Source organism: Aristolochia californica, unplaced genomic scaffold, assembly GCF_029961685.1.
Source record: "Aristolochia californica isolate CCGP_79_NKW_82.1479 unplaced genomic scaffold, dmAriCali1.0.hap1 SCAF_9, whole genome shotgun sequence".
In the NCBI taxonomy this organism is placed as follows: domain Eukaryota; kingdom Viridiplantae; phylum Streptophyta; class Magnoliopsida; order Piperales; family Aristolochiaceae; genus Aristolochia; species Aristolochia californica.
This window is the reverse complement of record NW_027182290.1, coordinates 28,084,879-28,212,502: the sequence shown is the minus strand read 5'-3', so window position 1 is coordinate 28,212,502 and position 127,624 is coordinate 28,084,879. Positions and strand designations below refer to the sequence as shown.

General features: G+C 36.2%; 9 protein-coding genes and 1 pseudogene across 12 annotated transcripts in view; 4 read left to right on the top strand and 6 right to left on the bottom strand.

The window, feature by feature from the left end:
- Positions 1-13,007: 13,007 nt before the first annotated feature.
- On the bottom strand, positions 13,008-13,632 carry LOC137940713 (uncharacterized). Its single transcript, XM_068785851.1, has 3 exons — positions 13,561-13,632; positions 13,309-13,454; positions 13,008-13,218 (listed from the first exon to the last, which is right to left on the bottom strand). The coding sequence occupies exons 1-3, from the start codon at positions 13,630-13,632 to the stop codon at positions 13,008-13,010; spliced, it is 429 nt and encodes a 142-aa protein (XP_068641952.1).
- Positions 13,633-13,683: 51 nt separating this feature from the next.
- On the top strand, positions 13,684-15,265 carry LOC137940712 (uncharacterized; annotated as a pseudogene).
- Positions 15,266-19,889: 4,624 nt separating this feature from the next.
- Positions 19,890-20,526, top strand: LOC137940711 (secreted RxLR effector protein 161-like). The gene is made up of 2 exons (XM_068785849.1): positions 19,890-20,222; positions 20,428-20,526. The coding sequence occupies exons 1-2, from the start codon at positions 19,890-19,892 to the stop codon at positions 20,524-20,526; spliced, it is 432 nt and encodes a 143-aa protein (XP_068641950.1).
- Positions 20,527-24,026: 3,500 nt separating this feature from the next.
- Positions 24,027-26,170, top strand: LOC137941158 (small ribosomal subunit protein cS22). The gene is made up of 4 exons (XM_068786450.1): positions 24,027-24,517; positions 25,201-25,302; positions 25,444-25,743; positions 25,933-26,170. The coding sequence occupies exons 1-4, from the start codon at positions 24,200-24,202 to the stop codon at positions 25,969-25,971; spliced, it is 759 nt and encodes a 252-aa protein (XP_068642551.1). The 5' UTR covers positions 24,027-24,199; the 3' UTR covers positions 25,972-26,170.
- Positions 26,171-27,683: 1,513 nt separating this feature from the next.
- Positions 27,684-34,208, top strand: LOC137941577 (sister chromatid cohesion 1 protein 3). Of its 2 annotated transcripts, XM_068787047.1 has the most exons (15): positions 27,684-27,729; positions 28,083-28,254; positions 29,073-29,334; positions 29,416-29,462; positions 29,563-29,612; positions 29,728-29,786; positions 29,868-30,217; positions 30,295-30,421; positions 30,551-30,687; positions 30,784-31,172; positions 31,269-31,305; positions 33,383-33,425; positions 33,519-33,654; positions 33,751-33,891; positions 34,000-34,208. In XM_068787047.1, the coding sequence occupies exons 2-14, from the start codon at positions 28,131-28,133 to the stop codon at positions 33,847-33,849; spliced, it is 1,860 nt and encodes a 619-aa protein (XP_068643148.1). In that variant the 5' UTR covers positions 27,684-27,729; positions 28,083-28,130; the 3' UTR covers positions 33,850-33,891; positions 34,000-34,208. The 2 variants fall into 2 exon arrangements, with proteins under 2 accessions (XP_068643148.1, XP_068643147.1); XM_068787046.1 differs by lacking the exon at positions 27,684-27,729 and having other exon boundaries at positions 28,071-28,254.
- A 7,788-nt stretch (positions 34,209-41,996) lies between these two features.
- On the bottom strand, positions 41,997-45,876 carry LOC137941253 (thioredoxin-like protein Clot). The gene is made up of 2 exons (XM_068786577.1): positions 45,295-45,876; positions 41,997-42,543 (listed from the first exon to the last, which is right to left on the bottom strand). The coding sequence occupies exons 1-2, from the start codon at positions 45,428-45,430 to the stop codon at positions 42,293-42,295; spliced, it is 387 nt and encodes a 128-aa protein (XP_068642678.1). The 5' UTR covers positions 45,431-45,876; the 3' UTR covers positions 41,997-42,292.
- A 14,032-nt stretch (positions 45,877-59,908) lies between these two features.
- Positions 59,909-62,782, bottom strand: LOC137941518 (rhodanese-like domain-containing protein 9, chloroplastic). Of its 2 annotated transcripts, XR_011110415.1 has the most exons (7): positions 62,675-62,782; positions 61,944-62,170; positions 61,645-61,795; positions 60,974-61,059; positions 60,790-60,894; positions 60,433-60,623; positions 59,909-60,091 (listed from the first exon to the last, which is right to left on the bottom strand). XR_011110415.1 is itself a non-coding variant. In XM_068786967.1 (6 exons), exons 1-6 carry the CDS (start codon positions 62,713-62,715, stop codon positions 60,553-60,555), a joined length of 681 nt encoding a protein of 226 aa, XP_068643068.1. In that variant the 5' UTR covers positions 62,716-62,782; the 3' UTR covers positions 60,120-60,552. The 2 variants fall into 2 exon arrangements, 1 of the variants encoding a protein (XP_068643068.1); XM_068786967.1 differs by lacking the exon at positions 59,909-60,091 and having other exon boundaries at positions 60,120-60,623.
- A 2,637-nt stretch (positions 62,783-65,419) lies between these two features.
- Positions 65,420-75,895, bottom strand: LOC137941448 (outer envelope pore protein 16-3, chloroplastic/mitochondrial-like). 2 transcript variants are annotated; one of them, XM_068786870.1, is made up of 3 exons: positions 75,776-75,895; positions 74,543-74,892; positions 65,420-65,961 (listed from the first exon to the last, which is right to left on the bottom strand). In XM_068786870.1, the coding sequence occupies exons 2-3, from the start codon at positions 74,871-74,873 to the stop codon at positions 65,813-65,815; spliced, it is 480 nt and encodes a 159-aa protein (XP_068642971.1). In that variant the 5' UTR covers positions 74,874-74,892; positions 75,776-75,895; the 3' UTR covers positions 65,420-65,812. The 2 variants fall into 2 exon arrangements, with proteins under 2 accessions (XP_068642971.1, XP_068642972.1); XM_068786871.1 differs by lacking the exon at positions 75,776-75,895 and adding an exon at positions 75,599-75,685.
- A 19,641-nt stretch (positions 75,896-95,536) lies between these two features.
- Positions 95,537-98,038, bottom strand: LOC137940709 (uncharacterized). The gene is made up of 4 exons (XM_068785848.1): positions 97,240-98,038; positions 96,681-96,750; positions 96,292-96,481; positions 95,537-96,115 (listed from the first exon to the last, which is right to left on the bottom strand). Exons 1-4 carry the CDS (start codon positions 98,036-98,038, stop codon positions 95,537-95,539), a joined length of 1,638 nt encoding a protein of 545 aa, XP_068641949.1.
- Positions 98,039-126,897: 28,859 nt separating this feature from the next.
- Positions 126,898-127,624, bottom strand: part of LOC137940708 (uncharacterized) — a 3,749-nt gene continuing 3,022 nt past the window's right edge. Inside the window, exon 5 of the mRNA XM_068785847.1 lies at positions 126,898-126,909. Coding sequence (XP_068641948.1) covers positions 126,898-126,909 — 12 coding nt within the window. The remainder of the gene's footprint in view (positions 126,910-127,624) is intronic.

Sequence of the window (127,624 nt, the reverse complement as noted above, 5' to 3'; positions counted from 1 at the left end):
TTGAGTAATTTTCATTTGAAGAAGGCCCCTGCCCTTGACCTTCACACCAGTAATAAGACTGATATACTCCGCATTACTACGATTCAACTAAGAGGTCTCCCCAATTATCTTAGTTGGTCACAATCGGTACGGAGGGTTCTCCTTACTCGTGACCTTCTAAGTCATGTTTTCAAAATCCCTCCTCCGATTGATGAAGAAGATGAAGCCTACCACAAGTGGGTTGAAAATGATAACATGGTTATCAGTTGGCTCAGCAATAGCATGGAAGAGCATGTAGCTAACAATGTAGTCCACTTGGAAATAGCCAAGGACATTTGGGACACTTGTGCTAAGCTTTGCTTGAGTACTGTCTCATTACAAAGAGTATATGATGTCTTACAAAGTATGTTGCATACTAAACATGGAGATAACATTCATGAATTTTTGGCCTAATTTTGGGGCCTTCTCCAAGAATGGAAAATAGCTCAGCTATACTCCATTGACATTGTTGTTCAAGAAGGACAACGAGAGACCTTGGCAGCAGCTATTTGCTTGTCAAATATTAAGCCTTACCTTGAGGTTATGAAGACCCAACTTCTAAGTTCCTCCGCTCTTCCATCCTTCGATGACATCAGTGCTACGTTACTACGGATACCTGATCCATCCCCTCCTTCTCCTATTGATGCTCCATCAGCTATGTTTTCTAGCAATCGGGGCACATCATCCTCATACCGACGACGGGGCAGAAATATGAGAGGGGGTCAAACTATGAAGGGGGCAAAAAATAGAGGTGGTCGAACAGGTCCTAATAATTCTCGTATTGAGCCTCGACTTTGCACTTACTATGGTGGTCAGAACTATCTTGTGGAAACATGCTGAAAACTTCATGGCAAGCCTGATTGGGCCACGGCTAACCCAGTCTCTGTTAATGTTGAAAAACGTGAAGAAAAATCTAACTCCCACTCCGAAAATGTGACCCTCACTACTGAAGACTATGTTGCATTTCAGAAGATGAAGTCCTTAATGGAATCCTCCATTCCTCCATTATCTATTGTCGCTACTACTATTGCCTCAGGTATGCTTTCTTCCTCTTCATCCTCTTCCTCTTGGATCATCGACTCCAGGGCCTCCGAAAATCTGTCAGGTAACAAACACTGTTTTAGTCATTATCTCCTTGTCTTCCTCAGAAATTATTTACTATTGCTAATGGTACCCAAACCAAGGTCCTTGGCAAAGGTTCCTCCTCTCTTACCTCGTCTATTCCTCTTCAAGATGTTTTTTTCATCCCTCAATTTCTTTTAAATTTGATTTCTATTACTCAATTAACAAAACAGTTGAATTGCTTTGTCACCTTCTCATCGTCTTCTTGTACATTTTCAGGATCTCACTACAAAGCGGGTGATTGGTGGTGGCCATGAAAAAGGGGGCTTGTACTACTTCACTCTTCCTCCATTAACTGCCCTATCATCCACTACATCTGAGGCCCAACTTTGGCACAACCGGCTTGGTCATCCGTCTACCTCTTCACTTTGTTCTTGCTTCCATCTTGAAAAGTACTTTCTACTTTCAGTTGTGAGGTTTGTCAATTAAGTAAACATATTAGGAGTGCATATTCTCCTCGTCCTACTACTACAAGTGTTGCTCCTTTTGAGTTAATACATTCTGATGTATGGGGACCTTTATGTGTCTCAAATATTTCCCAAGTTAAATATTTTGTCATTTTTGTTGATGATTTTACTCGAGTGACTTGGTTATATTTATTTAAGGAATGTTCAGAAATTCTTCCTTTGTTTAAAATTTTTCATGTTATGGTATTGACACAATTTGGGAAGAAAATTCAAATCCTTAGGTTTGATAATGCTAATGACTATTTTTTTAATGAATTCAAATCATTTTGTGAGGGAAATGGGTTTATCCTTCTAACATCATGTGCCTATAACCCTCAACAAAATGGTGTTGCTAAAAGGAAGAATTGTCACCTTCTTGAAGTTGCTCAGGGCCTCCTCTACTCCATGAAGGTACCCTATTTATATTGGCCTCATGCTATACTTACGGCATGATTTCTTATTAATAGGTTACCTTCATCGGTTCTTCATAATAAAATTCCTTACTCTATTTTATTTCATGGTGAAGATCCATTTTCTCTTCCTCTTAAAGTGTTTGGATGTACATGTTTTGTTCATATTACTTCCCCCCCAAAAAAATAAACTTGATCCTCAATCTATGTGGTGTATTTTTTTGGGTTACTCTCGTACCCAGAAAGGTTTTGTCTGTTACAATCCTACCCTATGGAGGATACTTGTTTCTCAGGATGTGACTTTGTTTGAGTACATCTCCTTCTACTCCTCCCATAATGCTCCTCCAGGATAGACATTTCCTTCTACCACTTCATGTCCGCTAGTGCCTTTCAATGTTGATATTAATTCACTCCCTGACGCATCGATCGTACCTTCACCTATGGAGTTGTCGGATCCACTAGAGTTAAGTACTTCTCCTCCTATGTTTGGGCTTGAATTTGATACTAGACCTATTTCCTTAAGAAAAAAACTCGTTCTGTACTACTTCACATCCTATATCAAATTTTATGTTTCACCATCGCTTGCCTTCCGAGTGTTTTCTGTTCCTTGTTTCTCTTTCTTCTACTTCTATTCCATAGTCGTATTAGGAAGCTCTGAAGCATCCAGGATGGAAGTCGGCTATGGATGAAGAACTGCACACCTTATATGAAAATCAAACCTAGTCCTCAACATGACTTCTGAAAGGTAAAAGATAGGTTGGTTGTAGATGGGTGTTTTTGGTGAAACATAACCCGGATGGATCGGTTGCTCGTTTTAAAGCTTGACTCATTGTTAAAGGTTATATTCAGTGCTATGGGATAGATTATGAGGAGACCTTCTCTCTTGTTGCCAAATTAAATTTGGTACGTATCATCTTATCTATTGTTGTTAACTCATCATGGCCCGTATATCAATTGGATGTCAAAAACACCTTTTTAAATGATGATATACGTGAGGAAATTTATATGGTTCAACCACCTAGTTATGTGGTTTAGTGAGAGTCGGTATGCTGGTTAAAAAAATCTTTATATGGGCTTAAGCAATCCCCTCGGGCTTGGTTTGATAAATTTAGTCAAGCACTTCATTGGTTTAGTTTTCATCGGTGCTCAGTTGATCATTCAGTATATTATAAAGATACTGTCAATGGAAAAATATTATTGGATGTATATGTTGATGATATTATCTTAACCGGTGATGATGCTCAGAGCATACAAGAAGTGAAGAATATGATATGTTAGGAATTCAAGACTAAATATTTGGGTATGCTTAAATATTTTTTGGGCATATAAGTTCTCCAAGCATGGAAAAATATTGTCTCAGTGGAAATATGTCTTGGAACTCCTTGAAGAAATAGGAATGAAGGGTTGTCGACCAGTTGACACACCTATGAAAACAAATGTAAAGTTGTGTGCCACGAATGGAGAAGATATTGATATTGGCAAATATCAAAGACTTGTAGGAAAACTGATATATCTCATAGTAACTAGGCCGGACATATCATATGTTGTAAGCGTGGTGAGTCAATTCATGCACAAAAAACAAATTACCCACTAGCAGGCCTTAGAGAGAATATTACAATACCTAAAAAGAGCTCTAGGAAGAGGTTTCTCAGATACAGATTGGGCCGGATCACCTGATGATAGGAAATCTACATTGGGATATTGTACTCTTGTTGGAGGGAACTTGGATACATGGAAAATTAAGAAGCAAAATGTGGTTGCATGATCTAGCACCGAAGCAGAATACAGAGCTATGGCCCATACAGTAAGTGAACTCTTATGGATTAGGACCCTTCTTACAGAATTAGGATTTTATAAAAGAGGTTCCATGGGTCTGCATTGTGATAACCAAACAACCATTCATATTACTTCAAATCCAGTCTTCCATGAAAGAACTAAACATATTGAGGTGGATTGTCACTTTATACGAGAGAAGTTTCAAGCAAGAATAATCTCCCTCAAACATGTTTCATCTCAAGAGCAAGTAGTTGATATTCTCACTAAACCCGTTACATCTAAAATCATATCTTTTATATGTGGCAAGTTGGGTATTTATGATGTCTTTTCTCCTCCAGCTTGAGGGGGAGAGTTGGAAGATGGGCTCAAACCCACACGTTAAAGGAGTGGCATATATGTAAAATATGGTACTTTCCATAAAGATGGCATAAAGGTGTAAATATGTGTTCCTTTTATGTTTTTTGTTTTATCAAGTTGTAGCCCTAAGGGCATTGTAAAATTATAAGTAAAGGTATTGGCTAAGAGGTAGAGAATTGAAGCCATCTCCTCTCCTTCCACAAATTCATCCACCCTCCTCTTTCTTATTTGACACAAACCCTTCTTCCCTTAATCCAAACTCTCTCCTTCTACATTCTTCTTCTTCTCCTCTCTTTTCTCTCTTCTTCTTCTTCTTCTTCTTCATTAATCTAAAGTTCTTCTCATGGGATCCTAAATTCTACAACTTTGACCATCATGAAGGTTATGTCCAACTTCCATTAGACTTTCAACCGGTTTGGAGCCCAATAACCCATACTCTTGTAACATATTTGTTACATAGTGTCTCTGAGTTAGTACAAGGCTTGCTTTATTTCTTGCCACTTCAATACCCAAAAAATATTTTAATAAACAAGATCTTTAGACTTAAAATGTTTTTCCATATGTGTTTTCACCTCTTCAATGTTAGTCACATCGCTGCCAGACAATATGATATCATCCACATAAACTAAAACCACAATAATACTGGATGACCGGTTTAGAACAAAGAGCGAATGGTTATAGTGACTTCTAGAGAAACCCTTGGACATGACAACTTAGTTAAAATTTTCAAACCATGCTCGTGGGCTCTGTTTCAAACCATATATAGTTATCTTGAATCTATAAACTTTATCAATCTTCCTCTGAACAACATACCTAGGAGATTGCTCCATATATACTTCATTTCCTAGATCACCATATAAGAATGTTTTTTTTTAATATCTAGTTGGCATAATAACCACCCCTGATTTACAACAATAGAAACCAAAATCTGAACAGAGGACAACCTAGCAAAGGGAGAAGATATAAATACATCAATGTCATACGTTTGTGTGTAGCCCTTGGCAACCGACCTAGCCTATTACCTTTCAATAAAACTATCGGCCTTATACTTTACAATATACACCCATCTACAACCATCAATAGTAGAATCTAGGGTAAATCATAGAACTATCTTGTCCCACTATTTAACAATGCCTCCATTTCAACATCCATGACCTACTTCCTCTAAGAAGAAGAAAGGACAATTTGCATCAAAGAAGAAACAATACGCATAATCAAGCATAAAGCAAATATTTTATACGGATCAAACAACAAATCGAAAGAAACAAAGTTGAACAATGGATTAGGAGTAACTTTCCTCACACTTTTCCAAAGAAAAATAGGAAGATGTAAGTCACTTATCTCAGGACCCGCAAATGAATTGGAATCATGGATTGGAGTGCGAGACGAAACTAATCATCCTCTTCATCTTGAGGTCCTGAAACACACAGTGAGTAGAATAAAATGTTAATGAACAATTCATTAATATGGTTAACTTACTCATGGATAACAAACTTAGAGGAAACTTAGGAACTAGTAGCACAGACTGAGGAGACAAGAATGGTGCAAGAATTATAGCACCAATTCCTTGAACTGATGATCAGCTAAGGTAACATGTTTAATACTAGATGATTGTTTTAAATTCAAAAATAAAGAAGACATACCTAACATATGAGTAGTAACTCCTGAGTCAAGAACCCAGATACACGATGGAAGCAAATGAAAAGCAAACATACCTGAACTTGCCAGGGTGGTTGTAGGTGGAGAAGTTTGTGCCATAGATGTAGAGGAAGATGCAACTGAAAGTTGAGCCGTACATTGAACAATATGTTTTTGTTGTTGTAGTAATTGATGCATTTCATCAAAGGACCCTGGTGTAACATTGTTTTCCACCTCAGTAGGAGTCTCATTGCTACCATGTATAGTTAAGTTGGCCTATGCCAGTTTGCCAAACTTGATCCTACACTTATCTAAAAAAAGGTTGGTCCTGGCATAATTATTACATTTCCTCTTAGACCTACAGTCTCCTTGGCCTTTGCCTCAACTAGATCCATCTTGGGCTCGCCCTCTACCAGCACTTTTACGACCTCTAGAAGACTCTGTAAACGTAGAGGTATTAAGTGTAGAGGCATCCACCACCTTAACTCCATTGATCTTGGATACAACTGTAGTTTCAACATGCATAATTTTGTTAAAAGTTGTAGATAGTGTAGGTACATCATCTTATGTAATTACTTGTGCTTTTACTAATCAAATTCAGTATCCAATCCATCAAGAAATTTAGTAACTAGTAGTTGATTCTGTAGTTTCCTGAACTCCCGTTCATCTATAGTTAATGGATGATAAACATTTATCTCCTACCACACTCCTAGAAACTCGCTATAGTATTCTATAACTAACCTATTACCCCTCTTCAGGTCAAGAAACCTGTGTATAATTCATATACCTAGAATAGATTTCTCTCTTGTACATACAACAATTCAAGGTACACCTACATCTCCTTTGATGTTTCACAATTCATGACTTGATTCCTCAATTTGGAATCAATTTTGTTTATAATCTAAGTAATAACTTGGCTATCATTTGCCTCCCAACCATCATTCATAGGCACTGGAGGTTCATCTCTAATATATTTGGACTTCCTCTGGGTTTTTAAATACATTTGGACATATTTAGCCCAGCTAAGATTGTTCTTTGCATTCAATTTTTCTAAGGTGATGGTAATAGTATATTTTCCATCAGAACTGTTAATTTCCCATGATGAAGTGTAAAACTTCTCAGGGGACAGACGATGATGAGACACAAAATTTGATATGGGATGAGACGTAGAGGGTATGATGCATGATCTGGGTTCTTTTATTTGTGTGATAGGACGAGTATCATATTGTGGGCCAAAAACAATTGGAGAAGATGGACTTACCTCGGTGGGATCCGTAAACTCAGCAGGTGTGGCGTCATCCGGTGTTTCTGGGGGTTGAGAAGTTTATGTAGCACGGGACACAACCGGTCGAGGAGAACCTGGTGTTGAAGATAAACCTGGAGGTGCATTGTCAAAATAGTATGGAGAGTCTTCAAAAAATGTGACATTCCTGGACTCAAGTAAACACTGAAGAGTAAGATTATAACAAACATAACCGTTTTGTGTACGAGAGTATCCTAGAAAGATACACTTGATAGATTTATGATCAAGTTTACATTATTTTGCGAAGAAATATGGACAAAACATTGACACCCAAAGAATTTCAAGGGTAGTGAAAATGAATCAACATTTGGTAACAATATAGAGTAAGGAGATTTATTATCAAGAACGGAAGATGGTAGACAATTTATAAGAAAACATGCAGTCAAGATTGCATGAGGCCAATAAAAGTATGAAAGTTTCATGGCATATAATAAACCTCGAGCTACCTCAAGAATATGACGAATTTCCCGTTTGGCTACACCTTTTTGTTGAGGAGTGTAGGCACATGATGTTTGATGGATAATGTCATTTTCTTGATAAAGAGAGTCAAGTTCTTTGGAAATGTATTCTTTGGCATTATCAAACAGAAGTAGTTTTTATGTTTTGACCAAACTGAGTGAGTACCATAGTATGAAAAAACTTAAAAATCAATAGTATCTCAGAACGCTCCTTAAATAGAAACAACCAAGTGGTACAAGTGAAATCATCAATAAATGTAACAAAATACCTGACTTGAGAAATATTTGAGACGCTCATGGGTCCCCATACATCGGTATGAATTAATGAAAATGGAGCAATACTTTTGACTTCAGGACGAGGTGAGTATGTACTCCTTTGATGTTTACTCAGTTGACAAACTTCACAATGAAACTCGGACCTGACTTTAAGAGTAGGAAACATATAATGAAGATATTGTGCAGATGGATGTCCCAACCAGTTGTGCCAAAGCCTTGTCTCATTTTCACTAGTGGAAACAGTATTTATTTTTGGCACATCCAGGTAGTATAGCCCCCCTTGTTCACGGCCTCCACCAATCACCTACTTGGTTATAAGATCTTGAAATACACACGAAGTAGGTGAGAAGGTGATAGAGCAATTAAAATACTTTGTCAGTTGACTAACAGATAGCATATTCAAAGGGAAGTTAGGAACAAATAGAATAACAATGAGCGGAAGTGATGGTGTAACGGAAGTGGATCCTTTCCCTTGAACCATGGTTTGAGAACCGCCAGCTATGGTTACAAACTTACGTGAAAGGCACTGAGATACAAAATGTAATAACTGTCTGTTACCAATAAGATGCTTGGAGGCTACTGAGTCAATTATCCAGGATGAAGATGAGGCAGATAGCATACCTGAAGCAATGGTGGCAGCGGTATTTAATGAGGAACTTCGAGAAGAACCCATCATTTTCTAAACAACTCATATTCTTCATCAGTAAAAAATTTCTTTTCAGTTGTTTTTGTGGGCTGATCCTCCTTTGTATCACATACCGAGGCTTGATTAGCCTTTGTCAAGTCTGAGTTGTCGTTGGCATTATAACATATTTCTCCATAGTGACCAATTTTTCCACAGTAACTCATTTCCTTGTAATAGCATGTATCGATAGAGTGGCCATATCTCCCACAATGAGTGCATTATTTCCACAAATTTTCCATGCTTTTGATAAGCCAACTAATCACAATGGTATCATTGTTTAACCATTTGTTATAAAAATGTCTTCTTGATCAATAGGTGGTCCACGGTTGGTGAGATGACCAAGTAGGTCATTTGTTATAAGAAACCTTCGAACCGATGTGGACAAACTCATAAAATTTGATATCCGTTATAAGGGTATTGTGGTAATTCTGAGTATACCACCTTTGCTACTCACATTTTCTTTAGCCATAATAGGCACTTCAACAAAAATAATTCTCCAAAAAATTCTAATCAAAATACTCAAGTAGTATTCTTCAAACAACTTGGATCATGGAGAAATTTAGCATTAATGCTAAACAATCATTATTCTGATTTTTTTCTGAGTAAATAACCACTCATAATAGACCCAATATCAATCTTCTATATCGGGGGAATCTTGTTCCCACAAATTTTTTTTTCAACAATCTGATCATGAACTGGTCTCGGTTAACAAAAATTCCAAATCGACAAAGCTGCTTTGATAGGTTCTTCTAGATCTAGAGGCATTCATATCCACAATCTCATAAGATGAAAAACATTCACTTACTCATCTTTAAATCATCTTCTAAATCTGGAAACCAGTAACGTGAAGTAAAAAAAATAATGAAGGAAATTATCTCACACTTTTTTATCTTCCTTCACAGGGAGCCTTCTATGAGTGGTGTTGATCATATCTTCTTAGAACACTCCTTTTGATGTAGGGATCCTAAATTTTATGCTCTGATACCATATTGAAGTTAGGATCCCTTTTCCAATATTCCAAGCAAGGGAAGAGAGAAAGAAAAAAAGGAGAAAAGGGGAAGAACGCTCTCGGGTAGAGAGAAGAAGAGAAGAGGAACCAGGTGTGTGCCAAGCAAAGAGAGAGAGATTTACTCAAGAGAAAATTGTAGAACTTGATTAATTCTGAATTGCAACACCTCTATTTATAGTAGAGGAAGTGATAGAGTCCTTATACAATTAACCTTTAAATCTCCTAATTATATTCCAACTCTAACTCTCTAAGATAAGTCTATCTTGAAAGGATAACACAATCTAATAGAGTTCTAATATAAGTTGAACTATAACTCTTCTTCAATAATGTGGAAATAAGGGAAGAGGTGAGCTTGTGGCCTTATCCTTGTGGGTCGCACATGATCTTCCAGCTCATATTGATAAGATTCCAGCTCATGGTATCTTTGTCGGTCCCACTTGATCTTTAAGTCTTCTAACTTATTTCAGCTTGTGCTCCTTATCTTCTTAACTCATGCTAGCTTGGATGAGGACTCTTCTTGGCATCCCACATCCTCATGGTGGGTCCCACTAGATCGTGCATCATGGTAAGTCCCACATTGTAAAAAACACCAATGCGGTGGCCACCAGAATAACATTTGAGTCATGTTCGGAGGTTGGCGTAGAATTTTCTAAGTAAACAAAATTGTATTGAACTTTTGAAGTACCAGAAACTAGAGTGAGGAAAGATAAACTGCAAATGTACTGTTGGTTGAACTTACTAATAAAATTCGTAATTTTTTGATGATTTTATTATGTATACCGATTACATATTTATACACATATGGAAAAATAAATCGAATCAACAAAGATGTCTATCATCAATAGATCTCTTATGGATGTTTATCTTCAATAGATCTTTGATGGATGTTTATCTTCAATAGATCTTTGATGGATGTTATAAGATTCAAGCTTATCTTCAACACTCCCCTTCAAGTTCAAGTGTATGTTAATGATACCCAACTTATCGAGTAATGCCTCAAATTGGGACGAACTCAATGCCTTAGTGAATAAGTCTACAGTTTGGTAGTTAATTTTGAACAACTTTGATAATAATTGTTTAACATCTTCAATATGCTGCAGATTGTTACCTGTCAAAACCACGTCATCAACATACATAAGTATTGTTGTAAAACTGCCCTTGTGGGATTGGACGAATAAAGAATAATCAACCTTTGACTGATGAAACCTAGCAGTCTTGAGGGTTGTAGAAAAATTCAAAAACTATTGTTTAGAAGCTTGTTTCAAGCCGTATAAGGACTTGTTGAATTTACACACTCGAGTCTCCCCTTTTCGTCCAAAAATGGAAGGTAGGGAAATATATACATCTTTATCAAGATCACCATGTAAGAACGCATTGTTGACATCGAGTTGGTGAAGATGTCATCCTTGAATAGCAGAAATAACTCGATGTCATCCTTGAATAGCAGAAATACTCAGTAGAACACGTACAGTAACCAACTTGGCAACTAGGGCGAATGTCTCTTGATAATCGAGTCCTTCAATCTGGTTGTCTCATTTGGCAACTAAGCAAGCTTTGTAACGCTTGACGGTGTCATCAGATTGGAGCTTAACTTTTTATACCCATATACATCCAATGGGTATCTTGCCAGGTGGAAGAGAGATAAGTGTCCATGTGTGGTTAGGCTTTAGTGCTTGAATTTCATTATGCATGGTTTGATGTCATTTAGGATTCTTCATGGCCTGAAAGAAACTAGTTGGTTCTTTGGTAATAGTTAAGGAAGTCGCAAAAAAATTATGAGATAGGGATAACTAGGCATAAGAAAGAACTTGAGAGAGTGCATAAGGTATACCTGATTTGCTGACCACGCTGGAGGTAGATGATTGTGTAAGTAGTGATGGTAGGGTCGCTTCCACATGAAAATCTTGAAGGAAACTGGGTCACTTAACTGGTCTGGTAGAGAGGCGATGAGTAGGAGGTGGTATGGGAGAAGGTATGTTGAGGGGAAGAAGTATTATCAATATTTACGAGTTCAGGACTTTCTAACTGAGTAGGTGTGTCCGGTATAGGGTCATCATAGAAAGCAGATATTATGGGAGGAGGAATCATGAGACTTTTGTTTGCAAAAAAAATATGTTTAAGAGGGAATTCCATTTCAAAGAATGTAACATCTTGGGAGACAAATGCTCTATTGAGTTCAAGATCATATACCCTATATCCTTTTATCCATAAAGGTACCCAAGAAAAATGCAACGGATGGCAAGTGCATCAAATTTGGATGGCTTGTGGGAATGAGTGGAGGCAAAACATATACATCCAAATACTTGTAAATGTGAGTAAGTGGGTAAATTATTAAATAATTTCTCACATGGTGTTTTACCTTGCAAGACCGAGGTAGGTATCCAATTTATGAGATAAGCAACAATTAAAATGGTATCCCCCCCAAAATCTTTTAGGAAGATGGGCTTGAAAAAGCAAGCCCTAGGACATGTTTAGCAAGTGTCGATGTTTGCGTTTTGTTACCTCATTTTGTTGCGGGGTGTGAACACAACTTGTTTGGTGGACAATGCCTTTGGACAAGTAGTAGGTTGCAAGAGTAAATTCAGGGTCATTATCACTACGCACAACTTTCACCTTGGAAGAAAAATGGATTTCTACCATACTAATGACATTAGTCAGGTGAGTCCGAGTTTCAGATTTGTGACGCATCAAATAAATCCATGTGCATCTAGTAAAGTCAACAATTATAGTAAGGAAATATTGGGCCCCATAAATATATGCAATTTTGCAAACCCCACAAATATCAACATGCAATATTTCAAAAGATAATTTGCTAGAGATTGTGCTTAAAGAAAATGGCAATCTAGTCTGTTTAAACAAGAGGCAAACCATACAATTGTTTAAACTACAAGATTTTTTATTCAAAAAAGGAACCAAACAAGAAGAGAAAACCACTTGACCAACATGTGTAACATTGGCATGAGAACCATCCGAAAATTCTACTGTTTTGTTCGTAACAACTATCCAAGACGTAAGCAAGTCAGGACAACGAACAATATGATCAGTGGTTCCATTATCGAGGATCCATGTGGCTTAATTATTTGGAGAGGAGAAGTAAAGAGCTTTACCTGAAAGTTCATCATGGGTTGAGGAGTTACCCACATAATTTGCCATGGATGACTTGTTATGACAGAGCATTTGCAATATTTGTTGGCATTGCTCCTGAGTAAAAGAGAAAGAGTTGGAGATTTTCTTCTTCTCTGTGTGTTTAGTTGATTCTGCTTTCTAGAGTTTTAGAAGGTAATCAATTGTGTGACCCTTCCATCCGCAATAAGTGCACTTCAAATGAGCTCTAAAATTAGTAACATCATGACCGTCTTTGTTATATTTTGTACAAGAGGAAGTACTAATTTTCTTGCTTGAATTCCTGACTGCAAAAGTTGTTGATGCTCTTGCTTGAATTGTTGATGGCAAAAGTTGTTGCCTCATGTTGAATTATGCTCTATTTATCAAATATTTCTTTCTGTCATTCATGCCTGAGCACGAGGGAATAAAGGCAAAGGGTCCATTGTCAATATCTTCCCACGTACTGTAGTAAAAGATTCACTTAATCCCATGAGAAGCTTGATGATTTTCTGTGTTTCTAGATAGGATAGTTCCTCTTTCATAGTTCCACAACGACGGTGTGTAATCGGACAAAGTGTATATCGTTCATCCCACAATCCCTTGGTGAAATAGGAGCTAAAAGACATATTATGTTGAACACAATCATGTATTTCATTCTCAATGTGAAATAATTAAATGATGTTTACCTGAGAAAAATGTTCACACAGTTCACTCCACACTGCTTGTGCTCCATCGCAATAGAACACACTTATTGCAATATCCTTGGAAATTGAACTCAATAACCATGTTTTGACAAGGTTTTCACAAAAAATCCTCTGTTGCAATTCATCGTCAGCATCCCTGTCTGGGCGCTTTAGTGATCCATTAACAAAAGCATATTTGTTTTTTTATGGTGAGAGCCATAGTAATGGAATGATTCCATGTGCTATAATTCTCCTCTGTGAGGAGTTGTGGTACAAGAACCAACCCAGGCTGATCTGAATGGTGAAGATACAATGGATGATTGGGATTAGCAAGGTTGGATGCCATCTTGTAATATCCTTATAGAAAGGTCTCGTTGTGTGCACACAGAGAGCATCGATGGGTGCTCAGGATGTGCACACAAAATTCAAACTTCTAGAAGAGGTTTTAGCGGGTGCGCCAGATGACCTCGGGGTGCGCTTGATGACCTCGACGGGTGCGCCAGGGGTAGTGTCGAACGACTTTGCTTCAAATGGCAACGAAAGAGCGTGCGAACCTGGCGACATTGAGAAGCTCGTGGCGAACATTATATACGCTACAATGCGCCAAAAATGGAAGTGGAAAGGTTTCCTTGGAGTGGGCATGATTCCCGAAGTCACTACAATGCGCTAAAACGCGACGACGTCAGGGAAGGGGGTCGTTGCGATGGAGCCACTCTATGACGGGAGGGCACCATGATGGCAGTTTCAGAAGCCTTCAGGCCTCGGCATCGGAAGTCCAGAAGGCACAACGACATGCTGTGATGGAGGCGCCGCTATGACGGTTGTTGTGCTACGATGGAGGTGTGCCACTAGGCTGTGGTCCAAACCAGAGACGATGGTTGACGTCGGGAGCCCGAAAATAGAGGATTTCTACAAAAAAATTCTGAAAATGCAGAGTGACGATTTCAGGATCAGGTATGCTCTGATACCATGATAAAATTCGTAATTTTTTTATGATTTTATTATGTACACTGATTACATATTTATACACATAGGGGGGTTAGTCAACAATGAAGTTCACGCGCATTATGTAGTTCATTCAATTAGGCTATTAGTGGTGCACCAGCGCCAGTGTCATCTGAAAAATGCAGGTAATCGTCTCAGGCTAAAGTCGTGGAATCATCATTCAGCCCAAAATTGCAAATCATCCACTTGAAGCCATCATTCGGGACGCGTCTTTCCTCCCTCGAAGAAAAATGTTTTTCTCTCTCGCGCTCTCTTCTCCCTCTTGGCCTTCCTCCCCCGAATTTGTTTTTCTCCCACTCTCTTCTTCCTCTCGTCTTCCTCTCCAGTTGATGTGAAGCTTCGGTGCACAAGAAAAGATTATGGTTTCTCCGTGTCCTGGAAGAGTTTCAGCTCCTTCAATCCAGAACTCAACGCGTCGTTTGAAAAGGAGCATTCAGTTGAAAGAGAACATATCAAGAAGATCATTTCGCCTTTGCCCAGAAGAAGAAGATCCCAAAGTTCTGATTATGTTCTTTAATTGTTTAAGATGAAATGCCCACCTGGCGGAGGAAATGCAATGATTATCTATACAACCATGTTGAGAGGAATCAGGAAAACATTTGAGGATTGCAACCGTGTCAAGTCTGTAATCGACGCTTACGACATTAGAATGATTGAAAGTGATATCGATGCATTTGGGATTTAAGGAAGAATTAAGGGTTTTGATGGGAGGAAACTTGATGAAAGTTCTTGCAGTCTTTGTGAAGGGAATACTAATCGGTGGAGCGGACAAGGTGATTAAGTTGGAAGAAGAGGGAAATTTGAAGCTACTGTTTGAAGGGATTCCACCAGCTCTAGAATGGTGTAAGTGATGCGGAGGGATGAGGTTTGTGAGGTGCTTGGATTGCAATGGTAGCTATAACATTTTGGATAAAGAGGGTCAAAAAACGGTGAGGTGTGGACACTACAACGAGAATGGATTGATCCAGTGTTGAGATTTCCTCTAAAGGTTTCTTACCTTAAGAAGAAATCTTGTAAATATTCCATAAATCCCAAAAAAATTTAAACTCTGTAATCCCTGTAATCACTCATAATTCTTCCATGTATAGTCTGTAAAATGGCTATTTAAGCCGACGATGTTAATGAGAAAAATATTGAAATTGAAGTATTATTTTCGACTTTGTATCAGAGTAGGAGAATCCTTCTCCTTCTCCTTCTCCTTCCTATCACCGAAGAACAGAGCAGCAGCTCTATCCCGTAGTCTCCCGCCACTGAAGACGATACCGTATTAATCTCAATCACCGGAGAAACCAGAGCATGTCTGTTCTGTTTCACTGTGAACAACCCTGTTCAGAAGTTTTGCCGATCGCTAACGACCGCAGCCGAGCCACTGCTCGGCCTTCCATCAGACAGCACCAAGCATCACCGACCAACGACGATGAGCCTCACCAATGTCACACCAGCGTGCATCTCTATGAAGACGAACCTACTCCAACGTACCTTCTGGACGTCGCCGACAACTGTAGCTGAGCCACCACTCGACCTTCCAACAAACCGCCAGCCCAATCGGCACCGGCGAAGATGGAGTTGCACCGTCTCGATGAAGTAGACGAAGGTACATAAGAAAAAAAATTCCGCTTAAACTTAGGTCCCGTGCTTTTTTATTATTTTTGCCGAGTGACCCTGTCTCGGACCGGACCACAAACAACCCACCGAGAGAAAGTGAATCGGACCAGACCAGATATGTTCCCGAATTGGACCACGAACAACCCAACGAGAGAAAGCAAACCGGACCAGACCGGATCAGTTCCCGAACCAGATCAGAAATAGAAACCCAAATTGGGAAACCCAATGAAAAAAATGGACTAGACCAGTTCTCAGGCCGGACCAAAATCAGAGACCTAAACCGGGTTAACCCAGTGGTAGGAATCGAACTGAACCAATATTTTTGGGTGATTTTTATTCTGATGACCGCCGATCTTCTTTCATCATGTCGAAGGAATTAACATCAATTATTCATGTTCAATCCAAAAACTCTAGTTTTACAACCAGCGTCATTCTTACAGAAGTAAACTACGACGTATGGTCTTATTTCATGGAGATGCAAATTGCAGGACGTGAGAAGCTCGAATATATTATGGGAAAAACACCACTACCACAAGAAATGGATGCCTCCTATGCAAAGTGGTATGCCAAAAATCAAAAGGTCAATGGGTGGTTGTGCACCGCACGTGCAATATGGAATGCTCTGGCAAACACTTTCTATGATCGGTCAGATGAATCGTAATTATTTTCATTGAATTAGAGAGCTTTCTCCACCAAACAGACTGGTCGCCCTCTATCTACGTATTACGGTGATCTTGTGGAAATTTTTGAAGAACTTGATCATCGTGATAGGATTATAATGAAAGATCATGATGATGTTATTGCCTATAGAAAATCAGTTGAAAGATTACATGTACACATTTTCTTAAACGGATTGGATGCAAAATTCAAACAAGTCTGTGGTGAAATTCTCAGAAATGACCTGATATTGGATCTTGAAGAAGCCTATGCTTACGTACGTCGTGACTATGTTCGCAGAACCACTTTAAATAGTGAAGTTGATCGTGTTGAGTCATCTGCAATGGTAGCACATCGAGCTAAGCCTAAAATAACTCAACCAACTGGTCCTACTAGTGATCAAAATCGGACATCTGGATCTCAAAATCGCAGCTATGAGGTTGGAACAGCAAAACTAAAGCGCTTTTGTACTCACTGTGGTGAGACAGGGTATACAAAGTCACGATGTTATGAACTTATCGGGTATCCAGAATGGTGGGATACTACCAAAGCGCCTCGCAAACGGAACTACAATCCAAATAATCATGCTTCTGTTGTAGTAGCAGAACCTTCCACCTCTCACACAAATGAGGATGCAGTAGTTTTAATTGCTATATCTGGTAAGGTTCTTAATACTTCCGCTCCTAGTATAAATAGTGAATGGATAATTGATTATGGGGCTACTAATCATATGACCTTTGACAATCATCATGTTAAAAGTATGAAACCATTTTAACAACATATCATATCTACAACAAATGGTACTCCCTCTCACGTTATTGGAGAAGGTTTCATCACCCTCACTGAAAATCTGAGACTTGATTATGTATTAATTGTTCCAACTCTCAATCATAATCTATTATCAGTTGTTCATATAACTCGTACTCTGCATTGTATTGTGATTTTTTGTCCTAACCTTTGTGTTTTTAAGGACATTCGAACTCAGAAGACAATTGGTTATGGTATTAGAAGGGGAAAACTCTATTACCTTGATCTGCAGCCAGAGAATTCTCATAAGTTAGCCCGGGTATTCTCCATGAAGAATAAATCTGTAGATTCTGAAATTTGGTTATGGCATAAAGGTTGGGTCACTCATCCTTTGGTTATTTAAAAAATTGTTTCCAATACTCTTTGCAAAATTATTTGTTTCATATTTTAAGTGTGATGTATGTGAATTGGCGAAAAGCCATCGTGTTCCATTTCAAATAAGCATGAATAGGAGTCCAACACCCTTTATGATTATTCACTCTGATGTATGGGGTCCAACAATTATAGCCTCTCTTAGTGATAAATAGTGGTTTGTTTATCTTATTGATGATCACACCCGTATGACTTAGATTTACTTAATGAAGTCAAAAGGTGAAGTTAGTTCGTTGTTCAAACAATTTCATAGAATGATAGTCACTCAGTATCATTCTACAATACAAACTCTTCGAAGTGACAATGGTGGAGAATTTGTGAATCAAAGTTTGAAATAATATCTAGATGATCATGGTATTACTCATCAAATTACTTGTCCATACACCCCTCAGCAAAATGGGGTTGCAGAGCCAAAAAAATGCCACCTTCTTGAGGTTGTTCGTGACCTTCTTAAGGTTGTTCATGCTTCCCTGTTTGAAACTCATATGTCCCTAATTACTAGGGTGAAGTCATCACAACTGCAGCTTATCTTATCAACCGAATACCCTCGAGTGTGTTAAAATTTCAGACTCCCTTGAGTTTTCTTCATAAAACCATAAGTTCACCTGCCATGCCTAATCTGCCACCTAGAGTTTTTGGGTGTGTAGCCTTTGTTCACCTCCATAAGCCATTGAGAAATAAATTGGAACCCCGAGTTTTCAAGGGTGTTTTGTTGGTTATGCTCAACATCAGAAAGGTTATCTTTGTTATCATCCTCCCTCTCGCAAATTGTATGTCACTCTTGATATGGTATTTCATGAAGATAACATGTATTATTTTACTCCCAAGTTTTTAATACAGGGGGAGAACAGGATTGAATTGAAGACCCTTAATCATCATTTGGACACCTTGGATACTACAAGTGGTGAGTATTCATATTGCAGCAGTAAACATCAAAATGATACAAATGAACATGATTCACAGGATGGAGACAGACAAGACCAAATGGAAGTGATGCAACCAGAGTCTCAACCGACATCTTCCCCCCTTCATAGTGTACCAGTGGATCAATTGCTTTTTGAGTCCGAGTCCATGTCTGAGCCTCAGGTAAGTTCTGAAACTCAACTACGAATGCTACCTCATCAAACCACAAGAGGAAAACCTAGAGTCAATTATGAGCCACTTCTCACCTCTAAATCTTAGTATCTCATGCATAATTTTGTGTCTTATCATAAATTGTCAAAGGCAAATGAAGTATTTGTGAATCAATTATCTGCTATATCTATTCCTAATAGTGTGTATGAAGCCTTAAAAGATCCTAAATGGAAAGAAGCTATGAATGAAGAAATGAGGTCCCTCCAAAAGAATTCAACATGGGAAGTGGTTGATCTACCTATAGGAAAGAAACCAGTTGGATGCAGGTGAGTATTTACCATCAAATATAAAGTCGATGACACCATTGAAAGGTTCAAAGCAAGGCTTGTCGCCAAAGGATATACTCAAACCTACGAAATCGATTACATTGAGACATTTGCACTAGTGGCCAAAATCAATATTGTTCGGATTCTACTATCTCTGATTATGAATGTTGACTTGTCCTTATATTAGTTTGATTTTAAAAATGCATTTTTGCACAGAGATCTCCAAGAATAAGTATATATGGAATTACCTCCTGGATGTATTATGCAAACCAAAGGATGCAAACAAGTAAGTAAACTGATGACATCCTTATATGGTTTGAAGCAGTCCCCAAGGGTGTGGTTTGGAAGGTTCACAAATTTTATAAAATCTAGCAGATACAAACAAAGCAACTTAGATCACACTCTCTTCCTGAAATCTAACAAGGAGGCAATCACAGCTCTTATTGTATATGTCGATGATATGATAGTAACTGGGAATGATCCAGAAGAAAAGAAGGCATTACAAAGTCATCTTGCCAGAGAGTTTGAAATGAAAGATCTTGGTTACTTAAAATATTTTCTTGGTATTGAAGTGTCAAGATCAAATGAAGGAATTTTTCTATCTCAACGAAAATATGCCTTGGACTTGTTGAAGGAAACTTGTATGACAACATGTAGTCCAGTCAGTACTCCCATGGAAGAAAATCTAAAACTAGGGACACATTCAAATTAAGTTCATGCTAACAAGGAACGTTATCAGAGTCTAGTTAGGAGGTTAATGTATCTTGCACATACCATACTAGATTTAGCTTATGTACTAAGTGTGGTTATTCAATTTATGCACTCTCCAAGTGAAGAACATATGAATGCCATCAACTGTATCTTGCGCTACTTGAAATCTTCTCCAAGGAAAGGAATTTTATTTAAAAAAGGAGGCGACTTGAAAATTGAAGGTTATACAGATGCCAATTGGGTTGGGTCAATAAAGGATCGACAATCTACATCTGGATACTTTACATTTGTAGGTGGAAATTTGGTCACTTGGAGAAGCAAGAAACAAGAGGTGGTGGCTAGATCGTCAGCTGAAGCCGAATATAGGGGAATGGGCAAGGCAATATGTGAATTATTATGGATCAAAAATCTTATACAAGAACTACATATTGAGCAGACAAGTCCCATAAAATTATACTATGACATGTGATATTGCCCACAACCCAATCCAACATGATAGAAATAAACATGTTGAAGTTGATAAATACTTTATTAAGGAAAAGTTAGAAGCAAGAATCATTGAAGCCCCTCATGTTCGGTCTTAGGATCAGCTTGTCGATGTGCTAACCAAGGCAGTGTCTTACCAAACCTTTAACAATTGTCTCGACAAGTTGGGCATGAGTGATATCTATGCACCAACTTGATGGGGAGTGTTGAGATTTCCTCTAAAGATTTTTTACCTTAAGAAGAAATCCTATAAATATTCCATAAATCCCAAAAAAATTTAAACTCTGTAATTCCTGTAATCATTCATAATTCTTCCATGTATAGTCTAGAAAATTTTTTTTTAATCTGACAATGTGAGAAAAATATTGAAATTGAAGTATTATTTTAGAATTCTAGTGCCCGGTTTGTTGTTGAGAAATTTCAAGATTTCTTTTTGTTTTGGTCAAGATTTCTCTTTGTTTTCAAGACTTTCCCATTTCAGGAAGAGGATTTGTTATACTTTCCAATTGTTGAATTGAGAAAGTTCAACACCTCTGGGTTTTGATTTTTGGATATTCTGAGATTATTATCACGATACAAGATTTTCTTTGTATGCTTGTAAATTTTTTTCTTGTTTTTGGATTATGATTTCTAGATTTGTGCACTTTACATTGAAGATATGAAATTGAGATAGCAGTAGGGATTGGGAAGAACCTCAGTCGATCTCAAATGCTCATAAAAAATAGAAGAAACTCATAACTTATTAGGAATTGTATGTGAATGATCTATACAAGTAATATAAAGGAGAGCAAGATGTTAATTTCATTAATACGTAGATAGTCCATATAAAAATATTTCCTTATAAATCATGACTTCAGGGTCCTCATACCCTGAAAAATCAGAGAAAGAGGTAAACCCACATTAAATCACTTATTAGTGTAGTAACCATGCTTATTTTGGTTAATTATCTGTTTAGGTATATGTTTTATTTAATTATATTATAAAAAAATACTTATTCTCTTGTTTACATCATATTTTTCATTTTGTGGCAATAACACTGGAATCTGTTTTCCATTGCACTTAAACTCTATTTTCATTTTGGGCACTAACACCCAACTTGAAGTTGAAGTTGAATTAAATCATTGCCTTGAAACAAATCGAATCAACAAAGATGTTTATTAGATCTCTAATGGGTCCTCATACCCTGAAAAATCAAAGAAAGAGGCAAACCCACATTAAATCACTTATTAGTGTAGTAACCATATTTATTTTGGTTAATTATCTGTTTAGGTATATGTTCTATTTAATTATATTATAAAAAGTTACTTATTCTCTTGTTTACATCATATTTTTTATTTTGGGGCAATAACACTGGAATCTGTTTTCCATTGCACTTAAACTCTGTTTTCATTTTGGGCACTAACACCCAACTTGAAGTTGAAGTTGAATTAAATCATTGCCTTGAAACAAATCAAATCAACAAAGATGTTTATTAGATCTCTGATGGATGTTTATCTTCAATAGATAGATGTTTATCTTCAATAAAACTCTGATGGACGTTCATCTTCAATAGATAGATGTTTATCTTCAATATCTCTAATGGATGTTTATCTTTAATATCTCTAATGGATGTTTATCTTCGATATAGTTCAATAGATCTATATCAATCTTATGATATTTAAGCTTTATCTTCAACGAAAAGCTCTGTTGGCGACTCTACGGGGAATAAATGGAGCATAGTAAAACTGTTATGATAATGAATAAGAATAAAAAGCTGAAAAAAATAACATAATGGAAAAGATTGTTGAGCTATTGTACTCACTCTACTTCAGTACGATTTCCTTTGCCTTATACGGCGTTTTCGATTTTCCTTTGTTCACATTTTTAGGTTCAGCCTAGGTGTCATCGTTGCTAGTGTCCATGTAAATTGCAGTTGGAATTGATTAAATAAGGAGAAGAAACACAAAGAACGAAAAGTAGAGAAGATGATTTCAAATGGTAGTGGAAGAATAGCTTGTTTCGATCGTAGAAGTTTGTAGATCTAATAGGATCGACTGTAAAGCGGAAGAGTGAGCGCCTAGCTCCAGCATTTGTTACTCTCTGAAATGAATTCCACCGCCTTCGTAAAGTCAAGCGTGATACGCAAATTGACGTGGTAAATTTGCTCGAATCCTTTGGGGGGGGGGGGGTTAGTCCAAAATGAACCAGAATGAATTACTCCCGCATTATTTAGTTCATAAGATTAAGTTGTTAGTGTAGAATAAATTACACTTCATTTGAATCACGTTAGTTCATTGACTTAAGCAAAAAACGGGGAAAGCTGATTCGGACATTTTTTCTGAATCATTCACATGAAGCGTGAGACGCGCGTTCCCCCCCCCCCCCCCATGAAAAATTCCTTCCTCTCGACCTTCCTCCACCAAATTTTTTTCTCTTCTCCCTCTCAGCCTCCCTCTCCTCTCCCTCTCGACCTCCATTGCAAAGCATGGGAAGCCGAGTCTCTGTCGCAGAGCCTCTCTTCTCTCTCGGCGTACCGTCGGAGTGTCGCCTCCGTCGTCGTTGCTCGCTGGCCCGCAGCCTCCATCGTGCTGGCCCGCCGCCTCCATCGTTGTTGCTTGTTGGCCCGCCGCCTCCATCGTCGTTGCCTGCTGGCCCGCCGTAGTCTCCCGTCACTAAGGAAGACAACGCGCGTTGTGAGGAGGACGACACGCGCCATGAGGAAGACGAAGTTTAATTTTACCTAAGTTAGGAAAAAATAAACCAGCGTCATAAAAATAATAATTTATATTTTATATTTTTAAAATAATTATTTTTATTTATTCAATACATTCATTTTATAATTACTGTATTAAATTAGTAATTTAATAGTCATAATTAAAATATTGTTAAAATAAATATTTGATAAATTATTTTGGTTTAATTATCCCATTTCTATAATTAATTAAACCAATGGTTTAAAATCTTGTGACAATATGTTATTAATTAATAATACATAAAAATATATATTATGTTATTGTTAAATATATATATATATATTTATTATATTAATTTTTTATTATTGTATTAAATTAGTGGTTTTTAATGTTAAAATATATCTTATGTTATTAAAAAATAATTTATTCTAGTCACAATTAATTATTGTATTAATTTATAATAAACTATAATCATTAAGTAATATAATATATTTTTTATTAATTAGGATATTAATATATTTTAATACTACACATTAAATCACTTATAAGTGTAGTAACCATGTTTATTTTGGTTAATTATCTGTTTAGGTATATGTTCTATTTAAGTATATTATAAAATATTATTCATTCTCTTGTTTATATCATATTTTTCATTTAGGGACACTAACACTAAATCTTTTTTCCAGTACACTTGAATTCGTCTACACTAATACCCAAGGATGAGTTGAAGTTAAATCAATTTATTTAAGATGAATTGAATTCTTCACTTCATTTCAAGTTCATTGTGGACTAACCCCCTGAATACACAACCAGGAATGGTTCACTGTTGGCTGAGTACGTCCCCGGGGATCAACGGTTTAAGACCGATCCGGAACTGGTTTAGGGTTGATATGAGGGGTTGAACACAGGTCGGGGTTGGGGTCAGACTGAAAAAATAAAACCAACCCCATTTCCACTATAGGGTCCGATGAATTAATTCCTTGTTCGGACACGGTTCGTTATCTTCTTTATGCGCCACTGGATAAAATCTTTGTTGAGTCTCATCTTCCATTCCTCGTCCTCGCTAGCCTGTCCTAAGCCCAAACCAGTGTCACCTTCTTGCAATCTCCTCACACACCCAAAACCTCACCAAATGCGAAACCCTTGTTCAAATTTGTAGAAGTTCACATCCCTGATTTATCACTTCCCTGTGACAAATATGGCAACAATTTCGTTTCTTTTATCTTCCAATCTCTTTCAGCAGCCTTCTAAAATCCAGACATTCCAGACGCCCACAGTATCTTTTGTAAAGACGACTTCTTTACCTGGTTCTTATCGATTTAGAGCATCTATTTCATTTTCAAACACTAGAAAAGCCGTAAGAACGTCTGCTGTCGCTGAAGAAGCTGCCCTAGCGACGCAGGACCCGTCTTCTGAGGCAGCACGGAGAGTGTACGTTGGAAATATTCCAAGAACTGTCGATAACGAGCAACTCAAACAGATTTTTGAAGAGCACTGTTCTGTTGTGAAGGCCGAGGTTTTCTTCTTCTCTCTAAAATTTCCAATTCGTAGTGTTTAGTTTTATGTAGATGTCGACGACATTAAATTACCTGATTGATATTACTCAAAAAAAAAAAAGGTGAGCTTCATAAATCTGGGTGATGAAAATTGATTCTCGAATTTGAATTGGTTCTTTGTTAACGAGGATAAAGTTTCAAGCCCGTAAAGAAAGGAACTGGCTTCTAGCTATGCTTGGAATTGGACGGAGAACAAACGCGCTCAGGAGGAGGAACACAGAATGGCCAAAATGTATTAAATTTACTAAAACTAGTCTTTAGCTGTTTCAGTTCCTGTCTGAAACACACACTAAAAGAGAACACCTCATTTCAGTTGTGGCAAGAAAGATACTGAGTCTTAGGTGTCTCGCTTGTCTCATCCACGTGACAAGGTCATTGTGTTGGAGAATCCCCCTTGCTTATAGCTATTTTCCTTGACATTACTCTGGATTCAGCATTGGCCATTCATCAAACACATAGATGATGCATGGACAGGTCGTTGTGTTGGAGGATCCCCCTTGCTTATTGCTATTTTCCTTACATTACTCTGGACTAAGCATTGGCAATTCATCAAACACATAGGTGATGCATGGACAATTCTAACTATTGTTTGAAGATCAGGTGGAATTCATTGCTAAGTTGTCATTGACTGATATGCTCGCAGGTCATGTACGATAAGTATACCAAAAAGAGCCGCCGTTTTGGGTTTGTTACCGTGAGTACAGTAGAGGATGCTAATTTGGCCATTGAGAAACTCAACGACACGGTAAGTTTTAGACCGTGTCATCTTTATAATGTCCATACCCAAAATTCTGATTCTTCAAAACCTAGCCTATCAGCTAAATATGGATTTCAAGGAATTCTCCATTTAAATTCACTGGATTTGTTTTCTTGTCTTGAATTTCAGGAGGTAGGTGGACGACAAATTAAAGTGAATATAACAGAGAAGCCTTTGGCATCAGTCGACTTGTCTCTCATCCAGGCTGATGACTCAACTTTTGTTGATAGTCCTTACAAGGTTTATGTTGGAAATCTTGCAAAGACTGTAACTTCTGATACTTTGACCAAATTCTTCTCTGAAAAGGGGAAGGTTCTTAGTGCTAAAGTGTCTCGATCTCCGGGGACTTCAAAAACTTCTGGGTTTGGTTTTGTTTCGTTCTCTTCTGATGAGGAAGTGGAAGCCGCAATTACCGACTTCAACAATGCTGTAAGTTTTTTTCCTCCGCTCATATAGGATTTGTTACTATTTATTTTGAATCCTTGATGTTCTTCCAACAGTAAACAGTTTTCTGTAATTGATGAAAAGAGTTGACCTCAGACCATGAAATTCATGGTGAGACATACCATGCTAGATATGTTCACAAAGGACTCATATATTGTTTGTTGGTTATGTCAGCTGTTGGAAGGTCAATCAATTCGTGTCAACAGAGCCTAGTGTTGCAGATGAGAATGCAGGAGCTCGGATTAAAGTGCAGTGTGTGTGCAAATGAGGATATGTTAAGTACAGGGGAGATCCGAAGTGGGCATTGTTCTAGAATTAGAACCTGTTATCTACCTGGTTATATGAACAAATTTTTGTCTACCTAAGTGGATTCAAATTTTGACACTTAATACTAAACAGAGTTCTTGTATCTTCACTCTTCTGTTTTGAAGGTGTTCCTTGATCCTATTGCAATTGATCGGAGGAATTAATCAGATTTCGCTTGTGATATACATGAATGATGATTCTTTGAGATTATCGTTTATGTTTGTCTTTGCGGCAATTATGTTCTCTATGGCAAGATATTATTTGTTTTGTTGCAATAAGCATGTACAACGTTTTTATGGGATTGGTGGTTTATTGTGTTTGATTTGAAAAATCACTTGTAAAATTTTGGAAAGTTTATAGGGTGAATCAAACGGTCTTTCTCAAATTGGCTGATATTAAAAAGTAGAGGATTCTTATGAGACACAAGAGTTATCTCAATGGAAGAATACCTTGCATATTTTTTCCTCACTGTTGCTTAACAACAATTATACAATGTCACATCAGAGATGTTTGATAGATCGAATTGGACTATAAGTAAATATTTTAATAAGTTGGTAGATGTAATTGTCAAATTATACTCTGATTATATCAAACAGTCTTTATAACGTACTCATTCGAAGATTTAAAACAATCTCATGTTTTATCCTTACCAAGGTAACAACAAAGTCATCTGATGAATAATTTTAGGTTCATATTAAATTTATGTTTGTATTAATTGAAATGTGTCATTAAGATTGTGTTATGGCTATTGATATAACTTATATTAAAACTCATATCCTGTCTGATCAACAAAAAATTTTTTGGAACACGAATGGTTTTTTCTCACTAAAAGTAATGGCAGCATGTACATTTGACATGTAATTCATTTATATACTTGTTCATTTAAGTAATTAGGTTAAAAATCTATCAATTCATTCTTAAATATTTTTGAAAATAAATTATTTTGTCGGCTTTAAAAGTATTAACCTAATTTACCCTCTATCAAAGTCTTTTTTTATAATAAAGTATCCTATTTGTTTATTTATATAAAATAATGACTTTTAATAATATATTTAATTACTTATTTAAAAGTGATAATGTAGATATTATAAAATTCAGAATTTAGATAATGTAGATATTTATTTATAAATTATAAAAATAACCATATTTATTTAGGTATTTTATTTTTTATTTGTTATAATTATTTAAAATAATAGTTTTATTTCACTTTGTAATTATTTTATTGATTTATACGACACTAAAATCTAGCTTATGTTATTAATAAAATATCTTATTTATTTATTTTTATATTCGTTACACTTAATACGATAATGAGGTTGGAAAAAAAAAACCCTCCACTATCCGTCCTCTTAAAATTTTTAATGGAGACGGCTATTAGTTTGGTGACGCCACGTAGCTTCTACATAACACGTGTAAAGTTCCGAAGCATGTAAATATTGGATGTCGAGCCGAACGATAAGCCGTAATAATTTTAAAAGATCCATCTCGTAGTTACTAAATTACAGTTATTGAAATAGAAAGTCTGCACTCATAGCCATGGAAGTAAAATGTTGAGTTGCTAGAAAGACGATTTTAAATACTGTTACAGTCTCGGTTCAGAAGATTCTACCCGGCGTAATTTCACTCTTTGAAAATTTATTCTCTGTTTCCGGCTTCCGGCGAGAGGTAAGCTTCGCATCTCCAATCCATCTGCGCCCATTTCTGACTGCTTGTAATCTTTCGAACGCCTCCTTCAGTATGTGTTTTTGGAAAGATTTTCAGTTGCAGTCTTACAGCCCACAGACAGCGCTTCATATTTGGTTTTTCTTTTGGTTAAAATTAGGTTAATAAGTATAGTCTCGTCATTATGGCAGTTCTTGGGGCTAGATTAGTAAAGTAACGCAAATTAATATTTTTTCCCGCGAATCTTCCTCGGTACGATTTGCCGCTAAAAACCATTTCCCGCCCTTCTATATTTCTCTGTCAACTTTCCCTCATTAATCACTATTTCTGGTTTCTCACAATTTTCCACATTCCAGAACGCTTGAAACTCTGCAGAGCAAGCAGAAGAAGAGTAAGAGGCGAATATGTTTTTCTCTCATACTTTTCTGGCTAGAAAAAGCCCTCTTGGAACGGTTTGGATTGCCGCCTTCTTGCAAAACAAGCTTCGAAAATCTCAGGTGGCTGTTATTGATATCAGATCCTCCGTTGGTATGGTTTTTCTTCTTCATTTTATTTTCTTTTTTTCATTTTATGTATTCCGTTGTGATGGTTCTCGGAGCAAAATCTGATTGGAGAACTCGTTTAAATGTATTTTGATGACTGCGAAATGTATCTTAAACCGATGAGTGCAATGACTGAAGTTAGGTATCGAAAAACTATGGTCACATCTCTCTACCCTATTGTGACCAGACAGATGGTTGTCTTTCGTTTTTTCGTCCGTAATTAGTGTTTACTTCGTTAGTCTTTCTTCATCTAGTTTCTGATTTGTCACTGTCAAAGATCATTTAGTGGTTGCTGCAGGTTGAATTGTACTTGTGTTTTGTTAAATATCTAGTTTTTATCAAAACGGGTGTCGTTTGAACGAATGTTGCTGTATCTATTGCCTCAAAGAAGCTATTCATCTTATGATCAGGACAATTTCCTCGTAGTTTTTTGCTGTTTGAGTTGATAGTGTCGGCAGTAATGCTCCTTGGAAGTGATTCATCTCTATTCTCTTGTTAGCTTGTGCACTTGCGAATGCTGTTTTTGTTGGCTAGAATTGGGATACCTTACTCTAATGGTATGACGGTGAATGATGGTGATTGCATATCATTAGCTTTATGCCTTGGTGTCTACTGTACTACCAACATGATTGGGCGTGAGGTTTTGAAATTAAAGGAATTTTACTTTTTATTCACAGTTGTCTGTCATGTTCGTTTAATTTTTTGCCTTTTAAGTTTGATGGACGAATGACTCAGCTGTCATGCGATAGTTATATTTTACTTGATTAATTATTTGGCTGCTCATTTAGCTTGAGGTTGGTCCAGATTATATCATGTTCCCGGAGGTACCAATTGCCCTGAGGTTATCAGGGCATCTGCTGGTGGGTGTTGTGCGAATTTACTCTAAAAAGGTTGATTATCTCTACCATGACTGCAATGAGGTTTTGACCCAAATAAGATCTGCATTTGCTTCAATACAAGTCAACTTGCCGGAAGATGCCAATCATGCACCATTTGATGCTGTAACTCGACCAGAGATTTTGGAACTTGATGCTTTGGATGTAAATGAGGCCATATTTCAAGCAGAGTAAGAGTTTTGATAACCAAATTGTTCTTAATTGGGATGAGTACCCTCTCATTCCTAATTTTTGTCTGATGACATATGCAGGGCTCCTGATAATCATCTTAAAAGTCTTGACCAGATTACAATATCAGGTAGCAATTTTTCTTCTCTTGGATAATTTTACATTTGTCTGAGATATCTTCACCAGATTTGAGGTTTATATGCCTTTATTTCAATGCTATGATCACACAGATCAGATCCCTGTGGAAGGAAATTCATACATAGCAATATCATTAGATGAGGTCAGGTATCTTAAGGCTGTTTTCATTGTGTTTTTTATGGAGTATTCTTGTCTTTATGTTCTGGTCCTCAAGTCTCAGTTTATTCATAATTACCTGAGTGGCTAGTGTCTTTCAGGATAGGGATTCATCTCCCATGGAGCGTTTTGAATCTGGTTTCCAGTCAATGGAGGAAGAGTATGGTTGCTTCTCTTGAAATGAAAATTTTCATTTTGATTTCTTATGGGATTTTTACCTGGACACTTTTTGTTCTTCCAGTATACTTCCTCCATTTCCAATGGACTTTGATGGAGGTTCTGTGCATCCTGAATTAGCTAATCATGCAACAGAGCCTTCTGAGAGGCTTCATGACAATCAATCCCCTGCCCCAGTTGAGGTATCGGAGATAGAGAGGAATCGTGATGCTGTCCACATGTTTGAACCAATACTGGAATTAGTCCAGAATGAGCCTGTTAATCAAACACCAAGGGGGAAGGGCAGTCTTTCTCCAATTTCACAAGGATGTCCAGTTTCTGAAGGTGAATCTGTGCCTTCTCTCCTTCATGGGGTGCCATCAGCTGTTGATTCTATCGAAAGAGCTGAGGAATTCAGCTTGAGAAACCCTTCAGGTAGGTACTTTTTAGCTCGTCTTATGCATCAATGTGTCTGCGTCTGTTACTGACTGCTGTTTTGTTGGATAATCCAGTTAGTCATGAGACGACGATTGACTTGCCTGAACTGGCTCTAGAGCCAAGTCCACCTAATGTGAATGTAAAGCCAAAATCGAGGAAGAGAAAACAATTATTTGATGAATCCTTAGTGTTGACTAATAAGTAAGTTGGTGCTAATGTGATGTATTGATTTAGAATCAAATACATCTCATGCTAAATGGAAAATTTCTTTTGTCTCTTGTTCAAGTGTTTGTGATTTCCTAAACCGTGGGTATTTGGCGTATTTGACAGGTCCATTAGTGAACAACTTGGAAGTTCAAGCAAATTACTGCGTAAGCGGACAAGGCTTCCTTACACACCACTGAATATTTGGATATACCGCAGGAGATCTCAACATGATCAAGTTTTCTTTGAATCCTCAATATCTGGTAGGGAGTTTAATCCCCAAAAGAATTTTTTTGACTAACTTTACCTATTATATCACTTATGGAACAAGCATTATTATGTGAATGTTTAATACTCAGGAACGTGCGCAAGTCTTCAAGAAGTTTTCAAGAAAGACTTTCCTGCTGCTTCAGTGGACACGGTGCCTGTAGAGGCCCTTCCAGAGGCAACTGATGTACCATTCTGTGAGGCCAATGCATTGGAAATGGAGATTGAACAGCTTCGCAGTCACGTTGATGACCTATTACCTGATGTCTCATCTCCATCTGAAAGAGAAGATTACCCACTATTTTCTGTATATCATTCTGGAAAGAGTGTAGAGACTGAAGTGCTTCCTACCCCAGAAGTACTGCCCTTAACTGAAACATTGGATGATGTGGTTGAAACTCCGAGAGTTCATTCAGAGGAGCAGTTCTCTTTATTCAACAATAATACTCCTGAGTTTACACTCAATTCTGCCGAACCAGATGTGAGTCTTAAAAATCATTCATATGTGAGACTTCCATTTTATCCTTGAAGTCTTCAATGTGGAACTCAAAGAAGTTTTGTTTTGTTTTTTTTATAGGAATTAAGTTTTATGGAAGCTGATAGTAGGCAAACTGGTAAGTTGAGTGCCTTTTAAGTATGCCAAAGTTTGTTTTTGTTAATTATTGTCAAATTTTAAAAATATTTGCTAGAAAACAGTATACAGGTTAGTTTGGTAATTTACATGCTTTATACCTCCTAGTTAGGGTACAGTTTTATTCAGCATGCTTATTGAAAAATGCATTTTGGAGGTTGTGAGGGTATTTGTGTCCTTGTGCACCACTTTTCACTTAAGTTATAAGAATGTTAGGGGTTGATTTAGAACCCTAATGAGAGCAGCTCTTTTAGCTCTCTTCTCTCAGTCGTCTATCTCCCTTTCTCTTCCTTTATCTTCGTTATTCTATTATTTCACATGGTATCAGAGCAATAGATCTTAGTTACACGCAGGTGAAGCTTCCTTTTTCCTTCCATTGAAAGGGGATTTCGAGGTTTGATTTTGATTGGATATTAAAAACTTGAATTTTTGAGTTCTTTTTCTGTCATAACCTTAGGGTTAATGGCTCCTGGTGCATACTAAGCAATTATATGTCTATTTAAAACCCTATGAGGGTTTCTTAACTTGGGATATCCCATCTGTCTGTGTGTAGATCCAATACTGCGCTTGAAGTCTGTGTCATCTCTTGGTTGGATGATGTCAGCATAATTGAGTGCAATTTTCACTGATTTAAGGCTGGATTTCACTATATCCCATGCGTTATCTATTTATGGATGTTTTCGAGCATGTTTTGAGCTAGCCTTGGGTTTGTGAAGTGGTGCTCCCATAGTCTGCTCAAACATTTTGCTTCAGATGACTTCTGGTTGATTGTTTTGGTTACTACTTATACTCATGGTTCTTCGAAATATAGAAGCCTTCTTAAATGCAGATTATGTTGGATCAAGACTTGATAGAAAATCCACCGCTAGCTACATGTATTTTTGGGAGGAAATTTGGTAAGTTCAAAGAGAAAAAAACAGAATGTTGTAGCTCTTTCTAGTGTGAAGTTGAGTAAAGAGCTATAGCTCATATTATCAGTGAGTTGATGTGAGTAAGATTAATTGTTTGGGAATTTAATCTAGAGATTGCTGGACTTATGATGTGTACTGTGATAAGTAGGCAGCGACATTTATTGCAGGGAACCTAGTTTTTCATGGAAGAACAAAGCATAGAAGTTGACTGCCATCTAATCTGAGAGACAGTGATGAGGAAAGATGTTTTTACCTTGTATGTTCGATCAAGTGATCAAGTTGGTGATATATTTACCAAGGCCCTGGGTAAACTTGAGTTTAGGACAATTTGTAATAAGTTATGGCTCATAAATATTTATGCTCCAGTTTGAGGGGGAATATTAGAAAACAGTATAAAGCATACTCATGGATATTTATGCTCCAGCTTGAGGGGGAACTTTAGAAAACAGTATAAAGCATAGTTTGGTAATTATACATGATTTATACCTCCTAGCAAGGGTATTGTTTTATCCAGCGTGCTTAGGTGTCTCTATGGTTTGTGTTTTTTGGAGGTGTAGAGGGAGTTATAAGAAGTTAAATGTGGAAGGGTATTTGTGTCTTTGTACACCACTTTTTACTTAAGTTATAAGAAGATTAGGGTCGATTTAGTTACCTAATGAGAGCTGATCTTTTGCCTCTCTTCTCTCAGCCGTCTCTCTCCTCTTTCTTTCCCTCTCTTCCTCTTCTTTATTCCATTATTTTACACTTTTATATTGCCTGAGCTTCTAGGGTGAAATGTTTGTTTGTATATCAATTTGTGAATTGTCTTTATTTCCTTTGTAGCTTATAGATGTATCGAATCATGAAAAGTTAAGGCTCTCCTTCCTGAAACCCTAAATGGCACTATTAGAGAATAGAAAAAAGACGAGATGACTGCTGGCATTCTTTTTTCTGATCACGAAAAATCTTAATAATAACCCTCAACAGGTACTGAAAAGATTTTTTAGAAAAAAGAAAAAAAGGATAATGTTAGCCTAAATAATATGGGCATTGACTTCATTCTGGTTCTTCTTGGGGCATGTTTATCCAAGTACGCTTCAGCTTGCTTCTCTACATCATTTATGTTTTGGAATGTACTTGATTATTGAACTCTTTGACATTTTTTTACAGGAAATGAAGAAAATGATGTTGATAACTTATCTGTAAGAACAAGGTGAAACAATTATTCTCAACCTTCATTGTGAATAAGTTTAGGCAACATCCTGTATGTAAGGTGTAATTCTGATGGTGTACTTTGGTTTTGTAGGGCTGTGGCTCAGTATCTTATAAGGAAGTCTCCATCAACTAAAACTTTAAAATCACAACATGGAGAAATTAGCTTGAACAACATTCTGGATGGAAAAACAAGGAAGCAATGTGCTAGAATGTTTTTTGAAACACTGGTATTATATCTTGAAATTCTCTCTTGTTCCTAGTGGCAAACTTGTTTTGTATGCATATCGAATTTTTATAGTACCTTACTGTGAATCACTTGGTAGGTTCTCAAAAGTTGTGGGCTTATTGATGTAAAGCAAGCAGAAGCATACTCGGATATCACTCTGTTGATTCAACCGTCACTCTTGAATGCTAAATTCTGAAGTCTTTCCTTCCATAGTTTTTGGATGTCTATATGTAAAAAGGTGGTTTGTTATTTTGTAGTTATTTGCTGTGTTTTATTGCAAACTAGATTAGATTTCTATGATCTTAGATTGATGTCATTTAAACTTTTGAATAATTTGTTTTGACAGAGATCGTTACTTCGAACGAGTTGCACAATTTTGAGCTTCTACATCAACCTATCTTCTCTTCCAAGAATCAACCTGCTTCTGTCTGTATGGTATATTCTCCTGGAAGATCTGGTCACTAATTGTATCAACTTGTTCTTTTTCTTTTGTATAGCTGAATGCTTTTATATCTAAGTTAAAATGGGTATTTATTTCTCCTGCTGGGTTTTAAATTTAAATAACAAGACTCTATTCTGAATTATAGTAAATAATTGATCACATCTCAAAATAAGACATCACAAAGAGATTTCTGTACAAAAAAATGTGTAGAACGAAAACTGGATTTAAGTTGCAGAAGCAGTCCTATTAGATGATTTTTTTGAGATTAAAAAAGAACCACCTTGGTCAATCTTCTTATTCAGATAACTACTACCGAACCAGTAAGGCCTACTTAATAGCACTGCAAGTGCGATCCCTTAATCTACTGTATCCGAGGGTGGTTGAAGGTTCCCTACGTGAATACGAGACTTCTATTTGATGAGCTTCTGATTTAACGCTTTGAGCAAATGCTGTCCAAGTGGTGTGGCTGAAGTTTGATGAGAACTAAGTTGGCGATGTGGAATACTTTTTTCATTTCATGCTTCAAATCTCTTCAAATACAGAAGGTTGAGTTTCGGTTAGGCTTGTAATACTTGTGTCAACCTGTCTCAGCCACGCAGAGTCTCAAATTGACGTCGGGTATGGAGTCATTGATGATGCCTGAGTGCCGTATCTTAACCAAATTCTCCGAAGGGGGTACGGTCAAATAATGTTTAGGGTAATCAAAGACAAAAGCTTCTGAGATACATTTGCAAGCTGCCTATTTAGGGCCTCAAATTGGCCTTTCAATTGGGATTTTATGTAAGGAATTACTGCTTGTTGAATTTAACCATAAATTCTTTATTGAATTTGAAGCATATTCATAATAAAAATTTATAATAGAAATCACCTAAATAGAAGGATGATTCAGAAAAGTCCTATTCTTATGAAAGACTCAACTAATTTAGCCAATGTAGAACAAATCAAAATACATTTGTTCTTTATGCTCCTTTAAGACGAGTCACGGTTAGAGAAACCAATCTTGTCTTTGAGCAATTGAAACTGAGAAGGTGGCAATGGTTTGTAAGGAGATTAACAAGTTAGTCAGCAGAAGAAACATGAGCCACACAAAGTAGACCAGATTAAACCTGATCACGAAGAAAGTGGTAAACAATTGCTACATGTTTCATTCTAGAATAAATCATGGGATTGGACTTAACGGAGTGATACCAATATTATCACAAGAAGCAACAGGAAAGAACTGCCAAGTCACACCAAGTTTAGCAAGTAGAGAACACACCCACCAAAGTTCAACAATAGTAGTAGCAATTGATCTATACTCTGCCTTAGTAGAGGAACAACCAACAATGTATTGCTTCTTTAAACTCCAAAAAATAAGATTACGTCAAGATAGATAAAGTAGGCACTAGTGGAAGAGTAATCATCTTTATTGCTAGCCCTATTGGCATTTGATAACGCATGAATAACATCAGAGAACCCATGAAGAGATAACGAACACTCACGATGTAGAAGAAGCCCTCTATCCAGCATGCCACATAAATACCCTAAAATTCATTTAACAAGTACCCAATGCTCATTAGTCGGTTGATGCATAAACTGGGAAATCTTATTGACAACAAAAGAAATATCAAGACAAGTGAGAGAGAAGTATTGCAAGCTGCCAACTACAATATAAAATTGAGAAGGATCAGAAAGAGGAGAGCTCGAGGTGATGGAAAGTGATGAAAAATTCATTGGTAACGGGGTGAGAATAGTTTAACATCTTCCATATGAGTTCTTTTGAGCAGGCCTTGGATTTATCTTCGTTGAGAAAGCAATACGCCATAGCAATGTGGAACAACCTCAACTTCAAGAAACTAAGAAAGAGGGTCAAGATCTTTTAGAGAGAAACATTGAGTAAGGCAACCAATAAATTGAGAAACAAGGTCATCACTTTTACCAGTAATAATAATATCATCAACATACACCAATAGAAACAGAACATGCTTGCCGATGTTGAAAATAAATAGGGAAGTATCAAAGTGAGAATTCTTGAAACTTGGGTCCACAAGAAATTGACACAGCTCATGATACCAAGCCCTTGGAGCTTGTTTGAGACCATAGATATCTTTGTGAAGTTTACAAACATGTGTTGAGTGGTCAGAATCAACAAAATATAGAGGTTGAACCATTTCTGTGAGCCGACCTTGAAGAAAGACATTGTTGATATCAAGTTGACGAAGAGACCAACCATTACCAACTGCAATACTAAGTAGAAATCTCATGGTGGTGGGCTTAACAACTAGACTAAAAGTCTCATGGTAATCCACACCTGGTTGTTGATGAAATCCTTTGGCCACAAGACAAGCTTTAAACTTGTCAATAGAGCCATGTGAGTGCCTTTTAATTCAAAAAATCCATTTATAACCAACAAGATTAGTGATACCAAAGGAGAGACTAGATCTCATGTCCCATTATGAGCAAGAGCATCATATTCTTCAAACATAGCTCGACGCCAGTTATGATCTTTGAGGGTTTGAGTCATGGAAGTAGGTTCAAGATCAGGGTAGGGATATTAAGTGTGAAGGTTGAGTTTTTGAATTAGTTTATGGATATTATTTTTGCTCGAGTAGTCATGCAATGTTGGGTGGTAGGTTGTGTTTCGGTGGTTTGATGGGTAAGATTTGGTGATGGCTGGATGGGTGTCTCGAGCTTGAACAACATGAATAAACTCTTTGTAGTCAACTTCCAGTCCAGCCAGGATCTTCTTTGTAAGATCTTCCTCATCCATCAGTGCTCCTAGTATGGCTAGTTCATCTACACGAGATTTAATATATTGAAGAAAATCTGTGATATCATAGTACCTTTATATTGAAGAAAATCTGTGATATTCATAGTACCTTTTGTAGGATTTTTTAGAAGATTCTTGACTTGTTTGATGCGTCCACGAGATGGTTTGGCGTATGTATTGGCAAAAAGTAGTTCATGCTTCTCGAGAAGTGATGACTCGAACAATGAATGAGATAATTGTAGGAGATAGAGAACCGATGAGTGAATTAAGGATCAGTTAATCTTGTCGAACCCATACAATGTAAGCTGGATTTGGTGTTGTAGAGTGGTTTGCAGTGAGTGTCTTCAGTGGACCGGGTTTGGAGCCATCAATGTACCCAAGGAGGTCATAATCAAATAAGAGAGTTTCAAACTGAAGCTTCCATGAGAGATAGTTGGTAGAGGTGAGTTTGGAAGAGCTTGTACAGAAATATTGATGGTGATAAGATGAAATTCATTGGTGTTGAGTACCGTTGAGTGCATTGGAACATTTGGAGTTTTGTTTATAATGGTCATAATGATTGTTTGGAAAGAACAAAGAAGAAAAAAACTCTAGTATGATTAATTAGAGGAGGCAGTTAATGTCGTACCCAGGATGAGGGACGAACATTGGTGCTCATAAACTGATATGGACATGGCTGAGTCAACATCAGTGAAATCCAACAGTGAGCAGGCAATCTTCGAGTGTGAGTGGTTTTTCTTTGTCATGCACATACGAATTTTACAAGTGCAACTCCCTTACATGCGGGTAGGCTCCCTCTTCAAACCTCTTGATTAATCAGAGAGGATGACTCGAGTACGCTTGCAATGCAGAGGGAGGAGGAAGATGAGACTACTGTGGGAGGCTACTACGGGAGCCTATGGGGGCATCAAAGGTGAAATGTGGATGCCTGTTAGGGAAGGCAGCAACGATGGAGAAAGGGAGGAAGAAGAAGAAACAATAGAGATTTTGAGTGGAAGCAGTCAGAATGCAGTGGCAGAAGAAGGCTACGAACAAACAAGAGGGACAAGGATGAATCTGGTCATGGCCATGGCTGCGGAGTAGTTTTTTTTTCCAGAGCTGCTGCTATGCAACAACAATAGGAGGAGGAATCGTGGTTGACGCTGTTGCAGGTGTCGTTGATGAGACTGCTAGAAGAGGGGAAGACGCAGCGGCAACTGAGGAAAAGAAATGGTAACTTTAGAGTCTTCAATGGCGCAAAAGAAGAGATGAATTAAAGGTAAGAGAAATGTGTTGCTTTGATACTATGTAAGGAATTGTTGTTTTTTTAATTGAATTGCTACTCTCTAATGAATTTGAACCATATTTAAAATACAGATGTACAACAGAAATCACCTAAACAGAAGGATTATTTTGAAGAGTCCTAATCTTATGGAAGACTCAACTAATTTACCTAACCATGAATTTATAAAATATAGAACAAGTCAAAATACATCTGTTCGTTATTATATGTACTGCCAATCTAGAATTTAGTGTCTTGAAGTTTACATTTCTTTCAAGAACTGGGTAAGAAGGATTGGGTAAAAATTACTCACGATGGTACATAAATTATGATGGGGCTTACCAATTGTTGTGAATACTTGATGTTTGATACTAAAAAATGAAAAACAACAAAGAAATACAAACATACAAAGATAAGTACAAGAAAATGCATTACTCCAAGCTACACTAAAACCTTTCACTACAAAAGAAGACTATATTCATTCAAAGATGGCATAAGAGGTAAAGAGGGACAAATCACTGATGCAAAACCATGCAAAGGTGATGTCCACCTCATCCACTCAAAAGATGACGTCCCCATGCATAATTCAAGAGAATTTAATCCCTTCAATCTCTCACATACATGTGTCACTACATCCAACTCAAGGTTCTTCTACAAATAATGATCAAATCAATCAAGGTGATAAATTATCTCAAATTACTCAATCAAAGGAAGAAGAAGGAAAAATCAAAAGCAAGAAATCATGATAAGGAAATCAAACAAGGAAATCACAGGAAGAAGAAAGGAATGTTTGAACTTTATTTTGAATTGAGTTATGTAATTATGTCAAGACACCTAGATTACAACTTGTAAGAGGAAGTCTATGTGATTTCTCTTTGAAGAAAAAATTGATTGCCAAATTATTTTTGTGCTGAAAAGTAAACTCAAATATTTTTTCGTCAATATATAATTTGTAATATGAAAAGCTTAGTATGAAAGTGCTAATGGTAAGAAAATAAAGGATACTAGGATAGGACAAGAAGAAAAAAAGATAGAATACGAACCTAAACTATTTGAGATGATAGATCAGAAAATGATCACATTATCTCTGTGAGTTGACCGAGTCAACTCATAGAACCTGCTCTGACACCTTGTTGAATTTTTGAAAAAAAAAAGGGCACTAACTGGATGTAATTTGAGTACAACGAGTCTCTATTTATAATAGAGAAAACAAATAGAATCCAACAATTAAACTACTCTTATCCCAGTTAGACCCAAAGTTAAACACTAAAAGATAAGTCCTAAAATAATTGAACAACTAAATATAAATAGAAGACTAACTTAACTAAAACACCTTTTAATTGGAACTCTTATAAGACCTCATTCCATAATAATTTTGGCTCTGTAAGACTTATTGTTGTGAGAGTTATGTGAGACTCTTCCATACCTACTCTTCAACATTAGCCAAATTTCTCTTCTAATCAGAGAGTTTTGGTTAGACAATCACTCCATGATGTGTTCATTCAAGGTGTACAATATCTTGATTCAATGTTGTTTCCAAGTTTTGCATTTTTGTTAATTGGTTGTGTATCTTTCTCATAGTTCACTCTGAAAAATTGTAGTCACCCGAACAAAGTTATACTTTGTTAATTTATTAAGTTATACTGTTATAGTCTCCCCTAGTTTTTTTTTTTTTAAAAAAAAGGTCAATTTGGAAGTTTGAGTGTTGCATAGTCGTCTCCTTCCATTAAATTTGTTTTTCTCTAGTATTTATTTAGTTTATCATCTTGTGTTTTGATCACTTCAGAGCAATAAATAGAAGTTGTTTTCCTCTAGTATTTATTTAGTTTATCATCTTGTGTTTTTATCTCTTCAGAGCAATAAATAGAAACCTATTACCTAAAAGTATAGGATTGAGCCCAACATCCAACTTAACTCAAGTCTTTTATTCCTCATCCAAGAGATGATTTGTGTTTGAGCTATCCCAGAAAAGTGAGTAGTCTCTTTGTTAAGCCCTACATTTGGGTCATTTTTTTGCCTTTAAAATTGTGCGGAGTGTTTCAAATTGTGACCGTTTTGTCATATGGCTAGGAGTGATTTTCTTCTCTCACATTGTGTTTTGTCCAAGCTGGATCTTTGTCCTTTTTATCCCAACTTGAGGGGGAGAAGTAGAAGAAGAGGTACAAAAAATAGGTATTTTGTTCCACATGTTGTAGTAATTTTTATTTGATCAAAATATTCAGAAAAATGATGAAGATTTAACATCTATGAAAAAGTTTTAGCTAATGAAATTTGAAAACCAACAATCCTTTTCATTACAAGCTGAAGTTATAAACTCTAGCTTGAGAGGGAGTGTTGAAGAGTGGCTATGGAAGAGTCTTACGTGACTCTCATAGTGGGAAATCTTATAGAGCCAGTATTAATATGGTGGAGTCTTGTATGAGTCTCACAGGAGAAAGTCTCATATAAGAGTCTCAATTAAATGTGTTTTAGTTTTGTTTGTCTTCTATTTATATTCGATTGTTCAATAGTTCTAGGACTTATCTTTTAAGCCCTATTAATGCACTCTAAAAGTGAAAGTACTTTCACTAATGGAAATAACCCAAAACTTGTTAGTGTGCATTGTAAGTGGCGAGTGAAAGTTTACTTTAATGCTTGGTTCTAGCTTTCCATTTTTCTAGATTTCTATTTCGCCTTATGCTTGATACATGCTCTCTCTGTTTAACACCCCTGATTAATGCATCATTTTAATGTTTTATTCATGCTTTTTCTCTCTTTAGAGTTCCCGATTAATGCATCGTTTTAATGCTTTCCCTATCTTCGTTCGCATTCTTTTTATGAGCTCAATACTATGAGGAAGACAACCCGGCGTGCCTCACGCAAGGGATACTAGCAAATATTGGATTAATCTATTCTAATCTATTCTTTTTACGGTATGAAATGATAAAAAGAAAATGTTACAAGGCTAAAAATAATTATGTAGACTATTTTTTAATTTTAATGATTTAATTTATTATACTATTTTCTGTTTACATAATTATTATATTTCTGATTTATTATCTATTCTAAATTTATCATTTTAATTAATTATGTTCTGAATTTTGTTTAACTTAATTTTGATTTGTTAATATTCATTTTAAACAACGATTTACTATTTTTACTCATATTTACTATCATACCATTTTTTTTACATTCTGATATAATGTAATAAATTTTTGTTTCAAAATTTTCTGATGTATTTAATTAAGTTATTCAATTTACTAATTTTTTATTTTTTAATTATATTTAACTTAAATCTCATTCAATATTTTTTTTATTTCTATTTACTATTTTGATTTTATTTACCAATGTTGTTAAAACTAGAGCCAACTGGTCAGTATAAGAGGCTTGAAATTTTTTTTTTATCAAGGGAAGATTCAAAATAGAGAGAACACACACATGCATAGAAAATGTCAGTTTTGATAGTGTTGAAAATCAAATTACAATCCATGAAGCCAATATAAATAGTTTTATAGAAGAAAATAACTTTACATGAAGAAGAAATCCAAAGTACCCACAATCAACAACAAACACAAGTAGAGAAAGTCACAGAAGATCGTTTATGTACCAATACAGCCAAAAACCTTCTCCAAATTTATCTATTTTTTATGTGTTTAATCGGCCTGTTTCTTAAAAAAATTCTTTTCAACATATCAAGGGTTATATAAAAGCTCCTCAATGGAGAAAAAAAAATGGGTGAATTATTTGAAGGGCAGAGGAGAGAGGAGAAGAAACCAGTAAGCAGTCTAAATTGGAGCTGGAAGGAAGATTGCCATGCTTAACGAGGCAGAGATGGTTGAGAATACAAAAAACTGGCAGGTTTATGGAACTGTGAAGGGCAGAGACTAGGTTGAAGTAACTTCCAGATTGAGATAGAGAATTGATCACCAGACATCATGACTTTATTAAAAGATGATGTCCAGACTACATTTTTCCAACTTACTGCTTCCAAAAACTGACCAATTCCTGAAGGCACCACCCATCCATGTAAGCCTGATACTTGGGGAAACAGAATTTTTTTGAAAGAGTGCCTGTCAAAAGTTATTCTCTTCATCATATCAAAGCTCGCTCTAAAAACAAAATAAAACCATGGGGTACTGTAGGAGTACAGCAGGAGAGTTTTATTTGCTGATCATTCTCTAGTACATAAAATGAGCAATAAGATACTATCATATGTTGACGAGGGCATCAATTTTATTGGCAATGTGAGCTTCATCATCTTCAAGACGTCCAGCAATGGCATCATTCTCCCATCGTATTAGAGTTGGAACTCCAGTGAGCTTGAACCTCTGGTCGACTCTCAATGGGTGGCTAGGATTTCGCCACGTGGGCCGATCACCGACATAGGCTTTGAGGAGGACAACATCCTTTGCTGATGCTTCCAACTTCTGGTATATAACAGGCTCAGCTCGAACACAATCTACCAAGATAAGTATCACAAATTTTAGGTACAACCTATAAATCTGAATACTACAATGAAGACCTCTAACAAACATGCTTCTCCACACTAGTAAAGTGGTCACCGATTAGATAGGTGCTACTTATGGGGAGGGCATTAGTTTGAGAAAAATCACACTGGCGGTGCTACATTCAAACAAAACCAGATCAACGTAGGCACGAAACAAAAGTTTGTTGATGTAACCCCTCCTGTAGTCAACAGATGTAAATGCCAAAGACTAGTCTCTCATCATGAATCACTAAGAGTCACCTATAGTCCTAATATTCAGGCTCAGAAGCTGTCTATTCATATTTTTTTTGAAATAAGTCTATTCATATTATTCATCTAGTAAAGCTAATTTTGGAATACAATCTCAAAAAAAATAAAAAATGTGCAAATTTTGATATTCCACCCCATCTGAAGGAAGAAGATGAGGAAATACAAATACTCTCACCTTTCACAAGATATCTTTTAGTGAATTGCTTTGGTACTCTTTCCTCCATTTTTCACATAGGATTGTAATAGTTTGTGGGGGATCATTTCATTCTTCAATTATTTTTTTCACCTTTCTTTTCTTTTTCTCCTTTCAATCTTCAGATGGGCAAACAAAGACAGAATTAGATCTGTTCCCAAAATGTCATTTTGCTTCAGAAATGAAAGAAAAAAAGGCAAGCTCAACAAGACGGAGAATACTTCACAATCTGAGGTTTAAGAGGGCTAGAAGGTTCACCGTGGCTATTACTATCACAGATTCATGAATGATGTCTATAAATTTCCTAGCATCCTGGCAGAAATGAACAAAAGAGTTCCAGCACTTTGACTTACCACATGCCACCATAGTCACTCTAGTTATTTCTGTTTTCACTTTTTTGATCCTTGCCACCACCATTATTAGCTTCAATTTTTGCACACTTCCATTTAGAAATCATAACCACAAGCAAACTTAGTGAATACATTCCAAGACAGAAAGATGGCTTTATACCTAATTTAGGAAACATATTTTTTTAATTTATTTTTATGAATTAAGTAAAATCAATTAAGCATGATTGGATCCATTTATATGAAAATCACGACTCTTTCAGTTTTTCCAAGCACCTACCCAACTGGTGCAAGAGCATCATCAAAACATAAGCTTAGTCACCCTAGTATTTTGAATTGGGTGAGTTATATCATGGCTTTAAGAGCACTTTGGCAATTTCCAGATTGCATCTGCATATAGTCCACACACATGACACATTAACTGATCCTTTATATTAGTCAAATGTCTTTCTACACATAACAGTCGGTGACCTAAACTATCAAGCAGAAGTCAACTACTTGATGACTGAAAAACAGCAAAGTCGCAAGAAGAGCTTCTAAGCTTCCATTTGTCCTTAATAAGCTTAAACATGTTGATAAAGAACAGCCCACCTTATAACAGTAGCTATTTCTCTAAATAGACTACTGATATAGGACTGAAAGGAAAGCCCTAACTTCATCTAGTTCATTGTGATTGTTCTGAGATAATTTAAGATTGTACTAAATTAGTTTAGGCATGTCCAATATCTGTTTGGCACTTCTTATTTTCTTGAGAATGGTCTTTCTTCTTTTTTCACTTTTATTTCTAGACTATTCTATTTTATTGTTTTAGAAAAAGTTGCAACCTTGAAGTATTCTCCACTGAGTAAGATGGTCACACAGCATCTGACTAAAAAATCTGTAGTTTGTGTGGAGCTAAGAGCACTTCCATGTCACAAGGAGCAGTAGTCTTTACCTATGACTAGACATAATGAAAATGACCATCATCAATGGCCTGAGCATACATAAGGTGGCTATGTTCTGGCATGTTAAGGGAGTAAGAAAATACAAGTCCCAGATAGTGTGTTCAGCACCATTAGCTGCGCATTCACTGATACTCCACAGTCACGTAAGGATCTTATCTCTACCCAAAAGTGAGTCCCTCAAGATTATATACCAAGTCAGAAAACAATAGCAAATTGTCTTTATCAGTATGAGTGGCAGTCAAACAATTCTAAAACCCTTCCATATCACGACCTGGAACAGATTGAATCTGTTCTTAACCGTGAATGAAAGTCAGCACCAAAACCTTGCATCAAAGGTCGTTAATGAGAACAAAACTTCAACAATAACTAGTGTTCACATTTTGTGTTTAGAAATGTCATATCTCCCATTGAAACTAATTACAGATACTTAGACATTAGATCGTTTGGTCTCCGAATCATTACCTTCTTTTTCACAGAAAATAATGTGGTCGACAATTTTACTATATGTCTGAAACAAACAACGAAACAGCTTGAAACAAAAACAGATTATAACAAGCCTGTTTTTTACTATCACGATAACTATGGAAGCAAAACACATTTCTCTCTCCCTTTCCCTTGCAATCTCTCTCTCTCTATCCCTGACAATCTCTTTCCCCTCCTTTGCAATTCCTCCCTCCGTGATTAAAAGGGAAAAAAATCGAATGAGGGGGTATCCAGCAAACCCTCGTTTTCTGGTTCCGAAAACAGCATTCAGCACATAAAGGATAAAATAATTGCAGAACTTGCAGCTCTCCGGCTGTTGTCTTGTGAGAACGTATTTATCAGACGACAAAACCAACCAATCGATATAAAATATAAATTCTATGACCAAGAAAAGGCACCGGGACGCGCTTACCACCGGGGGAAATCTAACGCTCAACTACTGCCAATAAACGGGATAAGAAAACCTAAGAAAGAAACGAAAACGAACCAGGGCACCAGCTGCGGGAGGTCGCAGGATCCTTATCAGCCAAGAAGAGAAGGAGCTTTATCTGCTTTTCGGATCGAAACTCGTCGAAAACTTGCTCGAAATTGGAGACAGAGGCGTCCATCGTTTGAAGCGGCATTTTCCCCGACTTTTCACAACTCTTCCAGTCGATCAACCCAGACGATAACAACTAGCTTCTTCTGCCGATTATATAGAATATGGTCACAACGAATCACGCCTATCGACTTTCGAGGCTGTCAATCAGCCAGAGTGTCAGAATTGATGCTCCCAAAGAATCAGCAAGTTGTCTCGACTAATTTCAGAAGCCAGCAGATCCCACCTCCTGATTCCACGGAGGCACATGTAGGTTTTGTTCACTGCTCCGCTGGTCAATCTTAGTTACTGATCAAGTAAATTCTTGATTTGCTGTTTTTTCTTGTGCCCTCGGGAATAGATCCTCATTCAAGAACCTTATGCCTTTGATTCAGAGGCAACCATCCATGGCCGCCCAGATTTGCTTTTCAGCAATTCTTGATTGGTTCTTCGCTGCGGCACTAGTACGCAATGGGAAATTCTGGTACCTTGGACAAGGCTGCCTTCATGAGGCACATCCTAAAATAAGGAGACCATCCATTAACCAACCGATACTCGGTTTTGTTTCCCCACGTAAATGATCAATCGGTCGAATCGACGCAACAGCTGCTAGTGTTGGAAACTAAATGTAACTCACATAACCTCAATAAAATATTTTAATAAACCCAAATTAATAACTTGCTACCAATGTGTACCTTTTGTCCACATATTTCACCAATTAAATAGAAAATAATAAATAATTTAAATAATACCCCTATTGGGCCTAATGTGTATTCAGTATCTTCAATATAAATTTGATTCCTATAGTAGGATACTAAACATGCCCATAAACTCTGTAACACCTTTTCTAACTTCTCGAATTAAATCAAAGAGAGGATATTTCCTCATTTTTCTTTGGAGAACACTAGAACTTCTCTTGGGAACACGAAGAACACTTTCTTCTTTTTAGAACGCTTTTCAGATTTCAAAATTTATTTTCTATCTCTTTCTCACATTCTACGGCTCTATCTATAGAGACTTCTAACTCTTATGGGAAAAACCTTTGATCTTTGGGCTGATATGATCGTCCAGATTTGTAACCGTTTTAATCAAATGGTTTAGATAATTGATGCCCAATCTAACCGTCAGATCTGTAACCGCTTTGATCTGACGGTTCAGATATGCAATGGCTTTTGATCTAACAATTAGATCTTTAATGGCAAGATCTAACCATTTAGATCTGTAATCGTTCGATTTGATGATTCAAATCTTGTAATTGTTTGATCTAATGGTTCAGATTTATAACCAACTAATCCGACAATTCAGACCGGTACTCGCCTAATGTGATGGTTCGAATCTATAACCGTTTTTATCCAATGGCTTCGATCTTGATCCATCCCAATGGTTGGATGGATCAATCGTTTCAAAAAGCTCATCCTGCTTTGGCCATGTTGGCCCAGGTGGCTTATCAAGAGGGTGGTGAATTGAGAATTTCAAATTAAAACTAATTAGGAGAATATCTTCTCTTTGAGAGATCCAAACTTTCACTTCTTTCACTTCTTTTCAACATAATGTAGAGTGTGTAGGAGCTTGATTAGAATGAAATGTATGGATAGATGGAGGAAAGATATGTTAAAATGTATATTAAATGTAATTTATGTTTATAATCGTTGTATAATTTGGGTTATGTACATAGGGTTATTTGATTAGGTTTAATGGGATGAGTGGTATTATATTGGGCCCATGGGCCATTTTGTAACAGGAAAACCTAAAGCTTAAATACCTAATGAAAGGGGGAAAATCCCCAACGAAAACATTTTTATTCGTCGTTCGTCTGCTTCGTCTTCGCCGTGAAACCAGAGAGCTCAACGCTCTCTCTTGTTGGTGTTTGGATTGTTCCCTTAGTCCCGTGAGTTTCGTTGGATCGTTAGTTCCCGTCAGATACTTGATTTGTCATCCCAATGGTCGGATGGATCAATCGTTTCAAAAAGCTCATCTTGCTTTGGCCATGTTGGCCCAGGTGGCTTATCAAGAGGGTGGTGAATTGAGAATTTCAAATTAAAAGAATATCTTCTCCTTGAGAGATCCAAACTTTCACTTCTTTCAATTCTTTTCAACACAATGTAGAGTGTGTAGGAGCTTGATTAGAATGAAATGTAAGGATAGATGGAGGAAAGAATAATGTTAATGCAATTGTGTAGCTCTCTTTCACTCAAAAACACTTTGAGAAGTATTTGTAAGATGTGAGAATAAAAGTGTGAAGATTTACCAATAAATGTTCATTAACTTCTCTATATGTGGTTTGGTGGGGTATTTATAACTTTTTCAAGCCAAACTAGTCATTTTTTAGCAGTACGTTGATTGATTGATCTTTATAAAATGATTGATCGATCAGTAAATCATAACGACTGTTTTTCTGTCAAAATTTGACTTATTAATCAATAGACTAATCTATCAACAAGTTACCATTGGTCCACAAAAGTTAAGTTGATTGATCATTACCATGGGATGATTGATCAATTAGAATTCCCTCTAGCTGTGCAATACAAGTATGATTAATTAGTGAACTTTTTATTATCTATCATGTTTTATGTTCCTGACTAGCAAGATTTTGTCCAATCGATCGATCGTGGAATGATCGACCATTCCATGTAAATTTCACTTGTCTTGATAGTATTATGTTTTAGATGATCGATCAATCGACTATGGTTGATCGATCATGCTTTATAGTCTTGGCATGAACACTTTTGGATGATCGATTAATGGTAGAGGTTGATCGATCATTCCAGTGCTAGTTCAACTAAAGTGACTTTTAAAGCATAGGAATGACTAACATGTTCTAGAGGAGGTGTATGATATTCCTAAGCATGTGTATATGCAATGTGTGTCCTAAAACTCTATGTACACAATTGTTCTTTAAATAAAGGAGTTGAAAAAACTCTCTTACATTTTTTATTGAGTTTTGATATACATCAATAAGACCTAATCTAGTCTTCACATTGTCTCATTCTTCATTGGTGATTCTCTATGAGATATCCTTCAATGTTGCTTGAGGTCTTGTGTAGGTTTGATCGTTTTGAAGCTTTAGACTTTGAGATGCATTGTCTATTGAAGATAAAATATCTGAAATACTTAGTTTACAAATTATCAATTATATTAAGTTTTGTTATTATCAAAATAAAAAAGGGAGTCAATCTAAATTCAATGTTGGAAAGACTTGTCTTTAATATGCATGTTGCGCCTTCGCTAACAGACCGGTCTTTTGGCGCAATGGTTAGTAACATGGTATCAGAGCAGGTAGTCTCGAGTTCGAGTCCCACATGTCACACATGTGACATGCGGGCCCACCCGAACACATGTGTGAACATGTGTAGCATACCACACATGTGCGAGACCACATGCATGTGCAAACATGAGAGCCTTGCACGTGTAGGTGTGTGAGTCTCATACCAACTCAAAGAGGATGGAAGGGTTTTTTGTATTTAACCCAAGTTTTCCACTGATTTAATATAACTCAAGGTTATAACTTAAGCGGGTGTGAGCTTCCTCAAGATTTTCTATCAAAGCTCAATATGCCTAGATGGCTTCGAATTATGATTTTTACTTTTAATTCTCATCATAGTCACCTTATTATCACAATTAATTAAGATAACTGGAATTGGCTTATACATCATGAAAATGTTTGATAATAGACCCCTAAGTTGTTCAAATTCTCCACTAGCTAACTCTAAGGCTACCATTTCAGCCCTTATAGTAGATATGGTAATCAAGGTCTACTTGGAAGATTTCCAAGCAATTGCCCCACTACATAGCATAAATACGAAACCACTGGTGGCTTTAGGAAATCAGAAATCGGTTTAGCATCATTGTACCCTTCTAGTACAATAGGAAAACTAGAGTAGTGTATTCCATAATTAATAGTATCTTTCAAATATTTAAGAAGGCTTTCAATAGTATCCCAATGATTTTTATTGGGGGTACTCGTATACCTACTCAATTTTCGTACTGCGTAGGAAATATTTGGTCTGGTACAATTTGATAAATACACTAGGCTTCCAATAATTTGAGAGTACCTCAACTATAAAACACTATCCTCACCATTATTCTTTAATTTTATGCTAGAATCATATGGTATGCTAACTGGTTTACAATTCTCATATCCGAACTGTTTCGTAACTCTTTCCACATAATGAGATTGAGTCAAAGTAATCTCATTTTTATTTTTATTATTTTGATTCCAAATAATACATTCGCTAACCCTAGGTCTTTCATATCAAAATTATCATTGCGGTATTTCTTTACCTCTAATATTTTGATATTTTCATTTCCAAATATCAACATGTCATCAACATAAAGTCATAAGATAATGAACGACCTATCGTATATTTTCAAATATACACATTTATCAAAATCACATATTTTGAAACCATATGATAGGATTACTCTATCAAAAATTTTATGCCACAACCTAGAAACTTGTTTTAGACCATATAAAGATTTGACTAACTTACACACCTAATTCTCTTGACCGGGACTACAAAACCCTCTGGATGTACCATATAAAATTCTTCCTCTAATTTGCTATTGAGAAAGGCTGTTTAAACATCCATGTGATATAGTTCGAGGTTATATGACGCGATCCGTGTAACAAGCACTCAAATTGTAGTTATCCTAGTGATTGGTGAAGACATGTCAAAATCAATCTCTTCTCTTTGACTAAAATTTTTAGCAACTAATCTAGCTATTTTTCTATGGACCCATCAGGATTATGTTTACTTTTGAAAATCCATTTGCATCCAATTGGTCTAGACCCTAGAGGTAAGTCTATTAATTCTCATGTATGGTGTGTAAGAATTGAATCCATTTCATTTTAACTGCTTCCTCCCACATGAATGCTTCACTAGATTTGATTGCTTCGGTAAAAGTCAATAGATCATCCTCTATGAGGAATGCGCAAAAATCATCTCTTAGGTTCTTTTCTATCCTAGGTCTCTTACTTCGCTTAAGTTCAATTTGTGACACTGTTTTAGGGTCCTCATCGCGATATCTAGAAGTTTCTCTTACTTCTAATTTTCTCTTTTCTTTCATAGGAAGTACATTTTCAAAAAATATAGCATCATCAGATTCTTTAATAGTATTTACAGATATTTCAGGTAAATCTGAATGTACTACTAAAAATCGATGTGCATTATTGTTTTCTACATATCATATGAAAGTTGCATTGTAAATCTTATGACTCAACTTCGTTAAAGTTAATTTTAACTTTAGCAAGGGAACCCCATACTTTAAAATATTTAAGACTAGGTCTTCTACCCTACCATAACTCTTATGATGTTTTTTGAGTGTCATTATATGGAATACGATTAGGTATTTTACTTTGAAAGTAAGCTTCTCATCACATATTGTTAGGAAGACTAGAGCTAGATAACATAGAATTAATCATGTCTAAAAATTGTATGTCATTCCTTTTAGCTACTCTATTGGACTGAGGAGAATAAGGAGCCATGATTTCATGTATGAGACCATGTTCCTCACAAAATTTCACAAATTTAATAGAACTATATTCTCCTCCTCTAACCTAAGCTTTTTTATTATTTTTTTGGTCTTGATTTTCTACTTCTGATTTATAAATTTTAAAATTTTCTAATGCTTCATCTTTTGTCTTAATTAGATACACACGATAGTATTTTTGTCAGAGTGGTTCTATCCACTCTTGTAAGCGGTAGCTTTCCGCACCTAACAGATCGGTCTGTTAGGTTGTATTGACTAGCCGTTGTCATGGTATCAGAGCTGGGCATGCCACGTCCCATGTTCGAATCCCGTGAGAGGCGGTCAAGAATGGGCGGGGTGGGTATCAGAGTGGTTCCGTCCACTATAGTGGGCTGTAGCTTGCCGCACCTAAAAGATCGGTCTGTTGGGTAATATTGTAGGGCCTCAGATTAGGGACTAGGTGAGGCTCAAGGGATCCAAGTATCCAAGTCATGATTCTAACATTCAGGATGATCCATTTTGACAATGCGTCAACATCGCTAGGTGCCGGATCACTCCCATCAATATGACCCCAGAAACCTCTTCCCTGAACAAATAACCGGAACTGAAATTTTCAAGTACCTCAGAAATTCCAAACAGACCCCTACACTTTCAGAAATTCAAAATTTGCCCCTGAATTAATAGACATTCGAATTATACCCCCACACATTCGAAAATTATAAATACACCCCTACACCTTCAGAAATTTTAGAACGGCCCCAAAATATCAGAAATTCTAAATTAACTCCAACACCTTTAGAAAATCCAAATTGGCCCCCAAAGTTTCTGAAATTGCAGAATGACCATATGCCAAATAATTTCCTCATAATCGAACAGAAGCGGGAAAAAAACACACCTTCTTCTTCCCTTCCGGTGAGAGCTCTTTATCGGCAAGAGCTCCCTTCTCGACAACGGAACCACTCTGAAAATTTTGACATATCATTTATAAAGGTAATAAAATACCTTTTTCTGCTCTGGTCGAAATACCGCCCATCTCACATAAGTCATTGTGTATAAGCTCTAGAAGATCAAAACTTTTACTCATTGACTTAAATGACTTTCTAGGTTGTTTCGATTGGACACAAATTTCACATTTATTTTTTAATTTTTTATTATATTTAGGTATTAAATCTAAGTTCATAATACTTTTTAGAGTGTTTATATTTATATTTCTAAGTCTACTATGCCACAAGTCAAAAGAGTCAACCAACATGACATTAAATGAAACTTTATTCTCATTAATATTTTTAGAAAAAATAAATTAAATTTAAATAAATCATAAAAAACACTTAACCTTTCTCTATAAAAGACCCACCCTTGGTAATTACAACTTTATTCAACTCAAACAAGATTCTTCCGTACATCTAGAATGTACTACACATTGTGGAGAGTTAGAGTGTTCCAGAATGTGAACTTCAACTCTACATCTTATTCACCAATCACTTGAGCAACACTGAAATTGTCCATTATAATAGTTATCCCTTTGACCTCCTTGTAGGATGAAAAAAAGGAAATATCAATTGGTTGCTCTTGTGTCAATCCACCAATCGGTTGGATTAAATGCTAGATTTATTTTGTTAGTTGTTACTAACTTGCCATCGATTCCAAAATCGAGTTGGTTCCCATTATCATGTTTGCCTGAGGAATTGTACTTTCACCTTGACCTTTGTTTTTCTTGTGTCGACATTGTTAAGTAAAGTGACTTGATTTTCCACAAACATAACATAACCTCTTGTTTCTGTGTTTTTATTCTATATGAATTGACACCAACACTTCGTCTAATGTAGGAAGTTCTATTTTATCCTTTATTTGCATCTTGAAGTCTAACCATGATGGAAGAAGTTTTTATATGAGGGCAAATACTTGTACTCTATCATATATTAGAATACCCTTGGCGATAATCTTAGCAGTAATATTTTGAATTTCATGTGCCTGATTGATCACCAATTTCCCATCAACAATCGTTTAGGTGAAATACTCTTTTATAAAAAACCTTTTGTTCAGACTCAATTTCTTAACCGTACTTTGACTGTAAAGTTTTTCATAAATCTTTCACACTTTTAGCATCAGGAATACATGTCACATAAATTGTTGCTCAGTGCACTAAGGATCAGACTATGAGACAAATAATCATCTTTTTCATATTTGTGTTTAACACCTAATCTTGCTGGTTCATAGTCCTCTAGGCTACTAATTGGAGTACTCATAACTACATAGAACAACTCTAGACTTGTGAACCAATATTTCATTCGTTTCTACCATCTATTGAAAATTTTCCCATCAAACAATTCGAGTTTCAGTATTTTGTTCATTGAGTTTTCAGATTTCCCCATTCTAGAAGTTTGAATCTCTTTCAAAAATTGTTGGAAACTAATATAACTCACAAAACCTTAATAAAACACTTTAATAAACCAAAATTAATAGTTTGGTGTTGATGGGTACCTTTTGCCGACCTGCTTCACCAATCAGACATAAAATAATAAATAATTTAAATAATACCTCTATCAGGCCTGAGACATATATTCATTTGTCTTTGAAAGAGATTCACCTCCTATAGTGCACCGAATCTGATGGTTTCTTCCCAAGATACAAAAAATCTTTCTGGCCTCTTAGATGTGCATAATACTAAGCAGGTTTATGAATTCTACAAGACCTTTTCTAATTACTCGAACCGGATCGGACGGAGGTTATTTCCTCTTTTCTTTCAAAAACATTAGAACTTCTCTCAGGAACACAGGAACACGAAGAACACTTTCTTCTTTTTAGAATGCTTTTCAGAGCTTAGAATTTATTCTCTATCTCTTTCTTACATTTTATAGCTCTATTTATAGAGCTTTCTAAGGAAAACCACCTCTTTATTTCTGGATTGATTTAATCGTCCATATCTGTAACTGCTTTGATATGACGATTCAAATCATTGATGTCCAATCTGACCATCAAATTTGAAATCGCTTAATCTAATGATTTAGACCTATAATGACTTTTGATCAAACCATTAGATTTGTAAGAACACGATATGATAGTTTAGATATGTAACCACTCGATTTGATGGTTCAGATATTGTAACCGTTCGATCTAACATTTTAGATCTATAACTGACTAATCTGATGGTTCAAATCTATAATCGACTAATGCGATGGTTTGGATCTATAACCGTTTCCAGCCAACGACTGTGATCTTGATCCATCCCAACTGTCGGATTGATCCAATTGTTTCAAAAAGTTCATCTTGTTCTGGCTTCACATATCACACTTGAAACAAATGGGCCCACCCAAATACACGTGCGAAACTACGCGCATGTGCGAAACCACGAGCACGTGCAAGACCACATGTACGTTCACCCATTTGTGAGACCATGCGCACATGTGACATTTCTGTTATCAACGACGTTTTAACCAATTGAGCTAATAGGCACACGTGCATGCCTCTTGTACATATAGGTGTAAGGGTGGCAACAAGCCAAACCAACTCGCAAACCGTTAGAGCTCGGCTCAGTTCAGTTTTTACTTGAGCTTGGCTTGAGCTCAATCATAAAGTAAAGGTTGTTAAGTTTAACAAGCCGAACTTGACTTGTTAACTCGTGAGCGGACTTGTTAACAATTTTTTTTACAAAAATACCCTTTACTCTCATTACCTTCATCAATTCCCTCTTTAGTTGGTTGATAATTATTCTTATTTACTTCAAACCTCAAAGACGATCGATCTTTCTGCCCTTTTGGGTCTCTCAACATCTTATGTTGTTGTTTACTAATAGAATAAACAATATTGATAGAAGTGTTTATTCTTTCTTTTAGGTCTATTAAGTTGATTATTATATATTAGTTTGCTCCATTGCAAAATGTTAGACTCTTCTATGATACCTTGCAGTTTAATGGTACTAAAATCATCACAATATTCTCTTTATTTTTTTATATTTTTTTATTTTTAAAGTTTTAAATGTATGAACTCGGGCTTAAACTCAGTTAAAATTTTTGAGCTCGAACTCGATTCCAATTTTAAGCTCGAGGCTGAGCTTGAATTCGAAGTATTCAGATCAAGTCAAGCTCAAACATATGCAAGTTCGAGCTTGGCTCAACTCGATGCCAACCCTATGTGGGTGCCTTTTATTTTAAAAACTCTAACACCTTGATCCCCATAAATTGGGACAAGCTGTAGTGTATCAAATACACTGACGCCCTTCAACACTTGAAGTCATTAGTGGAGCGCAGATGACATTTCATCTGGATGCAGGGGATGAAGCGGTCCTTCATCTCCACAGTTTAAAATCCTTCATCTCAAAGAAGGCATTTTTTGATCTTCTTTGAGATAAGGACGCGCGAGGCTCCCTTTGCCCCCCTCTCTCCTCGTACCCCCCTCTCTCGTGCGTCCTCATTTTCCTTTTTTTCTTCCTCTCTCCCGCACTCCCTCTCTCGTCTCCATGTGCCCCTAACGTCACTACTGCCTCTCTTCCCTCGGATTCTGGTTTTCCAGCCTCCGTCTCTGCTCCCTCTCGTCTCCGGCCTCCGTCTCTCGGTCTTCTCTCAGACTCACCCTCTCTCTCACACCCCCTCTCTCGTCTCTGTGCCTCCCTCTCTTCTCTCGGACTCGCTCTCCATTTTTCTCTCTCGCTTCTCTCTCTCTCTCTTATCCCTCTCAACCTCCCTTTCTTCTCTCTTTTCCCTCTCTTCTCCCTTCGACATCTCACTCCCTTCTCCCTCTCACTATTCTCTTTTCCCCCAAAATACCATCCGATTTCTTGCGATTTCCCCTATTTCGGTTTCAATTTTCTTCGATTTTGACATTTGGACTTCGATTTCTTAATTTCTACTTCGATTAAGCATCGATTTCCCCATTCAGCATTGATTTCATCCTTCAGCCTCAGTTTTCCCCAAATTTCAGAAGGTATGACTAAACCCTAATTTTTTTCCATTAAATTAGTATTTTATTTGATTTAATTTTATTGTCAGTGCCTAATTGGTGGTTATTTGTGCATAATTGTGTGATTTAGGGTCTAAATTCTATATTCGTGTTAGGGATTATTTATAGGGTTTGGTACTCGGTATTTAAGGGTCATGTAATTAGGGTTTAGGGTTTATGGTTAAGGATTTACGGTATTTTAGGGATTAGGTTTTTTAAGGTTTAGGGGGTTTAGGGTTTTTAAGGTTTAGGGGGTTTAGGGTTTTTAAGCTCTAGGGTTTTTTGGGTTTAGGGTGTAGGGTTTCTAAGGTTTAGGGGGTCTAGGGTTTAGGGTATTATGTTATGGAATTAGTGTTTAGGGTTTAGAGTTTAGTAGGTAATAGGGTTTGACTTTTGGGTTTGATGGTTTATGGTTTAGGTTTTATTAGGGTTTTTTAGTCCAATTCAAACAAGGCTTAGTCGCCTACACTGGCGTCCATTAGCCAACGAAACCCAACCCCCATCACTGACGAGGTACAGTTCGTAGTGACTGCGAAGTTATATGGAGCTCTACCAGGGGTGTTCGGTGAATTTGGACTTGATGTGTGTGTTTTCTCATTTTTTAGTGCATATGCAGTAGTGAAAATAGTTTAATTATTTTTGAAATGTTTGAGAATGTTTTTGAGAATTTTTGAAGTGCTTTGGAATGTTTTTGCCATGTGGTGAGGAGATTCAGGTGTTATACATATCCACCACATAATATTCTATTTTTTATGGTTTGTGTTTCCGTGACCGGTAAAGGTTGTCTGATAAATTTTTTTCCATGAGGACCTTCTCGGATTTAGATTATACATGGCTGCAAGAAGACAACCAACTGGTCGACCATATGACATTTGGACCTTCGAAGACGATAGAAAAATGCTCGATCTCTTGGTCGAGCAGGTTAATCTAGGGAACAAGTTGCCTAACGGGGTATTGAAGCATGAGGTATATAAAGATTGTGTTAATAAGTTCAATGAAGACGCAGTCAATAAAAAAACTGTTGAGCAGGTGAAGAATCGAATAAGATCATGGAAGAAAACATACCAAACGGTAACGAATTGTATCAACACTAGTGGGTTTGGTTGGGATGCAACCAGATAACGAGTTACTGCATGTAATTTTGTATGGCTTGATTACATAAAGGTCAGTAATCATGATGTACTATAAAATATTTTTTATGTTTTACGCGTTAGTATAACTCTATTCCAAGACGTATAAAAGATGTTTTATTATTGTAGGAGCATAAAGATGCTGAGAAGTATAGACGTGAAGGTTGTCCCTTGTACGACAAATTAGCTGTGGTGGTGGGAAACACAATAGTCGTAGGGTCAGGAGGTGCAACCTTCGTAGATCAGGGCGATGAACTCATCCGTGAATTGGAACATGTCCCAATGGTTGAGCCCGAGGATGTTGATATAGTTAGGGATACTCCATCGCCATTATTAAGCATGGATGAGTCTCCAGGTAATCAATCTGAAAGAAGTAAGCTGTCATCTTCAAGTCATCGTAGAAAGAGAACCGAAATGCCCGATGATGACACTAGTAGATTCATTGATGCAATGGATCGAATAGCTCAGACATTTGAGAATTTCATGATGAAGCCTAAAGAGAAAGAGCCCGATATTGAAAGAGATTGGGTTAAAGCCCTCAGGGAAACCCCAGACCTGTCTGTAGAATTGAAATTTCGCACTCCTTTATGGATGGATACGCTAAGTAAGAAGGTCATGTTTGCAGAGATGACAGTGGAAGAGCGGGTCGAGTGGCTTAAATTTTGTCTTGAAAACTAATTGTAATGCGTTATAAATACACTATTCTTTTGGAATATTGTTATGTATTAGGTATGATATTTGAATTATGACATTGCAAGACTTATTAGTATGGATAGTATTTAAATTTGATATGTTTTTGTGTTTATATATTGCAAGAATGAATATAGTAGATGAGTATGGATGTGGACAATTAAATGAATATGGATGCGTAGGGATGTGATTGAATGTAGGATGTGGGAATGTGGATGAATATGGTTGTGTATAGGTGTGATTGCAAATAGGTTATGATTGAAGATTGATGTTTTTTTGTGTTTATGATATTTAGGCGATTGAATTTGTAGATTTCCATGGATACTATGATAGACGAATAACAGGTTGCAACTATGGTTGCATTCACAACTTTGTTTATCGCCATGGGAAGATACTATGTACCATTGCAACAGACATGTACCACGTTCTTGTGGGATGAATGGTCCATTGTATTTGCAAAAGGCACTAGACAAATCACCAGTTAAATTTTGAAAAGTTTACAGGATGAATCAACTGGTATTTCACAAATTGGCAGATATACTTACTAGTAAAGGGTTTTTATCAGCCACAAGACCATCTCAGTTGAAGAACAACTTGCATATTTCCTCCTAACTGTTGGTCAACAACAATCTTATAGTGTCACAGCAGAGATGTTTGATAGATCAAACTGGACCATAAGTAAGTATTTCAACAAGGTGTTGGATGCAATCCTCAAACTTCATTTTGATTATGTCAAACGACCTTCGAAACGCACACACTCGAAGATTTTAACCAATTCAATATTTTATCCATATTTCAAGGTAACATCACTTCCTATAACTAAATAATTTTAGATTAATATACAAAGTTAGTCAATATTAATTGAAAATGTATAATTAAGATTGTATTGGAGCTATTGATGGAACTCATATCAAAGCGAATATTACACTTGAAGATCAACCAAGGTTCTGGAATAGAAAAGGCTTTCTCTCACAAAATGTGATGGCAGCATGTTCATTTGACATGTAGTTCACTTATGTACTTGCTAGATGGGAGTGATCAACAGTTGATTCCTGTGTACTGAAGGACGCATTGACTCGCCGAGATAAAATCTTTGTACCTGAAGGTAAGTAATATATTTTTATGCAATCATTTTTTATCTATTTTATCTTCAATTATTTAATGTGGTATATAATTTCTATTATAGGAAAATATTATCTAGTCGATGCTGGTTATACAAATCTTCTGGGATTTTTGGCTCCATATCAAGGAACCCGGTATCATCTACAAGAATTTGGAGATAATATTCCTAGAAATAAAAAAGAATTATTCAACCGAAGACACTCATCTTTATGGAATATTATTGAGCAAACTTTTGGTACTTTAAAAGCTCGATTTCAAATGTTAAAAGACACTCTTCCATTTTCTTTTAAGATCCAGGTGAAAATTGTACATGCTTGTTGCATATTGCACAATTATATACATGGAGAGGATTATGATGATATATTTGAAGATGATGATTCGGGTGGCAAACTCGGTGGAGGAGGCGATGCGGTCCAATTAGGTGCAATGGATGATACAAACAGCGACGATTGGGATGGTCTTGAGGATGTGGGCAGCCAAGTAACATGCTTTCGGAGGTAGAATGCATTAGAATCCACAAGAGCCGCACAATTTCGAGATGCCATATCGACTTCCATGTGGAACGATAAATGATAGTTGTATCTTATTATTTTTGAACATGTGTTATTTATATGTACTAAACTTGTAACTTGATAATTTTAATATTAAAGGCACAAACTCGTTATTTGAATAATCTTTCTTTTAAGTTATTAATAAAGTTGTATATGTATTATTTATTATTTTTATTTAATTTTATTACTATATTAAATTTCATATTTAAGTCTCTGGTAAATAAAATATAATTAAAGTATGTATTTGATTAATTAATTACTTTTAATTTGTCAAAATATATTATTAATTAATACCATGTAAAAAATCTATCTCATATTATTAATATAATATTTTTTTATTCATTAATCATATTTATTTTTTATTTACTCTATTGTATTAGTGATTTAATAGTGGTAATTAAAATATTATTAACTCAAACACTTGGTTTAATTAACTTATTTTTATAATTAATAAAATCAATTATTTTAAATTTCAAAAATGGAGATGAAGATGAACTTGTCCACACCTATTTCGAAGATTTCGAAGATAAATTTGTCCACACTAACACCCATTTCGAAGATAAAGATCATGTAGATGTATGAGATAAAGATGAAGATCAAATTTTCATTTTGTTGACTAACCCCCCTCGAACGAAAGTTTAGAAAATTGGCAGCAATCATAACAAAACATCAAGGTCCGAACAAAAGTCTGTACGGTACCAAAGATTACAGCAAAAATTCTGCTCATCCATCAAAAGGAACATGAATTATCGTACAAATCTAGCTCCATCAAATTCACAACGTCCTTCATTGGACTTTCATCTTTGAGCCCTACACACGAAGCAGGAAATTCAAATACTTCTCCCAAACTAGCATTCTTCCTAGCCAGGTTCTTAACAGATCCTTGCAGTAAACAGCTAACTTTCAATCTCTTATTTATAGGAACGATCAGTAGAATCGGCCTTCAAAATTGCTAATAATAATTTCAATACTAAAAAGACGAACAATTAAAAGATAGAGACTTCATCCTAGTATATAAATGCAGGTAAAAGAACGAGAGGAAATCAAATAATTGAGGTGCCAGAGCAGAAGTTGAAGAATTACAGCTTTTAACTGCTTTATAAAAGATCGGTGCTTCTGAAAATCCTTTCAGGTATTTGTCGAAAGGCTACCTGTCTCAAACGATATATGCACACTCCAGCCAAAAATGTTGCCTTAAGCAGCCACTCGCCGTAGCTTAGTGGGAGCCTAAGTTAGAGAGATTGAATGTTAAATACAGCATTCTTCCTAGACTAGCTAGCTGGATTCATTTGAAGTATCTTCTCCGCTTGTTCTGGGAACAAAGTAATAAATAGATATGCACCTGGAGAGCCATAGTTACAGATAAGAGACTGCTCATTTAACTAATCAAAAAGAAAAGAGAGAAAAAAAACTGTAGGAAAGCAAATCATATATGGACACCCAAAATCAAGGATTTCCTTTTACACCTAAGAATTAAAGTGTTTTTCAATCTGTCAAGAAAAACTTACAGATTAGTACAGTTCCTAGCACTGCCGAGATTTTGCCTTGAACAGTCACCAGACCACCTTTGCCAGCATTTTCAAGCTCTGTGGAGCCTTCTGTTTCAAATGTTCCTGGAAAATTTAAATGCTTGGATCAGCCTCAACAGAAGCAAGCATGTTTTGTCGGGACATGTATTGCAGTGGCAAAAACCTGGCTTTACTGATTGAAGTCCCGACGTCACACATGATATATTCTGAAAACCACTTTCTTCCAGCTTAGTAGCAGCTGCTGTGGACCTGCACACGACAAAATGAAGAACCAATGGAGAAGTTTCTAAATCAGCTGAAACTTTTTAGATTGCACTACCTAGATTTTTAGTCTGTATCATTGTTATGTTTTATTTTTAATCTAAATATGAACTGATTCAGAAGAAGTACTTTTTCCCCCAAAATTCAGTTACATTTTGCAGGAGCAGAGGGGAATCTCTCCTTTTCAGAAGACTTTTACACAAACACAACCATCTAAACTCAAGAAGGATAGATCCAGTGGAGATTTGTTCACCTTGTTGTGATTCCAAGTATGCTTTTTAATAAAGATAATATCACCAAGTAAGGATTCTTAGAGGGTTCATTATCTGAATTAATTAGCTGTTGATTCCCAGTAACTACTGCTGAGCAATTTAGTTTCTGACCTTTGGGTCGGAAAAAGTGAAGTTAAATTCAAGAACGCAGATTTAGTCTAAATCTAAAACACATGGATGTCCAACACTTTTCAGAAGTAAATGCAATTTTACTGTTTCTTGATCTCAGTAGTGGAAAACAACCCATAAAGTTCAGCATCAGATCAAGGACAAGGAAACTAAAACTGAAATATAAGTTTACCTCAATCCCTCCTGACAAACAACTAACAGTTTACTGTCCAGAGGGAATTTTTCTTTCACCGATTTAACAAAGTCAGGATTTTGCTTAGTGAATAGAATTCCAAAGAATAATCCCGAGAAATTGTTATGAACAGTTCGCTTCACAATTGTGCCTGAAAATTTCCATGGCAATCAAATTTTTATGATCACATCCTCGGAGCAACTCAGAGGTAACAAGATCAAGGAACACCAAATTATAAAGATAGCGGAGAGGAATAAATCAAATATCAATTGGGGTGTAAAAGAGAAGAGAAGGCATACCAATGTCATTGTCCTGGTTCTCAATAAAGAGAGGTACATGGTAACAAGACTTTATCCGGGCTCGTTCAAACTGCCGTTTGTCCCTCACATCCAAAACAACGTAGCCCTCATCTTTGACAAGCCTTTTGGCGTCTTCGACATTCACAAAATTCACTTCAGCTCTAATTCTTAGGCTTCTCCTCGGAAATAGCTTCAAGGATGGCACTTCTAAATGTAAAGATGACTTCCTGAAATTTCGCAAATGAATTCTGAATTCCAAGTTTCTAAACAAAAGATTGAAAAATAAAAAATAAAATATCCAAGCTTACATTTACTTGACCGACAAAAAAAATCTTGAAACGCCAGCCAGTACTGAGATTTATTAGAGACAATTTAAGCTCAAAATAGACTCTTTTTAGCAATCAACAAAGCAGTCTTCGATCACAAAGCTCTCGGTTTGCACCATTGGTTCGATTGATGAACCGTCTTACTAGCATCTAGCAGTAAAGACCTAGATTTCTGGATTGCTCGGATACATTCAAATCGATAAAGAAATGAACATCAAAATCTATGCTTGAATATAGAAAACAGAGGCAATTTAATGGAACTTGCTTTTCCGTTCTCGGGTCCAGAAAAAGAGACTGTCACAGTGCCATTTGAAACGGCCGAAAGAAGAAAAAAAAAATGGAGACCAAAAGGAAACGAGGGTTATCTCATACAATCTAAAATACTGAATCCAGGAGAAGAATTACCTTGGGCAAGCAAACGTGGTAGAGCAGCCAAGTGCTGCCATTTGTAAATTGTTAGCTTAGCTCTGTTGCGTCTCTTTGGCTGGTTTTCTTCACCAGCCAGAGAGGATCAACTGGGAGATGTCCAGCGAAAATCGCATTAACCAATCAAAAGCACCCACGTGAGAGATTTCTGTTTATTTTTGGCGGCTAAAAGATATCGTCTGTCATTCCGTTGTTATTTCTCTTGGGTGACTCGGAAAAGATCGGAAGGAACTCTCCTAAAAACGGAATGGGTGAGTCAATCCAACTCGGCTCAAAACAATGTGGGTGCAAATTTTGCCATTTCATTTAGTTTTTATTAAATGAAATAAATTTTTTTATCTAATTATTGGTCTCCTATTGATTAAATAGAATAAAAATAATATTGTTCCACATGATTATTTGATTATCCTTCCTTTATGTTTACAATCTTGCCCTTTTTATATGCTTTCTAGAGACAAAGACAAATGACATCATTTCTAATGTTTCATCTTTTGATTTTTCTAGTCTTTTATGTGATAATAGATAAGCTTCTTTTTATTTTTTATTTTTTTATTTTATTTCTCTTAAAAACCCAAATTACCTTGAAACATCATGTTCTAAGCTTGGCCGTTATTTTATATTTTATTTCTCTTAAAACTCAAATCGCCTTGAAACATCATGCTCTAAGTTTGGCGGTTGGGTTTGTGTTTAGGGTTGTATTTCTTTTTTAGTACATTTTCTAAGAAACATTAAAGAGATATTTTTAATAGAAATACATTTCCAAGGACCATTACTGTCTCATGTTTCCTATGAATACTTTTTTAGTTAGAATTTCTTACCAAAAAAATCATAAAATTTTTCAGGTAAGATTTCCCAGTCAAGATTGTCGGGAAAACCATATGGAGAATTTTATAATAAGTATTTGACAATTTATGTTGTAATACTTTCAGTACAAGGCAATTTTTCATGATACTTTTGTATTTGATATTTTATTTTACTAAAAATTTATCGAAAAAATATGATAATGTATAAAATTGATTATTAATTTTCATGATTTTCACTGGAAAAAAAGTTCTAACAAATCTATTTAATTTTATTTTAAAATTTCTAAAAAATTTCATGTAATTTCTTGGTAAGGTACTAATATGATTTTATCTTAAGGTTTCTTGGAAATGTGTCTTAAGAAAAACATTTATAACTTTTCTTGGGATATAAATTTCCAACCAGGGATACTAACAAGGTCTTAGTCTCCAAATATTATTTTTTCTCGTTTTCTTTAAATCCTAAGGCTTAGATATTTTCAGAGCCTATCGTTGGATCTCTGAAACCGGTGATTATTAGTTTCTTGGAAGATTTTAGATTCCTCATTGCTAGCTCTACAAAAAAATAGATGATTCATGTACCCTTTTTTTTCTCTCTATTTTGATAAAATTGTCATTAACAATTCATACAGGAAAATGTAAGAGACCAAGTGAGTTAAGAAATTTTTGAAGAGTAAATGCATATTTAATTTTCATGGACCATGAAAAGACTTAGGTTTTGCACTATTTCACATGTAAGATAATAAAAAAGCTTGTCTAGTAAAGCAGCAAAGTTAGTCTTTAAATAAGGAAAAATTATAAATTTTTTATATTTAGAAGATTAGCTAATCAAATTTCATTTTCATGAAACTATGGGCATCGAGTGGGGTTTTACTGGAAACCCGACCCAAAAAACCCGGGTTCAGGTTTCTAATTTCACCCCGCTGGTCAGGGAAAAAACCCGTCGTGCTTAGGGTCAGAGATGGATTTTTCCAAACTCGACTCAAACTTGACCCACATACGAGATAGAGATATAAAACGGAGATAAGATGGGTCAGGTATACAGGACAATGCGGGAACAGGATTATGAAGATGGTGATTAGGTCAGAATCGGGTTTGACAATTCAGGGTTTTTTCAGTTTTTTTTGGGGTTGGGGGTTGGGTTTAGGTAATCCTGGCCCTGAGTCGACCCGTACCCACCCATGAAGAATTCGGTATATGATTCTTCATTTAATGAAGTTAAAGTGGAATTACTTTGAAGTAAGAATCCTATACCTTAGGAGAATTTATTTCCACTTCTAGACAAGTGAAATGAACTCAAGAATGGACACACTCTCTCCTCACCCCTAAGCTAAGCCAAAAACCAGGAAGAGTCATCCCAACTTTTCCCAAAAAAAAAAAAAAAAAAAGAGATAGTCGTTGGAAGGAAAGGGAACTCCTTCGTATGAAAAGGGAGAAACCCAGAAATGGGGCAAATTAGAAAGGGACTGTCCTTTTTTTTCCATTTCACTGCTTTGCCAAGAGGGCAGTAGTTCACCTCTTAATGAAAAACAGAGGGCTGCCCTCTTGTTTTTTCTTAAAAAAATGGAAGTGCAGTCCCCCCATGAAGACCACCCTATTCATCCTTTTCAATGAAAGCTACAATAATAATTAGTTATTTAGATTGTACTTAGATCAATTCTTTAACAAACCCACTTAGTTGCACTAAGTTCACATTCTATTAATTAAAGACTTACATAAGAATCAATTATTTACACCAGCTCTAAAATTCTACATATTTTTTTTTTATAGATTTTAGAATTCTATATGTTCTAGTACCAATGGAACATAAATGAATTTTTAGATATTTGAATAAGCCCATGTTATATATTTTGATTATTAAATAAATGTTGTTTGTGCATTCCAGTGTAGAGACTCAGCCAGTATAAACATTTACATCAAGGGGTTTTAAGAAATTATTTCAATAACAAAATTATACCTTCTAAATGAAGAACAATAAAATAGACCTGCAACAACTTTTACATTTACATCTTTTGATTCGGGTGGCAATGGGTTGGAGTCAGGTCTAGTCTGAGTTGGTCAATTATACAACGTTCTAAGTAAACAGTAACCTGACATTTTGAAACAAACACAATAACGTTCATACTTTTTTTCAATTACATCTCCGAAGATCTCAAAATTTAAAATTCCATGTAACACACTACAACTGAGTACTTATTGATGTCTCTGGATAGGTAAAAAACAGTCACTGAAAAAGCACATGGGCATGCTCAAGAGATGTGGATGAACAACAGCATGTTCGCAATTTCAGAAGCCATTCAGTAGCAGGAGGGGACCGTCAATTATTAACAGACGATCTTTTCTTAGTAGTGTATGGGTAGTACTCTTTACCGGTATCAATTCTTGTTGTCTGACCACCAGCATCCAAAACTGAAGATGTAAATGCTAAAGCTGCTCCAGCAGAAATTGCAGTTTTGATGCTCCTCCCTGCATATTGACAAAAATAAATATGGTAACCAACAGCACCAAAGGACAAGAGAGTGAATACATGTTTTTCAAAATCTAGCCTGAGCTTAACTACACCCACTTGAAAAGATGTACCACACACCAGTCTCAAGGTATTAATGATTCAGACAGGAAAGAAAACATAAATTTAGACAACACAAACAAATTAGCAAATCCTTCTTGATATTTTCTACTTCTCCTTCCAAAGCAGTTTTCTACTTTAAGCCAGCAAATGCAACAAACCTCAAACATGTCAAGAATGGACAAATCACCGGATAAGATCACATGTTCAAAAATCCCAAGGAATGGTCTACAAAGCCAGTAGTTCCTGAAATGACATCAGATTTGCTTGAACTTGAAGTAGGGTTTGAGCCTCAGCATCCTCACATGAATATTGTGAACCATGAATTCCTTGTATGTTCATTAGATGTACTTGACCTTCCTTGCCAGCATCATCATGTGAAGCATCTTTTATGTTAAAGGAATCAAGAATCAGGTATCACATCCACATACGTCTAGAAATCAGAACACTATTTACTCCCATGACCACAGCAGCCTGACAGCAAGAAAGCTCCGACATTTCTTTTATTTTTTATTTTTAAAAAAGACGATTGTTGACTTTGAATCGTTTCATCAACGAAATAAAGAGAGGATATAAGCAGCCAGGCAAGCCGAGAACCAGAGAAAGTAACAAAGTAAAAGAGAAAATGTAAGATGGGGAATTGGAGGACACACAACAACCCCTCCCAGCGAGAGAAGTAGACAGGGTATTGGCCGATCTCCAGACTAGGGGAAGGCAATACCTGTGAGAAGGTTCGAAAACCAACCCTGTCCACAACCCCTTTCCCTACTCTCTAACCCCAAACCCATCCCTGCTCCGTCTCCCATCTGTGATCCATCCCTGTCTCAGGCTCTCGGCCCATGGCCCATTTAATCTTTTACATAACTTTATAAAAAATATAAAATTTTAAAATATTAATAACCCTCACGGATTGGGTTCCATGCAGGGTTTTTTTTCCACACCCCGTCCCTGACTCACAAGGTCAGATCAAGTTCCCCATTTAACCCAACCCCATGCCCAACCCAACTGCAGATATTGCACTAGGCAATATGCAGTTGACAAATGAAGTGTGAATCTCTGCAAAAAACAGCCCATAGTTTCCAAGGGGGCTCCTATTTTTTCTTGCACCAATTACTGCCTGGCAACAAATTAGGGACTGGATAAATCCATCCTTAAAAATACTCAAACCAGAAAGCAAGGATTTATGCTTTGTCAGCATAGAACTAATGATGCCAAAGGGTAAGCATAAGAGAGAATGATTATCACATCATGAGATCTAAAAAACACCTACGCAGACAAACGGCCCTCTGGTGCCTTTGAAGCTTCCATCAATTTGGTTTTCCTTATTTTGACAAAATTTCCAAGAAAAAAGAAGCAAGAATGGTATGAGCAGAATGAGGAATCCAAGAAGAGATGGTGGGTGGATGGTGAATATTGAGACCGGCCACATAAGCCGAACTCATATCTAAATACTTGGGAAACTCATAAAGTAAACATGCCAAGAAAGGATTCGACGGATAACTTGTTAGTTCACTAATGGAGGAGTCTTCATTGGGGAACTTCAGCCAAGGACACTTGCCACAGCCAACAAAAGATTTGCATAGAAATGAGTGCTATTCTTGCCCCTCTGTAGCTGCAGCATTGTCATTAGAAATGAAAAAGACAACAGTAGCATCAAGAAGAAGAAAAAGGAAGAAGCGAATAAAAAAGAAAAGATGAGAAACGAACTAACAAAGAATTGATTGATTAATGTTAAATATAATGTAAAAGGATAGTTTGGCCATTTCGCATAGTCAGATTATATCAGGGAGAGTATCAGTAACTTCAGGAAGTCTGTAATTGTCTACGGCTCAGTCTTCACAACTTTTGGACATGTATCTATGACTATGGAGATATAAGGTGCACTCGTATGAGGGGTAGAGAGGGCTTTTCCTCTCAACTCACTTAAGTTAATAAAGAGGGATAGGGTGCTTGAGCTTTCCCTCCAATCCAGAGCTTATGCTCTTCTCCAAATCCCTTTCTTCTTCTTCTCTTAACCTCCTCACACTCTCAACTCTCTTTTCCTCAATATTTTACATGTATCAAAGCAATCGATCCTGATTGCAAGACAGTGAAGCAGCCTCTCTCCTTCTATTGTATACAACATCATCTCAGCAAAGGGAATTTCCAGGTTTGGTCTTGACTGGTATCAAAAAATTTTTTTTTTTTTTCTTTCTTAGTCATAGCCCTAGGGTTGATGGTTTATACTGCTAGTTAAGCAGTTCTATGCCTGATTAGTGCCCCAAGAGGGGTCTTTTGCTTGGGATTCTCCCACTCTTACTGTGTGCAAACTCCAATATTGTCTACCTTGCCTGTGTCATCCTCTGGGAAGCTGATGTAAGCCCTGATTCTGTGGATTCTGGTGATTTTTGGTTGTAAACTTCTACGGTTAAAGTTTGCTATATACTATAGGGTGTTCGTGCGGTTATTTGAAACCCTAATTGTGGTCTGTGGGGCCCATTTAGTCTATGCAATTGTACAGGTTTTGTGAGTTCTTAATTGGTGTTCTCCCATTATCTATATTTGACTCTGGAAAAATTATTACTTCCTCAACAGAAGTTGCAAGCTCAGAAGGAAATGATTTAATATTGATTACTTCAGAAAGAATGAACATACACGACTATCTGAGTTGGTCCAAATTGTTCGAATTTATCTTAAGCCTTAAAGAAAGTCAAAGTTTATCAAAGATACCCTCTAGTACCCCTTAGAGATGATTGAGAAACAGATGATAGTCAAGTAATTAATTTGGTTGTTGAATAGTATGGACTCGAAATTAAGAAATCAGATTATTAATTTTGAAACAGCCAAGGAGATTTGAGTGTCCTTGGAATCACTATATGCACAGGAGTGTAATTTGTCTTGGGTATATGAGTTGTATGCTTAGTCTTAAGAGGGGGGAGAGAACTATCACAGATTGTTATAATGGACTGCAAGGCATACTACAAGAGATCAGCATGGTCCACCCATTCACTATTTATGAAAAAGAACTTCGAAAGCAACAAGGACAGCTTCATGTTGCCAAATTTCTAGACAGGATGGGACCAGATTTGATGCAGTCAAGGCTCAATTGCTAGCCTCAAATGATGTTCCATCACTCTCCACAGCTTTTAACAAAGTTGTGCAGGCAAAGACCACAATTATGTTCAAAGGAAATAAGAATAATAAGAATGTTAGTACATCTACATTTAATTCCTTTGATCAATTAGAGTCTGCTCAAGGCCGTGGAGGTAGTATTCGAGGCAAGGGCGAAGATGGTTGCGGTAGAGGACGAGGTCAGAATGATAGAAAAGATGATATAAGGTGTGTCTCAATGGATGCACCTGTCACTTCTTTGACAAGTGTTGGATTAAATTTGGCAAACCTACTTGGGCAAATTCATTGACTCATGAAAATATTGAGTCCCCGACTAAACATATGGTTGGTAATTTACTAGAAGCACTAGATGAAAACCACTGGCTCAACGCACGGCTCAACTTGCCTCTTCAGCATTTGTTGCACAACCTCCACTTCCTACAACTACTATTGCTAGCTCAGGTATGTCCACTCTAGGCGTGCATCCTTGGTCTTCTTGGTTAATTTACTGAGGAGCATTCACTCATATGTCAGGTACATCTTCTTTGTTTACTTGTCTGAGAGAGTGGGTTATGTCACACCTACTCTGCTTATGCCCCTTAAATTGTTTTATTTGTTCCAAAGTTTCCTCATAATTTGTTTCTGTTAGTTAACTTACTAAGTTTTTGAACTGTTCTATATCTCTCTAACCTTCTTATTGTGTGTTTCAGGATCTCACGACAAGGAAGATGATCAATTCTGCATGTAAGAGAGAACTATACCACTTGAAAGGCTCATCACATATTTATCCACTACCCTGCATTCTGCAGTTTCACCCTTCCAGTGGCATCAACAACTTGGCCATCCTTCTCCAATAAAGCCGGTCCAACTATTTCCTACATTTTTGTCAAGTTTATCTTTTCAATGTGAGTCACATCAACTAGGCAAGAATCATCAAAGTGTTTTACCATTGAGTGATACAAAAAGTAGAAAATTGTTTGAAATTGCCTATTCTGATGTATGGGGGCCATGTCCAGTTCCAACCTTTTTTGGCTACAAATATTTTGTTTCCTTTATTGATGACTTCAATCGTACAAGTTGGATGAATCTCCTACAGGAGAAATTTGAAGTATTTGATGTATTTCAAACTTTTTATAATGAAATCAAAACCCAATTTGGAGCATCTCTCTAGATTCTTCATACTGAATGAGTTGGAATTCATGAATCATAAGTTTACTAAATTTTGTCAGCATCATGATATACTTCACCAATCATCTTGTGTTTTTATTCCACAAAAAAATAAAGTAGCAGAGCGTAAAAATAGGCATTTATTAGAAGTAACGCGGACAATGCTTCTGCATATGCATGTAAGCAAGTCTTATTGGGGAGATGTTGTACTTACCACATGCTTTCTTATCAATAGAATGCCATCATCTGTACTTGGTGATTAATTCTTCTTGAGTTGTTGAATCCTTCTGCAACACTATTTCCACTATCACCTCGTATTTTTGGTTATGTATGTTTTGCCCATGTTTTTAGTACTTTTACAGATAAACAATCACCACATGTAGTCAAGTGTGTTTTTTCTTGGGTACTTTAGGACATAGAAGAGATACAAATGTTTTTATCCTTTCTTTAGGAAATGTTTGTGTCTGCTGATGTGACCTTCTTTGAGGATGTGCCTTTCTTCTCTTCTTCTGATACAATGTCTCCTTCGTCAGTCATAGTTCCAGGTGTTGTTGCTCCTACACCTGTAGAAGATATATTTAGTCCAACGCAATCAATTTCTGCAGAAAAACCCTTGCTAGTCTAGAAGTAAAGACATGGTCAACAATAAGCCACTATTCCCTCTCTCTAGCAGGTTCCAACATCCTCTTCATCTTTAGATCCTAAGGTAATTGATTTACATCTTCCTATTACTCCTTGTAAAGGAGTTCGTTTATCAAATCATCATCCCTTTTCCCATTATATCTCTTTTGATTCCTTATCTACATGGTACAAGTAATTTGCTTTGTCATTGTCTTATTGTACTATTCTTTCTTTTGTGCAGAATGCTCTTCTGTCTCTTCAGTGGAAACATGCTATGGACGTTGAGATGGAGGCATTTATTGATAGAGGTACATGGAGTTTATGTGACGTTCCTTTATGTGCAACAGATGTGGGTTGTCGTTGGGTATATACAGTTAAATATAGAGCATATGGATCTATTGAGTGAGACAAAGCTCGAATGGCGGTTAAAGGGCATACTCAAACAAGTGGAATTGATGTATTTGAGACATTCTCCCCAATTGCACGATTGACATCCGTTTGTGTACTCGTATCCATTGCCATGGACTAGAACTGGCCACTCATCCAACTTGACATTAAGAATGCCTTCTTGTAAAATGGCAATTTAACATAAGAGGTTTATATAGAGCAACCTCCTAGGCATGTTGTTTAGGGGAAGACAGAAAAAGTATGCAAACCGAAAAAGGCAATTTATGAGCTTAAACAAAACCCTAGTGTATGGTTTGAGAAATTCAGCCAAGTAGTAATATCCATCAGTTTCTTGTAGGGCCATTGTGAACATTCATTATTTGTCACAAAAGGGCCATTTGGGATTGTAGTTCTTATATACGTTGATGATATTGTTTTGCCAAGTAGTGATGAGTAAGTTATTGAAGAAGTAAAGCAAAAACTGGCTTAACATTTCCACACTAAAGATTCGGGCTCCATGAAATACTTTCTTGGGATAGAAGTTGTAGAAGTAAAGTTGGCATTGTTTTAAAACAAAGAAAATATGTTATAGACATGCTACAAGAGTATGGTTTATTGGGTGAAAAGCCTATAGAGATACCCACGGAAGTTAGAAATGACCTTTATGATGAGCGTAGTGAAGAACTCAAGGATAAAATTGTATTTCGTAGACTAGTTAGAAACTGATCCATGCCACTATCATGTCTAGATACATCCTTCTCAGTTAGTGTGGTAAGCTAGCTCATGGACCACCAACGCAAAGTTCATTTAGAGGCTACTCAAAAAATATTGAGATATTTAAAGGAGTCACCTAGAAATTGAGTGTTTTTTAAATCTCACAATCATGTGAACATAAAAGCTTTCTCATATGCTAATTATGCTGGTTCTAAGCTTGACAAGAAGTCTACTAGTGGGTATTGTGTCTTTGTGGGAGGAAACCTACTAAGTTGGAAAACCAAGAAACAGAATGCCATGCCCCGCTCTAGTGCTGAAGTTGAGTACAAAGATATGTCTCATACAATCTGTTAGCTGAAGTGGGTGAAATCAGTTCTTCAACAATTGAGTCTACAAATTGATACATTGATGACAATGTACATCGATGACAATGTATTGTGATAACCAAACTGCCATTTAGCAATCCAGCATTTCATGAGAGGAGCAAACACATTGAAGTGGACTACCATGTTGTTCAAGATGCAGTGATGAAAAATGAAGTTGATACTCCTTATGTTTGATCATGAGATCAAGTCAGAGATGTCTTCACTAAAGCTTTAGGTAGGTGTGAGTTTGGAGCATTTTATAACAACCTGGGACTACTATATATATATATGCTCTAGCTTGAGGGGAAGTGTTAAATATAAGGTAAAAGGGTAGTTTGATTATTTCACATAGTGTGATTGAAAGTACCAATAACTTTAGGAAGTCTGTAATTGTCTGTGGTATAATTTTCACAACTTTTAGACATGTGTCTATGATGATATAAGGTGCACTTATATGAGTGGTAGAGAGGTCTTTTCCTTTCAACTCACTTACGTTAATAAAGAGGAATAGGGGGCTCGAGCTTTCCCTCTAATCCAGAACTTACGCTCATCTCCAAATCCCTTTCTTCTTCTTCACTTAACTTCCTCACACTCTCAACTTTCTTTTCTTCAATATTTTACAATTAATTACTGTTCACGAGGACTATACTATGCTGCGGCATACATGTGTTTCCGCCAAAAACAAGCTTACTAACATGTAAACCGAGAGGTCCAGTTTGGTTGGCCATCTTATTGCTGAATCAATCAGGATTTAACCATGTATGCTATTAAAGCATCTCATTTTACCAATCTATAGACTGCTCAATGACATGTCTTTTGCAAAATCAGAATATTCTCTTTGTTATTGTGTAATCTCTTCAATACAGGAGCAACTTATATACATGGCATAAGGCACACAAGCCAACTAACTGTCATAGATCAACAATTATGGTTGAAATGTCTGTCAAACTACCAAACTGTCAACATTGTTGCAATTTTAATCTCATGTGCCATCAGAGTCATCGGTATAGTAGCAAAGAAAAATATTATAAACTGAAGAATTAAGACTGGTACGTTTTACTTACCACAAGATGTAACCCATCTCTAGTACTATGATGCCGAAGCCACACAATGGTTGCAAATTTAACACAAGGAAACAAAGAACAAAAGAAAATAAAATGAAAGAAAAAAGTAGCAAGGTCTACACATTAGGGAGGAAAATTATCCAGAATCAGCCAGCAGCTGAGAGGAAGAAGTCCATCTCAGCCAGTGTGATAACTAAACAAATGTCTTTATCATTTACTTTTTCATCAAGAAATTTGAAAAGCATGAATTCGCAAACCCAAAGTTACCATAAAATATGATCAATCAGGCCCCAGGTGCTGGAACAATAGTCTGACATAATCATTGAAGGCTTTACATCTTGTTAATACCAAATGATCCAATACAAAATATGTAAATTATTATTTAATAAGTACTATATACCATCCTCCTCATACATTCCTAATTGAAAATGAATTGGTCTCATCAAATGGGAACAAATAGTAACAGAAAGGATTGCAGAACCCAGGAAATATGTCTTCAAAGGTAAACAAGAGGAGCAGGACTTTCAAATTTGTGGAAGTCCACAAAAGAAAAGCAGAAGATACTTTTTTTGGAGTATGGAGATGTAGCTGTTCATGGTTGCTTTAACCCATCATCCAATCTACAAAATATTGCTCGCCAAGACAAATTTTTTAACCCTGCCACACTTGAAGCACTCTCAGGAAATATAAAAACATTAAGAAAAGGAGGTAAATATGAACATAAGATGAAGCTTTAGCAACCCTATTTACGACAACATCAGTGATAAGAAGAGAGCCAATTCACTTTCAATCTTAAATAAAATTCAGTTCTCACACAAGCTAAGAAATTTCTACTTCAATGAGCAACTCAAATTTTAAGAAGTGGGAAGTAGCCATCAAGAAAGAGAAGGTAGAAAGAAGATCCCTAGGGGAAAATGAAAGTGGAAAAAAGGAAATAAACAAAAAGAGATTCTGAAAGAACCTTAAAATCATGACTAAGTAGAAATCAGAAAATTTTATCAGGAAAAATAAATCTCTACTGAAACAGAGCTATAATACACAAACGATCTGAAAGAATTCAAACAAATTCTAACCTTTATAACCCAAAACAGAAGCTCCAGCAGCAAAACCACCTACAGCACCATTGACGAAGTCCCTCTTCATCCTGTAGTTCTGCATTAGTTGCTCTACACCTATATAAACTCCTCCAATTGCAGCAAAGGTGAGGCCATAATTACCCATCATTTTCATCGTTCTAATGAGGCCAGGAAGAGCAACACTTCTCTCAACACGGGGCACATCATACCAAGTAGCAACCACTGTGCCCCAAATAGTTCCAGTAACCAAACCCATAGTTGCACCCTTAATAGTCTTCATTGTTGGCGAATCCTCATCTTCCAAGTACCTGAGTTCTGAAGGGTCCATAGTTTCTACCAAAGATAACCTGATGAGCAAATAAACTGGTCAGAAGTCGGAGTTCAATTTGAAACTAGTAAAAGCACTTTTTCTATTATGTCTTTTAAGACAGTCAAACAGCGAGTAACCACAAAAATTATCATTCAACCCGAACATACTATGGCCAAAGAAGAACTCTAACACTAGCTTCTTGAAAGCCTTATGAATACCAGTAACCATGCAAACATGCATATGGATGAGAATCCGCCACGGCTGAGAGGCATTCAACTAAAAGGAAACAATACATACAGCAGGGTAGTAACGTAATGAAAACCTGTATTGCGGATGGCATCCAAAAACTAGACTCTACAGAATAATTTTTTTTTACTTAAACTAAACAAAAGATGATAGGAAAGCGAATTCTCCATATATTTATTTTCAGCAGAGAATCTTTAACATGACGGGCGAGAGCTAGAGGAAAAGGGGAACTGAAATTAGTGGAAAAGGTGAGGAAGGCTTGAAAAGGGCCTACATGCCAATGGAATTGCCAAATGATAGACTAGGATACACGAATTAGGACGCAGAATGACGAACGTTGTCAGGACAAGGCCAGGATGAGGGTGAATAGTAAATCTATGATCTTCAACTCCATTACGAATTATGACCTAATGTATAAGCTACCGGATACTAGAAAAAAAAAAAAAAAAAAAAAAAACGAGAGAAAGAGAGAGGGAAGGGAAGCAGGTATCAGTTACTTGGTAATCGCAACCCTAGAAATCCTGCATTTGCATCTGATGCAAGAAAATTAGACACATAACTAATCCGGTCAACTCATCCCCCATCATTGCAAAAGATATGAATGATAATGGAGCATCACGAAAGATGTATAAACTCTATAGAGAAATAAGATGCGCCAGAAATGGAAAACTTACAGCAGGAAGAGATTCGTCCGTCAGGCAATTCTAACCCCAACACCCGAGCTGCAGAAGGCCGACGAGGCTACAAGCTACAGAATGAGAGTAAAATTACAAAAACACCTAGAACGAGTTGAGCATCCGAGGTTTGACGGAGAACTCAATCCGACCCGACCCAAAAACTGCGGGTTCTAGTTTTGGGTTTATCCCGCAAGAGTCAGGGACAAGATGGAGAAAAAAACCTGTTGAGTTGCCAATTGGGGAAGGGTTTCCCCAAACCCGAAATTTCCATGTGATATTTAGTAAAATAGTTTAATTTTTAACATAAAACTATTAAAACCTTTCATCGATTTTATCCCCTATTTAGTAATTCAAAATTATAAAACCCTTTCGCCCTTTTTACAAGAATATAAAGTGACAAAAATATCCCTTTGATATGACCAAAAATTTAAAAAAAAAATCCCTTTGATATGGTTTTATCAATTATTTAAATAAATTCCCATGTGATTTCTCCTTATTTATTCTATTCAAATTAAAACACCCTTTAAAAATTTGATATGCCAAAAAGATTGACAAAAATAGTCTTCGATATTTTTGCTTTCACATCATATAAAATGTAAATGATGAAATACTCTTTCAACTATTATTATCGAACGTATACTATGAATAAAAACACCCTTTTAAATATAATATTTCACATATATTAAATGAAATGATTAAAAAATGATAAAATGACCTTCGATATGAACTTCTTGCATACAATATCTTATTTAACGATAAAATGATAAAACATATTTTAATATATTTTTAAATTATATATTTATACTCTTAGGTGACTACTCTTTTCATTTTAATTTACATAGCAACCTTTCAAATTTTTTTATTTCATGTTATATATGCAAACGGCAAAAATTCTTATTGATCTATTTTATTTACTTCATGCTAATTTTAAACATAAAATGACAAAATTATCCTTTTAATTTTAATTTCTTACATCTTATTTTAAAAATATCATGGAAAATAAGATCAATTTAATAATATATTATTTTTATAAATAATATGATTGATAAATAGAATTTTTTTTATTTATATTTATTTCATGATAAATTATAAAAAAATAATATTTTAAATTATAATTATTATTTTTCATATTAAAAGGAAAAAAATACCCTTTCAACCTACTTTAGTATAGTTTTCATGAAAAATTATGAAAATACATTTTTATCCTTATTTTAGACTTAAAATGTGTTAATTTAAGTAAAATCCCTTTAAAATGTATTTATTAGTTTAAAATGTAAAGAGAATACATAGTCCTTTTAAAATTTAATCTTTCGCATGTACTATTAAAAATGTCAAAAATATTCTTTATATATTTTACATATAGTATCATGGAGAATAACATCAATACCATTTAATATAAAAATAAACTTTGTGCAAAATATAAGTATCTAACTTCACATATAATTAAGACAAAATAATTAATTATATTTTGAAAACATAGTCGTAACAAATGGAAATTGGAAAAAAAAAACTAAGTATAAAGAAGTATTAAATTATATAACATTGCCATAATAGTGTTTGCATGCCCACATATTCTACACTTTTAAGATTAGATGCCACCATATCATTAATAATACAATATTCATACATGTTGATAGCATGTAAAAAGACTAATGTTGTATAAAACCTGAATGACTAGTTATCAAACTCCCAAGTTCCTAAAAGTTGGACTTTCATTTAGCTTCATACACTTTTTAAAAGATATCTTTAAACCTTTAAATACAATGTTGCAAGCCAGAAAACACCCAACTGAAGTAAAAACACATTAAAACCTTAAAATCTAAGATAACCATAAAAAAACATTGTGGCAAATTTTCTTGAAAATGAGGTCCAACCACCTACAACAATATGGTTGGAAAGAGGGACAACAACCAAGAATAGATGGGTGACAACCAAATGCAATAAGCCATGAATAAAGCCTATATTCCTCTTTTTAAATAGTACATGATTAATAAAATGAACTAAGTTGTAACTTTCATAAAAGCTAAATAATAAAGACAAAAACATGAATGATATAGTTTAAAAATCAAAATTTCATATAAAGTTATAAGAACACTTTCCACTTGTTCATGATATGGACCAAGACCAAATTTTATTAATGACATTTCATTGTCATTCTTCGACCTCATCCAACTCAAAGGTTTTTGTTGCAAGGGACAAACTATTTTATAGTGTAACACAACAACCTTTTATATTGTTTGGAGTTAAACATAATTATCTCTTTAAAATATGGAATAAATAAAAATACCAAAATATTAAACTGCTTATCTTGTATTTCATTCTTTATCTAGTCATGTGCATACATTTTAGCTTGTATGGTGTTTGGGTACATAGAAAGCAAGGTTCATAAGTTTGAACTTGATTGTGAATTCAAAATGAAAATTATGATCAATATTACGCTAATATTATCCTAAAAATTATTAAACTTGTCATCATCACAGTTGCCATTGATGCGTTGAATGGGTCGGAACAATCATAATATTTTCTTAAAAGTAGAGAATTTAAAAATCTTAGAAATTTCATATATATTTACCTATAAGGTCTACATTTTTCATTATCTAAGAGATGGTAAAAAGATCTTACTTCAAGTTTTATCATGTTTAACTACTCAAATAAAATATATTTGGACCACCATTGTTATGCTTACTATTAAATATGTTGAGTTCCATCTATTTGGAGATTAAAAGATAATACCTTTTGTGCAACTGGAACTTGATAAACTACTATTGGCCCAAATGGCTTATCAAGAGGGGGTTGAATTGAGTTATTCAAACTAAAAATGATTTGTGCATATAATCAAAATATCATGCATAAAAGCAATGCACACACCACATGGACAAAAGGATTTTTTTTCCGATGTTCCCCTAGTGGCAGTCACCACCCAAGAACCCTTGCTTGGAAAAATTTCCACTATTATGCTCTAATAGTAGAAAAAATACAATAAAGTTCTGACTCTCTTAGGCACGTGTAGCTCAATACATGCTTTTTACTCCAACCAATCTTCCCAAGCGATTGCTGCTAGATTCTAGCTTTAACTAGGTCTTTCTATCTAAATTAACATGTTCTAGATGAACCTTTCATAAATACATAAAAGAAAAGGGGACACCCTTACTTGGAGAGATGTTTCTCCTTGAGAGATTCAAGATGCCTCCTCCTTTGTAGTACATTGTGGAATAATCAAGGAGCTTGTACTATGATGCATGCAATAATGATTGAAAGAGAAATTTTTTTTTCAAAGGTATGGCTCTCTCTCTTTCTCTCTAAAGCATATTTGGTAGAAATTTGCAACGTAAAACTTTTTGGCTAGAGAATATGCCAATTAATGCTCATTCACTTCTTTACTCATGGTTGGCGGGGGTATTTATAGCTTCCCCAACTCAAACTAGTTGTTATTTCAGACCGTTGATTGATCAATCACTGGCAAGCGACTGATTGATCATAACGATTACTTTTTTGTCTGATAGTGACTTATTGATCGATGGACTGATCGATCAATCGAGATTCCCTCTAGCTGTATTTTCATTTGATCGATCAGGTTTGAAGTCCCTTCTTGGCAAGGTTCTGATTGATTGATCAATATGGAGGGATGATTGATCATTCCATGTTAATTCAGATTGCATGGACAACTATGCTCGATCAATCTATGAGAGATGATCAATCATGCGTTATAGCATGCAATGGCCTTGTCCATGATCGATCAATTGACTATGGTTTATCAATCATGCTTTATATTTTTAGCCTACATAGTTCTAGATGATCAATCACAGTTAATGACTGATCGATCATTCCAATGTCGGATAAAAATATTTATATTTATAAATCATGGAAATATCTCTCTAAGTGCTTTAACATGTTTATAACAAATATATATATATATATATATATATATATATATATATATATATATATATATATGTGATGATTCTAAACATGTATATATTCAAATTAAATCCTAAAGCTCCGATCTCACAAGTATTTAAGGACTAGGAGTTGGAATACTCTCTTACAAAAATTGATTGAGTTTAAACTTATGTCTGTGATGCTTGAACTGGAGTCTTCTCGTGTCTTCTTCCTTGTGGCTGCTTCTTCAAGAGATGTTCTTGAATTTTAAATGAGGTCTTCATTTTGGCTTTGAAGCTTTAGACCTTGAGATGCTTTGGAAGGTTAAGTTTAAGAAATACTAGATTTGCAAGTTATTAGCTCAATTAAGTTTTGTTATCATCAAAATCAATGTGGGAGTCAACCTAAGGTAAAAAATCTCGCCCTTTTTTTATGATGACAAAACCTATCTTGGAAAAAGAAAAAAATTATACTTACCTAAGGGTAGGAGTTAAGTAAATTTGCAATTTATATCATCCGTTCCCCCTTGATTTGTGCATAGTTTATTTTAATCATTTTAAGGGCATTTGTTTGAAGGGCTAGGTCATTTTGATCCAAGTTCCCTATGTTTTCTTCTCCCCCTTTGTTGCATACTAAAAAAGATAATGAATTGAAACACATAGTATAAACCAAAAAGTGGCTTAAAGGCCATATCATAATAGGAGTTCAAGTAATTACAAAATGTGTACAATTATAAAATCAAAACATACATAAAAATCATATACATCAGAAGGCAAAATATGTGGATCCTATGGTCATCTAGGCTGAAGGCGGAAGTCGCCTAAGAATAGTGTTGAGTAGCTACTTGATCCTCTATTGCCTTGCCTTCACCTCATCAATGCTGGACATGATAGATACTAGAGTACCCCGAACATCTTCAATGTCTTCTTCAATTGTGGAGATTTGATGAATAGATGATGTTGCAATATCTTCTTCTGTTATTTTCCTCTTCACAAATTCGTATTGTTTTGCGGGAGGCTCTAGACTCATCTTGTCTCCAAAAACTGCAAGTTGCGGACTGTCTCCTTAGGTATTTTCTTCTTTTGTATCCATTGTCCGCACCACTTTGCAAAAGCAAAATTTCCAACCCTTACTTCTCTAATGGACATATTCCTTGTCATGTCCACTAATACCCCATCCCAGAGGTCTATACCACTATGGAGAAGGATGATAGTAATAATCTCTTGTATGAACAATAGACTGTCTGCCTTCGAGTTAACAGCAATATCAACCATCCTACTGGTCATGAAATATCCATAATCCAAAGGAACCTACTGGAAGATAGCCATCAACTAGAAAATATCATCTATGGTGAGCCGAGAGAAGGTTTCCTTCCTAGGATTCAAAACATGAGTCACTATTTACATGGCGACTCTCGGTGGTATGTTGAGGTCCCGTATCCTCATCTCATAGGAACTCCCTAATGTATGTCCAAAGATAGTGAAATATCATCTTGTATATTTTGAGGGAGGTCCTCATGGAGATCCGTTTGCCAACTTTTCTTTATATATCTCGTCATGCCTATGACGGTGGAGTTGAGAAGATTATTCAGAGTGGGTATCTGAATTCAGATGGGTGTTTTCTTCACATAGTAAGAAAGTTTAAAACTATGAGACCCAAGCTCAATCTCGAGGTTCGTGTCAAACACCTTCACTAGAAGGGGATACATGGGCTCCTCTATCTCTAATAAGCCTTGGTAAGACTGGAAGAGCTTAGAAAAGTCCTCTATTCTCCTTTCACAAAAGGAAATATCGACTTTCTTCGGTTCAAGGACACTCTTTGGGGAAAAAATGGAGTAATACCTCTCTTTGAGCCTGAGTATGAAAGTACTCCCTCCAATTTGGCATTTCCTCACAGATGTTGTTCTCTTTCCTTGGAGTCTTCTTCTTTGCCATGACCTTCATTCTAATCATTTTAGTTTTGTTTGGTTTTGAGAGAAAAAAAAGGATGAAATGAGGATTTTAGCCTCAGATTTCGTTAGACGATGGGCTCAAGCCCACACGTCCAAGGAAGAAAGCCCACACATCCAAGAAGTGGCATATTGGTAAATAAGAAGACTTCTCAGAAAGATGGCATGAAGTTGTAATTACTTGTCTATTTATGTCTCTTCTCTTGTAATGTTGTAGACCTAAGGACATTCTAAAAACTATAAGTAGAGGCCCTTGGCTAAGAGGTAGAGCATCAAGTTCTCTCCTCTCTTCTCAAATTCGTCCAAGTTCTCTCCCTCTTTGGTAGTCGAGCTCCTCTCTCTCTTCTCCTTCTTCTTCTTACTTTGGTTGAATTTCTTATCATGGGATCCTAAATCCTACATGGTATTAGAGCTTAGAGTTTAGGACCCCCCATGTTAAGGTATATGGGAAAAAAGATTATGAAGATCTCATACAAATTACTCGTGAAGGAAGAAATCCAGCCATGAAGAGATAAATAATTTCTGGTTATTATTTACACATTTTCTTTGCTATATGTTGAGCCTTTGATCTCTGGATTACATCAAGAAAAGATGGCCTTCATATGAGAAGTTGTGAAGGTTAATTCTTTGTGTTAAGAATATGTTATAATCTTGGGCTTCTTGTAGCTAAATTACAAGTTTGATCAAGATCACTTGTTACAAGGTTTTGTTATCAAGATTGATTATTTAAAAAGAGGTTGTTTATGTGATGGAAATGATTTGAGCTTCAGTTACTCAAATGATACTTGGCTCAATTTCCTAATGTTCAAGATCCTTTCTTTGGTGACCTGGATTCAAGACAAGTTTTTTATACTCGGATTAGTGTACAAAGTATTAGACAAGTTCACTCTTTGAATTTTTTTTGAGTTAAAGTGATTGATAATATGTTATGTGAAAGTTGGGATTCCCCCCTATGAGATGAGATTTATAAGAGACCTTATTTGCTAAAAAGGATCTCAAAGAAAGTCCAAAAATTATGGTTTTTAAGTGATTAGCCATGATTTTGGAAATTTGGGTTAAAGCACGAGTTTTCACTCTATCCTCTTGAGTTTTTTTTCTTTAAAGGTATAAGAGGATTTGGTTCATTACTGGATGGTGATTCCACTTGACATCGGCATGAATTTTTGGATGATTAGTGCCTGATTTTGTAGATAAGATACTATATCTCAATTTGAAAGTGACTGATCTGGTACAAGGATTCTTCAAGTTTGAATTAGTGGTTAATTTTTTGAGTTGATTTGGTAAAAGATTATCTCCTCATTTTTGGGCAAGATATCTTTTTCAAGTTTGAAATCTTGAAGTATTTTGAAAGTGGATTTTAGTTGATTGAAATTTCAAATTTGAATTTAAACATTTGAATTGATACTCAAATTTGGAATGCATGGAAAATGGTATCTTCCCCTATTTTGCCTATTTGAGAAATTTGGGTTGACCTATTTGACAATCTATGCATGACTTTAAGTGACTTCCCACCTCGGTTTTACTCACTCTTAAATTTGGAAATTGTATAATTGGATCTTGAGTGTGCTTTAGTACCATATCCTCTTCTTATTTGTGCTTTGTTTAACATTTGTTTGATTCAAGATGGATGAAGGAAATACAAGTAGTAAGGGTGACATACTCAAAATTACTACTATTCCTTAAGGGGACTATCAAATTATCTTAGTTGGTCTCAATAGGTAAGAAAGGTTCTTATTACTCGAGACCTTCTCAATCACTTAACCAAGCCTTCTCCAGTGATTGATGAAGAAAGTCAATCCTATCTCAAGTGGGTTAAGTATGATAATTTGGTAATTAGTTGGCTTATTAGTAGCATGGAAGAGCATGTAGCCGACAATGTTGTCCACTTAGGATTAGCCAAACAAATTTGGGACACTTGTACTAAAATATATTCTAGTATGGCTTCTTTATAAAAGTTATTTGATGTGTTGCAAAACATGCTCAATACTAAGACAATATTCATAAATTTTTGGATCGGTTTCGGGGTCTACTTCAAAATTGGAAGATCACTCAACCATACTCCACCGATATTTTGGTTCTAGAGAGGAAAAGGGAAGCTTTAACAACAGCAATTTGTTTGACAAATATCAAGTCATACCTTGAAGTTGCTAAGATTCAACTTCTTAGCTCCTCCGCACTACCATCTTTTGATGAAATAAGTACCACATTGTTGCGAATCCTTGATCCATCTCTTAACTCAAATAATGAGGCTCCATCTACTATGTATTCAGGTAATAGAGGTACATCATCCTTCCAACCGAGGCCACAAAAAAAATTCTAGAGGAGGCTGAACAAGAGGTGGTAGAATTGGTCATAGCTACTCTTGCACAGAGCCTTGCATATGCACTTACTGTGGTGGTCAAAAGCACCATGTGGAAAATTTTTGGAAGCTTGATGGAAAATAAGACTGGGCCATGGCTACTCTAGCCTCTGTTACCAATGATAAACAGGAAGAAAAGGCTGAATCACAAACTGGGAAGATGACTCTCACTCATGAAGACTATGAAACATCTCAGAAAATGAAGTCATTCATGGGGTCTTTCCTTACATATTTACCTACGACTGCTACCACTATTGCTTCAGGTATGCTTTCTTCCACTTCCTCCTCTTCATCTTGGATAATGTTGAATTTATGGAAAAGAGAAATACTTCATTGACTATCATTGACTTATTATAATCAGAGTATATGAATCTCTATTTATAATAGAGGAAGGTAGTAGAGTCCAATTACAATAAAACTACCTTTATCCCAATTACATCGAAACTCTAACACTTAAAAGATGAGTCCCAACATAATTAAATAACTCAATATTGATAAAAGACAAACATAACTCAAACTAGAACTCTTCTAGGACGTGACCATAAGATAAAGATGCGTTTGTGATTCCTTCTTGATCTTCCAACTTATATGATAAGGATGCCAACTCGTGGTAATCATGGTGGGTCCTACTTCTTATGTGTTTGGGCCCATCTTGTGGGTCTTTCTTGGTCGTGTGATCCATCTTATAATATTCTTAGATATGTGGGCCTTCGTTGGTCGTATGGCCTGGAGCCCATCTTCGAATACTCCCCCTCAAGCTGGGGGTGAGAGCACATCATGAACTCCCAGCTTGCTGCAAATGATGTATAACTTTTTTTTTATATATAAAATAGCATATCTTCCAATATGCTTCATCTTCCAACACTCCCCTTCACGCTGTTGCATCCTTCCATGAGGCCCTACTGTCATAATATAAGTGAGAGAAAAAATCACTCCTAGCCGGTAAGATATTGCTCCATACTCCAGTCCTAATGCTAGATGTATAGCACATTCTGTCTTCTGTAGGTAGTGTGTCTATCAGCATTGCTCTGAAGTGTCCACTGATGTGAAATTTAATTACATCGGCTTTTAAACCTCGCAATCGTACGAATCGTTCTTGTAATCTAGTGGGAAGCGAGGGTCATATCCAGAGGGAAGACTAAATTTTGTGTATTCTTTAGTCAACTAGCCTCACCAAATATGATGAATTAATCTGAACTAAACAATAATTATATCCTAAATTATCAAGCAATAATCTAATTAACTACTTGCACAACAGGAAACGTCAACTCTGAATTTTACCGTGATTCGTGCCTCTCTCAAGCGCCACATAACCACGAATCTGGATTCTCAAATCCTTGCGTTTAGCCCCTCTCGGGCGCCTAGAGTTAATGACAGAGATCGGATTACTATAAAATATAGAGAATCAATTTCCAATTGTGATGATGCTAAAATTATCAACTCTGGATTTCACCGTGATTCGTGCCTCTCTCGAGTGCCACGTAACCACAAATCCGGATTCTCAATCCTCTCGGGCGCATAGAGTGAAAGACAGAAATTGGATTAAAATACCAAAATCCAACCTAAATTACAATCCTACCCTAACTAGCTAATTTAATCAAATATCCGAAAAAAAATATTCGTTAAACATTAATTATCAAATCAAATTTAATAAACATTCAAAACCTAAGTTCAAACTATAGGAAAAATAAATTACAAAATGACGGATTACTCCCCTTCTCCTTCCTCCCGCTTGAGCAGCAAAGGCTGGTTCTCACGGGTGCTGCAATTTTCAAAAATTGATGGCTTCGGGTTGCAAGAGCGAGTGGTCGGAGGTAGAGACGACATCGGCGAAGAAGGATAGAAACCCACGGATGGAGGTGGTGTGACGGATGACGGAATGGAGCCGAAATCCTCTGACCGGCTCTCTCGAGTCTCGGTCGGAGTCGAAATAGCTTCGAAAATGGTTGAAAATGGGTAATCGACGCCGGAGGATGGTCGAAAAGCGGAATCGGCACCGGAGGAGCCCTCTCGGGTCACCTCTCGGCCTGGTGAGCAGAGAATGGCAGCCCCAAACCTAAACCTGACATTGTCCTCAATGGGGAAAAGTTAAAACACCAGAACGACTACAAAAAGAAATAACGTCTAAAGAATAATAAAACTCATAGAAACCACATGCTCCATTGGCACACATAAGTAAAGCAAAGCCAAAATAGTGCAAGGAAAAAAGATATCAATAAACACCCCCAAACCTAGAGCATGACACATCATCAAGCAAACCAACTAACAATCACTAAAATATCTGATTTACTAGACGATTTATTGCTGGCCTTAACGTCGGTTCTGGTGCAAGTCTTCTCATCTAGTAGCTACTACTCCAGTTGACTCACAGCTTAGCTAGTTATACTCCAGTAGAGTAAGGGTTAAGCTCCCTCAGGGCTCCTAAATCCATAGGTGGGACCATATGTGTTTGGTCATCAACAATAATACCGAAGAGTCAATAAAGACCCCCAGGAATGATACATAGTCTCCCTCGAAGAAGGTTTACTCGTATCAACTGTACCCGTAGGTAATCATCCGTAGATGAAACCACTATCCCACATCACACTTTGAAGAAATCTCCATGTGACTGGCCACTGAAGGCAGTAGGAATCACGCGCTGAACACAAGTCCTTGAGTTACTCACCATAAGGTTTTCATTCAATAATTCAAGATCGAACTGGTTAATCCCAAAACGGTTGGTTGAGTACAGACCTCTCAAACTAGGGACCAAAAGTCTGGTCATCGACTACCGGAACCATTTATGCTCTCAGCCGGCACGAGAGTACCCCGAGTCCATGACGGGGCCGGCATCGCCGGGGGACCTCCAATCAATCAAGACCAGAGTACACCAAAGGTTATCCCAATAAGAATGAATAAGCCAAAAATAAAAATTGTAATGTACAAAGGGATAGAAACGTGGGGATTGCCCACAATGCGCTAAGTTTATAGTTGTAAGCAAGACTCTGACGCAGTCAAGATGAAAGGACATGTTCCTCCAAGAAAATCACCATCACCTCCTCCAGTGTGGGGACATTCTCAAGATACGGTTTGAGTCGCTGAACATTAATGTTGAAGACCGGCCCATTGACCGCCTGGATCTCAGGGTCACTGGAAACAAATGCAATCGTGAGTTATAAAGTAAAACATTCTGCCCCAACAGTAAAAAGATTTGCAAAAAATAGATTTATCATGTAAAAGTTTTGTTTGCTCCTTATACAGTTTGGTATTCTCATAAGCATCATGATGTATCTCCTCCAACTCATTCAATTGCAATTTCCTCTCCTCACCTGCTTGAGCCAAATCAAAATTCAAAGCCTTAATGGCCCAATAATCTCTATGCTCAAACTCAACAGGTAGATGACATGCTTTGCCGAACACTAGGCGAAATGGAAACATCCCAATAGGAGTCATAAGCATGTTTTTTTTTTTTTTTTTTTAATCTTGACCTAAGACCATGGAGAACAAAGAAATACACTTAATACGTTCCTCCCCGGCAATGGCACCAAAAACTTTATGTAAAATTTAATTACATCGACTTTTATACCTCGCAAGAGTATGAATCGTTCATGTTATCTAGAGGGAAGCGAGGGTCATATCCACAGGGAGGACTAAATTTTGTGTATTCTTCAGTCAACTAGCCTAACCAAATATGATGAATTAATCTGAACTAGACACTAATTATATCATAAATTATCAAGCAATAATCTAATTAACTACTTGCACAATAGGAAATGTCAACTCTGGATTTTATCGTGATTCGTGCCTCTCTCGAGCGCCACGTAACCACGAATTTGGGTTCTCAATCCTTGCGTCTAGTCCCTCTCGAGCGCCTAGAGTTAATGACAGAGATCGGATTACAATAAAATGCAGAGAATCCATTTTCTATTGTGATGATGCTAAAATTATCAACTCTGGATTTTACCGTGATTCGTGCCTCTCTCGAGCGCCACGTAACCACGAATCCGGATTCTCAATCCTTGCGTCTAGCCCCTCTCGGGCGTCTAGAGTTAATGATAGAGATCGAATTACAATAGAATGAAGAGAATCAATTTCCTATTGTGATGATGCTAAAATTATCAACTCTAGATTTTACCTTGATTCATGCCTCTTTCGAGCGCCACGTAACCACGGATCCAATTTCTCAATCCTTGCGTCTAGCCCCTCTCAGGCGCATAGAGTGAAAGACAAAAATCAGATTAAAATACCAAAATCCAACCTAAATTACTATCCTACCCTAACTAGTTAATTTAATCAAATATCCAGAAACCAAATATTTGTTAAACATTAATTATCAAATCAAATTTAATAAACATTCAAAACCTAAGTTCAAACTATAGGAAAATTAAATTAAAAAATGATGGATTACTCCCCTTCTCCTTCCTCCCGCTCGAGCAGCAAAGGCTAGTTCTCATGGGTGCTGCAATTTCCAGAAATTGATGGCTTCGGGTTGCAAGAGCAAGTGGTTGGAGGTAGAGACGACGCCGACGAAGAAGGATAGAAACCCACGGATGGAGGTGGTGCGACAGACGATGGAATGGAGCCGAAATCCTCTGACCGGCTCTCTCGAGTCTCAGTCAGAGTCGAAATAGCTTTGGAAATGGTAAAAAATGGGTAATCGACGTCGGAGGATGGACGAAATGCGGAATCGGCCCCGGAGGAGCCCTCTTGGGTCACCTCTCGGCCTGGCGAGCAGAGAATGGCAACGTCGAACTCGCTGTGATGGAGACTCTCTTGATCTCTCCTTGGGTCTGTTCTCGGTTGCCGGATGGTGGTGGACGACGATGACGAACGGCGTTCGGAGGGAGCCCTCTCGGGTCTCCCCTCCTTCGGTTGGCAGCCCTTTCCCCCTTTCCGTCGACGGTCCCCTGTTTTTCCCCCTTTCAGTCCCTTTTCTTTCAAAACGCTCTTACCCTAAAAATCTCTCTCTTTCACTAATGGCATTTTGGTAAATATCTCCTTCTCCACCAAAATTCTCCTGAAACTCCATAATTGAATCCATAAAAATCATTTCAGGAAGAAATAAACCGTAAAAGCAATGAAATATAATTCAGGAGAGAAAAATATGCAATATAGACAGTGATTAATGCCAAATTCAATAAATGCACGTTTCATTTGAAAACCGATAAATAACCACCTATAACACAATTATAAGGGCTATTCTATTGTAATTAACCTAGTTCTCATGTCAGAATCTGGCATCTATCATCCACCACCGTGTCCCTCCACAGGACAACGACTCTCAAGTGGTAGGAGTAATAAAAGCCATTACAGGGGGGTAGTGGGTTTATTTATAATGGTGTCCCAATCCGGACACCGACTCTCATGGTATCCCAACCATGATATTTTTGAGAGTTAAATTTATCATGGTGTCCCAATATGGGCACCGACTCTCATGGTGTCCCAACTGTGATATTTTTGAGAGTAAAATAAATTATAGTATGAGAAAAGGTATTGAGCTCACCTCTTCTTCAATAATAATGTCTCATCCAAAGAGACATAATAACAACAGTTGTAATGTAACACGACCATCTTCTAACACATATAACATGAACCAAAATAATAAACCTTGTAGAAGGACCCATGAAATAATCATAATCCGATATAAATATTTTTTTCTTAGATGCAAAACCTTCATCATTTGTGCTCCCCCTTTATTTAATATTTTGGTCACATAAACTTATCCACAACATAAGGAATAAAATACCTCTTTCTTGTACTTCTTCTACTTCTCCCCCTCATACTGGGAAGTAATGGTAGTGATTCCAGCTTGAACCAAATATCATAGATGTAGAAATAAGCTAAAATAATAGAGATGTATAAATAAGCCCTCAAACTAGGGAGAAGTGAAATATTTTCCTGATATATCAACTCAGAAAGTGACGCAAAAAAATTGGCATAAATTCAGATTTTTCTATACAACAGAATACCAACATGACCTTTGATTCTTCCAATGCCAATATATCTTTAAATATAGATCAGATTGACATGAAATTTTCTCCTTCTGAAACTAGACTTAAATACCTTTCATCCAAGTATAACTTCTTTTCATAAAATATAATTATCAGAAGATAAATCATTTGATATATTTTGGTCTTTGTCATCTAACTGAACTATGTACTTTTTCTCTTTTTTTCCAAAATGACCATTGACTATTCTAAGATCAATATCTCCTTACAAAAAAAGCATATTGAGAATTTGTTGAATAGGTAAGAAAATAAACTTACATATATTTATTTTTATGTATAATTCTTCATCTAAAGTCTATTTCTTGATAGAAAAAAACTACGTCAGAAGTTGAAGCTTTCTATTACTGCTCGAACCTCTTTTTCAATATGACCTTTGCTGCTTCCAATATCGATTTCTATTTATAGATAAATCAGATAAAAAAATTGGTTGAATAGGTAAAAGAATAAACTTACAAATATTTCTTTTGATATATATTTCTCCATATAAAGTCTAGTTATTGATAGCATAAAATACCTCGAAATCTAAATCTTTTTGCTGCTGCTTGAACCTTCTTGCAATATGACCTTCGCTCATTAAAATATAAATATCTCTCTGTAGATTACTCCGATTGGAAAAAATCATTTTTCCTTGGAAATTAGACTCAAATATCTTTCCATCAATATATAATTTTTAATATGAAAATATCATTACAGAGGTAAAAAATGCAAAGAAATCTTAGGATTTAGGGTTTAGATTAAATGATCTCATTATCTCTATGGGTTGACCAAGTCAACTCACTGAACCTGCTCTGATAGCATGTTGAATTTATGGAAAAGAGAAATACTTCATTGACTATCATTGACTTATTATAATCAGAGCACATGAACCTCTATTTATAATAGAGGAAGGTAGTAGAGTCCAATTACAATAAACTACCTTTATTCCAATTACACCCAAACTCTAACACTTAAAGATGAGTTCTAGCATATTTAAATAACTCAATATAGATAAAGGACTAACATAACTCAAACTAGAACTCTTCTAGGACATGACTATAAGATAAAGATGCCTTTGTGAGTCCTTCTTGATCTCCCAACTTATGTGATAAGGATGCCAACTCGTGGTAATCATGGTGGGCCCTACTTCATATGTGTTTGGGCCCATCTTGTGGGCCTTTCTTGGTCGTGTGGTCCATATTATAATATTCTTAGATAAGTGGGCCTTCCTTGGTCGTGTGGGCTTGAGTTCATCTTCCAACAGACAACAGACTCCAGGGCTTCTGAAGATCTCTTAGGTAACAAACATATGCTAAATTTTATATCTCCATGTATTCTTGATAAGTTTGTTACTATAGCTAATGGTACCCAAAACAAAATATTTGGCAAGGGATCATCTTCTATTACACCCTCTATCCCACTTCGAGATGTCCTATTTTTTTCTCAATTCCCTTTAAACTTACTCTCGGTAAGTCAACTCACAAAGCATCTAAATTGCTATATCACCTTCTCACTGTCTTCTTGTGTATTTGAGGATAAGGGGGGTTTGTATTACTTCAACCTGCCTCTGTTAGCTGCACTTTCATCCTCTCCATCTGAGGTGCAACTTTGGCATAACCGGCTTGGCCATCCATCTACATCTTCTCTTTGACATTTATTTCCATATTTAAAGTCCTTGTCTACTTTAAATTGTGAGGTTTGTCAATTAAGCAAACACCAGAGGAGTACATATTCTCCTTGCCCTACCAACAAAAGTGTTGCTCCCTTTTCTCTAGTACATTCTGATGTATGGGGACCCTCGAGTGTCTCCAAGATTTCTCAAGTGAAATATTTTGTTACTTTTGTTGATGATATTACTCGGGTTACTTGGTTATATCTATTTAAAGAAAGGTCTGACATATTTACTATCTTTAAGGCCTTTCAGGCTATGGTACTAACCCACTTTGGCAAGAAAATTCAAGTACTTAGGTTTGATAATGCTAAAGAGCACTTGTCTAGTGACTTTCAGTTCTTCTGTGAAGGTAATAGCCTTATCCATCAAACATCTTGTGCCTACACACCTCAACAAAATGGTGTTTCTGAAAGAAAGAATTGTCATCTTCTTGAGGTTGCTTGGGGCCTCCTCTACTTCATGATGATACCCTACTTTTATTGGCCTCATGTCATACATACAGCTTGTTTCTTTATCAATAGGTTACCTTCATCTATACTTGGTCATAAGACTCCATATTCTGTATTATTTCCTAGTGAAGACCTATTTTCTCTTTCTGTAAAGGTCTTTGGATGTGCTTGTTTTGTCCATATCACATCTCCTCAGAAACGTAAACTTACTCCTCAATCTATGAAGTGCATTGTCTTGGGTTACTCTCGCACCCAAAAAGGTTATGTCTATTACAATTCTACCCTTTAGCTGTTACTTGTGTCTAAGGATGTGACCTTTTTTTAGCACACCTCATTCTATTCCTCGAATAATGCTCCTTTGGGTTTGTCATTCCCTCCTAGCACTCCTCGTCCATTTGTGCCCTTTAATGCCAATGTCACTCCACCCCCCAAAGCATTGACCGATACCACACCTGTGGAGTTCTCGGATCCTACCGAGGTAAGTCCTTTTTCCCCTATTCCATTTGGTCCACAGTTTGATACTTGGCTAATTGCTCTAAGAAGATAACCTCATACTTGTACCACTTCTCATCCTATATCCAACTTTACGTCTCACCATCGCTCATCTTCCACATGTTATCAGTTCCTTGCATCTTTTTCTTACATCTCTATTTCGCAGTCCTATCAGTATGCTTTGAAACATCTAGGATGGAAGGTGGCTATGGATGAGGAAATGCAAGCCTTATATGAAAATTAGACATGGAACTTAGCACCGCTTCTGACAAGTAAGAAACTAGTGGGTTGTAAATGGGTTTTTACCAACAAACATAATCCAGATGGGTCCATTGCTTGCCTGAAGGCCCGACTCATCAATAAAGGATACACTCAATGTTATGGAGTGGATTATGAGGAGGCCTTTTCTTCTGTTGCCAAGTTAAATTCGTACGTATCCTATTATCGCTTGCCGCTAACTCTTCGTGGCCTGTCTATCAACTCGATGTCAAAAATAAGTTTTTAAATGGTGATGTATGCATTGACATTTATATGGTTCAACCACCTAGTTATGTGGTTGAGGAGGAGTCCGTATGCCACTTAAAGAAGTACTTATATGGGCTTAAACAGTCCCCTCGGGCCTGGTTTGATAAATTTAATCAAGCACTACTACGGTTTTGATTTCTTTAGTGCTTAATAGATTATTCAGTATTTATTAAAGATACCTTAAAAGGAAAGATATTATTGGCTGTGTATATTGATGATATTGTGTTAACTGGCAATGATACGTATAACATATGTAGATTTAGGATCCCATGAGAAGGACTCTTGGTTAACGCAGAAGAAGAAAGAGAGAAGAGAGAGAGGAGAGAGGAAGGAGAAGGACGTGAGAGAGGAAAATTTGGATTAAGGGAAGGAGAGAATGTATCAATGGAGAAGAGAGGGTGGTTGGACGATTTCTAAAAGAAAGGAGAAGGCTTGAATGCCTTACCTCTTAGCCAAAGATTTTATTTATAGTGTTACAATGCCCTTAGGGTTACAACTCAATAGATTAAAATATATAATTAGACAACGTATTTATATTTCTATGCTATCCCTATGGAACTTATCATAAATTACCACTTTGCCACTCCTTTGATGTGTGAGCTTCTAGCCTTGAGCTTGTGGGATTGAGCCCATCTTCCAACTGCATACAAGAAGTAAAAAATATGATATGTCATGAATTTAAAACTAAAAATTTTGGACTTCTAAATTATTTTCTAGGCATAAAAGTTCTTTAGTCCAAGTATGAGATAATATTGTCTCAGAGGAAGTATGTCTCTGACCTCCTTGAATCAACAAGAATCATAGGGTGCCGCCCAACTGACACACCTATGGATGCGAATATTAAATTATGTGCAAGTTCTGGAGAAGATATTGATATTGGAAAATATCAAAGACTTGTGGGCAAACTTATCTACCTCATGGTAACTAGACCAAACATATCATATGCCATAAGTGTGGTGAGTCAGTACATGCATAAAGCACAGCTTACCCATTGGCAGGGCTTGGAAAGGATATTACGATACTTAAAAGGTGCCCTAGGAAGAGGATTGCTTTATAAGAAAAATGGCCACTTCAACATAGAAGGTTTCTTAGACGCAGATTGGGTTGGATCACTTGATGATAGGAAGTCCACTTCTAGATATTGCACTCTTGTTAGAGGGGACCTAGTTACATGGAGATGTGAGACGCAAAATGTCGTTGAAAGATCTAGTGTAGAAGCAGAATACAGGGCTATGACTCACATAGTCAATGAACTCCTACGGATCAAGTCCCTTCTTACCGAATTAAGATTTTATAAAGGAGGTTCTATGGGTCTATATTGTGATAACCAAACATCTATTCATATCACTTCGAATCCATTCTTCCATGAAAGGAGCAAACACATTAAGGTGGACTGCCACTTTATACGGGAGAAATTTCAAGCGGGTATAATCTCCCTCAAACATGTTTCATCAACAAATCAAGTAGCATATATTCTTACTATACCGGTTACATCTAAGATCCTATCTTTTATATGTGGCAAGCTAGGTATTTATGATGTTTTTTCTCCTCTAGCTTGAGGGGGAGAGTTAGAATATGGGCTCAAGTTCACACCTCCAAAGAAGAAAGCCCACACATCCAAGAGGTGACATATTGTTAAATAAGAAGACTTCTCATAAAGATGGCATGAAGTTGTAATTACTTGTCTATTTATGTCTCTTCTCTTGTAATGTTGTTACCCTAAGGGCATTGTAAAAACTATAAATAGAGGCCCTTGGCTAAGAGGTAGAGCTTCAAGTTCTCTCCTCTCTTCTCAAATTCGTCCAAGCTCTCTCCCTCTTTGGTAGTCAAGCTCTTCTCTGTCTCTGCTCCTTCTTCTTCTTACTTTGGTTGAAGTTCTTATCATGAGATCCTAAATTCTACAGATTTGAAGATAAATCTCTCAAAAGCTACATAGGAATGGAGATTTGGGGTCACTCTTTTGGCACTATAACCATGGGACGGGTACATTAAGGTCAATTTTTTTCCGTCGAAGTGAATCAAGGTGGGTTGCTCATGCCTTGCCCTCCTTGAAGCTTAGAGAAATGGTCAAGTCCTAATGTCTTTGTAGAAATATCCACTAATAGATTTTCAGTGGGGACGAATTCAATTCTTATAACCTTGGTTTGGACTAACTCAATGATAAAATGATGTCTAGTCTCTATGTGTTTTGACCGAGAGTGGTGAAGCGGGTTCTTACTTGGACTTAAGGCACTCATGTTATCACAATGGACTAGAGTTTCTTTTTTCTATAAGCCATAATCGTCTAGTTGCTGTTTCATCCAAAGAAGGTGAGCACAACAACTCCCACATGCTATGTATTCAACTTTGGTAGTAGATAGTGCAACTGAGTATTGTTTCTTGGAAAATCAAGAAACAAGCATATTTCGAAATAATTGACAACAACCACTTGTAAGTGATTGACAAAATTGGCATCTGACTAACCGACTAGATCAAGTTGAAGAGTTTGAGTACCAAAGACCTAAATTGGGTGTCCCAAGCAGATAACTGCAAATTCTTTTTACTGCCACTAAGTGAGATTCTCTAGTATCGGATTGATATCTAGCACATAGGCATATCGAGAACATTATATCTGGTGTACTGACTAAAAGGTAAAGTAGATATCCTGTATTGCTTGTATTCGATTTTTTATCTATGGTCCTCCCAGAGTTGTCTGAGTCAAGTTTCAAGGACAAATTTAGATTTTCAATGTTAAATTTCTTAAGCAATCCCTTAGTGTATCTGGACTGATTTATGAATGTGCCATTTTCAACTTGAATTACTTGAAGTCCAAGGAAGAATGTGAGTTCACCCATTAAACTCATTTCAAACTCATTCTTCATTATACTAGCAAATTCATCACAATAAGAGACATTTGTAGAACCAAATATGATATCATCTACATAATTTTGAACGATAAATAATTTTTGATCATGATTCTTAGTAAATAGAGTCTTATCTATACTTTCTCTCTTATAACCATTATTTTTTAAGAATTCACTTAATCTTTCATACCACGCTCTTGGAGATACCTTTAACCCATATAGTGCTTTATGCAATGGTCAAGCTTACTCACATATTCAAATAATTTGGGTTGTTCAACATATACCTCTTCTTGTATGTACCCATTTAAAAATGCACTCTTTACATCCGTTTGGTACAATTTGAATTTCATGTGACAATCATAGGCTAGGAGGATTCAAATTGCCTCTAATTTTGTCATGGGTGCATAGGTTTCTTCAAAATCTATACATTCTTCTTGATTATATCCTTTGGCAACTAACCTAGCTTTGTTTTTCTCTACTTGATTTGCTTCATTCGCTTTATTCCTAAAGACCCATTTTGTTCCAAGGACTTGTTGATTATGGGGTCTAGGTACTAAAGTCCAAACTTCATTTCTTTCGAATTGATTCAATTATTCTTGCATCGCCATAATTCAAAAGTCATCCGTTTCAGCTTTAGAAAAGCATTTGAGCTCTATTTAAGATACAAATACACTATTTGCCATAAGCTCTTCTAGTTGTAATTCTGCCTTGAGGGTCACCAATGATTTATTCTAAAGGATGATCAGCCATGAACTTATAGTTCTTTGGCTACATAGGTGGCTCTTCTTGATTATTCAGGTCAATTAGGTTCTCTTCAAGATTTTGGTCTTGAGGTTGAGATCCTAGGGATTATTCGAAGGGGTTTCCATCTTCATCATTAAAATTTGGAGTTGGGGTTTTGGCGAATTGGATTTGTCAAACTCAACTTGAATCGATTCCTCTACTCTCATAGATGTCTTATTATAAACTTTAGCAATCATTGATATGAGTAGAATAACTCAAGAAAATTCGAATATAAGCTCTAGTGTCAAATTTTCCTAATTTTTCCTTCGATTCTTTCAATATAAATACTTTGCATTCTAAAGGTTATGAAATAAGTAATGTTGGGAAGGGTGTCCATATACAACTCATACAGAGTTTTGTTGAGAAATGGCCTTATGGTTTCTCGATTAATGATATAACATGCGGTGCTCACAGCCTCAGCCAAAACCTTTGTGGCATGTTGTATGCATGTAGCATAGCTCTAACCATTTCAATTAAGGTTCAGTTTCTACTCTCAACAACACCATTTTGCTGAGGATTTCAAGAAGTTGAGAATGTTTGGTCTATACCATGCTTTGTGAAATATTCCTCAAAATATGAATTTTCAAATTCTCCTCCATGGTCACTCCTAATTTTGATAATGCTATAGCCTTGTCCCTTTGGAACTTTTTCATATAATTTAACAAAGGCTGGAAAAGCATCATCCTTATAGGCTAGGAAATCTATCCATGTCAACCTTGAATAGTCATCTACCACCACTAAGGTGAAGTGCTTCCCATTTAAGCTTAAGGTTTGGGTAGGTCCAATTAAATCCATGTTGATTAATTGAAGAGGACGAGAAGTTGAAACTACATTTTTATCCTTGAAAGAGGTTTTGTATATCTTTCCAATTTGGTAAACATCACAAGGTTGCTCTCTTACAAAATTTTGACCTGGTAGTCCTCTCATCAGGTTCTTTTTCACTAATTTGTTCAAGGAATCAATTCTTGTATGTCCTAGTCTCTTATGCCATGGCCAAGATCCATCAATTTTTGTGCCCAAAGCGATGACACTAGTTGATGGTATATTGACTATGTTAGCAACATTGGAATTTCTATTTATGTGTCCCTCTAGAACTAGTTCATCATTTTCATTCTTTACTAAACATTTGTCCTTTTTAAATGAAACCTTATTTCCTTTATCACAGAATTGACTAATGCTAAGTAAGTCATGTATCAACTCTTCAATGTAATAAACATCAGATATAAAAGAGGTTGATGTACTGATTTTTCCAATTCCTTTTATGGTAACTTTGCTATTGTCTCCAAAAGTTACATGACCTCCATCCTTGGGATTGAGTTCAATGAACTTCTTTTTGTCACCATTCATGTGCCTTGAGCAACCGTTATCCAAAATCTAGACATTTTTCGGTGCCTTGGCTTGGAGACATACCTACACCATAAGAGATTTAACCCTTAAAGACCCATTTAAGGGTGCTTCCCTTGGGATACCATTTGGGGTTTTAAGTGATTTGGGCTTCCAAGTTTGTTTTTCCAACTTCTTTTGGGTTACCACAACTTTTTTTTGTTGATTTGGGTACCCAAGTTTGTTTGATGCTATTTTCATTCTTAACTTTGCAAATGCTAACCCAACTCATTGCAATAATGACATCTGATATAAGGAATGGGAAAGTACTTATTATTTCTCTTTGTTTTTTTCTTCCCAACTTTTCTCTTGGTTGTGGATTTGAGAGAAAATTTTGCTTGGTGCTTTAAGTCTAAACTCTTTTTTCTCAAAAGCAAGTCAATCACATGACATCTCATCTATCAATCGACTTTGTCTTGAGGCACTAGTTATGTGGCTTTCATTTGCCTCCTTTAATACAATTAACTCTTCCTTGAGGATTGGAATCTCGTGAAATTGAGCATTAAATTTTTCTTTATATTTATTTAGACTATAAATGGATTTTTCCAAAGGTAATTCAAGTTCAAGCTCATAGTCTAAGTCGCTTGCCTCTTAGAAAGTTCTAGACTCGTAATCATTTTCATCAAAATCCATGAGTCCTATATCACTTTCTTCTTCTTTCGAGTGGAAAGACTTTTCCTCAATTACATCCCAAGCTAAGATAAAAAATTTCTTGTTCTTTTTCTTTGGATCTTTGCTTGTGGATGAGGTTCTTTCTTCCAATATTGGACATTTGTTCCTTCTATGTCGTGGTTTTCTACACTCAAAACGAACATCAATTTTCTTTTGAAATTTTTCATTTTGTGCTCTGAATTAACCTTTTTTTGAAAAATTTCTTCTTCTTATAAACTCTTTGAAGATGTCCAGTGATAAAACTTATTTCATCAGAGCTCTCTTCACTAGAACTATTTTCAACACATGGTTTAACCTTAAGAGCAATCTTCTTCTTCTTCTTAGGTTGGTCTTCCTCTACATATTTAGGTTCCATCTCATATATGAGAAGAATTCCAAGTAGCTCTTCCGACCTTATGGTTCTAAAGTTAGCATCCTCACGAATGGTTGTCTTCCTCATGTCCCATAACTTTGGAAGTGCCTTGAGAAGCTTGTGATTTTGCCTACATAAGGAAATTTCTTTTCCTAAGATATTCAACTGATTTATAATATGAGTGAACCTAGAGTTCATCTTAGCAATTGACTCACCCGCTTTCATTTTGAATTCATCATATTGGGCTATCAAAAGGCTGATCCTAGAGTCTTTTACCCAAGTGGTTCCTTCATGTGTGACCTCAAGTTTTCCCCAAATTTCTGTAGTGGTCTTACATGTGGAGGCCCATATTGAAATCATTTGGTCTTAAGCCACATAAAAAGAGATCTATGGCCTTGGAGTTTCTTTTGAGTTGCTCCTTGTCTTCCCTTGTTAGTTCACTAAATTCCTCTGAATCAGAGATGCCATTTTCAAGCTTTTTGGGCTCAAATGTTTCATTCTTGGTTACATGCTAAATGTCTCAATCCATGGATTGAAGGAAGAACTCCATTCTGACCTTCCAATATCCATAATTTGTTCCATTAAATAGAGGTGGACGGTTGGTAGATTGTCCTTTGGGAAGAAGATCATTTTTCTAGAAATGCCATTTATCATTTTTCAAAATCAAGGAGAATTTGAGTTTAATTAAGTTCTTGGCCTACTCTGATACCAATCATTGGCTCATGTGGCCTCCTCAAGAGGGGTAGGGGGTGTGAATTGATTTATTCAAATTAAAAATGATTTGTGCTTGTAAGATTCAAATTAAAAATGATTTGTACTTGTAATCAAAATATTATTCATAAAAGCAATTCAATATAAGCACAAACATGCACACACCATAGGTACAAAAAGATTTTTTGTTCTTGATATTCCCCTAATGGTAGTCACCACCCAAGAATCCTTGCTTGGAAAAATTTCCTCTATTACGTTCTAATAGCGGGAAAAATACAAAGAGATTCTAGCTCTCTTTGGCCACTTGTAGCTCAGTATATGATTTTTACCCCAATCAATCTCTCCAAGAGATTGTTGCTAGATTCTAGCTCTAGCTAACATGTTCTAGATGAATCTTTCACAAATACATAAAATAAAAGGAAAAAATTTACACCCTTACTTGGAGAGATGATTCTCCTTGAGAGATTAAAGCTACCTCCTCCTTTGTAGCACATTGTGGAATGATCAAGGAGCTTGTACTATGATACATGCAAAGATGATTGAAAGAGATAGAATATTTTCAAAGGTGTGTGTCTTTCTCTCTTTATCTCTAAAGCACTTTTGGTGGGCATTTGCAAGGTAAAAATTTTTGGCTTGAGAATATGCCAATTATGCTCATTCACTTCTTTTCTCATGGTTTGGTGGGGGTATTTATTGTTTCTCTAACTCAAACTAGAGGATATTTTCCCATTGGAAAAAAATAAGACCTTTGATTGTTGATCATTGGTAAGTGACTGATAGATCAATCAATCATAAAGACTACTTTTCTGTCAGAAAGTGACTTATTGATCGATAGATCGATCAATCAAGATTCCCTTTGGCTGTACATAACAAGTATGATCGATCAATGTATTTTCATTTGATTGATCATGCTTGAAGTCCCTTATTAGAAAGGTTCTGATTGATCAATCAATCTCGAGGGATGATCTATCATTGCATGTTAATTCAACTTGCATGGACAATTATGATCGATCAATCTTTGAGGGATGATCGATCATGTGTTATAGCATGAAATGGTCAAGTTCTGGATGATTGACTACAATCAGGGCCTGATCTATCATTCCAATGCCAGATAAAAAAAATTTATATAGTATGGGAATATCTCTATAAGTTCTTGAACATGTTTCTAACTGATATATATGATGATTCTAAACATGTCTATATGAAAATTAAATCCTAAAGATTTGATCTCATAAGTACTTATGGACTAGAAGTTGTAATACTCTCTTACATAAATTTATTGAATTTAAAATCATGTCTTTGATGCTTGAACTCGAGTCTTCTTGTTGTCTTCTTCCTTGTGGGTACTTCTTCAAGAGATCTTCTTGAATTTTGCTTGAGGTCTTCATTTTGGCTTTGAAGCTTTAGACCTTGAGATGTTCTTGAAGGTTATATAGCTGAAATACTAGGTATGCAAGTTATTAGCTTAATGTTTGTTAACATCAAGATCAATGTGGGAGTCAACCTACAGTCAACAACTACTTCTATAAAGTTTTGTTTTCGGAATTGTAGATGATTTCATATCTTTCATAACTTTACATTTTTCTATCACATTATCTATTTCAGTGACTTGTCTTAGACTATTAAATGGATCATCTTTTGAACAACACACATAAAATATAAATCTATTGGAAAAAATTCTTCAAAAAAATTGTTTTACAAGTTCCCCAATCGCTGCATCATTAAGATTAAAATTATTTAAAATAAATTTGTCAACTTCATCTTGATGTTTCACTCAATTAATTTGTTCATTATAATTCTTGTGATTGACGCTCTAATTGGTGGAGCTTCAACCAAACCTTTTATTTTATTTATGCTTTTTTGTTGTTTGTATCTTCATTAATGTAATGGAAAACCAAACATAAATAACCCTTGTTCTATCTTAAAGGTTTGCATATCAGTAGTGAGGTTGATGTAGGATGAGTTGTTGTTTAATAGATTATAGAACATATCTTTGTTAGTATAAAAAACATCATACACTTTTATTTGTTGTATAATATGAAACTACCTTAAATTTAGGTTAATTGTTTTTAGAGTAAATCATAAAATCAATGTAATCCATTATTGATAGGATAACCTTTGAGCTTAAGGTTTACAAACCCATCTCCCCTTTCATATATATCTATAATTTGTTTACATACTTGGCCATTATAAATTTTAGGTTTAATGTAAGCATATATAGGTGTATAATAGACCATATTAAATCATTTATTATGATTATTAATTTTATTAAAATAAAAATTTTAGACTGATTTTTTATTCATTAAAAAATATAAATATTGTGTAATTTGTTTTCTTTACAAAATATGTATCTTTTTCAACATTTTTTTCTTGAAAAATTTGTATCTTTCCTAGCAGTTTTTTTGTTACGAAAGTTGAATCATTACAACTATATTTTTTCATTAAATGATTTTTTTGTAATGTATTATTTTTTATTAAAAATATAAGCTTTAAGCAGTGCCGAAAAAAGTATTACAAATAAAGTCTTTTTGTAACAATCAATCAAGCTCTTAAAAAATACATCTTTTACAACAACTATTATTGTTACAAGATGAAGGTAGTTGGGACAACATTTATTGTTATTTCAAAAGATATATCTATTAAAATGATAATAAGTCTTGCAATAGTTTTTTTTTTTTTGTTGTAATAACTATTCATGGTTTTAAAAAAAGGTTAGAATTTGTAATGACTCTAATAGTTGTTGTGAGTTTTTTTGCGGCACATGTTTTTGTAACAACATGCAATGAGTCAAAATATCGAGACTTAAAGTTTTTAATGATTTTGTGACATTTGTGATGACTTTAATTCTTGCAACATGGATTATTTCTTGTAACCTTAGGAAACTATCTATAAGAATCAACTTTCCTAGAAAATAAAGGAAACCTAATTAATCCAAAGTAATATCTTGTAATACTCCCCCTCAAGTTGGAGAACATAGCTTCAATTTGTTACAAAATATGTCTCATAGTTCTCATAAGTACAAGAAAAAATAAAAATATGAAATTGCTACATAAAGATATCTTCTATCTATGTGGCTTAATAAATCTTTAAAATTTGTGGTCTACGTAATCTTTGCTTTTGAGCTTTCACGTGTAAGATCATTTTGGACTAAGCTTTCTCAACTCTTGTACTTTTTCACTTTCTCCACCTCAAGTTGGGGAATATATGCAATCAATCCTTGATTTGATCATAATAAAAGCTTCAAATTCAAATAAAAATCCACCTCAAGATGGGGAATATATGCAATCAATCCTTGATTTGATCATAATAAAAACTTCAAATTTGTTTAACTTCCCCCAAAATAAAAATCCACCTCAAGATGTCCAAATGGACAAAAGAGACATATAGAGAAGACAACTCAATCCTAATTAGAGAGCACAACCCAATAAAAGTGTCAGAGAAATATGAGTGACAAAATTAAGAAAATTCAAAATTGATACAAAGATAATTTCTGGCACAAAGTAGATATAAGTGGCTAAAGGACAGTAGAAAAAAAAACCCACTTAAGGGAAATAATAAAACCCATTGGGGGCAATAGTAAGTCACCAATGACACAATCACCAATATTTAGCAAAATAAGAAGACCAACCCAAAGAACTTTAACATAGGGCTTGGCACATTCATTCCCATAAAATAAGAGATATTTACTTGAGACAGTTAGAACCACACAAATTATTCAAAGGAAACAAAGAATTCCAAAGAAAACATAAGAAATTGATCTTAAAAAATGACATGTAGAAGATAAAAAGAATATAAGAAACTTATGGGAGTATCAGAGCTGAAACTAAGCATATTAGGGTGACTTTAGGATTCCATCGGTCCCCTAAACCCTAAAGATATCACATGGTATCAAAGTTGTGACTTCAGAATTCCATTGATTTGTATTTTTCTTTACTTGATTAACCAATGGATGCCTGAAGTGTTGAAGAGTAGGTATGGAAGAGTCCTACATGACTCTCATAGCAAGAAGTCTAAGAGGCGTCTCATGGATGAAGGTCTCATAGAAGAGTTTCAGTTAAAGAGGTTTTAGTTATGTTAGTGTTAAGCACCTAACCAATACTACCCAAAAGACCGGCCTATTAGGAGCAGAAGGCATAGGTACTTAACCCCATGACCATAACAGTACACACCACCTTCGCGAGCCAACGTCCATAGTGGCTTAACATTCAACGATGGGTGTCGGGTCAAGATCCCATAATCCCTTACGGCGACCATGTCCAGGGCTCACGACACTCGTGACGGGACTCCCCTCAGGGATTCGAACTCGTGATGTGGGAGCCCACTCTGATACCAAATGTTAAACACCTAGCCAATACTACCCAAAAGAATGACCTGTTAGGAGCGAAAGACATATGTACTTAACCCTAGGACCATAACTGTTAGTCTTCTATTTATGTTCAATTTTTCTAGGACTTAACTTTTAGTGTTTGACTTTAAGTATAATTGGGACAAGGGTAATTTATTTGTAATCTAATTCTACTTTTTTCCTCCATTATAAATAAAGGCTCATTGTACTTAGTTATAGATCAAGTCGGTGGAGTGTTTCAAAATGAATTGACTTGGTCAAACCACAAAGAATGTGATCCTTTTCTGATTTATCATCTCTTGTAGTTTAGGTTTGTATTCTTTCTTTTTCTTTCTTTTTCTTTCTTTCCTACCCAAGTACCCATTTTCCTTGGTGTTTGCACCTTCATATTGAACTTTTGATATTGAAAATTATATATTTTTACAAAGCTCTTTGAGCCTACTTTCCAATGTAGAAAAAAATATTTTGGCAATCGAATTTTTTTACAAAGAGAAACCAATATTTGAAACAAAAAAGGTTAGACAGAAAGAGAGGTTCTAGCAATGTAGAATTTAGGACTCCATATTGATCTCGAGCCAAAGAGGGAGACGTGAAAGAGAAGGAGAGGAAGAGGAGACAAAGGAGAGAGAGTTTGGACTAAATTGAGAAGTGAGGAGAGAAATTAATGCTCTACTACTTAGACAAGTGCCTCTATTTATAGTTTTTAGAATGCCCTTAGAGCTACAACATTACAAAAGAAGAGACATAAATAGAAAAGTAATTACATCTTCATGCCATTTTTATGAGAAATTTTCTTATTTACCAATATGCCACCTCTTGGATGTGTGGGCGTTCTTCCTAGGACGTGTGGGCTTGAGCCCATCTTCTAACACTCCCCCTCAAGTTGGAGGAAAAAAAAGATCATAAATACCCAACTTGCCACATATAAAAGATAGGATCTTAGATGTAACCACTTTAGTAAGAATATCTGCTACTTGCTCTTGTGATGAAACATGTTTGAGGGAGATTATACCCCCTTGAAATTTCTCCCCTATAAAGTGGCAGTCCACCTCAATGTGTTTGGTTCTTTCATGGAAGATTGAATTCAAAGTGATATGAATAACTTCTTACTTGGTTATAACAATATAGACCCATAACACTTCCTTTATAAAATCCTAATTCAGCAAGAAGGGACATGATCCATAGGAGTTCACTATCTGTATGAGCCACAACCCTACATTCTGCTTTTACTCTAGATCTTGTAACCACATTTTTGCTTCTTGCTTTTCCATGTAATCAGGTTTCCTCCAACAAGAGTGCAGTATCCAGAAGTGGACTTCCTATCATCAGGTGATCCAACCCAATCTACATTAGAGGAACCTTCTATGTTGAAGTGGCCATTTTTCTTAAAAAGTAATCCTCTTCCTAGGGCTCTTTTTAAGTATTGTACTATCCTTTCCAAGGCTTGCCAATGGGTAAGTTATAGTTTATGCATTTACTGACTCATCACACTTATGACATATGATATGTCTTGGTCTAGTTACCGTGAGGTAGATAAATTTGCCCAAGTGTCTTTGATATTTGACAATATCAATGTTTTCTCCAAAAATTGCACATAATTTAATATTCACATCCATAGGTGTGTCAGCTGGGCGGCACCCCATCATTCCTGTTTCTTCTAGGAGGTCGAAGACATACTTCCTCCGAGATAATAATACCCCATACTTGGACTAAATTGCTTCTATGCATAGAAAATAATTTAGAAGTCCAAGATCTTTAGTTTTAAATTCATGACATATCATGTTTTTGACATCTTGTATGCGACTCACATCATTGCTGCTTAAGATAATATTATCAACATAGACAACCAATAATATTTTTCCTTTCGACGTATCTTTAATAAATACCGAATGATCTACTGTGCACTGACTAAATCCAAACCGTAGTAGTGCTTGGCTAAATTTATCAAACCAGGCCCAAAGGAACTATTTAAGCCCATATAATGACTTCTTTAAGCGGCATACAGACTCCCCTTCAACTACATAACCAAGTGGTTGAATCATTAAATTTTCTCACTTATATCACCATTTAAGAAAGCATTTTTGACATCTAGTTGATAGATAGGTCATGAAGAGTTAGCAACAAGCGATAACAGGATACGTATCGAATTTAACTTGACAATAGGAGAGAAGGTCTCCTCATAATCTACTCCATAACATTGAGTGTACCTTGTAGCAATGAGGCAGGCCTTAAGGCAAGCAACAGACCCATCTGGATTATGTTTGACGATAAAAACCCATTTACAACCCATCGGTTTCTTACCTGTTGGAAGCGGTGCTAAGTTCCATGTTTGATTTTCATATATGGCTTGCATTTCTTCATCCATAGCTGCCTTCCATCCTGGATGTTTTAGGGCCTCCTGATAGGACTATGGAATAGGGGTGGAAGAAAGAGATGCAAGGAACTAATAATATGAGGAAGACAACTGATGGTGAGACATAAAGTTGGAGATTGGATGAGAAGTAGTGCAAGTGCAAAGTTCTTTTCTTAGAGCAATGGGCCGAGTATCAAACTGTGGACCAAATGGATTAGGGGAAGAAGGACTTATCTCGGTAGGATCCGAAAACTCCACAGGTATGGTGTCAGCCGATGCTTTGGGGGGCAGAGTGACATCGGCATTAAAGGGCACAAAAATAGACGAGGAGTAGCAGGAGGGAATGAAAGACCCAGAGGAGCATCATTCGAAGAATAAAATGAGGTGTCATAAAAAAGTTCATATCCCTAGACACATGTAACCACCAAAGAGTATGTTTGTAACAGACATAACCTTTTTGGGTGCGAGAGTAACCCAAGAAAAGGCACTTCATAGAACGAGGAGCAAGTTTACTTATCTGAGGAGATGTGAGATGGACAAAACAAGTACACCTAAAGACTTCGTGCGAAGAGAAAATGGGTTTTCATTAGGAAATAATACATATATGGAGTCTTATGACCAATAATAGATGAAGGTAACCTATTGATAAGGAAACATGTCGTAAGTATGACATGAGGTTAATAAAAGTAGGGTACCTTCATGGAGTAGAGGAGGCCCCAGGTAATCTCTAGGAGATGGTGGTTCTTACTTTCAACAACACCATTCTATTGAGGCTAGGCATATGATGTTTGATGGATAAGTCCATTATCTTGACAGAATGACTGAAACTCACTAGACAAGTATAAGTACTCTTTAGCATTATCAGACCTAAGCACTTGAATTTTCTTATCAAATTGGGTTAATACCATAGCATGAAAAGCCTTAAAGATATAAAATATTTTAGATCTTTCTTTAAATATATATAATCAAGTAACCTGAGTAAAATCATCAACAAAAATAATAAAATACTTAACTTTAGAAATATTGGAGACACTCAAAGGTCCCCATACATCAGAGCGTACTAGAAAAAAAGGGAGTAACACTTTTATTGCTAGGGCAAGGAGAATATGTAATTCTCTGGTGTTTGCTTAACTGACAAACATCACAATTTAAAGTAGATAGAGACTTTTTATTTTGAAGAGAAGATGTAGATGGATGGCCAACCTGGTTGTGCCAAAATTGCGGCCAGGATGGACAAGATGAAAGTCCAGCTAATGGAGGGAGGTCCAAGTAATACAAACCCCCCTTTTCATGGCCTCCACCAATCACCTGTTTCATTGTTAGATCCTGAAATACACAAGAAGAGAGTGAGCAGGTGATAAAGCAATTTAGATGTCTTGTAAGCTAAATTACTGAGAGTAAGTTTAAAGGGAATTGAGGAACAAATATGACATCTCTAAGTGGGAGCGAGGGTTTAATAGAAGATGATCCCTTTCCAAGTACTTTGGTTTGGGTACTATAAGCTATAGTAACAAACTAATCGGGAATACATAGAGATATAAAATTTAGCATATGTTTGTTACTTGAGAGATGTTTGAAGGTACTAGAGTCTATTATCCAAGATGAAGAGGAGGAAGTGGAAGATAGCATCCCTAAAGCAATAGTGGTAGCAGCCGTAGGTAAAGATGTTAGGGAAGACCCCATGAATGACTTCATTTTCTGAAATATTTCATAGTCTTCATGACTAAGAGTCATCTTCTTTATTTGTGATTCAACCTTTTCTTCCAGTTTATCATTCGTAACGGAAGCTGGAGTAGCTGTGGCCCATTCCAGTTTGCCATGAAGCTTCCAACAAGTTTCCACAAGGTGGTTTTGATTGCCACAATAAGTTGCTAGATTGGTTCTACCATCTCATGTTTGGCTTCTAGAATTTCCAGTGCGGCCTCGGTTGGACGATGATGTACTTCTATTACACGAATACATAGTAGATGAAGCATCATTATTTGAGTAGGAGATGGATTGGGGATTCACAGCAATGTGGCACTTATATCATCAAAGGATGGTTTGATATTTATCAAAAAAATTGCTGCCTCTAAAGCTTCTCTTTGTCTTTCTTGAATTGAAATATCGGTAGAGTATGGTTGAGTGATCTTCCACTCTTGAAGTAAACCTTGAAACCAAGCCAAATATTCATGAATATTGTCTCGTCGCTTAGTATTGAGGATGTTTTGTAAAACATCAATTAACTTTTGTAAAGTCGCCATTCTAGAGTATAACGTAGTACAACTGTAACAAATCTATTTGGCTGACTCTAAGTGGGCAACATTGTTGGCTACATGCTTTTCCATATTATCAATCCGCCGACTAATCACCAAATTGTCATCCTTAACCCACTTTAGATAGGATTGACTTTCTTCATCAATATGTGGTGAAGGCATGGTTAACTGACTGAGAAGGTCTTGAGTAATAAGAAACCTGCTAACCGATTGAGACCAACTAAGATAATTGGATAATCCTCTTAAAGGAAAGGTAGTAATTTTGAGTATGTTACAATGTGGGATCCACCATGGTGCTCGACTGGTGAGACCCACCATGAGGACGTGGGACACCAAGAAGATTCCTAGAGGATGTGGGACACCAAGAAGAGTCCTCACCCAAGCAAGCACGAGTTACAAAATCAAGAAGCAAAAACAGAATTGAGTTAGAAGACTTGAAGATCAAGTAGGACCCAAAAATATCTCACAAGCTGTCAACCTTATCAAGATGAGCTGGAGGATCACGAGGGACCATAAGGATAAGGCAACGAGCTGGCCTTCTCCCCTATAGTCACGTGAAGAAAGCAAGAGTTCTAGTTCAACTCATATTATGCTTTTAGTAGTTTGGTTTAAATAGACTTATCTTAGAGAGTTAGAGTTGAAATGTAATTAGGATTGAAAGGCTAATTGTATAAGGAATCTACCTCCTACTCTACTATAAATAGAGGTGTTGTAATTCGGAATTAATCAAGTTACACATCTCATTCTCTAGTTACTCTCTCTCTCTCCCTTTGCTTGGCACAACCTCTCTTTGCTCTTTTATTTTTTCTTCTCTCTACCCAAGTGCTCTTCTTTCCTTTTCTCTTTTTTTCTTTCTTCTTTCTCTTGCTCGGAATTACGGAAAAGGGATCCTAAATACAACATGGTATCAGAGGATTATATTTAGGATCCCTCGTCAAAGGAATGCCCTAGAGAAGTGATGATCAACACCACTCAAAGAAGGCTCTTTTATGAAGGAAGAACACAAGCCAAGAGATAAGTGTTCAAATTTTTTTTTTTATGCTACTGGTTTTAGAATTTAGAAGATGATTCAATGATGAATATGTGAATGCTTTCATCTTATTATATTATGGATATGCATGCCTCTCTATCTAGAAGGAGCTATCAAAACAATTTTATCGGTTAGGAAATTCTGTTTACAGAGACCAGTCCATAATCAAATTATTGGAATTTTTTTTGTGGTATAAGAGTTCCCTGATATAGAAGAATTTTATTGATCCTCTTAGGAGTGGTTTTTCAAAAACAAAATTAAGAATAATAATTTAGCATTGATGCTAAATTTTCCCATACATCGAGTTGATTGAAGAAGTGCTACTTGGTGTTATTATTATATATATTTTTTAAGAAAGCCTATCATGGCTGACGAAAATATGAATATCAAAGGTGATATATTGAGAATCACCACCATACCCTTACATGGGGTATCAAATTTTATGAGTTGGTCCACATCGGTTCAGAGGTTTCTTATAACAAAAGACCTACTTGGTCACTTAACTACTCGTGGACCACCTGTTGATGAAGATGATATTTTTTATATGAAATGGATGAAGAATGATATTTTGGTAATTGGTTGGCTAATAAATAGCATGGAAGAACATGTCTTTAGTAATGTTATTTATCCTGATACTGCTAAAAAAATTTGGAAGACATGTGCTAAACTATACTCATGCGCCCGGATACACTACATAGACCCTATGATATTCTCCAAAGAATGTTGAATACTAAACAAGGAGAAAATATTCATGAGTACTTGGCCCGCTTTAGAGGCTTTCTTCAAGAGTGGAAGTTAGCTCAGCCCTCAACTACTGATATTTCTATCCAAGACAAATAGAAGGAAGCCTTAATTACTGCTATTTGTCTTGCAAATGTTAAACCTCATCTTGAGATTGCCAAGAGTCAACTTTTGAGTGCTTCTTCTGTCCCAAAGTTTGATGAAGTGTGCGCAACACTACATATTCCAGACACTTCTTCCTCCACTACTGATGTATCATCTGCTACGTATTCTAATCATAGAGGATCATCATCTGACCGCGGCCGATTCCAAGGTAGAAATTATAGAGGGGACAGAGGAAGAGGTGGAAGGACTGGTGTTGGTAGAACAGATGATACCAAATGTACTCATTGTACATTTTTTGGCCACACTATAGATCAATGTCGTTACAGGACGTGCACTTACTGTGGAAAATATGGACATTATAAATAAATACGCTATAAAGCAAATGAAAAGTCAGAATTGATAAGGGCTAATCAAGCCTTTATGAGTGATACAAAAGAAGAACATCCCACAACAACAACTGCACATAAAAATATTACTGACGAAGAGTATGAGCTATTTCATAAAATGAAGACAATGCTAGGTTCTTCTCCTAGTTCCTCCGCAACTACTACTGCCACTACCGCTTCAGGTATGCTATTTGCCTCATCTTCATCTTGGATAATTGATTCAGGAGCCTCCGAGCATCTTACAGGTAACAAAAATTTATTACATTCTCTATCTCCGAGTCTTTCACACAAGTTTGTCACCATAGCTGATGGTTCTCAAACCAAAGTCCAAGGAAAGGTTCCACTTCTGTTACCCCATCACTTCCGCTCACTGATATTCTTTTTGTTCCTACTTTTCCTTTGAACCTATTATATGTTAGTTAGCTTACAAATATTTTAATTGCTCGATTACCTTCTCACCCACTTTATGTGTCTTTCAGGATCTTGTAACGAAGCAGGTTATTGGTGGAGGCCATGAACAAGGACAATTTACTACTTGGACGTGCCAAAAATCAATATGGTTTCTACTACTGAAAATGAGACACGTTTATGTCACAATCGGTTGGGACATCCTTCTATACAATCTCTTCATTATATGTTCCATCTCTTAAAGTCAGGTCAGAATTTTGTGGTGAGGTCTGTCAATTGAGTAAACATCAAAGGAGTACATACTCTCCTCGTTTAGAGGTGAAAAGTGACACTCCATTTTCGTTAATTCATACTGATGTTTGGGGGCCCTTGAGTGTCTCTAATATTTCTCAAGCAAAATATTTTATTACTTTTATTGATGATTTCACTCGTACAACTTGGTTGTTTGTCTTTAAGGAGCGTTCTGTGATACCATACATTTTAAGTCATTTGATGCTATGGTACTCACACAATTTGGTCAGAAAATAAAAATTCTCCGGTATGATAATGCCAAAGAATACATTTCCAAAGAGCTTGACTTTTTTTGTCAAGAAAATGGCATTATCCATAAAAAATCATTCGCCTACACTCAACAAAATAGTGTAGCTGAATGGAAAAATCGTCATATTCTTAAGGTAGCTCGAGGTTTGTTATATGCCATGAAAGTTCCATACTTTTATTGGCTTCATGCCGTCCTTACGGCTTGCTTTCTTATTAATCGTCTACCATCTACTGTTCTTGGTAATAAATTTTCCTACTCTAGACTATTACTGAATGATGATCCATTTTCATTACCATTGAAAGTCTTTGGATGTCAATGTTTTGTTCATAACTCATTACCTAGACACTACAAACTTGATCCTAAATCTATCAAGTGTTTTTTTTTTTTTTTGGTATACTCTCGCACACAAAAGAGTTATGTTTGTCATAGTCCTACTCTTCAACATTCATTTGTGTCCAGGGATGTAACATTTTTTGAAGACTCCTCATATTATTCTGATAGTGCTCCTCCTGGTCTATCCTCAGTACCAAGTTCCCCTAGACCGGTTGTGCCTCGTGATACATAGATCATTCAACCCCCAGAGCAAGTGGCCGACACCACACCTGCCGAGTTAAACAAATCCACCAGAGGTAAGTCCTTCATCACCAGTTATTTTTGGTCCTCAATATGATACTCGACCTATTGCTATACGGAAATAACCTCGATCATGCACTCAACCTTCTCCTTCTCATCCTATTTCCAATTTTGTGTCTCATCATCGCCTCTCACCTTTATGTTGTCAGTTTGTTTCTTCTATTTCCTCCATATCTTTTTCACAGTCATATCAAGAGGCTCTACAACATCCAGGGTGGAAGGCAACAATGGATGAAGAAATGAAGACACTTAATGACAATCATACATGGTCATTGGTTCCTCTTCCCACAAATAAAAAACGCGTTGGTTGTAAGTGGGTTTATACTATCAAACACAATCCGGATGGGTCCATTGCACGACTGAAGGCTAAACTGGTTGCAAAAGGTGCAAAAATGAACTTGGTACGTATCTTATTATCTCTGGCAACCAATTCATCATGGCCAATATATCAACTGGATGTAAAAAATGCATTTCTAAATGGTGATATTAAAGAAGAAATTTACATGTAATAACCACCTGGGTATGTGGTTGAGAGGGAGTCTGTATGCCGCCTTACAAAATCTCTATATGGTCTAAAGCAATCTCCTCGGGCATGGTTTGAGAAATTTAGTCAAGCCATCAGATGCGCTGGTTTTCATAGATGCTTTGCAGATCACTTAGTATTTATTGAAAATACAACGAGAGATAAGGTGATTCTAGCTGTATATGTTGAGGATATTATTTTAACTGGAAGCGATTCCGAGGACATTCAGAAAACAAAGGAGAAAATATGTGTAGATTTCAAGACGAAAGATATTGGATTACTCAAATATTTCTTGGGTATTGAAGTGTTACAATCCAGACATGGGATTGTCCTACCCCAAAGGAAGTATGCTCTTGATCTATTAGAAGAAACAGGAATGATGGGATGCAAACCAGCAGACACTCCTATGGATGCAAATACAAAATTATGTGGAGGCATTGGAGAAGATGTAGATATTGAAAAATATCAAATACTAGTGGGACTACTTATTTACCTGTGTGTAACAAGGCTGGATATTTCATACGCAGTAAGTGTGGTAAGTCAATACTTGCACAAGCTACAACTTAGTCATTGGCAAGCACTTGAAAGAATACTACGATATCTGAAAGGAGCTCCTGGAAGGGGGCTTCTATCTAAACATCATGGTCACTTCAACATCGAAGGATTCTCAGATATAGATTGGGTTGGATCCCCAGATGATAGAAAATCTACTTTGGGATTTTGTACGATGGTTGGAGGAAATCTGGTAACATGGAAAAGCAAAAACCAAAAACCAAAAACCAAAATGTTGTAGCACGGTCGAGTGCACAAGCAGAATACAGAGCTATGGCACACACTATTAGTGAACTCATATGGATAAGATCTCTTTTCACTGAGTTGGGATTCTACAAAGAAGTTCTAATAGATCTATACTATGACAATCAAGTAGCAATACACTTTACATCGAATCTAGTTTTCCATGAAAGGACAAAGCATATTGAAGTGGATTTCCATTTTATACGAGAAAAGTTCCAAGCTGGTTTCTTATCTCTAAAGCATATATCATCACACAATCAAGTTGCAGATATTCTCACCAAGCCAGTCACTCACAAGATTATGTTTACCATATGCAGCAAGCTGGGCATTTATGATGTATTCTCACCCCCAGCTTGAGGGGGAGTGTTACAATGTGGGACCCACCATGGTACTAGAGCTGGTGGGACCCACCATGAGGACATGGGACACCAAGAAGAGTCCTCATCCAAGCAAGCACGAGTTAAGAAATCAAGAAGCACAGGCACAATTGAGTAGAAGACTAGAAGATCAAGTGGGACCCACAAATTTCTCACGAGCTGTCAACCTTATCAAGATGAGTTGGAGGATCACGAGGGACCCATAAGAATAAGGCTACAAGCTGGCCTTTTCCCCTATAGTCATGTGGAAAAAGCAAGAGTTCTAGTTCAACTCATATTATGCTTCTAGTAGTTTGGTTTAAATAGACTTATCTTAGAGAGTTAGAGTTGGAATGTAATTATGATTGAAAGGCTAATTGTATAAGGACTCTACATCCTCCTCTACTATAAATAGAGGTATTGTAATTTGGAATTAATCAAGTTACATATCTCATTCTTGAGTTACTCTCTCTCTCTCTCTCCCTTTGCTTGGCGCAACCTCTCTTTGCTCTTTTATTTTTTCTTCTCTCTACCCAAGAGCTCTTCTTCCCTTTTATCTTTTTTATTTCTTCTTTCTCTTGCTCGGAATTATGGAAAATGGATCCTAAATCCAACAGAGTATGTCACTTTTACTAGTATTTCCTTCAGTCATCTTAATTTAACAAATGCTTAGCAAAGCACAAACAAAAAGAGCTATAATTCTAATTGAGATCCAATCAAACTAAAATCCCAATTTAGATGGCACCAATTGGTATAATCCACTATTTAAGAGGTGATTGGGACTCAAGTAAGGTCACTTAGTAAATTTTGAGACCACTTAAAGCAATGATATGCTGTTTAAAGGAATAGGTGTTGATTTTCAGGACTCCATGAATTCAGCTCATGGAGAAAAATGGAAAAAAACCCATTAGGAGAAAACTGGAGGAAGAAGGATTATGGAATTGATTATCTAACCCTCCCCTTGAAGCTCTATTTATAGATTTATGAAACTAAAATATTACAATAATATCCCTGATCTTACTTTTTAGGGTTTAGAGTTTTAACCCTGGAACTTGAACATAATTACATCAATGCCATCTCAATGAGATGACCCTTTATTTACCATCCTGCCATCAATGTATGGGCCTATGGGCCTTCTTTCTATATCTATAAGCCTTGAGCCCATCTTCTATATCTCTTCGATCCATGGGTCTTCCTTGGTCTTATGGGCATGGGCCCATCTTCTAATACACTTTGATATGTGGACCTTCCTTGGTCGTGTGGGCTTAGGCCCTGTCTTCCAACACTTCCCCTCAAGCTGGGGTGAGAGAACGTCATGAACTCCCAACTTGCTGCAAATGATGTATAACATCTTTCTTGTATAATATGCCTTCATCTTCCAACTCTCCCCTTCACATTGGTGCTCTCGTTCATGAGGCCCAACTGGTATAATATCAATAAGAGTAAATCACTCTTAGCAGCTAAGACATTGCACTGAAGTGTCCACCTCCACCACCCTGTCCCTCAACAGGACAATAACTCTCAAGTGGTAGAGTAATATATATGATATTAATGGGGGGAAGTAACATAAATATAACAATAAGTTCCTCAATCATGGACTTCCAACCACAAAACTGTGATATTTTTTACGATGATGAAGTTCCTCTACATGGACTTTCAACCACAAAATTTTTGATATTTTTGACGGGGATGAATTTCCTCCGTCATTGACTTCCCACCACAAAAATTTGATATTTGTAATGGGGATGAAGTTCCTCCGTCATGGACTTCCAACCACAAATAAATTTGATATTTTTGATAGGGATGAAGTTCCTTTGTCATGGACTCCCAACCACAAATAAATTTGATATTTTTTATGGGGATGAAGTTCCGCCATCATGGACTCTCAACCACAAATAAATTTGATATTTTTGACAAGGATGAAGTTCCTCCGTCAAGGACTCTCGACCAAAAAAATTTGATATTTTTATCAGGGTTGACAATAAATAATGGTATGAGGCTACCTCTTTTTCAATAACAATGTCTCATCAAAAGAGACACAATAGCAACAACTTAAATGGGCTTGGCTTTGACCCATTTAACACGACCCACGATAATCCTTGTAAAATGACCCATGAAATAATCCAATGTACATATCTAGACCAAATAATATGTTGACCAAGGAATAATCTATCAATTCTTCAATAATAATCCAGCCAGAGAAAATTTTTTTATTGAGTCATGCAAAAAAAACCTTGGGCACGTATATTGAGGTAGACAATAAGTGGCCCGAGTTTGGTTGACTCGGACCCAAGTTGACCCGGTCTGGGTTGACACGAACCGAGTTGGTCTGAGTTGACACAGAAGTTGCACCCTCGGGTCGGCTGGTGCAGAAGTTGCACCCTCGGGTCGGCTGGGAAGGCTGGCTCGTTGGTCTGAGTTGACTCGGGCGAGTCGAGGCCGAGTCTCGGCAGGCGCCGATTAAATTTCCTAACTGGAAATATTTTAATCCTGTTAATCATCTTCTTCCTCCTACGAACGGCTCGAAACATGGAAACTTTCCTTTCCGAATAGCAACAACGTTCGGACGGAGGATCCCGTAGAGAAATCTTGAAGACGAAACCGAAACAAAAACATTTCGAAATAAGAGACATCAGCAGGACGACGACAACTTCCAAAAAACAGCAAGCCATAGCTGGTGCTTAGGAAGCTCAGCGGCGCCAGCAGCGTGTATAATTCACAGAGAGACAATGAAGGAGTTTCTGTCTTCGACTTAGCTTCCCTTTGCGCTGCCTGGTGCTTCATCTTCTTCGGCAACGGTAACAGTGCCTTCTTTCCAGAAGAGTGGTGGACTCTTGGTAGAAACTGTTTCCCAGTGGCCTAACAGAGAAAGAAGAAAAACATTATCTTCGGGAGGAAAATTTTCGACAGAAGTGATCATTTTTTTTCTCCCGGTGCCTATAGACTCTCGGCGGAAACCGTCCAGAGACGCAGCGCGCTGAAGGACTCTCAGAATGCCTTTGTCTTCTTCACGGTGCTGAATAGCGCGACTGACTGAAATTTGAATCAACATGACTCTTCTCTGTTCTATGGTAGCAAAAACAGTGGCCACTTGCAATCTCTGGTAGCGTGGCAAAAAAATCAACAAAATGCCAATCTCTGTTTCCTATCCGACAGTGCAGGGTGATGCAAAAAGAAGGCACCGTAATGAACCCAGACGTCACAAAGAGCAAAGCTGCTCTGGTGGTGAGATTCCAATGGAAGGCAACCGAGACACACAAGAGGTCTTTTGAAAAAAATAATAATTAAAGAACCAATCAAAACTAACAAGATGACGTTAAAAAAACTAATCAAATAATCAATAAAAAACTAACAACAAGATGATGAGAAAAAAACTAAGCAAGGGTAGAACAAAGAAAGTATGGGTTTTTTTAATTCATAAAACCATAAATGTGAGTACTGAAAATCAAAACTCTGATACCATGTTGATTTTCAGGACTTCATGAATTCAGCTCATGGAGAAAAATGGAAAGAAACCCATTGGGAGAAAACTGGAGGAAGAAGGGTTATGGAATTGATTATCTAACCCTCCCCCTGAAACTCTATTTATAGATTTATGAAACTATAATATTATAATAATACCCCTGAACTTAGGATTTAGGGTTGAGGGTTTTAACCCTGGAACTTTAACATAATTACATCAATGTCATCTTTATGAGTTGACCATTGTTTACCATCTTGCCATCAATGTATGTGGGCCTATTGGCTTTCTTTTTGATTTATGGGCCTTCAGCCCATTTTCTTTATCTCTTGGATCCATGGGTCTTCATTGGTCGTTTGGGCTTGGGCCCTATCTTCCAACAATATGTAACCTGAGTAAGGGAATTTTCCTCTCAATCCAAATTTTAACCCAAAAGGGACTTTTAAGGGTTCAAGACAATTCGAATTTGTTTTCAAGTCGAGATCTCAATCTTGGGAGGCTCATGTTTGCCGAAAAAAATCCATAATTCAAATTTGAAAATATTCCCCTTAATCAAATTTGAACATTCTTCTTTGAAATGCCAGCCACTTTCCAATAAAGATATGTTCTTAATCTTCTTTCAAATACCAACCAATTTCAAATAAAGATAAGTTCTTACCCACTATATTAGAAACTAAATCAAGCTCCAAACACTCTAAAAATCATGTCTTAAGTGGAGTAAATCAATTACTTATTCAATATCAATTCAATTTATTTTTTTGTCTTCAAAACTCAAGAACTCATGGTTGGTTCTTCAACCAGGCTTGGCTTAACTTTTCCTTATCATAGTTGTCATATTTATTACTTAAAAAGACACATTTCCCTTACTCATTTCCAAAAAATGCTTTAGGCAATGAAATTTCTCATAAGTCTTAAAGGGTTGGAGAAGGAATTACAAATTTCCAAAATGCATAAATCACCAAAACCAACTGCTCTTTGAGCTCGAAAAAGTCCCATAAACAATTTCTTTAAGTTTGGAGATTCTAAGTACCATAAATCATAAAACAACTTGATTTAATCCAAAAAAAAAAAAAGTAAACTACTGGTATTGAATAATGAGAGATCAAGCTAAGCCTCATGCAAGTCTCATATCATTCTTCCATCATATGACCATCAACTTCTTAATCAATAGGTCTTTAATAACCTTGTAGGGAACTGATCTTGATCAAACTTGAAATATTTGAGTACACGAAGATCAAGGTCATAATATCATTTAAACACCAAGTATTAGGTTTCAAAACTTCTCATATGAAATCCATTTGTTTCTTGATGTAATATAGAGATTAAGGGCTCGGTACATAGTATGAATGTATGGAAAAAAATAACCAAAAATTACTTATCTTTCCATGGTTGAATATCTTCCTTTAAGAGCACCTTGCATTAAACCTTCAAAGGTATTTAAGCGTCACTTCAACATGGGAGTCTTAAATCCTTAGCTCTGATACCATGTAGAATTAAGGATTCCTTCATTTTGATCTCGAGCCAAAGAGTGAGAGGAGAAAGAAAAAAAGGAGAGGAAGAAGAGAAGAAGAGAAAAAGGAGAGAGAGTGTTCAGAGATCGGATTCCAAGAGAAGGGGGAGGAGAGTTTGGAGGAGATCGAGAAGTGAGGAGAGAACTTAATGCTCTACCTCTTAGTCAAGGGCCTCTATTTATAGTTTTTACAATGTTCTTAGTGCTACAACATTACAAGAGAAGAGACATAAATAGACAAGTAATTACATCTTCATACTATCTTTATGAAAACTCTTCTTATTTACCAATATGCCACCTCTTGGACATGTGGGCTTGAACCCATCTTCTAACAAGAAGCAACATAGAGCTTCAAATTTTGAGGCATTTTATGCAATCAATAATGATACTTTATATGGATAATGTTGAAGGATGCCCATGTATAGTGGCAATGATCTAAAATGTCTTTATTTCTTGTCCAATTTTCTCCCCTCTTAGGGTAAAAGGGAATTGATGTAATTTGTAAGATGTTCAATGTTATAAATACATGTTGAGGGGGAGGATTAGGAATCACATAACCTAATCCTCCTTCCCTCATTCTCTCCCACTCTCTCTTGGAAGACCCCTCTTCTTTTCACTCTCTCCTTCTCCTTCCACTCGTGCACCTCTTCCTTCTCTCTCCCTCTTGCTAGTCTCTTCTCTCTTAACATAGTTCGTTTACTACAAACCTCATGGGATCCTAAATCTAACAGATAATACTATATCAAAAGAAATATCTATAAGTCTATCTTTTAACCTATCAAACCAATTCTCAATCTGATTTTTCTAGAGGGAGATATCAACATCGGAAGAGTCAATGGTCATGCAGGCCAAAGAAGATAGAGTACTTAGTTAGACCAAATTGCATAGTTCAAAATCTATCAAATTTTCTCTCTCAAAATTAGTATATTTCATGAAGCCATATTATACTTGAAGGAAAGATATTGAAGTCTAGTTTCTGGAGGAACTTTCACGATATATATGTAAGAATATATTCTCACTGAAGTTGGCAAGGGTCATGCTACAAAATGAAGCAAATTAAAAAGTCATGTTTCAAGAATGAAGAATTTTATGTCAAATTGTGTACTGAATTAAATTTCTTTGAATCTAGTTTATTTAGAAACAAGATATTTGTGATTTTGAGCTATATTGTGGGATATATTGATATCAGAAGTACTAAAGGTCATTTCTGCCAAAAATTTTCCCTTTTCCTATTTTATGTCCTATTATATCTCCACGCATTGACTTTAATTCACTTTCCTTTTTTCTCCTAGAGTCCTAGTTTTTTTAGAAAAATTTCTCTTCTAATTAGAGATTTTTGGTCAATCTCAATCATTCCATGATGTGCTCATTGAAGGTATTGATATCTGGCATCGATGCTATTTTTAATTTTTTATATTTTTGTTACTTGGTTGTGTATCTTCTGTATTATCATCACCAAAAAGTTGTGGTCAACTCCCAAAAGTCATACTTGGACAAACCTATTAAGTTATTTCAATTTTATAGCTATAACCTATCCTAGTTTTTCAAAAACAAATGTTACATTCTAGATCTATTTTGAAGTATGAGTGTTGCATAGTCACTTCCTTTTGATTAAAGTTATTTTTCTCTTGTATTTAGACACTTTATCGTCTTGTGTTATCATCGCTTCAGAAAAATGCCTAGACTCACTACCTAAAATGTATAGGAGTGCGCCCAACATCCAATTCGAGTCAAGGCTGTTATTCTTCATCCAAGAGATGATTTGTGTTTGAGCTACCTTTAAAAATTGAGTAGTCACTTTGTTGTTCCCTAAAGTTGGGCTATTTTACCGCCTTTAAAATTTAGTGGAGTGTGTTTTAGACTATGACCATTTTGATTGGTGTAAGAAGTTTTATTGTACAGGTTAGGTGAGATTTTCTTCTCCCATGTTCTATTTTGTCCAAGTTGGTCTCTATGTCCCTTTCATCTTTCAGCTTGAGAGGGAGAAGTAGAAAAAAAGAATAAGAAATAGGTATTTTGTTTCACATGTTGTGGTAACTTTTATGTGACAAAAATATTCAAGAAAGGGAGAGAACAAAAGATGAATATTTTGCATCTATGAAGATTTTCTTTTCAACAAAAAAATATTGAAGACCAAGAATCTTTTTCCTTGCAATCTTAAGTTATAAACTCTTGCTTTAAATGGTAGAGTTGAAGAGAAAGTATTGAAGAGTCTTACATGACTCTCATAGAAAGAAGAGCCAAAATTAATATGGCAAAATCTAAGAGGAGTCTCATGGAAGGTCTCATAGAACAATCTCAGTTAAAGGAGTTTTAGTTATGTTAGTCTTCTATTTATGTTCAATTGTATAATTGTTCTAGGACTTAACTTTGATGTTTGACTTTAAGTATATCTAGGAAAAGGGTAGTTTATTTTTAATCTGATTCTATTTGTTTCCTCTATTAAATATAGATCTCATTGTACTCAAATTACTACAAGTCAGTAAAGTATTTCTCTTTCCATAAATTGAACAAAGAGTTTACCAATATGAAATAAGTTTTCTCTCAATTCCAATAAGTTGTTTCTCCATTGTCTTGGTTGTTTTTGTTCACTGTTTGAAGCTTTAAGAACGTGCATCGAGTTGAGAATGTTTGGATAAAATATCATAGTTCTTTCTCTCTTCTCCTCAACCACTGCTTCAGGTATGATTTTTGCCACTTTCTCCTCTTCATCTTGGATCAACGACTCAGGGACCACCGAGCATCTTATAGGTAATATGTTTCTATTACATTCCATCATGTCTACCAAAATTTATTGTCACCATTGCTAACGGATCCCAAACATAATTTGTTGGGAAGGGATCATCCCTTGTTACAACGCCATATCTTCTGCTTATCGATGTCTTATTTGTTCCTCAATTTCCCTTAAATTTGTTATATATTAGGCATTTAACCAAATTTTTTAATTGCTCCATCACCTTCTCACCTTTTTCTTGTGTCTTTCAGCCAAGAATAGGAGGACCTTTTGTACTTGAACCTACCTCTAGTCACTGTGATTACTACTTCTCAGACAGAGGCAAGGTTATGGCTCAACCGGCTTGGTCATTCATCCACATCATCGCTTCAACACTTATTTCCAACCTTAAAAACTTTAGCAACTTTCAATTGTGAAATCTAACGGTTGAGAAAACACTAGAGAACATCATATTCTCCTCGAATTGAACTTAATGGTGTTGTTCCTTTTTTATTAATTCATTCAGATGTATGGGAAACCGTAAGTGTCTCGAACATATCTCAAATTAAGTACTTTGTTGTATATCGAGGCAAAAAATAAGTGGCCTGAGTCAGGTTGACCCGGACCGAGTTGGTCTAAAATGAATCGGTAGACTGGTGTTGCTCAACAATAGCTAGAAGGCCACCCCAACTCTTTGGGTTGTTGGGTTGACCTGGTCCAGTCTGGGTTGAAGCAAGCGCTCGACCCAGATTTAATACATTTCCTAACTTAGGAAACATTGTCATCTTCTTCCCCGCTTCCGAACATAGCCGAAAACCAGAGGGAAACTTTTCGATAACACCAGAGTATATCTTATGAAGAATCAGCAGAGGAACTTTTCGAATAGGGATGATAGCCAACCTGACAACAGAATCTTCCCAGAATAAACCAGCCACAAGTTTTGAAATGGCAGAATTTCCCGGATTGAAGCGTCTCTATAAGTGGCAATGGAGCTGATGTTTCTGAAGGAATAAATCACATAGTAGATACGACTTGTCAAAATTCCTGGTAAGGTAAGCAATGATATGGATGGATGGACGGTTTCTCAGGATTACAAGAAGGTGCTAGCAGTCGCATGAAGTTTGGAATATGATTTTGGTTCCTTGAGCAACGTCGGCAACGACTTCAGAAGATTAACTCAGCGAAAAACAACAACACAAAAATTTTCATAATTGGTGGAAGATAATCTTCTAAAGATTGCAGAGAATCCTCGGAGAAGTAGCAAATCTCGCGTTCAGTAGGTCTCGCAACAGGAGTAAAGGAAACTTTCTGAGTTAGAGCACTTGTTGGTTCATCACCAAAGCTCCCGAGTGAAGTTGCTAGCAAAGCTGATTCAGATATTGTTGAAAAAACATATATTAGTGAAGTGGGGGGTGCTTCGAACCGAGCCGGTTCACGAGCAGCTCAAGCTCGGCTCGGTTTCGGCTCAGTTCGATTCAATATACCTGGATCTGGAAACAAGTTCGAGATTCAGATGAAGCTCATTTGTGTTAACGAGCCGAGATCAACCAAGTCATGATTCGGTTCGAAAGCTCGTGAGTTGGCTCGTTAACGAGCTCGAGAGTCGGGGACTCGGGAGGAAGGGGGAGGAATTCTTCCTACCCTCGTCACCATCGAGCCCCTCCGTCCACTGCTGTCGCCGTCAACAGCTGCTCGTCGGCTGCCTTTGTTGTTTGGTTCCACTTTTTCCTTTGATTTCTTCCTCCCCTCGTCTGCTTTCACCTCTATTTCCGTCGCAGCCGCCACCCCCGATTATAGGTCTTGCGCTGTTAGACCCCTTTCCTTGGAGTCATCTCGGCGGAGAAAACAAAAAACGAGAGACCTAAGTTAAAAGGGGGAAAAATCCCCCCCCCCCTTTCCAGCGCGCAAAGACGATTTCACACATGCAAGATCATAAGCAAGAAAGAAAACAAATCTTTCTTAAACTTTGGTTGTCTCTTCCTCGTGGCTCTTGAAGAAATTGAATAGACATTTTAGTAGATATACATATCTAGGGACTATTAGTGTTTTTTTCAAAAAATGTTGAAAATACATTTTTAGTAGAAATGTGTTTCTAGGGACTATTAGTGCATCATTTTTTTGGAAATATTTTTTTAATTAAAATTTTTTATTAAAAAATCATATAATTTTCTACGTAAGATTTTCGTGCCAAGATGGGCTACAAAACCATATAGAAAATTTTTGATTAAGTATTTGATAGTTGATGTTGTAATACTTTTAGCATGAGGCAATTTTCATAGCAATTTTGTGTTTGACATTTTATTTGATTAAAAATTTATCAAAAAGTACAGTAATATATTAGATTGATTATTAATTTTTATTTATTTTCCTAGAAGAGGCAATAAGAGGTCCATTTAACTTTCCTAAGAAAATTTTAAAATATTTCTTGTAATTTTCTAGTACGTCACTAATAGTAATAGGATTTTATTTAAATGATGTTTTGGAAATATATAACATAGGAAAATATTTTTAGTTTTTCCTAGAATATAAATTTTCAACCAGGGGCACTAAGGAGATCATATTAAATTTATGGCCAAATTAAAAAATTACATAATAAGCAAACAACATTTGGGGTAAAAAAGATTAATATTGGTGCATTCTAATCCATTCTTGAAATTCAATCCTGAACCTCCCTATTATTCTTTTTTTAAAATGTATGCATAATTTTATATATAATTTATTTGACATATATCTTACCTAGAGTATTAAATGTAGGTTAAACTCGAACTCGGCTAGAGCTCGAGCTCGATCTCGGATTAAAATTTTAGGTTTGAGGTTAGGGTCAGCTCGAGCTCGAGTTCGAAATATTTAAATCAAGCTCGGATCGAATATAGGAAGGTTCGGACTCAGCTGGATTTGATGCCACCCTTATGCCAAATTTTAAGTAGAGGTCATTCCCAATTTTAAGTAGAGGTCATGCCCAATTTTCATGTAGAGGTCATGCCTAATTTTATGTAAAATATATGCCCAATTTTATATAAAATGTATGCATAATTTTATATACAATTTATTTGACATGTATTTTTTAAAAAGTTTTAAATGTATGTTGGATCAAGAACTCGAGACATGTATTTTTTGAAAAGTTTTAAATGAATGTTGAAGCTCGAGCTCGGCTCGAACACGGTTAAAATTATTGGGCTCGAGTTCGATAGCAATTATAGGCTCGGCTCGAGCTTGAGTGCAGAATATTTAAATCAAGCCCGGCTCGAACATAGGCAGGTTCGGGCTCGGCTCAGCTCGATGCCACCCCTAAGTGGAGTACTTTCTCGAAGTGATTTTATCTAATAATTGATTACCTCCAACCATGGCGCTTTCAAGCTACCCTTGACCACTTATCCATCTTCCACTATAGAGAGCCTCTCCTCAGCTCGTCGCATCTCCAAGGCTAGAAATGGCGACTCGTAATCTAATTGGAGCTCTGATTTTCTCCTCTTGGCAGTACTTTCTTGTGCACCGACTCTTCTTCTAGTTTGAGGATTTCCTGATCTAGTTGAAGGTTCAAAATACACATTGGGGGCCCCTAGACCACCAAATTATCTGTTGAGTTTTTGGAGACAGACATCACAATGCATTGGAAAAGAAATAACACTTGCGCAGGATGCAACTCAGAAAAAAAACTAGGATTCTGATTTTCATTTCTCTCTTTATTTTGAGGAAGAACCGATACAGCAAGTAGAGACAGAATCAACACATCAAAATGAGGGAAAAAAGCAACAAATTATCTGAGTATAAGATTGTGGAAACAAAAAACTGAATAGTAACAATTTTGGAATTCTAAAAACACTATAGCTATGAGTCTTGAAAAATCAATGCTTTGATACCATGTTGATTTTCAAGACTCCATGGATTTAGCTCGTGGAGAAAAAGGGAGAGAAGCCCATCGGGAGAAAACCAGAGGAAGAAGAGGTTATGGACTTGATGTCCTAACCCTCTCCTTGAAGCTCTATTTATAGATTAATAAAACTATTATATTACAATAATACCCCTGAACTTAGGATTTAGGGTTTTAACCCTAGAACTTTAACCTAATTATATTTATGCCATATCTATGAGATGATCCTTTATTGACCATCTTGTCATAATTTTATGTGGGTCTATGGGCCTTTTCCTTGATTTGTGGGCCTTGAGCCCATCTTCTATATCTCTTATAAGTATGGGTCTTCCTTGGTCTTATGGACTTGAGCTCATCTTCCAATACACTTGGATATGTGGGCCTTCCTTGGTCGTGTGGGCTTGGGCCCTATCTTCCAACACCAAGATCAACAAATAGGTAGGGCATGAAAGACTTTCTCACTTAGGAAAGAATATTTAGCAAGAAATTAAATCAAGGAAGATCTTCCTTCAATTAGCCACTTTCCAAAATTTAGATAGGAAACCTTCTTTTAGTGTCTTAGGTGCCACTTAAGAAAATCAATATCAATCCTTGCTTGTCTTAAATATTTTAGGCAAGGGGATAATTAAGGAAGGTAATCAGTAATCATACCATTCGGATATCTTGAAGATGCTTTAAAGAAGGAACCTTTTCTTCTAGTGTTTGGTGCCAACAAATAACCCAAAGAACCAGCCTTTGTCGCCATTTTTCATAAAATATTTTTTGGTAAGTCTTTCTAATCTTGTCGTTTCATAGGATACACCCCAAAAACTCAAGAGAACTCAATCAATATTTTGAATCTTCTAACTCAAGCCTTTTCTTCCCTTTTTTTTATTTTAAAATTTTAGGAAAGAAGATCAAGAGCCAATCTTAATGATAGAATACCTTCCAACGTGAAATAATAACATGTAATCTTTTAAAAAAAATATATCTCTTGCACCAATGCAAGCACCTTCATGTGTTAAAAAAATTGAACTATGACATTAACTTTCAGCCTTCAACTTATGTACATATAGCCTTTCAATCATAAAACACCCTGGAACCATCAATGGAATAGCAAGGATTCATTCAACAAATAAAAATCCAAAAATTTACAAGTTGTATCAGTTTAAAAATTGATCTCGTTTACCAAAGATAACATGGAATAAACACATTGATATTAACCAAGTTGAAGCTAATATATAAGATGTAGCAACTCTGTTTTTTCTTATCAAAGTGTAGAATTTAGAATCCCATGAGAAGGACTTTAGAGCAACAAGGAAGAAGAAGAAGAAGAGAGAAAGGGGAGGAGAAGAAGAAGAACGTGGAAGGAGAGAGTTTGGATTAAGGGAAAAAGGGTTTGTGTTAAATAATGAGGGCTAGACGAATTTGTGGAAGGAGAGGAGAGGGCTTCAATGATCTACCTCTCAGCCAATGCCTTTATTTATAGTTTTACAATGCCCTTAGGGCTACAACTTGATAAAACAAAAGACATAAAAGGAACACATATTTACACCTCTATGCCATCTTTATGGAAAGTATCATATTTTACACATATACCACTCCTTTGACGTGTGGGCTTTTTGTCTTGAGCTTGTGGGCTTGAGCCCATCTTCCAACACTCCCCCTCAAGCTTGAGGAGAAAAGACATCATAAATACCCAGCTTGCCACATATAAAGGGTAGGATTTTAGATGTAACGGGTTTTGTGAAAATATCAGCTACTTGCTCTTGAGATGAAACATGTTTGAGGGAGATTATTCCTGCTTGAAA

Coding starts and splice junctions, on each gene's coding strand:
- LOC137940713 (XM_068785851.1), bottom strand. CDS start 13,632: ATGGCATCCAACCTTGCTAATCCCAATCATCCATTGTATCTTCACCAT. Junction 13,455..13,560: donor ATCAGCCTGGGTTGGTTCTT/GTACCACAACTC, acceptor GGATCACTAAAG/CGCCCAGACAGGGATGCTGA. Junction 13,219..13,308: donor CAAGCAGTGTGGAGTGAACT/GTGTGAACATTT, acceptor TATGTCTTTTAG/CTCCTATTTCACCAAGGGAT.
- LOC137940709 (XM_068785848.1), bottom strand. CDS start 98,038: ATGAATGGTGACAAAAAGAAGTTCATTGAACTCAATCCCAAGGATGGA. Junction 96,751..97,239: donor GGAATATTTCACAAAGCATG/GTATAGACCAAA, acceptor AATAATCCCTAG/GATCTCAACCTCAAGACCAA. Junction 96,116..96,291: donor CACCCATGACAAAATTAGAG/GCAATTTGAATC, acceptor TATGGGTTAAAG/GTATCTCCAAGAGCGTGGTA.
- LOC137941448 (XM_068786870.1), bottom strand. CDS start 74,873: ATGGACCCTTCAGAACTCAGGTACTTGGAAGATGAGGATTCGCCAACA. Junction 65,962..74,542: donor TTCTGTTTTGGGTTATAAAG/GTTAGAATTTGT, acceptor GTCAATATGCAG/GGAGGAGCATCAAAACTGCA.
- LOC137940711 (XM_068785849.1), top strand. CDS start 19,890: ATGTATCTTGCACATACCATACTAGATTTAGCTTATGTACTAAGTGTG. Junction 20,223..20,427: donor AATATAGGGGAATGGGCAAG/GCAATATGTGAA, acceptor GTTCGGTCTTAG/GATCAGCTTGTCGATGTGCT.
- LOC137941253 (XM_068786577.1), bottom strand. CDS start 45,430: ATGCCGCTTCAAACGATGGACGCCTCTGTCTCCAATTTCGAGCAAGTT. Junction 42,544..45,294: donor CTCCCGCAGCTGGTGCCCTG/GTTCGTTTTCGT, acceptor TTATCTTGGTAG/ATTGTGTTCGAGCTGAGCCT.
- LOC137941158 (XM_068786450.1), top strand. CDS start 24,200: ATGGCAACAATTTCGTTTCTTTTATCTTCCAATCTCTTTCAGCAGCCT. Junction 24,518..25,200: donor GTTCTGTTGTGAAGGCCGAG/GTTTTCTTCTTC, acceptor ATATGCTCGCAG/GTCATGTACGATAAGTATAC. Junction 25,744..25,932: donor TTACCGACTTCAACAATGCT/GTAAGTTTTTTT, acceptor TGGTTATGTCAG/CTGTTGGAAGGTCAATCAAT.
- LOC137941577 (XM_068787047.1), top strand. CDS start 28,131: ATGTTTTTCTCTCATACTTTTCTGGCTAGAAAAAGCCCTCTTGGAACG. Junction 29,335..29,415: donor GAGGCCATATTTCAAGCAGA/GTAAGAGTTTTG, acceptor TGACATATGCAG/GGCTCCTGATAATCATCTTA. Junction 31,173..31,268: donor TCAATTCTGCCGAACCAGAT/GTGAGTCTTAAA, acceptor TTTTTTTTATAG/GAATTAAGTTTTATGGAAGC.
- LOC137941518 (XM_068786967.1), bottom strand. CDS start 62,715: ATGGCAGCACTTGGCTGCTCTACCACGTTTGCTTGCCCAAG. Junction 61,796..61,943: donor GAACCAGGACAATGACATTG/GTATGCCTTCTC, acceptor GGAAATTTTCAG/GCACAATTGTGAAGCGAACT. Junction 60,895..60,973: donor ACTTCAATCAGTAAAGCCAG/GTTTTTGCCACT, acceptor TAAATTTTCCAG/GAACATTTGAAACAGAAGGC.